Source organism: Castor canadensis, chromosome 3 (genome assembly GCF_047511655.1).
Source record: "Castor canadensis chromosome 3, mCasCan1.hap1v2, whole genome shotgun sequence".
NCBI classification, from domain to species: Eukaryota; Metazoa; Chordata; class Mammalia; order Rodentia; family Castoridae; genus Castor; species Castor canadensis.
Window position 1 is genome coordinate 123,747,641 of NC_133388.1, and position 144,179 is coordinate 123,891,819.

Consider the following 144,179-nt stretch of genomic DNA (forward strand, 5'->3'; position numbering starts at 1 on the left):
GCAAATAGATGATTTTTATAAATCCTTCAATGCTGAAACACTATTTTCCTTTTGTTTTCTCTTGAGTTCATTTTAAGAGGAGCTTTACCATATTTGCCACATCTTGAGATTGATCAATGATTTTCATATTCTTAGAACTTGAAGAATCATTTTTACAGGATTTCTTTCTACAGTACAACCTATGATTTAAGATGACAATGGGGGTGATTAAACAAATTCACATTTAAATACATTCACCTTTTATCCCCTTAACAAAAAACTCTCTTGTAACAACAGTCTATAGTGGAAAAATTACTTTTTCCATTAATGATAAGGCAGATAGATGTTGAATATAAAAAAAAATCCATTTTCTGAGCTAAATAGAATTTTTAAAGACCATACGATTTTGAAAATTAAAAAATAGGCAAAATGGAGTCTATTTCTTTCTTGACTTCATTCTATATTCTTTTAGTGGAGCTAATCACTCATATTTTTATCATTTGAAATGGAATATGAAGACATTTCATTACAATGTCTATTAGAAAATAAAAGGTCTACAGACAATGTACAGAGTTATTTTTGCATACAATTATTCAGCTATGTCTCAGTTTCTCAATGTTTTTGAAAAAATGTTTGGAGAGAGACATAGAGAAGTGAAAACATTTGGATTTCTTGTGAGTGATTTATTCTTTTTGCTATTTCTATTATATATTTATAGATTTCTATTTGTTTCATTATTGTGATCAATATGTAGTTTTGTGTCATGCAGAAAGTTAAACTTACAGTTCTCCATTGAAATGTTCCTTTTGGTTTCCACAATAAGGTCATTGCTCTTTGCAGGCTATAGGGCAAGGGTATAAGTGGAGGTCTCCATGCCTTATAAGCAAATATTTAAAAGTAATAAATTAAACTAATGACCCACTTAAAACTCTCTAGCCTACTTTTTTGGGGGCAAATATCCCTTCATGGGAACTGGGAGATTAGATATAAATTGAGATTTCCTGGATTCCTTTACAGAGTACACCAAAAACCTGGAGGGGCGGGGGACTTCCACCTGGATCCTGGTTCCCACAGTCTGCTTTTTCTCTGTTCTTACTGCATTCCACATGCACATGTGTACACACCCCATGCCCTCCATCATGGGCATGGGGCTTTTGGGCAAAAGCCACTCCTTGATCATTTCCCAAGCTTATTTAGTTACATGGTTCACCTTGCTTCAGACATGGACAGATATGAACACAGGCCAGGCAGCAGGCTTGTGGGTGTCATGAAATGTTGATTTCCCCAAGCATGGCATGAGGGTTTAGCATGTTCTTCAGCTTTGGTCATGGACTCATGACTCTGTGGGGGAGGGCCAAAGCAGAGTCTTCTAAAACTTTGTCTGGAAAGATGGCTGGCACTGTTCATTATCACTTTTAGACTTCTCATTTTCCTACTGTTGAATGATATTATCTTCCAATTTTTATGATTTGGTATTATAACTGTTTTGCAATGAGTAGTCCTTGATTATATTTCCTGATGCTCACATGCAATGGTTTGTATGTAAAAATAGAATTGCTGAATCTTAAGGTATGAGCATTATTTACTTTACCTTATAATGCAAAATTGTTTTCCAGAGTGGATGCACTCATTTGCATTCTCACTCTTTTTGTGCCACAGTCTCACAAATATTTGTGAAGCTTTAATTTTGCCAAACTGAGGAATGTAATATAAAATCTTGCCATGTATTCAATTTGCATTTCCCTAATTACTAATGAGAGTAAAGCACCTTTTCATATATCTGTTGGGCATTCTCCTGTCCTGTAAGTGTCTGATTATATGCTCTGCTCATTTTCTCCAATAAGTGTTGGAGAAAACATTTATTGATTTATAAAGCATTTTTCAGGGTCAGCATATACATCTTTTGCACATCCATGTTTGCTGTACATTTTAATGGGTTTCATTGTGACATTTTCATGTATGTACAGTATGTACTTTGCTTGCATTCATATCCACTCCCATTACCTTCTCTTTTCCCCTTTTCCCACCAGTAACCCCCTTCCTCATCCCAAATACTCCCATTTCATGTTCTTTATTAAAAAAACCTAGATTTTGTATATAAGAGAAAATATGCAATCTTATTTGTTTTTTGAGTCTGGCCTCCTTCAGTTAGTAGATGATCTCTAGTTCCACCCATTTTCCTGCAAATGACATAACTTTGTTCTTCTTCATGGCTGAATAATACTCTATTGTGTATATATGCCACATTTTCTTCATCTATTTGTCTATTGATGAGTGTCTAGGCTGATTCCATAATTTGAGTATTGTGAATAATGCTGCAATAAACATGGATGTGCAGGTATCTCTGTTGTATGCTAACTTCAGTTCTGTTGGTTATATACCCAGGAGTGTCATAGCTAAATTATATGGTAGTTTGATTTTAGTTTCTTGAGAAACTTCCATACTGATTCCCATAAGGACTGGATTAATTTACATTTCCATCAACAGTACATAAATGTTCCTTCCCCTTCCTCCTTCTTACAACCTCACCAGCATTTGTTCTTTGTTTTCTGGATGATTGCTATTCTAAATGAAGTGAGATAAAATCTAAATGAAGGTTTGATTTGCATTTTTCTGATGGTTAAAGAAGACAAACATTTTGTCATCTATTTATAGGCCATGTTTACTTCTTTTGAAAAATGTCTGTTCAATTAATTTGCCCGTTTGTTGATTGGATTGGTTGATCGTTTAGTTTTCAATTTTTTGAGACTAAGAAAACTGTTCTAAAAACACACAATGTATGCTTAATGTACTTTATTAACTGTACCTTGTTAACTTAAATGCTGGTATGAGGGGTGGGCCTTGAGCAGTGAGGGAGATCCTTTCCTCCAGAATTCCACAGTGCACATCGAGTTCCTTCACAATCATGTGTACTTTTTGGAAGACAAACATTGAGAATATGTCTCTGGGCTTCACCTGAAATCATTTCTATTCCTTCTCTTTCCTGCCTCCAGGATTTTTGGGAGGAGTGAGAATAGTCAATCTGGAAATCATCTCAGGAAGTATGAGTGATAGAGTGGGGGAAATGAAACAGAGAAGGGGAAAAATCAATAAATTCTACATTACTGAGTAGATTAATACTGTGTTCCCACTGGGGATGGTCTGAAAATCATTTAAAAGGTGTTTCAGATTTTTCCCTTAATGAATATGAAAGTGGAATATCTACCCACGGTTTCCTGTCTCTTACTTGATGAAATTTGCTCATTTGGACATTAAATCCCTCACTACTCATCTGCCCCGTACATGTACTGCATAAATTTTCATAGCACTAGGGAAAGCTCCCAGGTAGAGTGCACAGAGACAGGGGACCTTGAAGTCAGCATGTGTGTGAATAATGGTGGATGTCAGCACTGTCGGTGGCCTTCAAACTTCCACATTCTGCTTCTGTTTGAATACTAATAGCAATGAAAACCCTGTTCATGCATCATTTGCCCACAGTTATGCCCACAGTAGACTAGGCCCAGAGGCATTTGTTTAGAACTCTATTCCCACATCTGTTTTTTCACAATTAATATCTCCCTCTTGGCCTGAAATTTTTTCACATTCACTCTTCCACATACTACATATGACACCATGCCCGACGACTCATACCTTTTCTAATATGATCAGAACCAGTGCATATAAAATACATTGATAATGTTCTGTAACTCTAGAAACTATTGAACTCCTTTTCCTCCAAGTTCCAACTCCATCACAGTCTTCCTTGGTGGCCCTATCAGAACAGATCATTTAGTATGTACATGATATGACCAAATTCAAGTTGCCTGCCTCAGTTGAGAACTTATTGCACTCTGTTACGACCAGATTTCATCATAGTTTAAAATTTTTATTAGCCAAAATTATATAATAGAACATGATGTTTTGAAAATATGTATACATTGTGAGGTGCTAAAACATGAAACATCTCACATACTTTATTTTTTTTTGTGGTGAGAAGACTTAAAATTTATTCTTTTAGCAACTTTCAGTATATACAATGTACACACTATTATTAACTATAATTACCACATTGACCAATTTTTGTTAGAGTCATATTCAGTTATAAACCAAATGAGAGTATTGGTTTCTTCAATCTTTATATCAATAATTTGAATATTTAAAAATTTCTTTACATTTTCATTTGTGCACTATAGTTTTTGTATTTATATCATATACCTTTCTTAAGTTTATTTGTAGGTATTATTCCTATTTTCTTTTTTTATCTCTCTTTTTTATCTCTTTGACATGATATCCTTAGTCATTTTTCTTTTATATTTCCTCTTTGGTTAATATTGTCTGAATATTGTCATATTTATCTTATTTTCTCAGAGAATGTGATTGATTTTCTCTATTGTTTGCATATGCTTATTTTCTACTTTGCTATTTTTGCTCTTTATTATTTACTATCTTATGCATTTTGGAGTTTTTCTTGCTCTATCCTAAGTGAAATTCTTAGCTCATTCATCTTCAGTTTTTCCTATAAACACTGATGACTGTAGTCATATCTTGAAATACCACTTGGTCAGCCTTCTGTAGGTTTTCGCAAGAAGATTTTCATTCTCACTTAGTCTAAAGTAGTTTCCTCTTATTTGATCCATCCAATACTCAGAACTATTTCTTAATTTACCAGCTCTTTTAAAAATTTTAATTTTCTCTTGTTGTTTCTTAGTTATTGATTTCCAACTTATTTGCACTGTGGGTAGAGACTATAATTTATATATTAATTTCTCAAAATATTTTAAGATTTGCTTTTTGGTCCATGTTCTGACTAGTTTTCATAAATATGACATATGTGCCTAAAATGAACATTATCTAATATTAGGATAAAATGTTCTCTATACGAAACTGGAGTCCTTGGCCAGAGACCCAACTTTGGGAGTTCCAACACATCAGGTCTATCACTTGCCCCCAAAGAAAGCAAACACAAGTAATGGTGAAAAGGCAGGAAAGGATATTAATTAAAATGTCTAGTTTGTGAAAATAGAAATTAGGATTTCATCACATCTTTGGGGTACAGACATGAACTTTAAGCTTAAATAGAGAAAGAATTGGAGCAGGAGTGAGAATTATGCACAGTTAAGCAGTATTGGTCAAACTTTGGTTTGTCTTTGTCTGGTTGATCATTATCTCAGTTCCCATGAGATGAGTGCTCCTGTTTGAGGGTGATCATATCATAGGTGATTTTGTCTGCAAAACTCTGCTATTCCTGTAATCCATGAGGATTGCTGGTTTAGGACAATGACTTAAGATTTTCAGGTAGGGGATCTGAAATAAGACATTGTAAAGGCTGACAGAAAGATCCCTTAGTTACTCTTATCTTGTATTTTCAGCTTTGAAAGGTGATGAGCTAGGTTAGGTACCACAAGTTTTTAGACAGACACACCTTGAAGTATTAACATGCCGACATGCCAAATTAAGCAGGAATTTGACCCAAAGTAAAGGAGAGAGATAGAAAATGAAGGAAGAGATGCCAGGTTGTTATTCTGCTTTTAGTTACTTTGTGGGCTCCAGTGAGGAGTCAGTGCTTTCAGCAAAAGCAGTTTTTAAGTAGCTATAGAAGTAGGTTAATGATTTCGTTCAGAAATTATCTCTCCTTTTTATTTTTTGTTCTTGATCTATTAGTTACTTAAAGAGTTACAACAAAATCTTTCAAAATGATAGTCGGTTTGCTCATTTCTCATTGAAATTGAATTACTTTATTATTCTGAAGAAATTTTCACTTAGTAGATCAATATACATTTAGATTTATATCTTCTTATGAAATAAAAATTTTGACCTTATTTACTAAGTTTCTTTATCTCTGGGAACACTTTCTGCCTCCAACTCTCTTTTATTGTTGCTAAAATAGACTCAACAGTTTTATTTTGATAAGTAATTGTTTTATCAACGTATTTTCAACCTTTCTATATCCTCATGTTTTAGATGTACATATGGAAAATTATAAGCATCCAAATTTTCAAGTACTCAGTCTTTCTGTCATTGTTTTCTACCCAGCAAATTTAGTCCATTTCCTTTGATTAATGTTTGTTTACTTTCATATCTACTCTTTTCTGGCTTTCCGAGTTTCCTCTCTATTCTTTTTTTCTTACTATACTGTCTGCTACATTGATTACTCATTTCTCATCCAAAAGGTCTCCTCTATTATCCCTTAGGTCATACATTCTACTTGTATATTTTAGAGATTCCTACAGAAGTTTTCCAAGTATTATTTTTAGATCAAATTATAAAGTTAATACTAGACTCTTTAATTGTTATCTTCACTTTTCTGAATTATGCACTAATTTTGTCCTATATCTTAATTTAATTTTAAGATGGGATTCACTTACAATTCCTTCTTAAAGGGTTTTCTAGAGTTAATGTTAATTCAAATAAATGCACAATTTCATAATGTTCTTTACTCTCCATCGTTTTTTTGCATCTCACACCAATATCTGGGCCCCCTTCCCTCTACTCAAAGTATATATTTTTATGATTTCTATTCATTAAGGGTTTGTTTATTGAATACTCTTTCAAGTATGCTTCTTTCTGTTTAAAAATGTCTATTTTCCCATAGTCTGATTTGTTTGTTTTATTGATTGATTGATTGATTGATTGCAATTCAGGCCCCTTCACCTACCAGGCAAGTGGTCTGTTACTAAGTTATATTTCCTGTCCTTGACCTTAATTTTAAATATATATTTTGCTGGGTATAAAACTCTAGATTTATAGTCACTTTGTCATAGCAGTTATTTGTTGTAGTTTTCTGTTACTATGCAAAAAATTACTGCAAACACAGCAGTTTGAAAACAAAACAAACAAACAAACAAAAACCCCACAATCACATCGTGGCTCACAGTGCTGAAAGTCAGAAGTCTGTCCTGGTGTGACTGTTTCCTTTAATCCAGTTGTATAAAGGCTAAAATCAAGGTACTAACTAGTTTGACCTTTACCTGAGTGATCTGCGGAAAATTCTGCTTCTAAGTTCATTCTTGTTGACCAAGCTCAGTTCCTTGAAATTTTATCTGTTTCCTTGCAGGATGTCAGCTGAGGGCTGCTCTGGGTGTATGGAGACTGCTCTCATTCCTGCCATGTCACATCCCTTGCTATAAACCAGACACAATGTGATGACTCTCAGGTTTCCAATTGCTGACCTCTAACCTCAGATGTAAAGAGTTTATACAACTAGTTCAGGCTTACCTACATAACCTCCCTATCTTAAAGTTTACTGATTGAGGGTTTTAATTACATCTGACAAATCTCTTCACAACAGTGTTTGATTGATTAACTAGGACTAAGCATGAGTCTATCAAGAGCAGTGAATTTTAGAATTCTGGACTGCATCATCCCACAGACTTCCAGTTTTCATTGCTATTGTGAAAAAGCCAACTTTTAGTCCAGTTCTCCTTCTTTTGGAGGTGATTCATCTTTGTTCTCTGACTCTTATAAGGAAATTATGTTTGCCTTGATATTCTCTTTCTTTAGATATGAGGTTCTTTTTATATGTACTGTTTGGGATTTGTTGGGTTTCCCAAATTCAGAGGTCAGAGTTCTTCCAACTTTGAAAAATGCTTTGCTACTATCTTGTCAGATATGTCCTCTCTCTCTTTCCCTTTCCTATCTCTTTCTTGGTCTTTGACTATATCTATTTAAAACTCACTCTTTTTGTCCACACTGTCTCTTAGCCTCCCTTTTATGTTTTCCATCTTATCATTTCTCAGGATACATTCTAGATATTTTTGTTCTATATTCTAATAAATAATCTTTCTTTGTTTGTATTGAATGTGTTAAGCCTGTCCATTGAGTTTCTAATTTCAATTAATAAACTTTTCTTTTTTTGTTTTTGTTTGTTTCTTTTAGTGAGTACTAAGACCCAAATCTAAGATATTTATACTTATAACTTGGCTCTGATTTTAAATTTTTTCCCTGCTGCTCCTCTCTTTCAATGCAACATTTTCATGTGCTTTTAAATTATTATGATTTTTTAAAACTGAATACTCATATCGTTTGGGTCATTAGGAGGATTCATTGGATTAAAGTTTAGCTTCTTTAGAGAAAGTCTACTTTTTCTAGTTATTTGTGGATAATATCAACTTAGTTTTACTTTAAACTTAATTCTTGGCTTTAAGGTTGTTTTATTTTATTTTGTTTTTACTTCCTAGAGAATGAGAATTGAACAGGTTGTAGGCCCAAGATAGTTTGTGGTTAAAAATTTTTAGTGAATTTTTTTCCTCATACAAAGGGTCTAAACTTCAACTCTGAAGTCCTGGTGGGTCTTCCTGGTGGGTGAGTTTAGAGAATGTTTATAGATTATCTTATCTCAAAGTTATAACAGTTGAGATCAAATTTACGAAGGAAGCAAAGTGCTTCTGTTAGATTCTGGTTCTTGGATAATTCTCATGCTTCCTTCTTAGTTTGATCATGGTTTCTATGAAGCTTGAAAACCAAACTTCTAATTTACTGGATTTTATAAAACTGGCTTTGTTGTCTGAGTTTTTGCTTTCACTTAGCTTGAAGTTATGATTACTTATTATTTTCTTGCTAGCTCATTTGTGCATTTACCAAGTTTTAAAAATATGTTTCAGTCAAACTTTTTAAAATCTTGTTTCTAGTGGTAGAATTAATCAACGAATTTAATTTGTCACACTACCAGAAATAGAAGTTCTTCAAAATGTGTGTGTTTGTATGTGTTTCATGATTAAAAGCAATGAGAGATGGTTGGTGGAGTAGTAGAACAACTGCCTAACAAGTATGAGGCACTGAGTTCAAACCCCAGTGCCACCAGAGAGAGAAAGAGAGATAGAGAGAAAGAGAGAGAATGGAAGTTCTGTTAAGCTTTTACTGTGTTGTAACCATGAAGGATATGATGATTCCTGAGCAAAGCAGGTATGATTCTTGTTCTTACAAATTCATTAACTTAAGGGTCAGTCCATTGACAAAAGTAGAACAACCAAATAGTTAGTTGCCATTTTTCTTCCCCTACTTCCATTGGCTATTCTGATAAAGCTGCTATATTATTTTTGTCCTGTATGTACATGCTCATATTTACTCTCGTAGTTATTAATAGTTCTATACATTTCAGAACTCAGGGCAAATAATCCCATGTTCTACCTACCATGTAGGATCAGTCTTACTCCTTTCCCTAACAAGGGCCAAAATGAACTTGAAGGAAATTCTGGAAAAGTTTAAAAAAAAGAGCCTAGGAGGAAGTCAGAAGACTGACTATGGGAGACTGAATGAAATAAAGGGAAGCCCTTGTCATACAAAGATCTGTTGTCATGAACTGATCACAGGGATCATGCCCCGTGCCATAGGACTGGTCACTCATAAGTGGTGTCTGCTCTGGGTTTCAAGTTTGTGTTCTGATTAAGAGGTGTTGGTGCTGACCTAGATATTGAATATTTTGAGTATCATCCCCACTGATATGTGAGTCAGAGATCCTTTTGGTGCCAACTTACCCCATACCAGTTATCCCCAGAGTCTAATATCAGTGAAAAAGAACATGCCCTTTCTTCCTCTGCTCAAGAGTGAAGACCATAGCATATGTCAAACTTTGAGTGAACCTTAGCATCTTTCCCCTCCTAGCCTCGTTAAAGAACAAGACTCATCTGTAGGTCTGAAATAGGTTATGCTTAACATCTACTTAGCTTGCTGCAGAAAACATGGCAAAAAGCCCTATCAATGAATGCCAGCAAACTCTTGAATTTCCAAATCTGATTTAGATTTAATATCACTCTGGTGGTCCTCTCTTTTTAAATCCACCTCTTGGGACTGACCCCTATTTCACAAGGTCACACATCTGCAGGCCCCTCTGCTCACCTGCTCTCTTATCCTGGTTCTCTGCAGCATCATTCCCTGAGCCATTGTTCTCTCCATCTCAGAGTCAAAATGAATGCTGTTAGGTTCCTCTGTTCTCGGCTTCTGAATTCTGCTTTTGGAAACAAGATATTTGCTTTGTTTCATGGCTTTGTTTAAGATTCTATGCTTTTATTCAGGCCATTTTTTTTCACTTTTTTTCCTGGTTTAACTGCTATATTTATTTCTCTGTTTACATACCAAGGATTGATGTAGAAAGATCTAAGTTGAGAGTAAGTATAGCTGGATTCAAGTGGACAGAATATGTTTTACATGGAAGTTTCAGCTTTAGTCCAGTGTTTTGTGCACTATATCAGTGAGACAATGATTTATTTGTCTAAACTTCTCAAATTTAGGTTTTTAGTGAGAGACAAAGGAAATATCTTTAAAAAAATCTTACCTAGAAGGCAATATTCTTACAAAGTTAAGCTTGTAGCTTTAGATTTGTATTTGCTTCATTTTTAAAATTGCAATCAAGCATATTTGAGTAGTTTGGATAACCAAGAAACCAAATTTTGGCATTAGTGACAGAAATTTTTTCTAAATTATGTAACAGGTATTCATTTCTCATTGGTTACATACCTACATTGCTCTGATTTTGCACTCTTAAGTAGTTTAGGAATGCTTTACCCTTATTGTTTTTGAGGCCTTCAAAAGGAATTTAGGGAGAAAAAAATCATCTTATGAAGATGTAAAGAATAAAACAAGGATAAAACTTAGAATATATCAGGGCAGGTAGCAAAGAGGGACATACAGTATACGGCTAACAGAGGTGTTTTATGAATTGATAGATCTTTAGTGTTGTTCATCACAGTGATGTCCTCTCAAATATTCCTCTACCTGAGCCAGAATTTCTAGTCTTCTTTACCTTGATTATGTAGGTGCTGACCAAATACAAGTTTGTCTATACTTCTACTCTATGATGGCAGTTTTTTTAGGGTATTCTATTCAAACTGAATCAAAATCTACCTCCTTGCAACTAATCTACTAATTAATGAACTTTTTCTTTTTCTATCTGCTAGGTAGTATGTTCAGAAGTGCAGATGCAAACATTAATAAAACACAGTCTTTCTTCTAAAACCTCACAGTCTAGATGGGGAGACAGATAGGTAAACAGATAATTATGGTAGAGGAAGAAGGGCTAATACAGATACTTAAAATAGCATTGTGTGAGTAGTGTTCTTTGAGCTATTTCTCAAAGATGGGGGATTCCTGGCCTTTATCATCATAATAAAAGTCTCTTTAAGTAAAAGGTGAAGAGATCTTATAAAAATTGTCTTCTTATGTGAGGTGACTGCTCTGAGGCATTTGGTTATAGTAAACATTGCAATAATTAGGATTCAGCAACAAGATGATTTTAGATAGAAATAAGTAGTACATTTTCAATCAATTCTGGATTGTCCCTGCACATACAAGAATATGTATTTGAATGTGTAAGTGTAGATTACAAAAAGTACTGGGATTCATTGGTTCTTATAAATAAGTTAGTAATGATATTTGTCTATTCAAGAGAAGAAATTTCCAAATTTCAGCTTCTACTAATGTTAACTAGTGCATTACCCAAACTCACTGTTTCAGAATTTTAAAAAATGTTTCCAATCTATGCTATTTTCTTTTAATTCTAATCACTTCTCTTCATGTTTTAACCAATTATTTCTAGTTCAGAAATTAATAAGAATTTATATTGTATATTTTATTCAATGAATCTGTAATAAGAATATACATTTCATTATTCATTTCATTTTAAGAAGGTAAAGATAGCTTAGGATTTGGTACCTGAATGTACCAAAGTGTAACTTTTAGAGAGCGACTTTATTTGTAGCTTGGAGTGACTTATAAACAAAAGGGGGATTTCCAAACTGTACAGATGATACTGCTTGTATGGAGAACTCTGCTTTGTACTGCATTTGTAAATTGAGTTTTTTTGAAAATACTTGGGATTTTATGTGAACTCTTGTGTGCTTGTGTATATGATGTGTGTTCTTCTGAGAATGGAGTCCAGAAGATTGACAAATAGTCAAGAGAGGCTGTGTTTCTGTAAAAGACTGCAAATCCCTGGAGTGCATGCAAGAAATTCATGTACCCATGCCAAAGTTCCCAAAGCCATAAGCATGCTTTGTGGCTTATGTCCATTCTATCCTATCATCCTTGGTGTAAATAGCATTGTATATTACTTTAAAAATGCATTGTCCCAGAAGAAATTACGTTAAAAGTTTATGTTTGTGAATCAGTTTGTGTTTGAAAAAAAAAGAAAATATAATCCATCACATAATTCTTAAAAGTTGTGAAAGATAAATAAGATTCCCATTTTATGGAATGAGGAGCAAGGTTCAAATATGCATACTTCAGAACTCAAGAGAACATGAGCTCACATCGGCTCTTCAGAGCGAAATAGTCTTTTCCACACTGAATATTCACCAGATTTTCCCTTTGATATTTTTTCTGTTTTTGTTTAAAGAGTGGTATCTTGTCGGAGCCAGCAATGGGACCGTGCCTGTGTGAGTTGGTACCTGGCCTTGTGAGAAAGCTCCAAGGAACGGGGGCAAAAGCCTCAGACCAGACCTTGCCTGTGTGAGTTGGTATCTGGCCTTGCGAGAAAGCCAGACATCCAGAAAAACAATATTCAAGGTTCCCAGATGGCTTCATGTCCTTCAGATATAAACAAGAAAGTTATGTTGACCATGTGCTTCTCTTGCTTCTCTGTTCCTTTTTAAAGGAGACATAACAGAGTTAATTTTCCCTGTGCTTCCCTGTGCTAATGTAACCTTGACATGTAATACTTAGCATGCTTTTTCTGACCAAATGCTTTCTGTGTAAAAGGAGTTTATAAAAAGCAATGTATATTTCATTAAAGTGGCTATTGAGCAGTACTCAGTAGTCCCCTCATCTCTTCCGGCTTCAGTTACCCAGGTTCCGCCGGTAAACGGCATTACAGTACCTATGCCTTAGAATTGCTCAATTTAAGGGGATCATGTGCACAATGAGCTTAATTCAAGGAAATCATGCCATCTCTCCAGGACTTCATTTTCTCACATGTAAAATGAGGTAATAAACTAAAACCACACTCAGGTACCTTCCAGCTCCCACATCCCATGTGTCTCTGTCAAAGTTTGGCCAAAAGCTGCCTTTCAGACAAGCAGATCCATTCATTACATTTGTACTGCAGGTGGGTTGGCCAGGTCCGCACTATCGCCATTGTGCCACCAGGCTCCAGGCTATGTATCCAGGTTTCTTCCTGTTGTGGAGACCCCACCTAGGCTAATTTAAAAAAAACAGTTTTCTGTGGCTGGCTTTCATTTGTTTTCTTCACTGATGTCTTGCCTGGAGGGACCGTGTTCATCATTGCCTCAATGTTATCAGACTGTCTATGTTCTGAGGTGTTTCCTTGTATTATTGTGTGATGATTACTGTGTGATGTACCATAGGTACATTGACAAGTAGATGTACTGCTTAGGTGACACTAATCTTCAGAACAAAAGACATTCTGTTTAACAAACAACATCAGGAGTTAACTTGATTGAAGTTTCAGGCCCTAGATGAATTAAACAGACAGTTTTTGAAAGAAGAAGAAGAATGATCAATAAATACATGAAGAAATGTTCATCATCTTTACTCATAAACAAAATGCAAATCAAAACGACACTGTGACTCCACCTCACCCAGGAAGAATGGCATTCACCGAGAAAACAAACAACAATAAATGCTGGTGAGGATGTGCAAAAAGGAATCCTCATGCGCTGTTGGTGGGAATGTAAATTAGTGTAGCCACTATGGAAATAATTCTGGAGGTTCATCAAAAAAAATGAAAACAAAACTGCCATATGAGCTTGCTGTAGCACTCCTGGGCATCTGTCTGGAGGAATGTAAGTTAGCATGCACTTGAGAAACCTGCACAACCAAGTCTGTAGATGCACTATTCACAATAGCCAAGCAATGGAATCAGCCTCTGTGTCTATTAACCGATGAATGCATAAAGAAAATGAGGTGCATATATACACAATGGCATATTATTCAGCCATACATAGGAATAAAATGTCATTTGCAGGAAAATGGATGGAACTGGGAATGAAACAATGAGGTAAAATAAGCCAGACTCAGAAAGACTAATATCTTACAGTTTTTACTCATATGCAGAATCTAGATTTTAAAAAGATATGCAAGTAGAAGACTACAGGGATGAAGGTAGGGACCAGCAAGAGAAGGGAGGTATGAACAGGTAAATATGATTGACGTAAATGATATACAAGCATGAAAATATCATACTGAAGCCCATTATTTTGTGTAATAAGTTTTTTAAAGTTTCAGGCCCTTAGCAAGCCTGAGTTAAGTATCATTATTTCTGATCTGTTTCAGAAGCTGCACATCCTGGTGGAAGGATAACTGAGTCAAGGACCAACAGACTTGGTTTTCAGTACATCACTGTGTAAGTCACTCCTTTGAGTCTTGACTTCGTCATTTATCAATGAGATGTTGAAACAGGTGACTTTGAAAAATTATGCCAACAAGAAATTGCTTACTTTCTGAACAGTTTCATTAATAATCTTTAATAAGCTATTTTCTTCCCATTCTCTTCATATTTCACAGTATGAATTAGCTTTCTGATGTTGTCACTTAAAAGCTTTAAATAAGATCTAGAATTTTCTCTGATAAATATATGAAATCAGACATGCAATAGGTAATCTTCCTCTACTTTGTCCCAGTTTGACCTGAATAGTTTTTCTCTGGAATTATCTGAGTTATTAATTCTTCTATCACTTGTAACTTATAAATTTGTTGCATAAATGAAAACCGAAGTCACAGTAAAGAGTCAAGAACACAGTAGGTCAACCTCAGCTCCCTTTACCATAGGCTCAGGTGCACAGGCCAGGGGGCTTCCTAGGGCTCAGTATGGAGTGGTTTCTTGGTGTAGATTCCTTCAAGGGTTATGTTCTGCACTCTATACCACCTGATGCAATACCACTGCAGAGCTGCAATCACAGGTGGGGTTTTACTATGATGAGTTTGCCCACTATTGAAATAGAATTTTGCTGTTCCATTTGCAGCCTGCCACCTGACAAATGCTAGAATATGAGTCAGAATAATAAACACGGAGGTGTTGTAGTAGGCCAAAAAGCTTCTCATTGTCTAATGTTACATCTGTCTTTTTAGGCATATTCTCAAAGGAAAACAAAATTTGAATGTGTGCCCATATACTGTTTCTGGAAATGGTAGCTCCTATCCATTTTCTTTTTAAATAAAGGCTTTCTGTAAACGGCTCGCATAACCAGTTATTTGGCTTGAAATGGCCTCCCCATGAAAATGCTTGCTTTAATGTCAAGGCAGGGAATAGTGAAGCTTTGCTGGAGTCCCAGCGTCTAGCAGATATACTATAAATTTAATTTCATGGCAAAATGAAGTCTATTACAGAAAATCAGAAAGAACTACCTTCTCAGCAAGGCCATCTCTCTTTTTTTATTGAGTCCTTTTTGTGTAGTTTTTCCAAGCTTTGTCTGCACCTGACAATAAAAAGGGCCTCTTTGTTTGAGGACAATACTGACAAATTAACCAGCAAACATATTTCCAGTGGTGGTTGGGGGCAGAAGTTCAGATAAGAACCATTGCTGCTACCTGTTTTATTATATCTTTCATTGAAGAGCTCAATCTTGTTAACAATTTTGATTCTAAAATTTGAATAGTTTTGGTTCTCTCATTGTCTTAATATATTTGTCTGTGAAGATGGGTAGGTATAAGCTAAGGAGGGAGGAAAGTAAATTGGGTTTTAGAGACACGATACCTTGGGGAACCCCCAAAGGTTCTCTTTGAAACACAAAAATCTTCCAGTCCGTCCCCAAAGCATTTCATAATTGTTGCTTACTGGTTTGTCGTTATGCAATGTATTACATTAATTAAAGATATGCTGGTACTTTGAAAAATAGCTGGTTACTTAGGTGGCAACTTGGTCAAACATTATTCTTTTCTTAAGGGTCAAGATAAATATTTCCTTGACCACTTACAGAAGGATTATATTTGCAAATAAGGCAAAAATGACAAATTACTATTACCACTATTTAAAATTCTTAAACTGAGTTGTTTGAGAGATTTCCTTTAGAAAATTACTATGGAGTTTTGTGTATGGTGGTATATGACTGTAATCCAAGCTATATGGGTAGTAGAAATGGAAGGATTTTGGTTTGAGGCTGGCCCCAGGGAAAAAGTACCCTACCTGAAAAATAAACTAGAGAAAAAAGGGCTGGAGGTGTGGCACTTCCCTAACGCATATGAGGCCCTGAGTTCAAATCCCAGTATCACCCAAAAAAAAAAGAAAGGAAGGAAGAAGATTAAAAAAAGAAAATTACTATGGAATACAAATACGAGATTTCTCTGGTATTTGTAGAGGTGAACTAAGTAGTCTGTTAATTGTGAAAATAAAGAACATTTCTATCTACATGCTTTTCCTGTAAACTATCTGAATGTGTAGGAGTCTCACTAGAAGTTAAGTCATTGAAGTCTGGTGTTTCAGTTTAAATCCAAATTCTTAGGAGATCTTTATGAATCAATTCTCTATTAACACCTATGCTGCTGTTGGTACAGAATAAGGTACAGAACTAATACACTGTCCTTAGAATCTACTGGAACATTCATCAAATCTCTATAGATTTATTTTTTTAAATTGTTATAATAAAAATCACTAGCAACATATCTACTGAATGATCACCAAGTGTCAGGCACACTATGTGTTGGGCTTTTCCTTCAGTGTCTAATACAGTCCTTATAACAACATTTATGGAGATTTCATCATGTCTGTTTTGCCAAAGAAAATCTGACATTTAGAATAGTTATGTAACATGCTCAAGGTTCAGCTACTATTCGCTCCCTAATCTTTCCAACTCTAATGTCTGTGCAATTATTTATTACTCTATTCTACTTTCCCAACAAAGGTACTGTTTGATAGGTAATGAATAGATTTCTCGTCAAAGAGATATACAAGCCTGACTAAGTCTCATATTTAGAACTAGAATATGGAGCTAAATGTTGGTTTGTCATAATTTAACATACCATTATGTTGAGGACAGAATCTGGATGACTGAAAGAGTTACTTTGTCCTTTAACAAATACCTTTCTCCCTCGTGGTGTCTGATAATCTCCTTTCACTTTGTACATTGATATAATGTGGAATTTGAGGAGGTTGCTGTCCTGAGTGAAATGTGTAGATGTGTGTGTCGAGAGCAAGCATTATGGGGTATGTAGTTACTAAAAAGTATGCCCTCATAAACCTTCCAGAAGAACGGAGTTGCTATAGTTTTGATTTTAATGAGGTCCCCCAGAGTTCATTGCACTACTGGGAGGTGGTGGAATCTTTGAGAGATGGGACCTATTGGGAAGTGTTTAAGTCATTGGAGATTTCCCCTAAAAGAGTATTATGAGACTTGGATCCCTTACTCTTTTTTTCTCTTTTGCCTCATGGCCATTGTTCCATAGTGCTTCCCCAAATTGATCTGGCATCCCCACTGGAGACCTAAAAGCAATGTGTCTACCTAATCATGAAGTGGAATCCTTATAACTGTGAAAAAAAAACATTTTCTCATATAATTTGGTGTTCTTAGATATTTGTTATAATGACAGAAATCTGAGTGACACAGACATATCTATGGAAATTATGTTAAAGGAACAATAACAAGAAGGGAACTTACTGCCACAACAACTACCTCTAATTGTAGAAGTATGGAACTAAGAGTATGTTTTATAATAATCCAGATAAGTTCCATCAACCAGGTTTTGGGGATGTCAGCTTAAAACTTTTGGAAAATGGTGGGATAAAATTAATTTGTTTGATTTTGAATTGTAGGACTTTTCTGTGCCCTTAATGTGACTATGCAGTTAAATTTTTATCACAGATTCTAATGTGAAACATTTCCTTAATTTATGTGGCCACAAAGCTAACTTTCTTTGGGAGTATCTTTAGGAACTAATGCTCTAGGAAGTACTTTCAGAAACCTTTATCCATGCCAATAGCTACATCCTAACAGGAACCATGATAAACTTATTTATCACATCCTCTATTAGTTAGTTTTATATCTATTATTACTTTAACTCACATCATCTGATGTAAAATATGTAGAAATTATTATCCTGAGACAAAAATGAATATGCAAACATTAAATGAAATTCCTTTGCTTATTAGAATTTGACAGTTGGAAATATAGCTTGAGTATACAGTTCAAATTATTAGTAGCTAGGTTGAATTGGACTGCTTACTGTAACAAAATAAATGATAAAGATGTACTTTTTCTCTACGTAATAAGAATTGGGCTTTGGGATGTCTCAGTTTGCTCAGTGAAGTCAGTGAGGACTCAGGCTCTTGCTACCCTTCAAGTACCATCCACAGTTTGAAAATTATGTTGTCATTCAGGTGGCAGCAGTAGCTCCAAGCATCCAAGTAGAAAACTATGGAATTAAGCTCTTTTAGACCTCTGTACTCCATTCTCCACCTTCCTTACTCATCAAGCATCCCTGCAGGTCCTCTGGGCCAGAGAATGTCACATGGTCAGGTCCTAGTTACAAGGGAGACTGAGAAAGTGAGTAATTTGATGTCAGCCTCCATCCTAGGTCCCCACTCTACTAGGAAGAAGAGGGGAAAGGATGGTTGTGTTTTGCATGCATTTTTAGTATTTATATTTAACTGATATTTTGTTGTGGCCATGTGGTGCATTTACATTGCCTAAAATGTCTTTGTTTAGTAGTTTAAAATGAGATTGGATGCTGAAATACTTTAGAGCAACTTTGTGAATACAGATTCATTGCAGAGAATGACAATACTATAAAAGGAAAGATTTTCTTGGCATTCTTGAATCTTTTAATTATAGTTAGAATTTTATTCACTAATTTGTTTTAAATCAAAGGCTTTCCAACATGATCAGAGACCCTACTTTCAAAGAAAGCTATTGTTTCTAGAAAAAAAAGAAGGTAGGAAATCCATCAAGCTCTGGCCTTTTGCTAGCTTTTTATAACTTTGCCTAGCTCTATATTACGTTCCTTGTGTTGCTTGTATTATATATTCCAAGGGAGAGTCCTTGATTCTGTTTTACTCATGATAATTCAGAAGACCTTTCACCTTCTGTTGTTCTTAATTGTAATAGGTAAATGGAGATAGGAAAAACTGATCATAAGTTCCTTCAGAGATATGACTAGTTTTGTTGTGGTTGTTTGTTTCTCTTTAGCTCAGCTTGGAAAATAACAATTTATAAATGTAAAATTTGGGCATGGAAGTATAGATGTCAGCTCATTCATTTTCCTTGTTTTCAACCTCGTATTTTCTTCTTTATACCTCTTGGTAGTTAAACCAGAAGAGAAAAGGAAGTACAGCAAGAAGACAGGGTAAGTATAATCTGAGTATGATTAGGTTAGTTTGTGAAACTGAAAAGAAGTATATGCCATATATGTATGTGACATGTGCAAAATTGCTATAGACTAAGTGCCAAAGGAGCCTAAGCTATGTCCCTGAAGACCTATGACTTGTCTTCAAGTATCTTAATGAGGAGACTTGGAAAGAAGAAGAAAGTATATGTGACAGAAAATGCATGTAGAATAATGTGTCATTTTAGTGTATGAGTGAAATGAAACTTTATTATAAAAATCAATTTATTCAGGCAACATTTATTGACTATAGACTTGTGTCAAGCATTGTGCTGAGATGAAATAAATCACAGTCCCTACTCTCTAGGTATGACATGGTCTAGTGGAGGATTCAGATATGAAGCACAGAATTTATAATAGGTGATAAGAAGTATTCATAGAACTAAAATTTATTGAGCTCTTCTGTGTTAGGATTAGGACTGAAAATTGGCCATGAGATTTAGCATCAGGAAGGTTACTGTGACTTCTATAAGAACTTCTTTGGTGGTATGGTAGACAAGAGTCATTTGTTCCAAAGAACCTTGAGTACTGGGAATAGAGTTGGTGATTATAGATGACACATTGAGAATGTTTATTGTGAAGAGGAGCAGAGACATGAAGTTGAGGCTGGCAGGTCAGGGTGTAGATTTTGTCATTCATTAGTTTGTCTTTTTTGTTTTATTCTCTATGTACTATCTGCAGTAAAGATAAAACACTCTGATAAGGTTAAATAATCATTTTGTAGATATATTTCAATAAGGTTTGGTGGCCTTACTGGGGCCACCCAACTTTGAAAAGTTGGGGCAAGAATGAAAAAGAATTTGGAAAGATTCTAGTTGGGGAAACATGTGATTAGCACAAATTTAACTTCCCTTTTTTTGTTTCTTTGGTGGAACTGGGGTTTGTAGTCAGGGCCTCATGCTTGCTAGGCAGGCAATTTACCACTTGAGCCAGCCCTTGACTAGCAGAAATTTAAATCTTTTCGATTTGTAGGAAGAGTTTTTTCTGAGTTATTCCCAATTATAACTTTTTGGCAGAAATTTCTAATGATAACATTTGATGGTAGTTAAAAATATTGTAATAATAACAGGTGTGATAGTGATAATGATGTAGTCAACATTTATTGAGTAATTTTGATGTAGCTAGCTTCATTGTCGAATGATAGAGCATATATTATTATTAACTCCATCATAGAAATTAGGAGAGAGAAGCCCAGACAGGTAAAGCAACTTGGCAAAGGTGTCAAAGATTGTTAATGTCAAATACAGGGGTATATTAAGAAAGCTCAGTTTATTCCAGAAATTCTATTGACTCAAGTGAATGTTGGATACAGAATCAAGTCAGAAACGTGGATCTTAGCGTTTAATGTAGTTTTGTTCTTTCCCTTTTACATCTGCAAAAAACAAAAGTCAATTGGGAATGATGTTATCCAAATTCATTCCCTTTCTTGTTTTAGTTTCTTGTTTCATGCTAGTTCTTATTGGACCTTCACTAGAGGTTCATGAAATGACTATAAGTCTGTGCAGACTCTATAGTGCTAGAGAAAAGGTATCTATCTGTCTTTCCAACTAGAGCAGAAAGATAAGGAATTCATTTGAGCTAGCTTTTTAAATTAAAGTAGTTCCCAACATATTTGGGATGTTTCTACTTATTTTTCAACTTTAAAATGGTAGAAGCTAGCATTCAGTAGAAACCATATTTTGAATTTGGAATATTGATGCTTTCTAATGATATATGGTATGATACTCTCTATAACTTTGAGTATCAACAGAAAGTGACTAACAGTAGTGAGCCACATCTCCCAGTCAGCCACTAGATCTTGAGGAGAAACAACAGACACTCTAAAATGTACTGTTACTAAGCTATGAAGTTTGGTAGGTTAGGTGTATTAAATATATTTTTGTCTTAAGATATTTTCAGTGAGTTTAATATCATTATAAGTTGAAGAATGGGCACACACACACACACACACACACACACACACACACACACACACATACACATGTACTACTGGGATTCATTAGGAAGCACTACTGAAAATATCATCAAAGGTTCTTAGACTGCTATCTTTCCAAGTTCTCTAAATGGTTAAGTTTACCAGATTTCCACCCTCATTTTCTCCCAATTGTCTCCAAAAAGGAAGGGAGTTTATGTGCTTTGTGGATATTTTTAATATGTATTTCCCACCACTGCACTCTATTGCACTGCTCTATTGCTGTTTTCAGGTACTGTACACATAATTGAGTAGGTGGCTAGCAGTACTGGATAAAAAGTTAGGTCTTATATTTTTCAAGTATGTTTTGCATGTAGATTCTTCCCCTTACTTGGTTCTTTTTATTTTAGGGGGAGAAACACATTTTGCTTGTGTGAGACCTGACAGTGATGGTTATAGGTATGGCTATTGATTTTAAATCTAACTTCACCACTTACTGTCTGTGTGACCTGGGCTAACTTACTTAACATTTCACAAAGGGAGACACATATTTATATGACTGTTTTGCTGTACTTGCTGAAATCTTTTCAATTAAAGCTTAAGGAAAACACAGTATATTTTTATTTATTATTTCTCCTAATTATTCTAAATGTGTTGATAATATACAAAGACATTGTAAACAGGTGACAAATCATTTTATTTGTCAGGATTTTTTGAAGGAGAGTAACAGAACTCATTACAAAGTCAGTGAATCAGTATTTTCTCCAACATGTGTTTAGTGTTTTGTTATAGTTAACTCTTGAGAATAATTATTTTCTTGATGCATGTTTGGACTTTCAAATGCATGTAAATCTTTGAAAGGGGAAGAAAAGAAGAGTCAAGCAGACATGTCTGATATATTAGAACTATCATTCTGTTTTGGGGATACAATTCTATGGACAGTATCAGGAGATGCTGAAAGACTAAGTTCACACATGTGCCTTCCTTCATACCCTTAATTGTCTCATTTATGTGAAAGAGGATCATCACCCCTGCAACATCATCATCCCATAATGTACATTTTCTTTTTGCAATTCCATTGCCATCAAAATTCTCTTGGTGTTCATTTTAATAAGATTCTGTTTATATAAAAATTTAGCCCTAGGAAAAGGAATATAACCAGAGAAGTCTGATTTGCTTCACACACTGTATACCCCTAAGACTGAATGGGTCCATAAAAAAAGAATTATCTTTACTTGTTCTGATCAGTAGAAGAGAAGCCACATGCCAAAGGAATGTGAAATCTTTGAGGCCAGAGTGACATACAATAGTGATCATGGAGCCCATTTTGAATTTAATTTTGATCCTCCTAAGTCATTCAACACTGCATCATGCTTCTTTTTGAAGTTTCTTCTCCTCAAATATTTCCAGGTCACTCCATCTTTAGGTTCCTGTTCACCTCCTTAACTGAAAATTACTAGCTTTCCCCAAAGGACTATGTCTCATGACCTTTAGCATTTTTCTTCTTTGTGCTGCTTCTGAGGCCTCTTTCCGGCCTCCAGTAAGGTGCTGTGTGTCCAGCCACATGTCTCTGTTGAGCCAAGACTTATTTATCTACTTGCTTAGTATCCAAACATTAAAATTCATTATTTTATTTAAGAGACCCACCATTCCTATATTCCATCTTTTTGTGAATATCCCCTAACAACTACCCTGTCACCCCAGCTAGAAAAATAAAAGTCATTTTGACCTTTCATTCTTCTTCCTCATAAGTAAGCAGTCCTTTGATCTACTCTTTTTTTTTCAATAATTACTGAGCTGTGCAATTTATTTAATTCCTCTGTATATTTTAATACATCTTAGAGGAGGCAAGATAATAGAACACACTTAACATAGCTAATTGCTTCTCTCTCTTTCTTTCTCTCTCTCCTTTTGTTCTCTCTCCCTGCTTCCTATACGGCATGTGTTACCTATTTTTTTTTCTCCAACATTTGTGGGTCTAGGGGCTGGAGAATTTGAAGTGGCAATAGCTGAAGCTCTGTTAAGTATAAGCACAGTGTTCAGGATGGGGGTCAACTGGAATCCAAGCTTTCGCTGTTGCCTTACTATCTGCCCCATTTTTGTTCATGTCCTCTGCCACTACATTAGTTCCATAATAAATTTCTGTAGCTTTATGAGAAATTTCTTGCCTAGGTAATTCTAACATTGTCCTCTGATAGTTTTACTTTGCAAAGTATCACTATGCTAGTTTACTTATGTCCCTTATTTGTTTCTTAGAATATTCAAAAAAACAAAAAAAGACATCCTGACCTTACACACTAAGTAAGGAATAATCCAACTTCTCTTCACAGTTTTGATTTCACTTCCCTCCACTTATACCCTCTCTTCGCTACAATCATGTCTATTTATTCTAGTGGCTTCTGCATATATTATTACACATTCTCTCTGATAAAAATGATGACCTGGATATTTCCTCTACTTAATGTCAACTCGTATTTAAAATTCCAGGTTGTATCATCCACTCCTGAAAGTTCATGAGGAATGAGAGTTTCTCACCATTAGGTAGTAAATCCAGGGAAGAAAGCAAGTTTCTGATAATTCAACAAATACACATTGAATGCCAATTATGAAGTTTTTAAATTAAATGATATGGAGTTTGTATCATCCATCAATTTATAGTTCAGTAAAGCAGGCAGAGAAAGAAATCAGCAAGAGGCATTGTAGTCCACTGGGTAAGAGCACATTGTATGATAAGAAATTGCCTACCCCTGTCCTAGCAAGTGAAATCAAATACTATTCTGGTCTGTTTATGTCCGATAAAAATATTTACCCAAAGGGCTATTGTGAACATTAAATTAAATGAAAGTATGTGTATTACTTATATAGGAAGTGCTTACCTTATAGCAGTGAAGAGGAGGATGTTGGTTGATGACTGTTGCTGCTGCAGTGCCCTGGTATAGCAACATAGACAGGTGTGCTCATGAAAGGGTAGGTAAGAGTCACCTTACTGCTAAGGACTGAGGAAGTTATCAGTTACATAAATTCCTTATTGGTAAAAATGGGGATATTACTTATCAAATGGAATTGTGAAGACTAACTGAATAAGGTGTGTGAAAGATCTTCAAAGAGTCTAGCACATTCTGTCATCCTAACCAATATTAATTATTTTTGGAATATACATAGTGATTTTTTTCTGTCTCCATGTTGTTATATCACAGATGATTCAGGTATCATCCCAGAGAAAGATGTCTATAGAGACTTGAAAGAATAGCATGTCTATCTTTGAATATGTAACTTAGACTGGTCACTGAGAAGAACCCCATTAAAAATCTTTACAATAACTATAAGAAAAGCTCCAAGGATTATCCCAGAGATGAAGGATGGATAAGTCTTTGGGGTGAGGGATATTACTCCAAAGATACTGGAAAATACCATGTACTATGTATCTTAGTTCATTTTCTGTTAGTATAATAAAATACCTGAGATTAGGCAGTTTATAAAGAGTAGAGGTTTACTTAACTGGCAGTCTGAAGACCTGGAGGTTCAATAGCATGGTGCTGACACTGGTGAGGCCCCGTCCTGAATCATAGCTTAGATAAAAGGACCACATTATCAGATAGCGCGAGTCCACCAGAGAGAGCTCGCTCTCATTATAAAGCCACTCCTATGATAACCCATTAGTCAATTAATCCATGAATTGATTAATACATTCATGAGGGTAGGGCCCTCATGACCCAATGCAACCCAAAGGTCCCACCTCTCAACACTGCTACATAGGGAGCCAAGTTTCCAATACATGAACTTTCAGGGGACACATAGCATTTACCACCTTAAGTTTCTGAACATTTAAAGTATTTAATAATTTAAAGGATTTCCTGACTTACAGGAAACCAGTGCTGGTTAGGACAATCATCCTAGCACTTCTTCCATCTTTTTCTTTATACTTTTCTTTCTTTTTCTTTCTTCCTTTCTCCTTCCTTCCTTCCTTCTTTCCTTCCTTCCTTTCATTTTTAGGTAGGGTCTTTACTATATAGTCCAGGATCACCTTGAATTCATGATTCTTCTACATCAGCCCCCTAAATGCTAGGTTTAAAGGTTTGTGTTACCACGCCTAGCTTACTGCCTCCATTTCTAAAACTCGAACACATTATTAATATATTTTTAAATCCCTGAGTATCTCTGCAATGCAATTTGGGCATGATATTTATTCTATCTTAGATATAGACCCTTTAATAGTGACTAATGTTGCTGCACTTTATTTATTCATTTTAGTTGTCAAATCTCTCAAGTCTTGTTGTTGTGCTGAATGGGAGTGCATTGTGGCATTTACAAAAGTTCTTGCGATATATCATACTTGAATTCACCCCCTCCACTATTCTCCTTTATACTCCCCTCCCCCCATTCCTGACTAGCAGGTATCGTTTTTCCATTTACATGTATGTGTACACAGTAGTTACACTATATTCACCCTCCCACTCTCTTTCCCCACCTCCTTCCCCTCCCATTGGTAACAAACCCCCAAGCAGGATATATTCCATGCTTCTGTTCCCCAATATTTGTAAATGAAAAAAAGAAAAATGACATTTTTGGTTGTTTAAGATAGCTACACAGGGAGTTTCCCTTGTGACATTTCCATGTATATATACATTATAATCTGAATTGGTTCATCTCCTCTATTTTTCTTCTTTTTACATAGCCCCTTCTTACAGTTTTCTCAACAGCTTTAAAAACTCTATATTCATTCTTGTATAGAGAGTACTTCAACCATATTCACCTTCTTAACTTCCTTCTTTTACCCTTCTCTCAGATGTGACCTCCCCTTAGCATGACCTGTTTTTCATAATATTGCTGTATTTGTATTAGGTCTATATTCCACATATGAGAGAAAACATGCTGCTTTTGGCCTTCTGAATCTAGCTAACTTCACTTAAGATGACGCTTTCCAGTTCCATCCATTTACCTGCAAATGACAAAATTTCATTTTTCTTCTGTGGCTGAAAAAAATTCCATTGTATATAAACACCACATTTTCTTAATCCATTCATCAGTAGTGGGGCATCTTGGCTGTTTTCATAGCTTAGATATTATGAATAATGCTGCAATAAACATGGGTGTGCAGGTGCTTTTATTGTAACCTGACTTAAATTCCTTCTGGTATATCCCTGGGAATGGAACTTCTGAATCATGGCAACTCTACTTTTAGTTTTTAGAGGGGCCTCCATACTGTTTTCCATAGTGGCTGTAATAATTTACATTCCTACCAGCAATATATGAGGGTTACTTTTTCCCCACATCCTCACCAAAATTTGTTGCTGTTTGTGTTCTTGATGGTAGCGATTCTAACAGGAGTGAGGTGGAATCTTAGCAAGGTTTGATTTGCATTTCCTTTATGGCCAGGGATGTTGAACATTCCTTCATGTGTTTTTTGGCCATTTGGACCTTTGAAAAAACTATGTTTAGTTACTCATTTGCCCATTTTATTCATTGGGTCATTGGTTTTGGGGGGGAGTTTAGTTTTTTGAGGTCCCTGTATACTCTGATTATTAATCCTTTGTCAGATGTATAACTGGTAAAGATTATTTTCCCATTCTGTGGGTAGCCTCTTCAATTTAGAGACCATTTCATTTGTTGTGCAGGCACTTTTTAATTTCATGTAGTCCTATTTGTCAACCCTTTCCCTTAGTTGCTGAGTCATTTGAGTTTTATTGAAGAAGTCAATGTGTATGCCAATAATTCCAATGTATTCCTTACTCTTTTCTGCATTAGCTTCAAAGTTTCAGGTCTTATATAAAGGCCCTTAATCCACTTTGTGGTAGTACTTGTACAGGGTGAAAGACATGGGTCTGGTTCCAGTTTTCTGCATATAGACATCTGGTTTTCCCAGCAACATTTGTTGAAGAAGCTGACTTATCTCCAGTGTATGTTTGGGAGTCTTTGTCAAAAATTGGGTAAGCATAGCTGTATGGATTCATATCTGGGTGTTGTATTCTGTTCCACTGGTCTTCGTATCTGTTTTTGTGCTAGTACCACGCTGTTTTTATTGCTATGGCTCTGTAGTATAGTTTGAAGTCTGGTATTGTAATACCTCCAGCATTGCTCTTTTTGCTCAGTATTGCCTTGGTTATTCGTGGATTTTGCTTCCAAATGAATTTTAGGGTTGATTTTTCCATCTGAGAGGAATGTCATCAGAATTTTGATAAGGATGGCATTGAACATATAGATTGCTTTTGGTAATTTAACCACTTTTATAATACTGATTCTACTGATCCATAAAAATGGGAGATCTCTCCATCTTCTGTAGTTTCCTTTGATTTCTTGCTTCAAGAAATAGTTTTCTTTGTAGAAAGCACATCCTTTGTTAAGGTCTTTATTCCTGGGTACTTTATTCTTTTGAGCTATTGAAACTGGCATTGTTTTACTATATTATTTCTCAGTCTGCTTGTTGTTGGTATCTAGAAAGGCTACTGATTTTTGTAAATTGATTTTGTTATCCTGCTATTTTGCTGAAGCTGTTTATGGTGTCTAAGAGATTTTTGGTGGAATTTTTAGGGTCTTTTAGGTGTAAGATCATGTCATCTGCAAATAGGGATAGTTTGACTACTTCCTTCTTAAATTATATTCCTCTTATTTCTTCTTATTCTCTTATTGCAATGGCTAGGAATTCCAAAATTTTGTTGAGTCAAGAGTGGAGAGAGTAGACACACTTGTCTCATTCCTGACTGGAGAGGTTTCAGTTTTTTCCCCACTTAGTATGATGTTGGTTATAGGCTTCTCATATATAACTTTTATTATGTTGAGGTACATTCCTTCTATTCCTAGTTTCATTAGAGCTTTTGTCATGAAAGCATGTTGAATTTTGTTTTAAGCTTTTTCTGTGTCTATTGAGATGATCATGTGATTTTTTTCTTTGCTTCTGTTAATATGCTGTATTACATTTAATGATTTGCATATGTGAACCATGCCTGCATCCCTGGGATGAAATCAACTTGGTCATGGTGTATGATCTTTTTGATATGCTTCTAAATTCAGTCTTCCAATATTTTATTGAGGATTTTTGCATTATGTTCATTAAAGAGATTGGCCTATAATTCTCTTTTTTGTGTGTCCTTGTCTGGTTTGGGGATGAGGGGGATGAGTGTAATACTGGCATCATAGAATGAGTTTGTCAGTGTTCCTTCCCTTTCTATTTCGTTGAAAAGTTTGAGGAGTACTGGTACTAGTTCCTCTTTAAAGGTCTGGTAGAATTCAGCAGCAAATCTGTCAGGTCCTAGACTTGTCTTTTTTGAAGATTCTTTATTGCTTCTTCAATTTCATTGCTTATTATAGAACTGTTTAGGTGACTAATATCCTTTGGTTCAATTTTGAATGGTCATATGTATATAGAAATTTTGTCCGTTTCATCTAGATTTTCCAATTTATTTGAATGTAGATTTTCAAAGTAGTACCTGATGGTTTCCTGAATTTCCTTGTTGTTTGTTGTGATCTCCCCTTTCCATTTCTAATTTATTAATTTGGGTCTTTTCCTCCTCATTTTAGTCAGATTTGTTAGGGATTTGTCAATATTACTTATGTTTTCAGGTTTTGTTTCCATTCATTCTTTTTTTTTTTTTTGATTTCTGCCCTTAATATTACTATTTCTCTCCTTCTTCTAGATTTAAGTTTAGCTTTTTCTTGTTTTTCTAGGAGTTTGATATGGAACATTAAGTCATTTATTTGTTATCATTCTGTGTTTTTAATATATACATTCATAGCTATAAACTTTCCCCTTAGGACTACCTTTGTTGTGTCCTATAGGATCTGATGGGCTGTGCTTTCATTCTTGTTAAATCCCAGGAATTTTATGATTCTCTCCCATATTTCTTCAACGATCCATTGACCATTGAGCAATGTGTGTCAGTCTCCAGGTGTTTGTATATTTTCTGCTGTTTCTTTTGTTGTTGCATTCTAGTTTTATTTCATTATGGTCAGATAATATGTAGGGAGTTATTTCAGTTTTCTTGTATTCACTAACACTTGTCTTGTGACCTAAAATGCAGTCTATTTTGGAGAATGTTCCATGAGCTGCTGAAAAGAAAGTATAATGTGTGTTGAAGGATAGAAAACTCTGTAGACGTCTGTCAGGTACATTTGATCTATGGTGTCATTCAATTCTAGAGTTTCTTTGTTGATTTTTTGTCTGCATAACCTATCTATTAGTGATAGACGAGTACTGAAGTCTCCCACCACTGCTGTGTTGGGGTGTATCTGTTTTTTTTAAGTCCAGTTGTATATGTTTAATGAAGTTGGGTACTGCTGCATTGGGTACATGTACGTTAAGAATTGTTATTTCCTTTTGGTGTATTGCTTCTTTTATAAGTATAAAGTGACTTTCTTTGGTTCTTCTGACTAATTTAGGTTTGAAGTCTACTTTATCTGATACATGTATTGCTCTTGCCAGTTTTCAGGAACCATTACCTTGATAAATCTTCTTGTACCCTTTTATACTAAGGCAATGTTTGTTTCTGCTGTAAGGTGAGTTTCTTGTAAACAACAGATTGTTGGGTCTTTCTTTTTAAGCCAGTTTGCTAATCAGTGTCTTTTGATGGGGAAGTTGAGGCCATTCACAGTCAGCATTATTATTGAGAGGTATGTGGTAATTCCTGCCATTTAGTTGTTTTTGTTGTGTAAGGGTTTTTGTGTGTGCAACTAATTCTATGCTAGTCTTGATTACTTATCTAATCTTCTCTTGAGGTTTAATAATTCCCATTCTTTCGTGGCTATGTTTGTTTTCATCATCTCTGTGCAGGATTCCTTTCAAAATCTTTAGTAGTAGTAGTTTAGTGGTCATGTATCGTTTTAGTTTCTGTTTATCATGGAAGATTTTTATTCTCCCTTCAATTTTGAATGATAGCTTTGCTGGGTGGAGTATCCTAGGACTGAAATTGTTTTCTTCCAGTGGTCAAAATACCTTATTCCATCCCTTTCTTGCTTTTGATGTTTCGATTGAGAAATCTACTGTTGTTTTGGTTGGTTTACCATTTTATGTTATTTGATTTTTCTCTTTCTTATAGCCTTCAATATTCTTTCCTTGTTCTCTGTGCTGTTTTAAATATAATATGCCATGGAGAGTTTTTATTTTGGCCATATATGTTTGGTGTCCTGGAGGCTTCCTATACTATTATTTTGTTGAATATATTACATATATCTTTGGTTGCACCTCTTCTCTTTCTTCAATGCCTATGATGTATAGGTTTGGTATTTTGATGGAGTCACAGAGTTCTTGAGTATTCTTTTCACAGCTTTTGAGTATTTTGTCTAAGATTTCTTCTCTTTTTTTCTTTAATATCTGTTTTGTCTTTGAGCCCTGTAATTCTGTCTTCCACTTTTTCCAGTATGCTGGAGTGGCTTTCAACTATATTTTTTACTTGACTTAAGGAACTTTCTATTTCCAGGATTTTTGTTTGATTCTTTTTTCTGATACTTTCTGTGTCATTGTTAAACTCCTCTTTCATATCTTGTGCTATCTTCTTTATTTCACTCTTGTCTTTTTTTTAAATAATCTCCTTAGTTTCATTTTGGAGTTTGTTGAAATCATCTCTAAATTCATTTAGTTGTTTCTTTGTTCTCAAGTTTCTTTTAATCCATGTTCTCTTGATTTTCATTGAGTAATTTCTGTATGTACATTTTAAGTTCCACTTTAAGCTCACTGAACATTATCATCATTCTTTTGAGGAGAGGAACTGGGAATTCTCTCCTTCACTTTCCACCAAATCCTCTATTATGCTACTGTTAGTCTTTTGAGGAGTCTTATACCCCTGCCGTCTTTTTCTCCCCATCTTTCTATTTTGTGCTTTGTTCATGTGTTTTTGATTAGTTAGTTGGGGACTTTTATCACTTGTTACCTTTCCCTTGACTTAATTTCTATGCTCTAACTAGCTTAGTTGTTAGCTAGGTTGTTGTAATATTTCTGTTTCCTGACCAGGAGGTACAACTTAGCAATAATCAATTCACAAATTCAATGCCAAACCAGTTACTTACATAATGTATAAGAAGCCTGTTGATGATATTATCTATAAATAGCAAGTACTGGGGAGATAACAGTTGTTTTGAGAGACAGATGCTTAGTTAACTAAAAACATGGCTCTAGAAGAGGGGATATGGAGGTGGTATGGGGTGAGGGAGAGAAGAAGTGTTTGGTGTGGGAGCTATAAGGTAATAAGGCCCTAATGTGTTTAAAAGTATAGCTCAGTCATTGTGGGAGAGAATGCTATTGTCAAGGATTGCAGAGGGATAGGAAGGATGGGGGTAATGTGTAAATTGGTATAATGGACTATTCAGTGAGTAGTTAGTATGCAGAAATTAGGGAAAGTGAGGGGAAAAGAATGGGGAAGAGAGAAAAGAAAAGAGAAGAAAAAAGTGGGGGGTGGAAAGGAAAGTGGAACAAGAGAGGGCTAAGCAAATTGATATTTGGACAGAATGGAAGAGGGAGACAGACAATAGCAAATTAAAGAAAAAGAAATGGAAAAAGGTAAAAAAAATTTAAAAATAATAAAATAAAAAACTAAAAATACTAAATTTAAAAAAATCAGTTCAATGAGTGTTCTGGGTTTGTTTCTCTAATTTCAAATACAGGTGTTGACACTTTTGACAGGAGCTTTCTCTGCATCTCTCATCCTTCTTAAGGTTGGTATGCTGGGCTGTGTGGATATTGGATATTGTCCCTCCCTATCAGACAGCTTTGTGAGGAATCTGCTCAGGTGTTTGAGGCCCATCTTTTCTTGTGGGGATAGGCTCTTCTGGGTCAGCTTGTTTTTGTAGGCAGATTTTTGAAGTGGTCCTGTGAGAAGCTGGTATGTCAACAGTCTCCACTTTTTTCTATCCACAGGGCAAGCCTGGGAGCTAGAATTGAGCTTTTTGGTAGATCACTTTTCTCTGGGAAGTCTGTCAGTTTCAGCTCACTAACATTTTCTCCAAGATGGTAGAATGTGTGGTTTTCACAACTGTGGCTGGGCTCCCTGACCCTGACACAGGCTGAGTCAGCCCAGTGTCTGTCCCATCCCCACCAGACAGAGGTGAAATTTTCCATCCGTTTATTTGGCCACCAGTTTTGTCCATGGGGTGTGCAATCTGCTCACCAAGAAATCTGGACTATGTGGTTCCCTCCAGTCCCATTCACCAGGCATGGTTGCAGATTCACTCAGTGGCATTCAGTCACTCCAGGACAGCACAAGCAGGCAGGAGTATGAGGTTCTGTGTCTGTGTAGTGTGGTGGGTCCAGGATGTCCCAGATGCTTGCAGATCTCATTCTGCAGTTCTTTGCATTGAATTTTTGCTTTCCAAAGAGAGGAGACAAGAAGCCAAAAAAAAAAAAAAAAAAAAAAAAAAAGAGGCGGTATGGTGCTGATAGTTTCTGCCAGTCCCAGTACCTGGGCTTCCAGGGTTGCTATGTGCCATTAAAAAGCTAATTTAAGATTAGGTCATTAAACATTATGTGCACTTTATGTATTGGCAGTATGTTAGTTGGCAAAAAAAGCCAGGTTACCAGATCTTTACTACCACAAGTCTGAAGTATACTTCTGAAATTGTGGAGCTCAGCATTCCAGGAGCTTCAGCTATCCACCATCTAGGTCTCTGTGTTGCACATTATTTAAACACAGGCCTGCTGTAATTAGTTTATTAGTTGAACAGTCATGGCCCAATGACAATTTACCATGTAGTATGCTAAACCTTAGAAATATACTGATATGAATATTCTCCTATTCATGCCCTGAAGTAGCTCATTACTTACTGAAACAGTCATGTAATTAGCATAGTAAAAAATTACATAACTATGCCACTATAGAGAGGTAAGAAAATCCTAAGGAATTCCAAAGACTGAAGCCACTAACTACCCAGGGAAATTTCTAGGATGCTTCTCCATAGCTTTGAGCTTAATCTGAAGACTTAATAGAAATATGCCATGAGAATATGGAATTCTAAGCATTGATAACAAGATATACTAAAGATTGGGGGTCATACAATACCCTGCTATATTGAGAATTTCATAGGTCTAGAGAGCAGACTGTGTATAGAGAAAATGTGTAAAAGCTGAGTTTGGGGAGGCAGGCATGGACAAAATTCTGAAGAGTTCTGAGTACCAAGGGGGATGTGGATTACACATATTCTCTGCAGGATAGGGAAGATAGGCTAGAATGGCAGATGCTGCTTTCACTGCTTTTGTGGATTTTGCATTACCTTAGGAAAGAATGTTATGTTTGGATCTTAAATGTTTTCCAAAAGCCTATATGCTAAAAGACTGATCACCTGACTATGGTGTTATTGGTAGTAGAACTTTCAGTTGTAGTAAATCAGATTATTGGAAGTAAGCCCTTGAAGGCAATATTAGGGCCCTAGCCCCAATCTCTCTATATACTTTTCCTTCTCAGTAACTGTGAGGTGAGATGAGTAGCTTTGCTCCACCATGTGCTCCTGCCATGATGTTGTGCCTCACTGAGTCTCAAAAACATGAGCCAATTGAGTCATGGAGTGAAATCTCTGAAACACTGAGTCAAAACAAGCCTTTCCTCCCTTCAAATTGATATTATTAAGTACTTTCATCACAGTGATGGAAATCTCATTAACATAGTGAATGAGATAAATACAAAAGTTGCTAGATAGTAATAAGTGCTAAGGTGAAAAAATGCAGGGAGAAGTATATGAAGTTTCTTGGTAAGGAGTTGATAGTAAAAAGGAGATGATAACTCTCTGAAAGGCAACTTTTTGAATGAAAAACTTGAAAGAAGTCGATGCCAGTGGCTCACACCTATAATCTTAGCTACTCAGGAGGCAGAGATCAGGAGGATCGTGGTTCTAAACCAGCCTGGGAAAATAGTTCGTGAGACCCTATCTAGAAGAAGCCCATCACAAAAAAGGGCTGGTGGAGTGGCTCAAGGTGAAGGCCCTGAATTCAAGCCCCAGTACTGCAAAAAAAAAAAAAAGAAATAACTTAAAAAGAAATGTTGGAGCCCATCTAGCCACTTGGCAGTCAAAGTAGAAAGTGTTATAAGCAGAGGGGGAGAGAGTAGAAACAACTGCCTGGAGTCAAGAGGGTGTCTGGTCTGCTGGTAAAAGGGAAAGGAGCAGAGGGAAGTGTGAGAGAGTGGAGAGACAAGGGAGAGGGCTGGACAGCAGCCTTCTGCCCACAGTGCCTCCTTTGCTGTAGTAGGAAGGACTATGTCTCTCTGAGAAAGACAGAGAGCTGCTGGAATATTCTGCATTGAAGAAAGACCCAAACTGAGTTCCGTTTCAAAAAGCTCACTTTTTAAGATCTCTATTCAAGGGTCATGGTTGAACTGTGTGTAACAGGAGGCACCTCTTAAGTATCCTACATCAGAACATTGTTTTCATCTGAACTGAGATGAGCTAGATGCTTTCTAAATAAAGAAGAAGGAAGGCAAGCTCTGGAGAGCACCTAACAATATCACAAATTTAGCAGGACTTCTCAGGACATCTTAAGGGGGGAGGGTCGGGGAAATACAATAATGACTATTATTTATAGCAAACTCCTTTCCAATGCATTAATTTTGAAGTTGAATATTGACTCCATATTTAATTTCTCCTGACCCCGTATTCTTCTTCTCTGGGTAGCCGGTTCACTGTGTAATATGTCAGGAATTGCACATAGTCAAGCTAATCAATAAACATAAATAATGACTATTTTTAAAACAATTTGTGCCTTGGCAATAAGAATAAGATATGTATAATCTGGCCTACCTGCTAGAAAACACCCTCCAGGTTGTGATCCACCTTCACCTGCTGTGAGAAAGTACTCACCAGTCTGGGAACACCCTTCAGCTCCCTATATAAATTGTTCCTAAAATCAGCTTTCCAGTAAGATTTTGGATAAGAACTCCCCAACTTTTCTTTTTTTTTGGTTAAGCTGGCTTTTCAAAAGTTTTCTCTGCCTCAACACTTTATCTCTCTACTTAATCTGGTGTGCAGTGAGCAGTCAGAATTAGTTCCACTAATAATTTCACTGATTCACAAAAGGTTTTGGTGAATGGGTGAGTGAAAACGTGAAAGAGTAAATGAAGATAAATTATGTGCAAGAAGCAGATTTACCCTAACCTATACCAAGGAAGCCAAAGTAGATGAAATGGAGTTCTTAGCTCTCTCTCAGTTACCAGTCATTTCATATTTTTAGTTTTGGGACATGAGGCATCTTTTAGATGAGTACTTGTACAGTTGTTTCCTAGATTGTGCTTCAGCCATAAACAGTAGACACTAATTCCAGAAATCATTAACACTGATAATTCCCTGCTTAGCCCTGTTCAATGTCAAATAACACTTTCTTTGCTTCTGAGATGGTGAATGGGGGAAGTACTTCTTGATGAGGTATTTAGTATGATGGAAAAATGGTAGAAGGTAGTTTAATAAAGGAAATGGCTGGGTCCAGAAATTAGGATCCTTTTAAGTTGGAATTCTAAAAAGCTAGGAAACACTGTGTTGGGTTCACTACTATGCCAAGGTAAAAGATATCCTTGTGGTTGCCTCTGCTGTTCATAAATTATTTTAGAAATATCCATTGTAGGGAATCTCTCTGCTGTGCTTCACCTCTGTTAGGTAGAAAGTTTCAAAAATTTTTGTTCAAGTTTTGTAATATTTTGGATATGACTGAAAGTAGAGGATAATTTGAATTCCAAAGTTAGATTGAATTTTCAACACAGGGAATTTTCTCCTGAATTATGTATTATTTAATGAAGTGTACTCTTGGTGTAATTAAGATTCCTTAATTCAGAGATATATGTCACTTTTCCCATCATTGAACACTCAAGAGCCTCTAAATGAACAAAAACTAGAAGGTTGTGATTTTCCTTACAACTGAATTTTCCATTGGCCTTTATGGGAAAGCAGTCCGACAAGGCATTTGAAGGATTCTTGTAAATGTTAAAACCTGCTTACTGTTGATAAAGGAATTTCAGAAATTTTACTAAGCATATCATGGGGCTGGAGAAAGGAAAACCAGAGTATTAAATCAGTGCTTAGTAAAAAATTATCTGCTAATTCGGTTTATAAAACTCATGACCCCCATATTATGAGATAACATTTTAATCAAAAAGTGAATTAGATAACCAAAGTTTTAGTCATTCATCAGTCACATAAAACATTGACCTATTAATTTCACTACCAAATGTATGATTCAAAACCATTATTTAATGTTTGTTTTTACTTATGTGGCCTATAAATCAGTTTTGTTTGCCCTTTTAATTACTGATTGATTGTTCTTATATCAGAATGGTTGATTTAAAATCCACTGTGAATAATAGGGTTGTTTCATGACAAAAGTTAAGGTGAAATAAAGAGATAAGAAAAGTAATTTGTCACAAATAGATAATTAAATTTCAAGCATGATAATCCTTCAAAAGTGACCACTGCAGAATCTAATAAAAATGTGAGTCCTCAATGTGCCAATGAATTCTTATCCAACTCTAAATTTGGGTATGATGTTGAGAAACCCTTTTCGACAATCTCTAAATTGTCAAAAAAATAAGAATAGTATTATTACTGCCTTCCACTGAGTTTTTTCTTTGTATAGAAGTACAGAAAAGATTTTTTAAATACACTTTTTTTTAGTAGAAGTTTTTTTGAGGATTCTTAAACATGTACTTACTCATTTAAAGTTCATTGATATCTACTGTATGCCAGAGTTTGAGAGGTACTAGGGAATTAAGATACACATGACCCAGTCATTACCCTCAGTGAGCTCAGCATCTTTTGGGGGGACAGAAAATATAATTGTAGTTTGGAGAGGAGAGATCAAGTGGGAGAGAGCAGCACTGCCTGGAATGATGGACCAGTTTGAGAAGAGCTTTCAGGAACTTGAAGATGCTTTGAGCTGTGTCTCTATGGACAGTGGGAGCTCACCAGACAGTCCAAAGAAAAGAAGGATGAAGAACAGAAGGATATTTGGGTTACAAGATAGAGTCTGCTAGAAAAGGGAATGGGGCTTATAATGAGGAAAGGCTTCAAAGAACATCAAGTTTAATATTCTCTATTTCATAGATGATACCACTGAGGGTCAGAGAGAGGCAAAGTGATAGTAGCCCAGCCCTGAAGCATCTCTGTCTTTCCTTGGTCATAGCACAGGTGTCCTTCACTGTGATTGATTCTTGGTGTCAGAATTTCTGGTACTCTAAAAGTTTGGTGAGCACAGAAATGGTGCTCACCATGGTCACTCTACTGCTTGCCAGATATTTATTCAATTAATTCATAAAAATCACACACTGGTCTCCTTTATCTCAACTTTCATCCTGAAAATTCCTTTGAGTGCTGTTTTTCAGTTTATTATTGAAATACAATATCTGGAAAACTTGAATTAAGTTGCCCCCAGGCACAGTTATACTTTTAAACATACCACAAAGTACCTATTATCATAACTTACTTAAATGGTGGGAATAATATGCATCATGTCCATGCAATTTTATGTAAGGCAATTTCCTTAATGAAGTAGAAGTCAAAATTATTTTTTAAATTATTTTTGTTAGCATATATTAATTATACCAAGTGAGGGATTTCATTGCGATATTTCTGTATATACAAATAATGTACTTTTATCATATTTGCCTCAAATTCTAATGAATAAAACAAGATCTGCTTTATGATTGATCATGTAGGTGTATTTCTGTTCCAATGTCTACAAATCAATTGCAAATGGAAATTTAACTGTTATGAATCATATTTTTTACAATAACCCATGTGGGTGGCAAAGAAAAGAATAGCATATAGAAAATAAGTAGAAGACCCCCAAAGTTATGAAAACTGGAGCAAATTTGGGGGATTTATTCCTAAGTGAATAAAACAAGGTGTCTGGAAGATCATTTTTGGTAATTAGTAAAGTTTCATTGAAAATAAAAGTAATCAGCAGTATTTTGTATCCTGTAATACAAATGTAATGCCATTCATAGACATTTAAATAAAAGACAAGGTTTATTCTTAACTGATGATGGTACTAGAACAATTTTATCTCAATAAAGTGGACATAATTCCCTTTTCTTCTTGCCCCAAAAGATGAACCTCCTTGGTGCTTGCTCTATCCTTCATCTTCCCAAATGAGGTCTCTACTTCTGTTGGATGCTTATCAGTATGTATCTTTGGGTTCAGTCTTTAAATCATATTCATGATACCTCAGAATTAGCAAGCTCAAAACTGAATTAAAATACTTATTACTTTTTGTCAAATAGAATTCTGTGTTTCTAAAACAGTTTCTCCTGTTGGTCTTTGTACTATTATAAATGGAAGAATTATTTTTCTAGTTATAAAACTTTGGATTACTTCTAGAACATCTTTCTCTCCTTTCCCTACTTGCCATAATATAAGCCTTGTCTCTTTTCCTGAAATACTTCTTGGCCAGTCCCACCCATGACTGTGCCTGCCACAGTTACCAGTAAGTTGGGCAATTATTCAAACCTCTCAAGTGCGTGCCTTCACCTCTTACACACAAATGCTAAGTTAATCTTTGAAATGGAGTACTGATCCTATCACTTTGTTTTGCTCTGAAACCTTCACTTGCTTCTTCTTGCATGATAAATGCAATTAAATTTCATCAACAACATCTTCAAGGATTTTTATGAACTGACCACAATTAGCCTGCCGCAACATCTACCATTTCCAGCTCTAAAAGCATGTCAACAGCAGATGACCTACTTCTTCCATTGTCCTCAAAGTGAATATGACCCTGCTGCCAAGCACTTGCTGATTTAGCTCTTCTGGCCTCACAGATTCTTAGGCTCTTCAATATTGTTTCTTCTGAGATGTCTTTCGTGGCTGCCCACAACCAAATTGGTGCTGTTATTAAGCATCAGATGCCTTCAACACTGAGAAGGTGTTCTACAGAATTAAAAAAAAAATTCTTGCAATAATAATGTAAATTGGATAAAACTCTGCAAATCAAAGTTTATTCAGTCAGCTTTCCAGGTTCTTCCTACAGGGCAGTCATGATGCTAGTTACCGAGAATGGAAAACCTTGGAATCATGGTGCTTTCCCTAAAATAAGACTTCAGAGATTGAATGATTTGTCTAAAACCAGTAAGTGGCAGAATTAGAACTTGAATCAAAGTTTCCCACTGGATTCAAATTTTGTGCTGGTTAACTTACAAGGGTGGAAAGGATTGGGGCTATGCATGAAAGAATTTTCTTTAGCACCTCGGCATTTCCCTGCTTTCTTGCTGTACTCTGAGTGAGATTCTGTTGTGTGGGGGGAGCGTGGGGAGGGGTGAGTGGGAGTTGAGAAATAACTGGGGTGATTTGCAAAGTTAAAATAGCTTCCCAGATGTTTTTGATATCTCATCCCCCTAGTTGACAACCACTATATTAAAAAATATACGGCAAAGCTTCTGCATTATTTTCCATGTAATTGGTTTATGTATTCAGCAGGTATTACCCTGATTATAGTTTTTTTCTTCTCTAAGGAGGAAGGATAGTCACACTGATTGACTGAATACCAAATTTTGCTAGGCGCTTTATGTATGTTATCTCCTCATTCTCATAGCAATCACTGCAGAAAGACATTTTTATCCTGATTTTACACATAAAAAACCAGAGACCCAGCTGGCAACAGGCTAAGATGGAATTTAAACCTGGTATGAACATTCCCAAGGTTCTCTCCTTTCTACCACATGGCCTCCCTGTCTGTATTAGAATGTAGACTCCTTAAAGGCATACACCGTATTTTCTCCCTTATTCCCTATGGCTCTTACCACAATGCCTTACACAGAATATGCTCTCTCTCTATATCTGTCTAAGGAAAGAAGAACCAAAAGAGACCAGGAAACATCTCTTTGTTCAGGGAAATCAAATGAGCATCAATGCGTAAAGCTCTTGAAGAAGAAATAAGCCATCTGAAATTGTAATGTCAGATACATTATTACATTTCACAGTTTTTCTCAATTTGCACATTCCTATTGATCCATGAAATAATTTAATTACATAGATTATTGCATTATGATATAGCTTCATATTTCCATTTTCCCCAGCATGTTTTTGGAGGGAGATAAATTCTTTCTCAGAACGGAAATATATTGTAGCGGAGCCCAAATAAAGATGAAAGGATTTAAAGTCAACTCTTCCATCCCTAGGATAGTACCAGCAAGTTCCCTCCAGCATCTTTTAATGATTTTGTCTGGAGCAGTTTAAAATATTCCGAGTGAAGGAACTTCCATCCAGTCTCAAGGAACACTATTGAGAAACTCAGATATTTTAATGGAACACTGTTCTGGCTAATTTCTTTTTGAGAATATATTTTTAACAGTTGTCCACAATAGATCTTAAAGAGAATTCAGAACTTTCAAAATGTCTTCCTGATATATTTTATGTTTACTTTTTTATAAATATAAATTGTAGAATAAAATTAATCTTTTCTATTCCTTTTGAGTATTTCTTCATCATTATTAAATTTGTCCCTGTATGTATCTTTACACATATACAGTTCCTATATCCTTTATAGGGTTTATAGGTATTGTAGTTATTTATTTATTTTGTGTAGTTTAAAAAATATTTAAAAAACCATTTCATGTTTATTTTTATCCTTGTTTGAAACACATGGGGCTACTCATTGACTTTTCTTGTTTCTATTCAGATTATCCCAGCTGATGGGAATTGTTCAGGACCAATAAGAAAATAAAGACCAGGAAGCCATCTTCCCCTACAGTCGAAAGTCAGAGAGAATTTGGGTTCAAATTTAAATAGTTTGTTTAATGGACTGTTGACAGGACATTTCACACAGTTTGTGTGTGTGTGTGCATGTGTCTTCCTCCTTCGTACTTGTGATAGGAGTGGGTGACTACATGTATTTATGCTTGTCTCAGTGTCTCTCTGCCTCTGGATCACTTTCTTTTTCTTCTGGGGACCTCATGGTTCCCACTGATTCATGACTTGTACAGGTTCCTGGATTTTGTCCACTAGCATGTCTCTGTGTTTCTTCTTTACATGTCAGTCTGTGTGTGTCTGTGTCCAAGAATGTCAGACTAGGCTATTTGTTTGACTTTCATTTCAGGCATAAATCCCTGACACAATGACCAAGGGTAAAGGTTCTTTTGTAGGATGGGGCTGAAAATGTGTCCAGTACACAGAAGGTTACAGCCCACTTCCCAGAGCAACATCTAGTATTATTTGAATATGATTAATATGAAAATAAAATCTCACAAAAGTTACATGATTTGCTAATATCTGGAGGCAGACTCAGACTCACAGCAGTTTTCCTGAATCTTCAATTCATGTTTATACATCTTACTACCTCACTTAAAAAGCTATAACATGCATGTTTAGTTGATCAGATTTAATTTCCTACCTGCCCCTAATAAGTTATTCATCTTCTGGAGCTTCAGTTTCTTTATTTGTAAAAGAGGAGGCTAACAGGTTGTTGTGAGATTAAACGAGGTGATGTAAATAAATCCATTAGCACAGTGCTAAGAGGCTAATAATTTACAACTATTGCTATTAGTCTCTGTAGTGTCAGCAGTATTTTTGGACCTTATGGTTCACTTTTTGTCTACCATTCCCTCTTTTTTATTTTCTCAATTAGTTTCCTATTAAAAATGTTCTCCAATTTCTGAAAGATCTTTCAGATTATTAGCTGTGATGATAATGAGGAGGAAATTGAGGGTGATGATAATAGCTAAGATTGATAAACAGTAACCTGCTAAGTAATTTACTTATATCACTAAATTTTTATATCTTTTTAAAGTGCTTACTATTATTCTCTTCATTTACAGATGAAGAAACTGAGGCTCAGAGAGGTTAAGTCACGAAGCATTGTAAGACCCAGTCTGTCTGACTTAAGCTCCAGAGGTTCAGAGCTACTGTTTCCCTTACCAGTTTGGAAAACAGAATATTTCTTAATAACCACATGGCACCAAATCACCCAATCACTGTATCTTATCATCATTGCTACCGTGATTATTCTATGAGGTGTCTGCCTGAACCACACCTGGCAAATTAACCTTCTATTTATCTATTTATATATGTTTTGTTGCTGAATCTTACATTCATGATTATACAACTTTTATTTTTTATGCAGACCTAGAAGGCAAACTCCTTTTTTTTTTCTGAGTGCTCTGCTTCAAGGATATTAAACGCAAAACCTGTAAATGTTTGTGGATAAGTCAGTCTAAGAGACGAAATAAGTGGAAGTTAAGCAGAACAGAAAAAAAAGAGTTCTGAGGGTTTCGTGTTCTTCATTGGTGTTCCTAAGGCAGTTGTGGCCCTACTTTCAAATTCTGAGTGTGATTAGATTTATAGAGACAGCATTCATTATTCTTTTAATATTGGACCAAGTTTACATTTCCAATAATACATATAATATAATATAATATAATATATAATACCTTATTATATATATATGTTTACAAATATACATATATATGTATTTTCTAGTACTGAAGTTTGAACTCAGGGCTTTGCACTTGCTAGGCAGTCACTCTACTACTTGAGCCATGCCCCAACCCTTTTTTGCTTTGATTATGTTTTTAGATAGGGTCTTATACTTTTTGCCTTGGTTGGCCTCTTATTGTGATCCTACTACTTTCACCTCCTGCATAGCTGGGATTATAGGCATGCACCATCATGCCTTACTCCACAAAAGAATTTTGACTAAAGAAATATTATTCCTCCTAAAATCAGCACAACGTAAGATTATATACAACTTAAGTAAACAACTTATAAAATGAAATGATAATTATAATAAAAAAGTAACAGAGCCAAAAACAAGCAAAAATTTGAGATATAGAAAAGCAATAATGGGAAATTTTAAAATTGTAGTACAGAAAATATATGATAGTATAGATTTTAAGAATTAAACTTGTATGACTTTTTAAATTAATATGCTTAATACTAATAAGAGTATTAGTTCATTTCCATAGTGATTATGGCTATTCAAGCCTTACTTATTCATTTATTTCTGTTCATTTATTTATGCATTTATGAGTTGCTGTTTGCATGATATTTTTGGCTTTCTGTTAACCAGAATCTAAAAATGATTCTGTCCTTTTGGGTCCACAATCTGGTCATGGAAACTGAGAATTGTACTATAGCCCTAACACACACACCTACAAAATGGTAGTACTATGGCAGCAACAAAAAAAATGTGATTCTGTTCAAAATTAAAATACTCTGGCAAAAAATCATTTGGGAGCACAATATGAAAAGTAAAAACCACAAATGCAAACAGGGTTCATAAATTTAAAATAATAAAATAAAATAGTTCAAAATAATAAATAAAACAGTTAAGGCAAACCTTCTAAAAAATATTTATCACAGAAATGGCTACTGTATATGATCTGTAAAGAACTCTCACACATTGAAAAGCTAATAACAAAATAGACCAAAAGACTGTGTAGGGCACTGAAAGAAAAAGAAATAAAATGCTAGTAAACAGGAAAAAAAGGAATAATGTCACACAATTCAGACAAAGAATTTTCAAATATTGTTTCAGTGAAGATTAAAAAGATTTATAATACTGATTTCTTCCTGATGAAAGTATGAATGTGAAATACAAAGCTTTTTTGCCTATATTTGGGACATTGAGTCAAGCTTTTTGAATACCAAATTAGATAGGTAACTTACCAAATAATTTATATTTGACACCATTGGCAGCACATATTTACACGAGAAGATAATTACAATGCCAGGTATAACAGTACATTGGGACCAGCTTAAATATCTATTAAATGATAAATATCAGTACTATGTAAAGCAATATGTGTAATATGTATATGGGAGTGTTTGCCTGGTCATGGAGTAAAAACCAAACTATTGCCAACAGTCATCTCTGAAGCATGGTTAGCAACATAGAATAAAAAACTTAATTTTTACTTAGACATAGCTATGAATCTTTCACAATTTTAAAAAGAGTGACTTCGTCATACACTGAAAATACTATCAAATAAAAAACATGTTAAGTAAATATTTAAAAAAGAGGCATGTGACTTTCCTATGAAAATGGCATCATGTATTTTAACTTTCTATTCTGCAAAAAGCAAAGTCATTAAAGGGAAAATGGGGTATCGTCTGTAATGTGGACAAGGAGTTGGTATAATGATATGAGTGGAGAAAATTTGTAGGGATTTGAGGGAATGGATGGCAGGGGACAAATATGGTCTGCAAACAGCAGAAATAGAAGAAAATATTCACCACAGATCCCAGTGCTTTGAAATTCCACGTAAGGTTATTTGTCATTTATGCCTGCATTACTTGCAAGTACTTTGTTGTTTTATGTATTTTTTCTATTTAGCATTATTGAAATACAAAACCATAATTATTGTCAAATTCTACTTCTTTTTTTATACTATGAAATAGGTTACAGAAAGAATCACCTTAGCATGTCATCTAGTCATTCTCTTCTTCCTTCTTCTGTACCATAGTACCTCTCAGTTGCTGCCATCTGTTTCTAAATAACTTAAAGCAATGGAGCTCTACTTTCTCTTGTGGGACCAAATTTTCAGATAATAGATCTAATATTATAAAAATGTTTGTGATGTCCAGCTAAAATGCACTAATATTATAACTCCTGACTTCATCAATACCGTTCTTTATGACATTTGTAACTTCTCTTATAGTAATTTTTGTACTATTTAGTATCTTAAAATGAACGCTTCATTTTTCTTCTGTTTGTGTCATTATTTCTTGATTTAACTCATAAAATATTCCTTACCAGTTGAATTGAGACTGTAATATTCTGTAAACCATAATAATTTTTTCTAAGAAAATTAAATGGTAAATTAATTTTATTGTGTATAATAGTGTTAGGTAAAAAAAATGATATGAAGTCCAGATTTCCAGCTATCCTAGTAATACTTTGCTTTTGAAATTGAGATACTCCATTCCAAAACTATGGGGTTTTCCACATTCAACACATGCTTTAAAATTCACGGCCATTTCCCATACCTTAAAAAGGCATTTTGTGGACTATGTGAGAGAAAGTGGGGGATGGAAGGCAGTCTCAATAGGTTCTGCATTAGCTCATTAAATACTAAAATACCATTTCTATTTTACATAATTTAACATGGCAAACTATAAAAAAGGTGAAACTGGCAACCCCTAGGCATACGTTTTAAAACATCCTCATTTAGATGCTAATTTTGATTCTAAGTGTATGACTGGCTTAAAAAAAGCCATTAACAATGTGCCAGATTACTTAAAAGGGATTATTAGGCAAATATGTGAGGTTGTTCTGATACCAAGTGGCCCCTTTTATAACCAAATACAACTACCCCAAGTAAAAAGGGATATAGGTATTTGTTTTAAAATGAAAGCAAAAAATCATATGATAGATTTGAAAAAAAAAAGAGAAAATTAGATACTAATCAGCCATAACATATATCATGCTGCTAAAAAAATAAGGTTACCTTTTCCTGTTGCTACAGGAATGAGGATTTCTGCAACATCTGTAATATTTGGAAATCCAAGGTAAGGTTTACTAGATAAAACCTCATGATAAAGTAAGCTAAAAAAAAAAAAAAAAAGAAAGAGAGAATCTGCTAAATAATTTTATATTCTGGTTTTCATGTTAATGAAATCTACCATGACAGAAAAACCAAAACAAGGAAAATAACAGTTAAAAGAGAGAATATGTTGTCACCACCTGAGATTGAACTCATGAGTGGCAAAAAATGATGCTATAATGATATTAAAAATGAGGCCTGTCAGGCAAAAGAGCTATATGTGAATTCATGATACTGTATAAATAAATGAATGGTACACAATGGACAGATGGTTGTGTAAGTACATCATAGACCTTCAGTGTTAAATTGGACTTGAATATGGTTCCCTGCCAAACTCATGCAAATTTTTCTGTAAAAGGAGGACTAAGGAAGTTTGATCAGCAGAGCTTAAACATGTCAAGCTATAGGAGAGTCATATTTTGCCTTTGGACCTATAAGACAATTAATCTTTTTCATCTCATAATTGGTTATCCTGCCTTCAGTTACAGCTTGAAGATCTCCAAGAGGCTATCAGATCAATTTTCTTCTTCACTGTGTTTGTATGAACTGTTTAATAGTTCTATACTTCTCTATTTTTAAGAGATTTAAGATTTATTGCTCATGGTTTCAGAGAGTTCAGTCCATGTTCTCTTGTTCCCATTCGCTTGGGCAGAACTCCATGGCAATAGGAGCAAGAAGAGGAGGAGGTTTTCTACCTCCTGGCAGACAGGAAGTAGAGAAAAAGGAAGGACTGGGAACCAGGTATAACCTTCAAAGTTTCATTCAAAACTTTCAGACCCACTTCCTCCAGCTATACCCCAATTCTCAGTTTCTACCACCTTCCAAAATAGCACCAGCAACTGGGGACCACATGCTCGACATGAACCTTCATTTCATTCTCAAACCATGATTTTCTGCCCTTATCCCCAAAGATTCATGGCCAATTCATAATACAAAATACATCCAGTCCATCTCCAAGATTCCCCAAAGTTCTAACAGTTCCAACATTGTTCAAAAGTCTAAATTCTAATTCTCCTCTGAGGGTCAAATCAAACTTTTGGCTATGAGCTCCTGTAAATTAAAAAAGAAGTTACATATTTCCAAGATACAGTAGCACATAGTAAACCTTTCTATTCCAAAGGCTTTCAATAGAATAGCAAAAAAGGATCAGACCAAAGCAAGGCAAAGTCTAAATCTTATGGCTCCATGCTCAGCAACCAGGACACAAGGTGTTGCAATGTGAGTTTCAACAGGCTTGAGCAGTCCTGCTCCTATGGCCTTTCAACTTGCAGCTGATAAGGACTCTTTCCTGGGCTGGTTCCACTTGCTTTCCTTAGCAAATGTTCCACATTCCTGGCATCTCTAATATCTTGGGGTCTCCATTGCACCCTCATAGCTTCACACATTGCTATCTCAGGGACTGCTTTCAGGGACTTGAACCCTATTACACATGGCCTGGCATTCCAGGCTGTCCTTTGAAATGTAATTGCATGCCTCCATGACCCCACAACTCTTGTATTCTGCATGCCTGCAAAACTGGCATTACATGGATGATACCAAGTTCTGCCACCAGCTTGAGCCATAGCTGTGCTTCCTTGGGACAAGCCTGCATTGGTCTCTGAATGTCTGGACAACTGAATATGGTGAAGGAACCTTGGGTAAACAAATCTTTAGGTAGCCCTGTAGGAGTAGGGCACCCTGGGATGCTCTCTTCTTAAGGGAAAAGTCATTCAAATCACTTCATTCTTTTTTATCCTTGAGCCTGCCACAGGTGGGAGCTGCCTAATTCCTGGGATGCCCTGAAGGCATCTTTCCTATTTTCTCTCTACAAAGCACTTGGCTTCTTTTTAATGGTGCTTATCTCTTCCAAAACCATGTCCTCCTTAGTCCCAACTTTACACTGGTTTTCAGGTCTTTCTGCTCTGCTTTTTGATTCCAAATTCTCACTATAAACATATCTAAAAGCAGGCAGTAATAACTATGGCACATCCTAAAACTGGGCTGCCTTGAAATTTCCTCTGCCCATTAATTAGTCTGTTGTCGTTAAATTCATCCTCCTACAAAGTCTCAGGACATGGACAAAATGTAGGCAATTTATTTATTCTATTTTGCCAGAATGAATGACTCTACTTTAATTCCTACTAGAATCCTCTTTCCTATTGGAAATTTCATGAGCCTGGCTTTTCCTGTCTGCATTTCTGTTGGCATTCTGGTCTTCTCAATGCCCATTAGAATCACTCATTAAGCTCTGTTTATAGCATTCAAAGCTTTATCTAGATTGCTTCTCCAAATGCTGGCAGCATGATGGTATCTGTAGTCAGAAGTCTTCCAAATTCTTTGTGTTCCACCAGAAAGAATCCATAGCAAGGACACATGGGTGTTAATGGAGTTTATTTAAAGTTTGGGAAGGGAAATACAAAAAGGAGCATAGTAGAGTCCAGGTGGAATCTGGAGGCAGAAAAGGCATGCTTCCCTTCTCCAGGTGCTTTTAAAACTTATGTTGACCTAGGGGAAAGGAGGAACCAGGTGATTCCTATATGGTAATCAACTAGTGGGGAGGGACATGAGCAGTTTCAGTGCCAGGTGAGGGTGTGTCATTACCTGACTCCATTGACCTTTGAGCTGGGAGGGGCACACACATCTCAGGTACCCCACTCATGAAGGAGAAGGTTCCCATTCTTTTCTAACTTATTGTAATTAAAATGGAGCTCTCAGTCCCATACTTTCCCTAATTCTAATCTGCCTCACAAACACTTTCAAATTCCTTATAGAACCAGTACCAAGGACTTAAGAACCACATGGTTAGGGCTAGTCACAGCAACAACCCCCCTTCTCTGTATACATTTTATGTATTATTGAATTTTATGGTTGCTGTGACCAAATATTTGACAGAAACAACTTAAAGGAGGAAAGATTTATTTTGGCTCATGGTTTCTGAGGTTTCATTCCATTGTTGTGTTACCAGACTTACTCTGTCTGGGTCCAGACAATTTTGAATAATCAAAATCACAGACAACAATAGCAAGTAAAGTGGGAGAGTTTGTTGAGATAGAAAAATAGTACAGAGTAGAGCTGCCAGAGTTGGAAGATGGGCCCAAGAGAGGTGCCAGAGAAGTGATGTGGTCTGAGGTTTTTATTCACTTTTTCCAGAGCATTGCTCAATTTCTATGCTAATTAGGTGTGCAGAAAGCAGCATCCTAGTTGGCTGTGCCTGTAACATTCTGATTGGTCATGCCTTAGTCCTTATTCTGGTCTGTCCTGCTTTTTCTTCTCTCCACCCTTTAGGGTCACAGGCAAGCCATATGGAGGTTTCTAAGTGTCTTTTTGTCCTAGCTATACTTTCTAATTTTAGCTGTGTAGCCTACTTGCTCAATTTTTTGACCCCTTGCTCTTGGGCAGAACATAATGATGAAGGAAGTAGGTGGCAGAGGTGGTTCTTCACCTCAGGGAAGGCAGGAAGCAGTTTTATGTTTTTTACAAGAATGTAAACAATTGCAGGAAATGAAAAAGTAATGGTCATAGTTCTTACTTGGGACAGACCCTTGTAACAAATGACAGATTAAAAGGAGAAAAGGAAATGAAATATTAGTTTAATGACATTTACCTCGTGTATACATAAGGAGACACGCAGGATTTGATAAATCTCAAAAGTGACTTTGAATTTAGGCTTAAATGTAATCTGCCACATAAACAAAGGAAGAAAAGTGTGGAGAAGGCCAGGGGAAGGATATGATCAGGACATATATTTTAAGCAAAGATAAACAGCTTTAACTCAGAAACCCTCTCCATTAGTCTTTATATCCTTGGTAAAGAGGGGGAGATAAATCCTTATAAATGTAAATTTCTTTTAAAATGTAAAGTTTTCCTACAAAACAGTAACTTGTACTCTGTTTTCAGAACTTCGCCTATGTCTGCATTTTCTCAAAATAATCAGCTCAAAATAAACCTTATGCCAAGAAGACGTATTCTGGGGAGACATAATTCTGATCTCCTATAGGCATATCTTGGGATAGCATATTTTTATTTCCTAAACAGTAAAGAGCCAGAGGCTGTTTTCTGCTCATTTTTTTTCTTGCATGTTGTAAAGAATCTTGTCTACTGCTGCTAAATAAACTCCAGTTGAATGCATGGATGGAGGGATGGATGGTTTTAGATTCTTCCTCACTGTCCATTGAATCTTAAAATATTCCTTCTGACACCTAAGTTCCCATTTTTCTTGCCAACATTCTTTTTTATTACTTCAGTTTACATACTATTCTCCAGCCAAAACAGATGACTCACTGTTGCCTAAATCCACCCCTCCCTTCCCTATTAATCTATGTGCTTTGGCCCATGCTGTGAACTCCATCTGGGATATCATTTCTGCCGTTCTATATGTTTGTTTATCAAAATACTACCTGCTTTCAAGTTCCATCATAAACATCAGCTTCTCCATTAAACACTCTTGTTGGCTGAGTGAAAAATATTTCTTCTCTCAACTTACATTTCTTTCAAAAATGATGTTTGCAATATTTTGTCTTTTACTATAATCTCCCTCATTTTAAGCTCTCAGGTTGCTTATTATTCTCTTATTATTGCTATTGTTGTTATCTTAATTTTTTTCTTATCTGTTATATTTGATCATAAACTTCTTAAGGGCAGGAAATAAAGTGTGATTTATTTTGCCTTCTCTAATATCGTTTTTCAATATTAAGATTTCAACACATTAATGGGTTTTACAATTAATTTACTGGGCCAATCATTTTGTATGAAATAGATCATAATGAGTTATTAATTAGAATAGGATAGAAAACATCAGAATTCATCACACCTATTAAAGTTAAATATTGATTTGTGAAGTTTCACTTATGTCATATAAATATATTTCTAAGTGTCTAACATGTCACAATATGATACATAGTTCTTACTGTTTCTTATAGGCAAAATTTTCAAAATCAGGATATTACAGCTAAATGCTGGGTAATAATTTCTCATACTAAGTAATCAATACTTGTTTAATGAGGAATGAATTTCCATAAATTTCTTCATTTGCTTTAAAACAGCACTGTTTACCATCAGCTACACATATTTCTGCAGATAGGCTTTATTGTCAAGATAATTTTGATAACCACTTCTTTGGAATGCCATTCTTTTGGCAATAGAGTTTGAGACCAGTGGAGGAAAAAAATACTGTCAAAGTGGAAAGTGTTTTTACTTCTTTAAGACACTTTAATTTTTGAGGTTTTGCTATTTGAATAGTGTGGTCCATTTCTATTCATTACTAATGCTTTTTGTTTCTTAATTCTAGTCTCATGAAAAGGCTCTAAGTAAAAATGTAGATTTCAATTAGAAGAGGCTAGACTTTTATTTATAATTAGCCATCTTAATAGTATGAGATTGTTTACTAGCCCAGTGAAATAGAAATGGTGGCTTTTACAACATATTCAGAGTTGGAGCTTGTTGCAGCACATTTGACTTTCTGTTATGCCAACACAGCTGGAGGCAAATGGTGGAAGTGGTTCTGAGCCACCTGCCCATGAATAATGGTCGGCAAGGGGAGCCCAGCCCTGCAGGAGGGCTCTGGCTCTGCCACTTTTAGGAGAGACTTGGAAATACCTTTTTGTGTTTAGAGTATTGTTACCTCTGAACAGGCTACAGACCCCCTGCTAAAGAGCCGGAAATAGTCAGAGAGCAATGCAGTTTGAAATTAAAGCGATTACTTCACACATAAACACCCATACTCCTTAACAGATTGCACATGGGCTATGGGGTCTGCCTTCCCTTTCTGGTTTGGTTCACTGGAAACCTCAAGTCTATTTTTTTTTAACCTCAGAAGGGATCATAATCTTCTATCCTTACTATTAATTTTGACCCATCTCTAACACTTGCATAATGGTGTTAAGGGGAATGATGATCTAAGATTTACTATTAATACATTTTCCCATGTTGCTAAGAAGTTTAAAACATTTACTTGTGGTGAAGCTGTCAACAGTACACATGCGTCAGTAGAGGCAGGCTGCTATGATCAACACACCTCTGTCTTACTTACACACTTGCACCTTTCTTATTCCATTTGTCACTGAACTTTCTCACTTCAACATTTTCTACTCACAAATACAATGCAATTGGTCACCAATGACTATGGCTATCATTGTGTTACCATAATGTAGGCAACTATGCTTACTGTGAGGCTGGCATGATAACCAGGCTGAATTGCACTGATCTTTAAGACAATTTAAAGATGTTTCAATTATTTAGTTTGTAGGTTATTATTTATTTTTATTAAAGACTTCAAGCCAGTTTGAATTATTTTTCATAAGCTAGTGTCCTTTTTGTCAAAAGAAAATAAAAATAATTTTGTTAAAATGTCAGAATGGTTTTTCCTCAGTCTTATTCCAAAATATTTGGATGTGATAACAATACATCAATTGTTGATATTTGGTATCAGAGGCATCCTTAAATGTTAGCATGTGACCTAGAGCCATCTGTTAGCATAGAACTGTGATGTCCAATGTAGAAGTCATAGTCACATTTGGCAATTGTAATTGTAATTTAAATGAACAGAAATTTAAAAAAATTCTATTTATTAATTCAACTAGTTATGTGCCAAGAGTTCAATATTCTTGTGTTGCTAGTGCAGATATAGAACACTCTCCTCATTGCAGAAATTTTTGTCCCTAGCAAAAAAAAAAAAAAATGTCTATTCTACATCTTTCTATCTTTGTCTGGCACTACAGCACCCAGGACAGCAAGTTGGAAACCCCATTGAAGAGTTGTATGATAGCTAGAGTTATATTCTCTGTCCTAGTTGTTCACTTGTACTTTTTCCTATTCCTTTCTCATTTCCTTCTTTCTATTCAAGGCTACTTTGCTCAGATTATGCCATTTTCTCCTGAGGTAGGCCATAATAAGAACTTCATATGAGAGATGTCTTCCATGTACCTAAAGGAAAGAAACATTCTTATCTCCAAAGACAAAGGACACAGAGAAGAATCAGAACAAGTTTTCCTCTTGCTAAATTTCCCCCAGTTTATCACAATTAGATCATACCTTTTTTATTCTATCGTATTTTTTTTACAACTATGTACCCTTCATCAAACCTAGCATAAAATACCCAGGCTTACGCATTTTTTTGGGTCTCATTTCCTTACAAAGCTTCCCATGTCATGTGAAACTCATATTAAGTAAATTTATATGATTTTCTTCTGTTGAACTGTCTTTTGTTATAGGGGCATCAACCATGTGCCTAAGAGGGTAAAGAAAAAGATATGTTTACTTTGCTACATTTTTTTTTTCCTTGATAACCTAGAGGTAAATTGACCATTTGTGGTTAATAAAGGCTGATGTTAACAGTGCATCTTCCCAGACCGTTCTTCAAACAATTTCTAAATATCTTCTTAATTGTTGATGCTTCTATTCTTGCTAAAAAGTATCCCTGCCAAGTTATCATGTTTTGTTGGATGTCTCTGCTTCTAATCCTACCACATTGTGTGGGATCCTTTACAAAGTGACTACATGTCACTTTTTTTTTTTTTGTAAGTGGTACACAAATCACATTTGTTGTGTTCAACTATATGGGAACATAGTTTACCAAGGCTCTGCAGTCTTATCTCGATAATATTTAGTTGTTTTCTTGTACAGTTACTTAAATCCCAGCTTGCCTGCCCTATGAGAGCAGGAATTATATTTGTCTGGTCCGGGATGGTTTCCCATCCCCAAGCATTTGACTGACACATAATTTGTTGCTAACACACACATACAATTGTCGAAGGGATGAACATGGGATGAGTTAATCAGCATGTAATCATGGCCTTTTCCCCTATGGATAATGCTTTGGCGTTTTATTAAGAGTAATTAGAATGCACTCTACTGTTTATTGTACAGTTGTACAGACTGCATTCTTTCTACTCTGGTCTATTTTGAAATACATATTCCAAAATTTTTAAAAATAGTTTTGTCTCTGTGTATATGTGTATATATACCTATATATATATATATATATATACTATGCGTGTATATATATATATATATATATATATATATATACTATGCGTTATATATATATATATACATGCGTATATATATATATATATATACACTATGCGTGTATATATATATATATATACTATGTGTATATATATATATATATATATATATACTATACACATATATATATAGTCTCTGAAAAGAGAAGGGTAGAGCTAATGCCAGATCTGGACAAAGAAATGGAAAAAAAAAAGCTTGAGTAATGGCTTGGAGGTCTTTCAAGTGAATGTATGTGATTCTTACATCAAGTAGATGGTGTGATTCTTACTGGAAGAGAACATGTTCTGGGTTTCGGTCCTGACTCTACTGTTTTCTAGGTCTATGAATGTCAGTAAGTTACATAACTTTTCTGTGCCTCAGTTTTCTTATTTGCAAAATGAGGAGAATAATTGTACTTGATTTATGTACATTATAATATTCTTAAAGCTGTGTCTGGTGCATGGTGAATGCTCAACTAATTTTAGTTGTTGCTGCTGTCATTGCTTTATTTCCCTGGGTTTCCGAGTCTGCTAACTAATGCTTAATGTTTAAGAGAATGAATGAATGAGTGTGCGGTGAATACCTTCTTCTGCTTAGAACAGAGATCTGGAAAAAGTTTTATTGTTGTTAAAAAATATATACAAAGAAATTATATACATCCATCTAGCTTTAAGGGCCTTTCCGTCTGTGGAAGTATGAGGTGAGAAGCCTAAAATTAATCATTTACTGAAGTTCGTTAATTGATTCCATGTTGCCAGATTTCCAACATTAAATTGCTGAGAGGTATTATCTTTTTATACATATTTAATAACAAAAATGGGAATTTGCCTGCAAGCATTAGATGGGAGTATATATAAAAGTTTATTTTATTAAAAAAACAAAATAAGTAGAAGATACAGAACTAGTAACATTACCAATAATAATAAACATTCATTTAGTGCTGTGTGCCTTCATACATTTGTATAAATCATATTAAATCCTTATAAGACTTCTATGATATAGGAGCTAATTACAGTAAAGTTAATATTTGAGAAAGTTGATTACCTTAATCATTGTTGCACATGAAATTGGTTGTTTGGACCTACCTGGGCATTTTGATTCAAGAGCATGATGGTGTATCATGATACTTTCAGTTTGGGAGTAAAAATTTGTCAGTATCAGTGTTCTGATAAACCTGTTCCTTGCAAAAAAAAAAAAAAACATCTAATTTATCATACTTGCTTATTTCAGTTTGAAATGCTCCTGCCATGGTTGACTTGGAGATGCCAATGGGCATTGATTGCCTCCCAGAATTCCTGAACCCTAACGATCAGCTTTGGTTCTCTCAGCATAGCATTGGTGGAGATGCCCAGCAGTGGCAAGGCTGTAAAGTAGCAGTTATCATGATGCACAATAGGGACACCATTTTCCTGCAGTGCACATGGGAGAAAAGAGAAGGAATCTAAACTAAACAAAGAATGCTCATAGTTGAGAGGGAGTAATTTGCATTGAGAATTATTTGGCAGAGAAGACCATAGGGCAGCAGCTAAAAAAACTTTGGACTTGATCTAGGGACTTATAATATTAATAAAAAAACAAGAAAACTCCTTATTAAGTAAGATAGGGATTTGATGGAAGAAATCCTTGATATTTTCCTTAGTTGAGAGAGGAAATAAACAAAAGAATGGTCAGATTTTCTGTTTCTGTGAATTTATAGGAATTTTGTCAGAAAAAGATATCCAAACTTTGTGTGAAGGTGAATTAGGTTATGAAAATAAAAGATGAATTGTTTGCTTATTTAGCTGCTTTAAATAAATTCTACAATGTGTGTATATATAAATATATATAATACACACATATGCTAATATAAACAGACATGTATACACATGTATATACACATTTCATTCATATATGGAATATTTGAAAAACCACCATTTGATGTATTGAAGCCTCTAGCTTTACATTTACCAAAATGTCTACTAGCCCACTCTTTCTAGTGTTTACCTTCTGGAACCATGTAGGTTGCAAACTGAATGGCAATTAACTGTCTATGGGTGCTCATGAGACACTGAAGGATTCACTTGGGTTGTAGCAGCTGTTATTTTTTGGCAGAGACCAAGCCATTTGGAATGCTGCAAAATGAGAAGCTTCCTGTCAACTGGTGGCACTTACCACAAGGGAGCAGAGTCCTTTTGATGCCTGCTCTTAATCTGCATCTCTAGGAATCCATTCATTTTTCTTACTCAGCAAAGTCTACTTTTCATTCACAATGTGATAATCTATAAACAGATTACTGTGTTGTTCCTGCAGTGTCTGTGGAGACATGTGTTTGTAGATGAAGGGCAAGATGGTGGGATTAGCTGCTTTTAAAGGTTTTCCTGTTAGTCCTCTGTTTAACTTGAACTAAGTAGTTGGTAACAGAAACATATAGAAATTAATATTTTTCTATCCTAGGAGAACAAGATTGCATTATTTCAGAGTAAAATGAAGGTATCTGGCAGTGCTGTCAGACTCTAAAATGGGAAAAGGCAGATGAAACTCAAAGAAAAGGCACAGTTTCAGTGATTTTGGATCTCTTAAGGTTAAACTATCATTCTTTGTTGCATAAAAAAGTAGAACTGATCTTAAATCCTTTATATTCAAGCTCCTCTTGATGAAGCAGAATATGGAAAAGAGCTTCTTGGTGGTTTACAGAAGACTTTATAAAATATGGTATAGTGTTATGTGAGGTCTTATTTTGCACTCTTTTATCATAGCTATGTCTCTGCCTCCAAGTAGAGCGCTGAAAAGCTGAGGCCCACATAGAAGAAAGACTAATATCATTGAGGTCAGTTGTCTTAGTTATTCACACACACACACACACACACACACACACACACACACACACATACACACACACACCCAGACACGCACACACACACACACACACACACACACACATACACACACACACCCAGACACGCACACACAGACTCACACACAATTTTTCTCTCCAATTAGTTTAGTTCAATTCTGCTCTTGGTTTAGTCATTAGAATTAATGAGCTTCCGAAAAAATCATCTCCTCTTAACACCTTTTAAAGAGTGTCATTGAAGCCAACTCCTGACTTTGTTCTATCAACTTTACCCCACAAACTGTGAGGCTTATATTCCTGTTGGGTAGTCAAAAGGATGCCTCTATTTGGTCAAACTTCTGTTGTGTGCTCATTTATTTCTTTCCCCACAAAGTGACCAAAATGGAGGAAGATATAAGAGAAATTCATTCTTTTAGAGAATAGTACTTCATAGCTTAAAATTAAGCAATTCTTTCCCAAGAAAAAGCTATATAATTCTACTAAATTACTTTTTACTAAGCTCCTACAGGATAATGTACCCCCGTATCAGATACTCTGAACTACCCAAAATGTAGGGGATGTGACTATCTTAGCCCATTTATGCTGCTGTAACAAAATATCTGAGATTGAATAATTTGTAAATAACAATTTTTTTCTCACTGTTCTGGAGACTAAGAAATGCAAGAACAAGGCACCACCAGGTTCTGTGTCTAGCAAGGACCCAGGTTATACTTCCAAGATGGTTGGAATTATAATTCCAAGCCTTGAATGCTGTCTCCTTGCAAAGCAGAAGAAATTGAAGGGCCAAACTCATCCCCTCAAGCTTTTTCATAAATCACTAATCCCATCCATGAAATGTGAAGGTCTTATGGCCTAATCACCTCCTAATGGACTACTTCTTAATACTTTTGCACTGGGGATTAAGTTTCAACATGAATTTTGGGGAATATACAATTAAGCAAACCATAGTAGCGATAATTTATTGTTTCCTTACTGTATGCTTTCTTAGTACTTAAATAATCCTCCATTCACAAAACTGTATCATTTCTCTAGCTACACATTACAACACTTTGATCATCTCTACATCTGGTTTATAGACGGCATCTTTAATAAGTATTTTGTTAGCTATTAATTGCCCATTTTAAAAAGAAGTATTTGAGAATAATCACTTTCCTTGCATTTCTTTTCTGTTTTGTTTACTAAAATAGCAAGCAACTTTCACAAGTGAATTTTACAAGATTCACTGGATTCTTGTAATGTCATGTGTGAAAAAAAAACCCAAAAGCAAAAAAAATGGATCTGATTTCTATATACTATGCAAATTAAAATTTTACTAAAATTTTTCTTTGAATTCTGGTGTGAATTTCACATAGGATGTTTTTTGTTTTGCATTCTACTCTAGAATTTAATTCTTTGGTTTAAGACCTTAACCTTTTCAATTTTTTATATAAAAATAAACTAAACAGTGGTATGGACTTATATATAACATGATTTTATAAATTGGAAAGGATCAGCAAGGTCATTTTTGACATAGTTAATTAAAGAGTTGTTCAAATCTCATTAAAATTATTTATTGTCCTAATAATGATGGAAGCTGGTAAAGAAAAATGTCTTCCCTGGATCTGATTTTCAGATAAACTCAAAAGATCACATACTTCTTCTGACATCCATCCTTTGACCCACAAAAATAAAAGTGGAGAAGAGATTAGAAATGGTTTCATTTTGCTGCAATTAGAAAGAATTCTTTCCTTGAATAGTATGAGGTCTGAAAATAATTAGCCAGATTCACATGCAATTGAATTGAATTTATATATTCCCATATGATTGAATGAGGTGAATGTATGTAAGATTCATACATTTCAGTTCAAGAGCTTCATGAACTTATTTTGGTGGTTTGTATAAATTAATAAGTTGTGTTGGTTTTTAAATTTAGTTAGTTAAGAAAAAAGTTTTCAATTTACTAAAATTTCATTTTGGTGGGTAAAACATCTCCAAACCATTTGTTGTATTCATAGTTTTGGGTTTTTAGTTTTCGAGAATATTTTCAAAGATAAATAGCATTTCATTAATCAAGGCAGTAGATTCCAATTATTTTAGTTTAGAGTGACAATGTGTATATGTTTTGTCATCATTTTAAAACATGTGTTGTTGTTAAGAGTTATTCAACAGGAATTTTTTTCTATTGAAAGTAATGTTTCCTTATATTTATATTGTACTTTCTACATATTCAAATATTTTCACATCAATACCTTGAACAATGCCTGTTGCACTTGAATGAAAGCACAAATAAATTTTTTGTCTCATTTTATTATCAGGACTACCCTTTGAAATCCAGTTATTGCTTCTATATTTCAATAGAGAAGCTGAAGTTCAGTGGCCACAGAACTGTTGGCAGAACCAATACTAAAAACCGGGATAAATTTTTCCCCAGTTCAATTCCATTTGCTTTACATTTCTAATTAATAAAAATTTAATACCAGCTTCCCTCTTGTTTTCTATTCTAGACATTTGTTTAACATGAATGTTGCTATCTATCATGTTTTAAATTTGTTAAGTTTAAGTAAATAAAAGTTTTTAAATTCAGCACACATATATTGGGTGATATGTCAAAGCTATTTAACAATGCAGGCACAAAGTCTGCCCTTTGAAAAGGGCAGAGAGTCAAACGTGCTAAGTCAATGACACAATGTGCTAGAAGGTGCTCATTGTTTTCTAGAACTAAACAGCAGGAATGGGGAAAGTGTGCTGTGAAGTAGGTTGCAATCTTATAGAGAATTATCAATGAAGGTATCTTAGGTCCATTTTTGTTGCTGTGATAGAATACCTGAGATTGGATAATTTTAAAGGAGAGTTTATAAAGTTTAAGAAGCCTAAGAAAAGATGGTTTTATCTGGGATAAATACGGTGTGTCATAACATGGTATAAAAATGGAAAGATAAGCAGATGTGTGTGTAAGAGGCAAAGCAGAAAGAGCAGACACACTACAACAACTCTCTCCCTGGAGGACAAACACACCCTCAAAGAGATGTAACAATCCACTTAATGACCTAATCAGCTCTTAGAGGCTAACAATCAAATTTCAACATGAGTTGCAGAGGGGACAAACTATACTTGAACCATAGCAGGTTTCACTTACACCATGGTATTTAAATAAAGAATTGAAAAAAGTGAGTGAGCAAGCCAAGATGGTGTGTGGGTGACAAGTGTTCTAGATAGAGAGAAGTCCACATGTGAAGTTCTGGACAGGCCAGCCTGATAGACTGAGAAGGTTAGGATAGCTGAAGCAGATGGGGGACAAAGAATCAGAGCTTTGGAGGGGCAGGTGGCAAAGATCATGACAGACTTTGTAGGCTACCATAAGGACTGTGGTTTACTGCTTATAGTGAGATAGTAAGTAATTGGGCATTGTTAAGCAAAGGAGTCACACAATTTGACCTCTGTTCCAGCAGGACTGGTTTGCCACTGTGTTGAGGATAGACTTTGGGGAATGAAGTGGAAGCAGAAAGACCAATTCAAAACACTTGTAATAATTCAGGTGAGAAATGATGATAGTGTAGACAAGGGAAGTAGCAGTGAAGACGGTAAGAAGTTGATATATTTTGAATGTGTTAATTATGGGATTTGCTAATGGACAGGGCATGGGGGTATATGAGAAAACAATAAATGAAAAATAACTCCATGGTGTTTAGACTTATCAGCTATTAATATTGGGTTGTCATTGCTATGATTTGGGTATGGTTTGAGATCCTCCAAGTGCTCATTGTGTTGGAGACTTTGTTCTCAGGGTGCTGAGAACCCTGAGAAACCTTTGAAAGCACTGAGAGACCTTTAAGAGGAGATGGGGCTTGTGAGAGGTCTCTGGGTCATATTCTTAGCTGGTAGCTCTCAAGCAACCCTTTGGTGGTTTTCATGTGAGGATTATTATAAAAGGAACAAGTCTGGCTTCTCCCATATTCTCTGCTCCTGGTTTGAGATATTGTTTCTTGCCATTGCTTTTTGCACCATGTGGTGATGGAGCCAAGGGGTACCTTCTCTGTCATTTGGCCTTCAAATCTTCAAAACTGTGAGCTAAAAAATGGACTTATTCTTCTTGATAAGTAGCTTATCAGGTATTTTCTTACAAATGCAAAGCTGACTGAAATAGCCAACAACTGACATAGGAAAGGCTGTGAGAAAAGCAGGTTTGGAAGTAGAGGGAGTTGTTTTCATGATGCTTAGCTCAAGTTGCCAGTTAGTCATCAAGAGGAAAACTGTGACTACAACAGTCTGGAGTTCAGAAGAATCTGGACTGATTATATAAATTTGCTAGTTATGAAAATATGTAAGTGGTATGTAAAGTCCTGACATTTGATGAGATCAGTTAGTGTGTGACTTCAGATAAACAAGAAAAACAACCAAGAATGGAATGGAGTTAAGCAGGGCATCTGTTATGGCATTTTCATTAGCACATAATTCCATATATGTTTACAATGTACCTTGGTTAGATTGATCTCCTCTATCATTCTGTCTCACCTCCCTCTCCCCTACTTAAAATAATCTGAACAAATATCATTGTTCTAGTCTCATAAAGGTATATAAACTATGTCAACCTTATTTTCCCTCCTTTACCCTCTTCATTTGTTCTTGCCCATAGCAATAGTACCCAGTCGCCAACAAGATCTGTTTCTCAAGTGGTAGAGCAGTTACCTAGCAAGCACAAAGCCCTGAGTTCAAACTACAGCACCAGTACTGACTAAAAAAAGGGGGGGGGGCTCATTAGAGGATGTAGCTCAATGGTTGAGGACTTGCCTAGCATGTATAAGACCGTCGGTTCCCAGTTCAAAAAAAAAAAACAAAAAAACGAGTGGGACTGATTAAAATAACAAAAGACACCCCTAGCACCCAAGAATTTCCAAGGGTTTTAGGAGCTCTATGCTAGGTACTGGGAACAAATTAGGGTTTGTTTTTAAAGAGTGGAGAAATAGAGCATATTTTTATGCTGATAGAAATGATCCACTAGAGAAGAAAGGATTGTTAACATATAAGAGAGAAGAAGAATTTCTAGAACAGTGTTCTTGGAAAAGCAAGAGAAATAGCATCTAATTCAAGTTTAAGGCAGCTGTTTGGAAGTACAGTTAGCTTGTGTACAGTAAAGAGGCAGAATTAAATAGACAATTACAGGTAGATGTTGGATGTAGTGAAGAAAGCTTGGAAGCTTGTATTTTCTCAATGAAATAAGTAAAGATAGTTGTTGAGTATGAGAAGGATGGATGGGGTAATTCCTGAAGATTCAAGAAGAGAAAGTATGAAGTTATTGTTTGGAGTGAATGGACTTAGGAAAGAAAATGATGGTTACTAGCCAGCCATAGGGATCTAGTTAGGCCCCTATTGGGCATGAATTTAAAAAAACAATGGTCTGCAGGAATCTTCTTCTTCTTCCTCTCCCCCTCCCCCTTCCCCTTCTTTTCCTTTTCCTTTTCTTTTCTCCTTCTTCTCCTTCTCCTTCTTCTTCTCCTCCTTCTTCATCTCCTTCTCCTTTCTCCTCTTCCTCCTCTTTCTGGAGGAAGGCATAAAGGAGTAGTAGAAAATTGTATTTAAAACCAGGCCTGGCATTTTCTCAAGCTAGTGTGACATTATGAAGGAGGAGAAGGGAGTAAAATATAGGTAAAGGTAACATGTAAAACATTAACTACAACATTCAAGTGCATTAAGGAGGGAGGTGAGGCAAGAAAGAGATGGCAAAGACAGTATGATTCAGGAGTTGGTAGTTCCTGTGAGAATATATAAAACAGTGGGTATAAGGCTGAAAGTATAGAATTAAGATTATGGAAAGTTTGAAATGTGTATTTTAAAAAAAGGAACAAAGATTAACAAATGACCAAGGAGTGTAAAGAAGAGATAAGGCAAAGAACAAGATCATAAGAAGTTCAAGAAAGAGAAAGGCCAGGACATAAGGAAGATCATCTTCATTGTAAGGAAATATAGGCCCCAAAAGTGACCATGTGGAGAGGAGTGATCTGGCCAAGAGATTCTTTATTGCTGGGTGGGAGAGGGAGTGAGTAGAGAGAGCCAAGAGAGAGAGGGAGAGAGGGGCAGGGGCTTAAATACCCCTCAGTGAGACTCAGCATGATCTGATTGGTTAGGATCTTATGGTTCATGCTGATTGGAGGTTGGGGCAGAAGGAGGATTCAAGCTAGACTTGAGGCAGGACTGTGACCCTGGGAGGCAGGACTGTGACCCTGGAAAACAGAAGTGTAAGGGTGCAGTAAGAACTGAAACCTATCGCGCCATTATTGCCAACATTCATGGATGCTGAAAGCAACAAGAAGTAAAATGGAAGTAGTACTGACAAGAGAGACAAGCTACAGCAGTAAAGATTTTTGAGGAAAGAGAGAGCATTGAAAGATGACTGATAGTTACCACATTTTCTTAATCCATTCGTCAGTGCTGGGGCATCTTGGCTGTTTCCATAACTTGGCTATTGTGAATAGTGCCGCAATAAACATGGATGTGCAAGTGCCTCTGGAGTAACTGTCTTTTGGGTATATCCCCAAGAGTGGTATTGCTGGATCAAATGGTAGATTGATGTCCAGCTTTTTAAGTAGCCTCCAAATTTTTTTCCAGAGTGGTTGTACTAGTCTACATTTCCACCAACAGTGTAAGAGGGTTCCTTTTTCCCCGCATCCTCGCCAACACCTGTTGTTGGTGGTGTTGCTGATGATGGCTATTCTAACAGGGGTGAGGTGGAATCTTAGTGTGGTTTTAATTTGCATTTCCTTTATTGCTAGAGATGGTGAGCATTTTTTCATGTGTTTTCTGGCCATTTGAATTTGTTCTTTTGAGAAAGTTCTGTTTAGTTCACATGCCCATTTCTTTATTGGTTCATTAGTTTTGGGAGAATTTAGTTTTTTAAGTTCCCTGTATATTCTGGTTATCAGTCCTTTGTCTGATGTATAATTGGCAAATATTTTCTCCCACTCTGTGGGTGTTCTCTTCAGTTTAGAGACCATTTCTTTTGATGAACAGAAGCTTTTTAGTTTTATGAGGTCCCATTTATCTATGCTATCTCTTAGTTGCTGTGCTGCTGGGGTTTCATTGAGAAAGTTCTTACCTATACCTACTAACTCCAGAGTATTTCCTACTCTTTCTTGTATCAACTTAAGAGTTTGGGGTCTGATATTAAGATCCTTGATCCATTTTGAGTTAATCTTGGTATAGGGTGATATACATGGATCTAGTTTCAGTTTTTTGCAGACTGCTAACCAGTTTTCCCAGCAGTTTTTGTTGAATCATTCGCTGGTAAATGGATGGAATTGGAGAACATCATTCTGAGTGAGGTTAGCCTGGCTCAAAAGACCAAAAATCGTATGTTCTCCCTCATATGTGGACATTAGATCAAGGGCAAACACAACAAGGGGATTGGACTATGAGCACATGATAAAAGCGAGAGCACACAAGGGAGGGGTGAGGATAGGTAAGACACCTAAAAAACTAGCTAGCATTTGTTGCCCTTAATGCAGAGAAACTAAAGCAGATACCTTAAAGCAACTGAGGCCAATAGGAAAAGGGGACCAGGAACTAGAGAAAAGGTTAGATCAAAAAGAATTAACCTAGATGGTAACACCCATGCACAGGAAATCAATGTAAGTCAATGCCCTGTATAGCTATCCTTATCTCAACCAGCAAAACCCCTTGTTCCTTCCTATTATTGCTTATACTCTCTCTACAACAAAATTAGAGATAAGGGCAAAATAGTTTCTGCTGGGTATTGAGGGGGGGGAGCGGGAGGGGGTGGAGTGGGTGGTAAGGGAGGGGGTGGGGGCAGTGGGGAGAAATGAACCAAGCCTTGTATGCACATATGAATAATAAAAGAAAAATGAAAAAAAAAAAAAAAGAAAAAAAAACAAGCAAAAAAAAAAAAAGAAAGAAAGATGACTGATACAGCTTGATAATATGAGATTCAAAGCTGAGTTTGGGGACAGAGGAGGAAGAATGTTCAGAATGATCAGAAAAGAGCAAGAGCACTTTTCCAGTCTGAACTTGAGGCTGGAGATGTTGGAGACCAAACTGCAACACGAGAAGCAAGGAAGTGTTACGTGCTGGTGTCGACGGTCCTTGCCTTCACCGGCCAGAGAACTGGCTCATGAGGCAGCTGAATGATGAGCCAAAGCTTGTATATAAAGTAGGATTTATTAGAGAGAAAGGAAAGGCTATAGCTAGTGAAATGCAATGGAGCCTGGAAGCTGGTAGCTCGCTGAACAGGTGAAGGCTGGGGTTTTTATGGACATTCTAACTCTGGGTTAAGTGGGCTTTTCTCATTGGCCATGGATTCACGGGCTTTCTCAGGTGAACTGGTTTGGTTTGCACCTTTATTGGGGGAGGGGAAACAATCTTGAGAGCATTTTGCTCATTAGCCCTGTGGCAGATCTGTGTCTTTCCTTTAAGATGCAGGAATGCAGGCCTCCATCTCCCCAGGATGTGGGAATGATATTGCCCTCTATGGGGGATGGGATACTCACTCATCTGCCTTAGGTCTCCAGACCCAACAAATCCCCTCTCTGAGACAAGCACCCAACTGCTGTTGGGGAGAAGGGTGATGATGACTCATCTAGCTGCTTTGTGCTGACAGTGGGGCAAAGGGGGGATAGGGGAAAGGGTACTTGTCTCAGGGGTTGACCTGTGTAGTCTCCAGATGTCCCTGGATAGAGCAGGATGAAGGGCTCATGCCTAGGCAGAGGTGAGTATTCCTTGACTAAAAGCTGGAGTTTGATCCATTGAACCTGTCAAGATATCAAGCTGGAGAGAGCATTTATTACACAAGACCCAAATAGGAGTATTAGAAAGACCATAAAAAGGTGTCTGCTAAGGGCTGCATATCTAGGGATCCAGATTCTGCAAAATCCTGCAACTCCCAAGAAAGCTCTAAGCTGCTTTATGGTATGAGGGAGTCGGAAACTGAGGATTGGGTTGATTCCCTCATGACTCGGGGAGTGAGTCTGTCCCTTGAAGACCACACCTAGGTAGGTGACCTGTGGGAGGCATAATTGAGCCTTCTCCTTAGAGACTCTGCATCTCTGGGAGGCCAGAAAGTTTTTAAAAGGACTTAGTCGCCCTGCAGATGAGGAGCTCTGTGGCTCTGCACTGAAGTACGTCATCAACATATTGAAAAAGAGTGGCCTCTGGGTAGTACCAATCTAATAGGTCTCTGATTAGGGCTTGCCCACAAAGATAAGGGCTGTCTCTAAATCCTTGTGGCAAAACTGTCCAAGTTAGTTGCTTTAAGGGTTTTTGGGATCTTCAAAGGCAAACAGGGGCTGACTGTCAGTATTTAGGTTAAATGTAACACTTTTGGATAAAAGAGAGCTTTAGCTCATTATTTTATATAAACGGACACTTTTAACTTTGTAAATGTTTGTACCATATTTAGATAAAGTATAGACATAACATGGTTATAAGGTGGTCATTTAAGACACATGAACAGATATGTAAATGAACTCTGATTTAGTAGTACTTAAAGCTTGATAAGATCAACAGAAAACACAAGTAATTTCTTTGATAAAATCTTTCCCTATAACAGTATATTTATAGATGTTACTCAGAGCAGAACAATCTTAAGGTAATATTGTTATTTTATAGACCTAGAGAATTTGATTTTAGTTTGACATGACCCTAAAAATCTTTTAGGCAATGCTTAGATTATGGTTAAGTTTAATTTTATCACACACTGAAGCTTTTTATTATACATTTTTAAAATTTACTCAGACCTTTATATAACATTTTAAACGCTTTGATGGTTTATCCTTATCCCTCCTCTACATATTTGAAACAATAAAGTATATGGATTTGGAACAATTGGGTGGAGAGGAATGGCTGCTTCATCAATGAGCCAGAGGTCTTGAACCAATCTCCACTTATTTGGCCCCTTGTGGACAGCAAGAATAGGAGTATTATAGGGGCTGAAAGAGGGGGCAGCAGAGATAGCCACCTGGGGAGAGGAGAATTTGAGCTTTTAGTTGAGAGAGTAAATCCCATCCCAGCAGGGGCTCTGGAGTCTCAGGGACTATGAGAAAAGAGTGACAGAAGTGGAGGTGTCCCCAAGAGCAGGCCAGGGGCCGGGTAAAATAGCACTCTAGGGGCTGGCCAGATATGCCCTGAACAATAACCTTGTCATTGGACTAGGGACTGGGAGAGAAAGGTAAGACAGAGAAACAGGCTCCACTGTCTAGCCAGAAAATGACCTTTTGTTTTTCTGCCATTATGGCTACCCTGAGGCTCCTCAACATCGATGCCAAGAAGTGGAGCATGGACAGGAGGCTGGGACCCATCAATCCATAGGAGGTGGCACTTCACCTTCCATCTAGAGACAGGGGCACTTAGACCTCCAGTGGTTACCTTTGCAGAGAGGTCAGGGTCCCAGTGGGGGTTGGGGCTGTCTCCCAGGCTGTCCCCCTTCTGAGCATTCTCTGCAGAAGTGCCCATCCTGTCCACCATGGTAGCAAGCTCAGGATGCAGGCCCCAGTTGGGTAGGGGCCCTTTCTGGGAACAGCAATGAGGTCATGATGTCTCTTACCTTTTTCTCTCTTGTTAGTAAGGTCCCGGTTATAGTATACAGACATGGCTAGCTGTATTAGGTGGTCCAATGATTTTTTTTTTCCCATCAGCCACAGATTTTGAGATTTTATGAATATCTGGGGCTGACTGAGTTAGAAATTTATCTTTGAGGAGAACCTCTCCTACCTGTGACTCTGAGTCCCCTCTGGTATGCTTTCTGATAGCATCCTTAAGATGCTGCAGAAAGATAAGGAGGTTTTCTTCAGAACCTTGCTGTACTACAGTTACCTGGGAATAGTTTAAAGGTTTGATTTTGGACCTTTTTAGACCCTCCACTATAAGATGAAGTGGCATCACTGCCATTTATCTTCTTTCCTTTTTTTTTTTTTTGTTTTTTGATTTAGCAATGCTGGGCAGACACTCTCCTGCCGAGATATTTTTTTTTTCTTTTGGCTGTGCTGGAACTTGAACTCAGGACTTTATGCTTGCAAAGCAGGCACTTTTCTGCTTGAGCCACACCACACCCAGCCCCTTTATCATTCTGATTTTTAGTGTGGATCTGTCAAGGGGACTTCCTGTGCCCCTGTAGGTATAGGCACATTTATTCCCTCATTTTTAGGTGCCATGGGTATTGGGGCCCATTGTAAATGGTAATCATTTCCAACCTAAGTGGTCTTGGCCAGAACCTATTGCTTTTCTAATGAGGAAAGAGTTTGGTATAATAGAAGCATAATATCCTTTCATGCCAATTCATAAGTTTAGATCACAAGGATAAAGACTTGGATGTATTGGTCTGGGGCATCAGTATATCTGCCCAGATGTTTTTAATTCCCCTTAGATCTGGTAGCTGGAAGGGGACATAGACTCGCCCTCTTCCTACCATTGCCTGTTGAAAGGGGAAGCACCATTAGGAGGTTCTGAATATTGGGGTGGCTTAGAAGGTAGGGCAGAGGGTGGAGCAGTAGAGGTGGGGCCTTGTCATCGATAAGGGGCTTTTCTGGTCTTCCTTCCCCATGTTTATCCTCTGGCTTACAAAGAATGGCCAGTGTTTGAGTATCTAGATAGCAATTTGGAGCCAATCTCAGTGGTCTCAGAGATGAAAGAAAATTTGTATAAGGGACCTCAGTTTACTTTTCCTCCCTTTTACAGAAAAGGTCTAATTGGAGTATGGTATTGCAATTTAAGGAACCCTGTGAAGGCCACTTCTCTTGGTCACCCAAGGTATACTGAGGCCAGGCCTCAGTACAAAGCTTCCAACACTTCCTTCCAGTTTCAATAGATAGACCAGAAGTCTGGAAGGGACAGGTCCCATTTAGAAAGACAACAACAACAATAAACTGGGTCAATTCCCTTCTTGTCAGAGTCCTGACTGGGAATGACCTTACTAATGAGTCCAGGCGTCCCTGTCTTTTGACTTTCCCCATGCCATCTTGGTCAGGACTGGGGAAAGTGACCTGGTTGGGTTAGACCACCTGACCGACACAGTGAGAAGAGAAAAAAAACCAAAACGCTAGGATCCTGACTTTTTTTGCTAACAGCAGGCAGCCTCTTTAATAAGGCTACCTTTTTAACAAAGGAATACATCGTCTGTAAAGTTAGAGAAGGACATTCAGAGGACATCCCGGGGCAATAACAGTACCATAAGGGACCACTAATGCTAGTATTTGAAGGGAAAATTTATGCTGAGGCCAAAAGTAGAGGAAATTTTAAATGAGAAGTTTAGACCACAGTAATGTCCATTTTGCTGTTCCTGGGAGGTTACATTAGTGCTTTTCGAGACCATAACCTTGAGCTAACAATTGGTTTACAAGGGCTGGGTCCAGTGGCCTGAGGCGGGGCTGAGAGTGGGGCTTTGCAAGGTGCTGCATCCCCCCACATACACACCTGGGACAAGTGACCCTCTCTGTGTAGGTCTGATCCTGCCTCTGGTCACTCTTCCCCTCCCTGTGTGTGCACCCCTGCATGCTTTTATTTTTCCTGTTATCCCTTTTAGGTCCTCTCCATGGATTCTCTTAGCTATGGCAGGCATTCCCTTTGTGCCCAGGGGCTGGCATCCTGTGCACAAGTGCGCCTGTTTGTTTTCCCTCCTCTCCTCGTGGGGGTGGAGTTAGGGTGAGTGTGGTGGCTGCAGTTTTTTTGCAAGTGCAGTGACTAGCAGTTGATTTAAAGTTGCTTTGGACCGAGAGGGCTGACAAACTAGTGGGAATAACTTAAGTCATAAGGTACCATGCTACAAGTTCTTCATGGGAGGCCAGTGTCCCAATAAGTCCAGGGAGGGAAGGCAGACAGAGAGAAAGCACACATGGTGAGACCAGGGAGGGAGCAGAAAAGGTGTCCTGACATCTTAGGTAAGGGAGGGGAAGGCAGAGCCTGGAGGCATGACACACACCAGAAGTATTAGCGATCACCTGTGTCTCTAGGTCTCTCCCATTGACCGGTACTGGAACACTTTCAGCAACATGAAACCTCCACTGTTGGGTACTGTCTCAGGCAGAAGGAGTATTAGACAGGGGGGAAAGAGAAGCAGTCGTCAGGTGCCATAACCAATCAGGAATCTCCCCCAACATAGCATGAGGTGTACCCAAATAAACCCTGGGCTTTGTCTCGGCCCGCAGGGAGGGAGCATGAGCACCCCCAGAGCCATGGCTGGAAAGTCCCTTAGGAAGATAGGAAGGGACAGGCAGGATGAGCAGCTCAAGGAAGTCTGCTTTCGGCTGGTCCTCAGCAGGGGGTTTTACCCAGCAGGAGCATCCAACAGGGTGCTGGACACTTAACGTTCACACCTTAGGCATGCCCCTGTTGGTTTGGCACTCTAGACATACCGACCTTGGTCCAGAAGACAGGAAGTCCCTTTATGCATCACCAAAATGTTATGTGCTGGTGTGGAGGGTCCTTGCCTTCACAGGCCAGGGAACTGGCTCATGAGGCAGCTGTATGATGAGCCAAAGCTGGTGTATGAAGTAGGATTTAGTAGAGAGAAAGGAAAGGCTACAGCTAAGGTACTGACTGCAGCAGAGCCCGGAAGCTGGTGGCTCGCTGCACAGGTGAAGCCTGGGGGTTTTTATGGTCGTTCTAACTCTGGGTTAGGCAGGTTTTTCTCATTGGCCATGGATTCACAGGCTTTCTCAGGTGAACTGGTTTGATTTGCACCTTTATTGGGGGAGGGGAAATAATCTTGAGAGCATTTGGCTCATCAGCCCTGTGGCAGATCTGTATCTCTCCTTTAAGATGCAGGAATGCAGGCCTCCATCTCCTCAGGATGTAGGAATGACATTGCCCTCCATGGGGGATGGGATACCCCTCATCTGCCTTAGGTCTCCAGACCTAACGGAGGTAAAAAGAAATCCATAGAAGAGGGAGGAACAATGGGAAATTTGGTGTTGCTGAACTGTGAACATGAGAAAGTACAGGGTAAGAGAAATTGAGGGAGGTTGGATGAAGGAGAAAAAATAAGGATTACAGAGACTTGTGGAGGCAGACATAGGAGTAGTCTAAGTGTTAGATTTCCTAGGGTACAGACACAAAAAAGAATTTTTGTGAGCTTAAGCAGAGCATGATGGTGAGGCTGCAAGTACTGGATAGGAAGTGGGTGGGTTTCCAAAGTCCCATTTTCACTTCTTTCACTGCTTGTGGGAAGAGAAAGGACACACTTCCATTGCATGGGGCTCCATCTTTGGGGAATGGAACTTGACAAATATACAGCTACCTTTAATAGCTGATATTTTATGTACTTTTCTAGATTATTAATCCTCTCTTGATTTTGATAATTTTCCTTTTGTTATTTTTATAAACAATAAAAATAAAATAAAAAGATAAATAAAAACCTAATTAGAAATTCATCCAGTTGATATTTATTTCTTCTTTTTATGCCAGCACTATCAACCACAAAGAAGTTGCACAATATGTTACTTGCTCACAGGACAATGATGATTCATTTTTGAAAATAAGATACATACAACATCTTCATATTTTATTAATATGTAAATTATACACAATTTATATGGAATTCAATAAGCATTTCTTACATTTATGTGTCAATGCATATAAAGCATTTTAGGGACACAGCAGTATGTAGTGTCTGTCCTATAGGGTTATACAACCTCAGAACTTAATAAAGGAAATAGCCATATCATAATAATAGAAAGTCTGAGATAAATGCAGTGAAATTCCAGAGGAGAGAGATTAGTTTCAATTGGGAGAATTTAAGAAAGTCTTAGAAAGCCATGGGACCTGATACTCCCTCTCAAGGATGCACAGTACTTTGACAAATAGAGAGAATGGACAGCAGTGATATCTGTGGAGTATAAGAAATGATACATATGATGTTTTGGTGAGCTTCTGTTTCTGTGACAAAATACCTGAGAAAACAATTTAAAGGAGGAAAAGTTTATTTTGGTTGATAGTTTTAGTTTACATAGCTATACTGTTTAAGAATGCAGCAAGTAGAATTCAAACTGGGAATTATGGATTGGAGCTTTTAGATTGGATGTAGATTTGGGGTTGGAGGAGTGGCTCAAGTAGTAAAGTGCCTGCCTGGTAAAGTGCAAACCCCAGTACCATCAAAATAAATAAATAGACAGAATGTAAATTTCAATGATCTAATTTGAAATTATTATTTTCCTAAAAACACATCTCAAAATAATAACTGTAAACACTAATTTATTTATTAGTTAGAGGCCCTGTAAAAAGCTGAATACCTTATTCACATTTTATCATTTAATTCATAAGCATCAAGGAAGTGATCAAATGTCCCATCAGTTATATGGGCCACATATAACTGATATGGTGGCCACAGCATTTTACTCAGAGTTTTTATTTATTTATTTTTTTTGTAGTGCTGGGGATTGAAAATAGGGCCTCATGCATGCCAGGCAAGTGCACTACCACTGAGCTACACCCTCAGCCTAGAACTCTTCATCAAATGACTTAGCTCTGACTTTATATATTTTAAACTGAATTAGTAGAATAAACAAGGGAGGCTGGGTGTTCAGACAGCATAGTTTAATGTCAGTAACTTTTAACACTATAAATGATCTTATTTATTCTACCAATATTCACGTCTCCTTTGGTATAATTAAACATGCAACTTTGTGCTTGTTTTATGGCTTACATTTAGAATGTGTACTTTCAATTCTGTGTAAAAACAAACACAAATGAAAACATTTTTTTAAACATAAAAAGGTAAGGGCAATTACATTAAAGGATAGTTTAGTGAGAAGAAAGTGAAAGAAAGAGTGTTTCTTGTTATGAGGTGGATCTATCAGGTAGATAAAAGTTTGTTTTAAAAACAGAATTTTCACAAATAAAGATGCTCAACTTTCTTAAATGCATTATATTATGCTTATCAATCTAGCACTTATCAAGAGAACTGTCCTAACAAAATACTGGTTGCCAGTAGTGGTTTGAATTTTGTTAGTTTCAACATTTTTGTATTTTCCACCAAACAATATGAAGAAACTAGGTTCATATTTTTCAACCTGTGATTCTGAGAGTACGCATCCGAGGTGTTATCAGAAAGGTAAATTGAATATTAAGCAATGCTAATCATTGTGTTTCCAATATGTAAAATTATATATTCTGACTTTTTGTAGGCATTTGCAGCACTTTATAATTTGCTAAAATTTTTGCAAAATGAGATCTGTTTTTAAAGACAACAAACAATGTATATTTTAGAAAAGCTAAACCTAGAGATTAAGTTAAATCTACTTCCAAAATATGGGTATCATTAGTCTTCATTTTTATCTGTAGCTTTCCCTTAGTAGCAATGCTTTCATTAGCCACAGCGTGGCTAGAACAGTTTTTCCTGCCTCCTCAATTTGCTCAGTCTGTTCTGGCACTGTCACTTCATTTCCTTCTAATAACATTGGCCAGCACTGACAGGCAGCTGAGTCACAATTGCAGAAACCAAATGATGACTCACTCCTTAGTAAGGACAACTCACCAGTGCAAATAACTTCACTGGATGGTGTGACTGATTCATGAAATAGAACCCAGCAGGTGAGTGGGAAAGCAAAGCAAGTCTGTAAATGATGGATAGCTAAATCAAGAGTCTAATAGAAAGAAGAAAATTAAGCCTGCTTTTGTTCCTTGGGAGAGAGCGAAACAACTCTCTCCCAAAGGGTTTTGGAAATTATAAGGCAACATTATCAAGCAAAAGGCAAAAGAGATTATGAAATTTCATCTTTTAGTTTTAGATACTGACTTGGCAGTCTATAGGGATGAAATATTTTATACATGTTTTAATTTCTTTTTACAAAATCACATTATTATAGTCATTAGATTCCATAAAATATGTTTTCATAACTCTTAAAGTTTCTTAGAAATTCCTCATGTACTCAGATAGGCTGACTGACTATCCTGATTCCTTGGCAAAATTTTTTCAGAGTTATTCCATTTATTGTGAAATACTACTGATTTGTAAGAGACTGAGTGAAAGAGGGTTCCTTAATGTAAAATGATTAGGCAATCATTTCATGGTAGTTATTTCCTTGGACAAATCATTTATTATCTTAAATTGACCTAATTTTCTTTATTTGTAAATGAGGATGCTAAGGAGGCAGGAGGACAAATAGACAGACAGATAGACATACACAGACTCCCCACATGGGGAAAATTCTTGAGTAGTTTACAGTCAGAACATACTAGGGCAGTCAAAAATGAAAATGGATGTGATAATTTCTGCCTTCAAAGAGATTATGCAAAGAAATAGATAGGGACAGTTGGGAGCGTGGTTTAAATGAGTGCCATCTTAGGCCAAGGGCCTGAGTTCAATCCCCCAGTGCCACCAAACACACAAACACACACACACACACACACACACACACGAACACACAATGATAAAAAAAATAGGTAGAATCAAACATGACATAAAAGAAAGAGCAGCATACTATGAAAATTAAGAGAAAGAAATGTTTATCTGGGAATTATTGGGAAAGATTTCCTAATGGTAATACAAACTGAAGAATACTATCTATAAGAAACTGGATGATTAAAGGGGGAAAAGTACAGACTAAACTAGATGTCTGAATCCCTTTTGGCTATTATAATAGAATACCGTAGACTAGATAATTTATAAACAACAGAAATTTATTTCCTACAGTTCTAGGAATTGAGATATCCAAGATTACAACACTTTCAGATGTGTTCTTGGTGAGATTCTTCTGGTTCATAGATAGTTGTCTTTTCACCATGTCCTCACATGGTGGAAGGGGCTAGGGACTTCTCCTGGGTCTTTGTAAAGGCACTAATCTCACTGATGAAGGCTCTGCTAGTAGAAAAAGGAGGAGGAGAAGGAGGAGGGGGAGGAAGAGGAAGAAGAAGAAGAAGAAGAAGAAGAAGAAGAAGAAGAAGAAGAAGAAGAAGAAGAAGAAGAAGAAGAAGAAAAAGAAGATGAAGAAGAAGAAGAAGAAGAAGAAGAAGAAGAAGAAGAAGAAGAAGAAGAAGAAGAAGAAGAAGAAGAAGAAGAAGAAGAAGAAGAAGAAGAAGAAAGAAGAAGAAAAAAGAAGAAGGAGAAAGAAGAACTGCAGATACTATCACCTTGGGGTTAAGACTTAACATAAGAATATGGTGGGTGGGAGGACACAAGCATTCAAACCATTGTATAAGACACTAGTAATGTTGTTCATTTTCTTATCCAAAGTGAGATTTAAAAAGCTTATGATTTGACTTGGGAGAATTCTCCAGCTTTTGCCTTCTGTCCCCCACTTCAAGTATTTACTCTCTTCTGTCCTAGGTTCGTATCTTGTTAGTCTCTACAAGGATTTTCTGCTCCTACTTAATCCAGTGAGATTGACCATATTCCCTTTAGACTTTTAGGGACTCCTTTTTTCAGAATGCTGCCTGTTCCTCTACCCTACCCTGCTTCTTCTCCTAAACATCTGCACCACCAGTTTTCCCAGCTCCTGTTTGCCAGCAGGTGAAGTTAGACAGATGTACATGAACCTGGGAAATAAAAGAGATGCCAGAAAATGCTGTGTTTGAGGCAGAACAATTGTCCCATTTTAATCAGAAATTGTGGTAGTTAGGTGAAAGGGAATATAATGAAATAGGCCTGGAAGACAGATGAGAGCCCTCACATGAAATTCTTGAATGCTCATTTAGTTAAAAAAAAAAAAAGTCAGAGTAAGACTTTAGAAATTGGAGTGCATTTAATACATTTAATCAAGGAGGTAATATACTCTAGATTTTTCATTGTGAAGGTTAATTTTGTGGCCATGAATAAAATGGATTGGTAAGGGAAGAGCCTCATGGTATAATAGTTCATAGAACTTGATTAGAGGACATAAAATTGGGAAGGCAAAAGTGAAGGAAATATGAGGTTGTGGGTGATTAAAAATGGGGCAGAGGAAGAGACAGCAATGATGTAATTTTCAAGAAGTGCCACATAATAATGTGAGTTTTTGAGTGTCTATGGACGAGACTTTTAGAGAGAAGCAGGGCAGTTCAAGAGAAGGAAGCTGTTTGAAGCCCAGGGGAAGTGGTATGGAGTATAAGAAGTGGATTGAATTTGGAATAAGAAGCTGAATGTAACCTTGAACAAAATGTAACTTCTGTGAATCTCTCTTTTCTCAGATAATTCCTCTCTTGCAGAATGGTTACATGATTGGTATGGAAAAATTACAGAAGTTCCCTCATGTAGCTGGTACTTTATAAAATTTTGCTTGATGTTGAATCTCTCAGATTGAAGGGAACCTGGTTCACCTACCTCAGCATCCCTTCCTACATTTAAATATATCCCTCAGCTTCAAACCAAATGGCCATTCTCCTCATTCTTGGACCCCTTTAGGTATAGAGAACTCCTCACCTTGCCTTGTAACTTCTTTTGTCTGTGAATGCTCCTGAGTGCAAACAATTCTCTACATTGATAAGTGAAGTGCCTTCTGAAAGCAGTGATTCACAAACCTTCAGCAGTGTGACTCCCTAGGGGGAGATTGGTGCCAGGCTGACCTCTGGATAGTAGTTTTTGCTGAAAGAGTTTTCTGAGTGAAGCTGGGCACCAGTAGATCATGCCTATAATCCTAGCTACTTGGGAGTCTGGGATCAGGAGGATCATGGTTCAAGGCAAAAAAAATTTGTTGCTGACAAAAAAAAATGTGTACTGAGGCCCCATCTTAACCAACATCTAGTTGTGATGGGGCTCTCTTGTCATTCCAGCTATGTGGGAGGCTGAGATCAGGAGAAAGAGATTTCTTTAGGTAGAAATATGAGCAATTCTCAGAGACAGAAACTGTGCAGATAACCCTTGAGAATCTGAGGATAAATTTATAATTCAAATTTCACCTGGATAAAATCTAACTTTTCAATATCTTAATATGAATCTGGGTTTATTTTAGTGTTAATTCTTAAAAATGGGCAAAATTTTGCTTACACTGTGCTTTCAAACAGAATAATTTCTTAGCTATGCACAATGGCTCATTTCTATAATCCCAGATACTTGGGAGGTGGAGTTTGGAAAGATCACGGTTTGAAGCCAGACCAGGCAAAAAGTGCATGAGACCCCATCTCAACCAACAACTGATATGGCTGCCTGGGCAAAAACCTCAGATCTTATCTGAAAAATAGCATTAAAAAGGCTGGAACATGGATCATGTGGTAGAGTGCTTACTTAGGAAGTAGAAGGTTCTGAGTTCCAATCTCAGAACTGTCAAAAAAAAAAAAAAACCCAAAACCCAAAAAACACCACAAGATTAATTGCTCATTATAAAGCTTGCAAATTTTCTTAAAGAGCTATATTGTATATATTTTTATTGAAATAACTTATCATGATTGTTGTCCTGAGTCATTTTCATGACCAAAGAAAGCTGGACAATTGAAGGAAAAAGAAAAGCTATATTATGCACTTGATTAATTTCTTTATTTCACATTTTCTTTGGCATGTGGAGTTCCAGTCACAACATATTATTTATTTAGCTTTACTTAAAATGAGAATGCTTTTTGATTTGATGAGTATTCAATTCTTCAACAAATGTAGACTGCTATTAGAAGTTACTTTAGAGTCTTGGTTGAATGTTGGAACATTTTCTGTATCTCACCAAAGTGTGCTTGAATTAAATACAAGTGTCCTAGCTCTTAGACAACTGTGCATGTTCAGAACAGATCCAAAGTATCTCACTATGCCAGTGGTATATCATAATGACCACTGCAAAGGCACACAGCCTGAAATTACCTTGTTTATGTGAGGGTACGAAGGAGCAATGATTGACTCCCACAAGGCTAAGGGCCATCTCAACTGCTGAGGGCATTTGTAACCATGGACTCCTTAAGTGGTCTCAACAGGACACCATGAGACTGAAAATGGAGTTCTTTAGTCATTCTCTTGCTAAGAGTGATTTCCAGCTTTGGTGTTACTAAGAAAACCTTTGATCCCACTATCTTTTTCTCATAAAAATCCTTATTTTTGTGACTTACTTTCACCTCATTCATTTTCAAGGAAAGGTTGTTTGGTGCTATTTGATTTTCTGTTGTTAGTTCTCCTCCTCCTTTCTTTTCTTCCTTCCTTCATTTTCTTTCTTTCTCCCCACTGCCCTCCAAATGTTGGTCATTATTGGAATATGACTTAGTCAAGGAGTAACTATTGAATGTTTTAAGTCCATGGTACTGACACTTCTCAGTTATTATGGGTTGTTTTGAGGGGCATAAATAGAGCTATCAGTTCAGAATGTTTAAGCTCCTTTCTTTTTTCTGGTGCTTTTATCTAGTTTCTGACTTTTAGGTTCTTTTGCATCATTTGCAAGGTTTTTATAAAGTCATTCCTTTGTGAAAATGTACTACTTTGTTGAATGTCACGGAATGTTTATTAACTTACAGTTCCTTCATCAGTTAACTTGGATGATATATTTTTGTGTTAGTGTTCCTTTCATTGTTTGCTATATATGTTCTCTTTGACGTTTTGATTTTACAGATTTCAAGCAAAGGTTTTATCTTGAGTTCTCAGTGTAGTTTGCAGCACTTTGTGTTTGAATACTTTTCACTGAGGTTAAGATTAAAAAAATGAAATGTTTAATAATTTCATTGCTCTTTCCTTAATTGGTACTAATGGGTAGAGTTTACAAAACTTGTGACAGGCAGGTGCGTTTCTCTATATGGCTGATGATTTGGGCTTCCCTTTTCTCTGTTACTATAAAATACATTTTGGTTCCTTATTAAAGTCAAATGCTTTGTCTACATAAGGACAGCATGTAAGTTGCCATAGAAAATAGTAACTTTAAAATAAAAAAGCATGAATTAAAATACAGCCTTTTTACTTTAGCAACAAGGATCACTGACATAAAGCAGATTTTCCTTGGAGATCATATTAAGATGCAGATTCAGGTCAGTAGGGCTGGGGTGGGGGTCCTCCAGACTTCCAGGTGATGGTGCTTGGTGCTACTACTCTGCCATGAGCCACACTGATTAGGGAGGGTATAGACTAATATATTTGTGTTCTGTCACATAGCTAAGCCAATGTTCATCATATACAGCCCACAAAATAGACATTAACCACCTATAAAGTTCTTTATCTTTTCCCGAAGCATGGATTTTCATTGATAAACGAAAACAAAATCAATAAGACTTCTCCCTCATTATTTACACTCCATACACATCTTGAAATCAGTTGCATTTATAGTATTCATTTATGATTTCCTCCAACTGTAGAGAAAAATTATAGGCTTCCCACAAGACATAGGGACACTTAACCTTTTATTTACACAGCTATTTGACAGAGAATTTTGCTAGTAGTTTCTTTGATTTGCTTTTTACGTTTTCCCCCAATTTTTTAAATTCATTTATTCACATACGCGTACATTGTTTGGGTCATTTCTCCTCCCTGGCCCCCCTCTCCTACTCTTACCCCTTCCCCACTTCGCTTTTAGGCAGAACCTGTTCTGCCCTTATCTCTAATTTTGTTGAAGAGAAGACATAAGCATAATAAGGGAGACAAAGCATTTTTGCTAGTTGAGTTAAGGGTAGCTATACAGAGATATCCTAGCATTGCTTTTGTGTACAAATGTGTTACAATCCAAGTTGATTCATCTTTAACTGATCTTTACACTGGTTCCTGATCCCCTTCTCATGTTGACCTCTGTCGCTTTAAGGTTTCTGTATTAGTTCCCAAAATTTAAGTACAATTCACATAACATAAAATTCACCTTTTAACCATTTTCTTTCTTTTTTTTTTTTTTTTTGTGGTACTGGGGTTTGAACTCAGGGCCTATACTTTGAGCCACTCCACCAGCCCTTTTTTGTGATTTTTTTTTTTCCGAGATAGGGTCTCATGAACTATTTGCCACAGGTAGCTTTGAACTGTGATCCTCCTGATCTTTGCCTCCTGAGTAGTTAAGACTACAGATGTGATCCACCAGCACCCAGCTCATTTAACCTTTTCAATTATACAATTCAGTAGCTTTTCAAATATTCACAATATTCTTTAGTCATTGCCACTATCTATTTCCAGAATATTTTTATTGTCCCCAAAAGAACATCAGTACACAATAAGCAGTCATTCTTCATATCTTTCCCCAGCCTCTGAAACCATGAATTTGCTTTCTGTCTTTCTGGATTTGTCTATTCTAGAGTAATAAAATGTTTTCAAGTTTTACCTATAGTGTGGCATATACCCTTATTTCATTTTATGGTTGAGTAATATTCTAATTGTGAATAACCACATTTTTTTTACTTGTTCATTAGTTGATAAAGATTTGCATTGTTTTTGGTTTTAGCTATTATGAATAATGCTGTTTCCACAGTTTGTATGCAATTTTTTGTGTGGACATACATTTTTATTTATCTTGGATACACACCTAGGAGTAAAATTTCTGGGTCTCACTGTAGTCAACATTATGAGGAATTACCACCTGTTTTCCAAAGGAACTGCCCCATTTTAAATTCTCAACAGTGAATGAAAGTTCTAATTTCTCCGCATCCTCACAAGCATTTATTTTCTGTTTGTTTTGTTGGATACTTTAAAATAGCCATCCTAATGGATATGCTGTAGAATCTCATACTTTGATGACAATGATGTTGAATATCCTGTCATGCACTTATTGGCCATTTGCACATCTTCTTGGGAGAAATTATTATTCAATTCCTTTGCCTATTTTTTAATCATGATGTTTGCCTTTTTATTGTTGAGTTGAAGGAATCTTTATATAGTTACGATACTATATTCTTTTCAGAAATGTGAGTTGTAAATACATTTCCATTCTGTGGATTATATTTTCACTTTCTTGTGTCCTTTGATATGCAAATTTTAAATTTTGATGAAATTCTGTTTGTCAGGCTCTTTTCTTTTGTGCTTATGCTTTTTGTGTCATGTCTAAAGTGCTTTACCAAAACTCAAGGTCAGGAAGATTCAGTCCTAAGTTTTTTACTAGAGTTTTATAGTTTCTTACATTTTAAGTTTTGGTCTTTTCAAGTTAATTTTTGCATAGATATGTGCTGAGCATCCAAGTTTAGCATTCTGTATGTGTTTATTTGGTTATTTCAACATCATTTTTTGAAAAGACTTTTATTTTCTCATTAAATGTTCCTGATTTTTTTAGTGTATATTAATTATACAAAGGGATTTCACTGTGATATTTTTATACATGCATATAATGTACTTTATTTAAATTCACCTCCTCTATTACTCTTTCTTAATCCTCCTCCCAACCCCCCTTTTTAGTGGGTCTCATCACACTATTTTCATACATATTTACAGTGTACTTTCATCATATGCACCTGCTATCACCTTGTCCCTTCCCTTTCCTCTGCTAGTTCACCCCCAACAAACAGTACCCCTTTTATAGTCATAACATATTATTATTACTATTATTATTTTAGGTCTAGATTCTGAATGTAAGTGAAATCATGTAATATTTATCTTTTTGAGCTTGGCTTATCTTGCTTAAAATTATGATCTCCAGTTCCATCCATTTTTCTGCAAATGGCTTAATTTCACTCTTCCTTATACTTAAATAATACTTCATGTGTATATGTATCACATGTTCCTTATTCATTCCTTGGTTGCTGAGCCCCTGTGCTGATGCCGTAGTGTGGCTATTGTGAATAGTGCTTCAATAAACATGGCAGTGCAGGTAGTTCTCTTGTATGTTGATTCACACTCCTTCAGAGATGTGCTAAAGAGTGGTATAGTAGGGTTATAAAGTATCTCTGTTTTTAGTTTTTTGATGAACCTCTATACTGATTTCTCTAGCTACTGCACTAGTTACATTCCCACCAACAGTATATAAGGGTTCCTCTCCCTCTGCATCTTTACCAGAATTTGTTGTTGTTTGTTTTTTTAATGACAGTTATTCTGAGTGGATGAGATGGAATCTCAATGTCATTTTGATTTGTATTTCTTTTATGGCTAAGAATGCTGAACACTACTTCATGTATTTGTTGACCATTGGTACTGCTTCTTTTGAGAAATGTCTGTTCAATTCCTTTGTCCATTTATTAATTGGATTATTTTTCTTTGGCATTTAATTTTTGATAATTGATTAACAGTAGATATATGGACTTATTTCTGGACTCACAATATATTCTATTTATTTATATATCTTCTTGCGTATATCACAATAACTTTGTAGTAAGTTTTGAAATTAAGAAATGAGTCCTTCAGTTATATTCTTCTTTTTAAAGATTGCTTTATTTTTTTTTATGTCCTTTATACTTCTATAGGAGTTTTGTATCAGCTTTTCCATTTCTTAGAAAAAGCTCATTGGAATTGTAATAAAGATTGCATTGAATCTGTCCATCACTTTGAGACAATTGACATTTTAGCGATACTAAGTCCTCCAATCCAAATGAGATATTTTTCCATGTTTTTTTCCTTTAGTCTCTTTCAGTAATGTTTTATGGATTTTCAATATAAATATTGCTCATTTTTTATTACATTCACTCTTATTTTAATCCAGATGCTACTATGAATGGAAATGTTTTCTTAATTTTGTTTTTTGGTTGTTCATTGCTATTGTATAGGAATATAAGTGATCTCTGTATATTGTTCTATTCTGCTACTTAGCTGAATTCAGTCATTAGCTCTAACAGGTTTCTCATGAATTCTTGTAAATTCTCTCTATATAGGATCATCCCATCTGTAAACAGAGATAGTTTTATTTTTTTCCTTTTCAGTTTGACTGCCTCTTTTTTTGCCTTAACCAATTGTCCTGGCTATAATTCCTAGTAGAATGTTGAATAGAAGGGACAAGAGAGTGTATTCTTGTCTTGCTTCTGGTTGTTGGAGAAAAACTCTAGTCTTTCACCCTTAAGTATTAATTTGCTTCAGCAAAGAGATCTTGTGATCTCTTTGTTTAGCTTTGGCACAAAGAATGAATTGGGAAGTCTTCACTCTACTTTTTTTTTTGAAGAGTTTGAAAAGGATTGTTGTTAATTCTTTAAATTTTTTTTTAAATGAATCTCTTTGGTCCTGACCCTTTTTATTGGAGGAGTTTTAGTTACAGATCCAGTTTGTTTACATTTCATAAGTCTATTCAGATTTTTGGTTTCTTCTGAGTAATTTTGGTAGTATACATTGTAGTAATTGGTCCATTTCATCCAGATTTTCTGATTTGTTCTCATGCATTTTTGGTAGACTTTTCTTTAATTTCTTTAAAGTCATCGTAATGTCTCCACTTTTATTTTTGATTTTATTAATTTAAGTCTTCTCATTTTTTTCTCCTTTCTGTTTTTTCTCACACTTTGAGTCAATTAAGCATATGTTGTAATGTATTAGCTCTTGTTTCTGCTCATTTTTCATTATTTCCTCTTTCTTCTGTTCATACTGAACAACCCACTTTCCCTATATTCAACACATTGGTTATTTCTTTACCTACTCAAACCTGCTGTTGAATGCCTCTGGTGAAAGTTTCATTTTGGTTATTGTACTTTTCAGCTTTTGGGTTTTTATGTAGTCTGTTCACTGTCATGCTTTTTTTTTGTTGTTATTTGTGGATGGTTTTATTCATGCTAAGCATACTTAGGTTGACTTAGAGTATATGTTTAATAAATCTAATATCTGGACTTCTTAAGGGGCATTTTCTATTAATTTCTCTTTTTTCTTATTCTATTCTATTAATTTTTATTTCCTATATATGAATCATATTTTTGTAGATTTAATGCCTCATGAATTTTTTGTTGAAAACTCAACATTTTGAATTGACAAGCTGACTTTGGAAATCAGACTTTCCTTTCTAGGGCTGCTTTTTTAATTGCTTATTGGAATACTTGCTTGTTTAGTGATTTTGATGAAGTAATTTTCTTTTTATTTGTTCATTAATTTGTTTTTTTAAAACAGTCTCTTGCTATGTAGTGCAGACTTGCCATAAATTCCCAATCCTCCTGCTTCAGCCTCCTGAGTGCTGGGATTACAGAGATAAGCTGCCATGCCTGGCTTCTGAATTAATTTTCTAAAGTCTGAGTTATTTGTTGAGTATGACCACTGAATTCTCTGGTCTGTTAACTTAATTATCTGCTAGTGGTTTGGTAGTGTTTTAACACTGGTATTTAACTGTTTTGTTCTTGTTTAAGCATTTGTCTATTTGCTATAGATTACTTATTAGTTTCCCAACTCTGATAAATTTGATTCCAATATTTTCTGCAGGTTGTATGGAGGGACAGGCTTTTGTAGTACTTTCACTGACATCACTGTATAAGGATTGTCACTTACTCATCACAGTAGCTGCTACGATTTGAGGGAGTAGAAGTCCATGTCCCTTTTTTTCCCACATACCCATTTCTGGGTCTCGACTTGTGAGAAAATCTTTAGCTGGGAACAACCAGCACCTCTAAATCTGAACGCAGGTCCTGCCCCTCTGTCGTGACCTCCCTGCTGTGCCCCAACTGCACTGAACTAAGCATCATATCACATGTGGGGACTTAGAGCAACTTCTTCCCCAGCTGTGCAGAGGACAATGTGTTCTTTTGCTTTTCAAAATAGCATTGTTACTGTCTTCCTGACTAGTCTTACTAACTTCAAAATTGGTGATATATACTTATTTTTCATAAAATATTTCCAAATAATGAGCACTATATTATGTTGAGTCTTGAAATTTTAAAATAATTTACTAGAAGACTGTGATTTCTTTGAAAATGACATGAAGACTTTGCAGCAAATTGTCATAGTTTTATAACAGAGAGTGCTCTTAATACCAGAGGCAAAATTATGGATTCTTTAGCAGATATTACTGTTTTTTCATTGAAATGTTATTTTCTGGATGCACGTATACCATCACTATATTTGCAGATTGACATTTTGGATTTGTTGAGGTGTTCTATTTATTCTCATACTTGTCCCATTAATTAGGTAATGTATTTATACCGCTATTTCATCAATACTTTTTATTATTTGATAAACCAATTGTGGACCATTATCTTAATGTCGTTTTTGGCAATCAAGAATTTAAAGGAACCTGGTAATAACAAGGGAAATGAATAGTTAACAAATATAGCATGCAAAAGATCAGGAAATACATGTTTCCTAAGATATAGTAGGCAGCATCATCTTTGTAAGTGTATGGACATCTCTTTGTAAATGGTGATTATTAAACATATTTGACAATTTCTGTAAACATTGTCTTCTCATACTTTAAATTTGTTACATATATTAGTGAAGCTGCTTCATGGTTTCTTCTCTTGTAACTTTTAAACCACTGGCAGATTCTTTGTTACTCTAGATGACTGATAGTGTGCAGTCACCTGGAATTGCTATGCAGCTCACCTAGAATGGAGTCACATTTTGTAAATGACTATAATGAAACAAATCAAAGAAAGCCTTTGCTGCAGAATTTTAGATGCTTATCAATAATGTTTCTGCAAGGCTTATGTGAGTATTCTGTGTAAGTGCATTTGTGTACATATGCAAGTTTGATTTTGTTTTCTCTCTGTAACAGAGGAGTATTGATATTTTTGGTTAATGTTAGATGCAAGATAAAGTTTCCAAGAGGATGATGGAAATTCTGTCAAAACATACTTTCAGAATTTTCACATTTCATATTCTAAAGTCCCCCTTGCCTCAGTCTGGTTTGTAAGTCTGTAGTTCTGATGGTTCTTTAATTGAATCTATATTATATAGTTTATACTAAAATGTTATATTTGTATATCAAAGTAGCTACCTGATAATTTGCTCATTTTAATCTCTTAATTGTTGATGATTTCATAGGTTTTGTCTTTGGCCCTGTGATGTAACTGGACTTACCTCCCCTGACAACCTCACACTCTTTTTTTTTTTTTTTTTTCAGTTAGTTGATTTTATTTTTTTTTCATTTTTCTTTTATTATTCATATGTGCATACAAGGCTTGGTTCATTTCTCCCCCCTGCCCCCACCCCCTCCCTTACCACCCACTCCACCCCCTCCCGCTCCCCCCCTCAATACCCAGCAGAAACTATTTTGCCCTTATCTCTAATTTTGTTGTAGAGAGAGTATAAGCAATAATAGGAAGGAACAAGGGGTTTTGCTGGTTGAGATAAGGATAACTATACAGGGCATTGACTCACATTGATTTCCTGTGCGAACCTCACACTCTTGAGATTCATTTACTAACCATAGCCAGTGGATCAAAAGTATCTATTTCTAGTCTTCATGTCTTTCATGAGATTCTAGTAGCATCTCTTCTCAGACATTCACAAATACCACAAATGTAACTTGTTCAGAAAACAATTACTTTCATGTCCTCCTCCATCCTTAGTCTTTTTTTTTTTTTTATTTCAGTTGATGGTATTATCTAATGTCTAATAAATCAAGTAAGGAACCTGGCAATAAGTTACGTCATGCTTTTAATTTTATGCAAGAAAATGTTTTTCCTCCTGTTTGTTTCTATTATCTCTATCCCCCTCCCTGCTTCAGAGTTTTCTTGGTTTTGTCTCCTTACACTAAGCTGTTGTAGTTCGCTCAATAACCTGCTGCTGCCAGCCTTTTCTTTGTCTCTATATCTGCCAGAGCCCCCAGAAAAGTTTATCAAAAATGTTAATTTGACCTTATTATCTTCTATTAGAAGCCTCAGGGACTCCCAGTCCTCACAATTTAAGGGATAACTATTCATTTAGTGTACTTATAGGCATCTTCCCTCAAGTTCAAATATTCAAAAATTTAAGACAAAATCTTAGAGTGATGCTACTGGTACAAGCAATGTATATTAGTACCACCATCTAGTTTTTAAAAATAAAATAACTTTATAATAGGCTCTAACAGATTGAAATTTTAGAAGCTTAATGAGTCCCCCAATGACTAACTTGCATTAAATACTGTTAAAGTCTACTACATTCTGTAGAATGGGATTACTGTATATGTTACAAGAATAACTCATATATGTGGTGCATTTATGGAAACAAACCTGGTTTCCATTCCTGGAACTTTACTTTTAGCAGTGTTATCCCAAACTGACTTACCATAGCAATAATGATACTTATGGGAATTTTGCTTTATGGGAACTACCAGAAAACTGTGCTTGTTGTAAAATAAAGGAAATGGCGGGGGGGTAAATGAAATTTGGACCTGAATAATATTTATCAAATGATTATCAATTATAGGTCTTACTGTTCAAGAACTAGATGTTTGCTAAGAACATAACAACACCAAAAAGCTCATGTAATTTGGTCAGCTGAGTCAGTAAGGAATATTTACATTCATTTTTCACAAGTTAAACACCAGTGTTCACCTTCCACTCTTTCCATCAGATGTTCCTCATCACAATAAACTGTTCCTACTGTCCACTGTTATCTGACCATATGCAATAGAAAATTCCAGAAATAAAGAATTCATATATTTTAAATTGCATACCATTATGAGTAGTGTGTAATAAATCTAGTGCCATCCCACTTTGTAACATCTTGAATGTGAATCATTCCTTTGTCCATTGTATACATGATGCATATGCTATCTGCCTATTAGTCACTTAGTAGCTGTCCAGGTTTTCAAACTGTCCAGGTTTTCACAGTACTGTAGTGCTTGTGTTCAAGTAACTTTTATTATACTTAATAATTGCCCCCAAAGTACAAGAGTGGTGATATTGACAATCTGGATATGCCAATGGGAAGTCATAAAGTGCTTCTAAGTGAAAAGGCAAAAGTTCTTGACCTAAGGCAATTAAAAGAAAAAAAGCATGCTGAGGTTGCTAAGATTTATGGTAAGAATGAATCTTCTATCTGTACAATTATGAAGAAGGGAAAAATCATGCTAGTTTTATTTTTGAACCTTAAACTGTAAAAGATACAGCTATAGTGAATGATATGTACTACATATACAGGAAGAAACATAGTATGTGTAATGTTTGGTACTATCCATGTCTGTGCTTCATGGATCCACTAGGGGTCTTGGAACATATTCCCTGCAGGTAAAGGACTACTATACAGTCATGTTAGTGATTAAAGCTTCAACATATGAATTTGTAGGAATTCCAGTCAGTTCATCACAGTGTGTAGAGAGCAAGCCTTTAAACAGGTAATTAAGTTAAAATAAGGATGCTAAGATGGACATTAATACAATCTGACTGATATCCTTTTAAGAAGAGAAGATTAGGAGGAAAATATTCACAAAGGAATGACAATGTGAAGACACAAGAAATAGACACCTTAATCTCAGATTTCTAGGTTGCAGAACTACAAGGAAGTACTTTTCTACTATTTAAGCCACTCAGGTGGTGATACCTTGGTATGGCAGCCCTAGGAAACAGCAAGGGCTTCTCTGACTAGTCCAGCTGAGCAGAAGCTCTTTGCTCTCTATTCTACTGTCCTGTCACTGGAATGCAGTCATAAGACAGCAGGAATTCTGTGTTGTTCTCCATTTTTAGCTCTCAGGAAGGTGATTGCCACATAGCATTGCAATCTGTAAACTAAATGGCTAGAAATATGGCTTGACAGAATACATGAGTGGAATAATCATTTTAGCAACAAGTGTTAAAGAAACAGAACATAAGCTGTGTGATAGTCAGCTGTCTATTGCTATAGCAAATACCAGAGATAATCAATTTATAAAGAGAAAAGGATTGGTTAAATTTAGTTTCAGAAGCTCTAATCCATATTCTGTTGTCTTTGTTGCTTGGGGATCATGTTGAGAGCACATATCAGAGCAGAACCACTTACCTCATGGCCAGAAAGCAGAGAGAGGAAGGGCTGGATCTCATAATCCTTTTTGAGGACACACCCCTCAGTGATTACCTACTACTAGGTCTCATCTCTTAAGGGCCCTATCACCTCCCAAAAGTGCCTCCTTGGGGACCACGCCTCCAACACATAGGTATTTAAGATCTAAACTATAGCAGGATGGGTAAATTTTGGAGAAGGAAATTTTATGAAGCCCTGCTTAGGAAATGACAGATTATAGAGTGATGATGGTTTTAGATAATATGGTTTGTGAGATTTGACCCCAATAGAACGTGCATGAAAGGAAAAGTGAGGAGAGAACAACAACTGCAACTGTGTAGTTGACCAACCACAACTACAGAGTTGCGAAAATACTGTGGTTGTCTTCCCAGAAGATTGCAGCAAATACAAGACAAGCTTTTAGCTCAGGACATGGTAGTAAGGGGACAAAACTTTCAAAATATGTTTCAATAATCTAGGCCTTTCATTCTGACAGTAATCTGGACAGATCTCCACTTGGAAGCTTGTCCATCAATCTTTCACATTCTAGGTGCTCAGGCCTTCCTTTATTCCTGTGTATGAAGAGAAATAGCCTCAGATCCTTGCTTAAATCTCACACCTCTCAGTTTACTTGCCCCACAAACCCTCTCTACATCCCAGATACCTGAAAGTGTTTGCTGTAGCTGTGCTTTATATTTCTCTGCTTCGACTGCCTATTATCTAATCCTTGCCCAAGATGACATACACTCTGGTTTTGCTTGTTTGTTTTTTTTAAAACTGGTCCTAATTCAGAGAGCTAATGTTTCATTAAACTTCATGAGTGATCTTGTTCTTTGCCCATGTCCTAGGGAAAGGCTAGAGGACAGAAAAATTATGGGGCTTTTAACCAGCACACCAACATTCAGAGACAACTGCCCCAGAATTTGAAAAAAACAATTTAAAATTGAAGCAACAAAATCAGCTTGAAGAGAATGTATTTGGTGTGATATAACTATTAGCACATATTAGCTGTATATCAGTCGTAGGTATTTGACTTATTTTAGATTTCTAATTCAGGACAACTCATTGTACTCATGAACTATCAGCCTAAGTCTGAAAGTTAGCTTGAAAGATAGAACCAGATACTAAAATAACATTATTAAAGCCTGATTGAACCTGTGTAAACATACTAACTTCTTTGTGAACCTAGCTTGTAATGATTTTTAACAAATGTATTTTCAGAGGTTGGAATGAATCAAAATAAGCAAATTCAGTTTTGGTGGCTCTCACAATACTTTTATGAATTGAATTAAAGTTTTCTTTACTTTTAAGACTTTTCAATAAGTTCTATTTTCTGAAAAGTAATGGTAAATTTCTCAGTTTTAAGCATTTCTCACTAAATTCTCACTAATCAGTGGGTTAGGCACTATTATCTTAATTTTACACATGAAGAAACTGTTTAAATACCTTGTCCTGAGTCCGTCCATAAGTAGTACAGCCAAGAATTGGATCCTGGAAGTCTCATTCCAAAATTTCTTTATGAGTTACATATGCTATATTAGTAGAAAGACTTTTGGTGTCTATAAATTACATATATTATTTTAAATTTAAAGTTTATAATTATGTATGCGATTACAATTTTTATATCTGTCTTACACATAAACATATATAGTCTATGTGCTTGAAGCAAATTTTATGTAGATAATGTTTTCAATATAAACAAAAGAAAATGCATATATATATATTTAATGTGCTGTGACACTTTACTGATTGAGTTTTATCATATACCTGCTTTAGTTTTTGATTCCAAATTTTCCCTTGTAAGGGACTTGACAAAGGTAAACTGTGAATGGCTTTGAAGTTCCTGCCTTTAATTGGTGCATGTGTAATGAGATGTTATTTGTTTTGTAGAGTTGATATTCAGACACAGTTTCATTTCTCTTTTGTTCACATTATTCTGCTTTCCAGCAGCAGTCCAAGCCTCATAGTCATGTTTTGATTAACAGAGTAATGCTTTATTAAATTTTGAATAGAGTCTGTTATCAGTGTGGTGTTATTCTTATTGAAATAGCAGCATAATATTCTTCAGCTGCTTTGTGAAAAGAGAGCAAAATGTGATTTCTATCCTTACTCTGATTCTTAGTTGTTTACAGTGGTTTAAATAATTCTTATTGTTAACAGCTCCCAATTTTAGTCTAAAAGGATACTGAGCGGTTTCGCTGAGTTCTAGTATCTTAAATACATTGGAGGTATGGTCCACCTAGTCCAACTTTATTACTTCTTGAGAGACGGAGATATATTAACACGAAGTACTGATTTCTATTCTGAATTCTGCTTAGTGGATCTAAGATGTGCAGTTTATTTCTAAGAAGCCAGTGGCTACATCAAAGTTTTCCTTGTATCTTTAAATTCTCTAGTATTACTTGGGTACTTTATTAGTTACTTTTCTCATCACTATGACAAACATTCTGACAGAAACAAATTGAAGAGAGAAAGGATGATTTTGAATTGTGGTTCAGAAATGTCAGTGCAGAGTGCTTAGTTCTGCTGAATTTGGGCCTGTGGTAAGGTAGAACCTCATGGTGGCAAAAGCTCATGGAGGATAAGGCTGTTCCCTTCACAGTAGACAGGAAGCAGAGACCAACAGATGAAAGAACCAGGGACAAGAGACCCCCAAGAATATGCCCCCAGTGTTTCCAATGTTTCCAGAAGCTTCTAAAATAGTACCACCAACCACCCTCACATGAGCCTTTTGGAGGGAACTTAAAAGAAAAGTTGGGATTAGATCATTTTTAATCCTTCCAATTTATACTAAATACCTTTATTCATTTATATTTTTATGTTGTAGTGACCTATGTTTTAGTACATAAACATATTGACTACGTATCCATGTATTTTTTGAATACCTAGTTTGATAGAAATGGTAGACTTGAACCTTCTAGTCAGTCCCTGATAGCAAATGAATCACAAGTATGAAATATTCATCATTCAACTAATGCTTATTCACTGAGGTCTTGTGCAAAGAACTGTGCCAGATTAAAGCACACATGATGAACAATACCCTGTAAATACTCAAAGTGATTTATGATTGATGGGAAACCCGAAGAGCATCGTATCTCCCTATAATCAGCAAAAATGGATGGATAAAAATAAGGTTCAAACTCCTGGTTTTAATTTCATTGTCCATGGGTTTTATCCAGCTATGCTGAACAATGGATATCTTGATCAGGTAACTGAAATTGTAGATTTTTCTAAAAACTCTCCTGCAAATGTATATAAAAGAAGTGCTTTTATAGTGTTTTATGAGGCATTACGTAAGAATTGTTATTGTTGCTATAGCAAATTATCTCAAATGCTGTGACTTAATGCAACACAAATTTGTCTTATAGCTCTGAAGTTAGGAAGTTCCTATCTATGTTTAAGCCATCATACTTATTAATATAACTATTATGACATGGTCACCATGACTCAAACTATTTCTAAGGTCTGTACTTGTCAACTGCTGACCAAACCTAGAACATATGTTTAACAGAACTTTATCTTTTAAAAAGCAAAATGTGTTTATGTAATACTTATTTATATTTGAAGTTAAAAACTGATGAACAAAAGGCTACTTCTGGGGGATATTTTGGATTTTAACAAAAAATGAACAGTGTTACCAAAGAAATGAGACTGATGTTATCATGCAGTTATTATTATGATTATTATTGTGCACCAAGTGTCAGTCCATAACCTGAGTTTTTGTGCATCTTACTTCATTTATTCCTCATAGTAACACAGTGAGTTTGACCCTGTTACTACCTCCATTATAAGATGAGGGATCTGAGGCACAGAAATTAAATAAATTGCCCCTAAATCATACAACCAAGAAGAGTGAGAGATGAGATTTGAACTCTGGCCCTCCAACTCCACAGACTTTGTGTATTGTCTAGGCAGTTCTGAAAAATATTTTTTGTGACAAATGCCTGTCAGCAGGACTCAGGTGCATTTATTTTACATTTATATTGGGGAAATTGTGTGACAGAATAAAATAGCAAAAAGTGTTATGAGTTGAATAATTTTGAACTTCTCTTCTAGGTCATATTCTTATAATAAGATATAGTGCCAAGTGTTTATACAAGGTCACATGACTGGCTTTTTGTACAGAGCTTACCTGTTTAAATTGTTGCCCTTCCTGGGAGAATCACATTTGTTCTTCATTGGAACTGGTTCAGAATGCCAGTGAGTTGCTATCTTTTCAAAGTCAATTTACCCTCAAAAGAAAAAATTGTCCAGACACAAAATCAAAACTTTCCACTACAGACTGTAAGGCAATTCCAGAAGAGATCTTCTGGTAATCATTTGGATAATGTTGTGGGTTCTCCAAAATGACCACTCCATAGACAATTCTGAGTTGCAGATGTAGTGGATGAAATGCTGCCCCATTTGGTTCACTAAGTAAGTAATAAATAGCTAAGTAAATAAGTAACACTGGTCTACCCAAATATGGTATCACAATTTTGATTGCAGTAGTCTAAAATCTTACATAGAGGAATTCCTATCTCTGGATATTACAGAACAATTAAGTTTGAATGGATGAGCCACTGTCTAGAATGATAACTAGATATATAACCAATTTAAATGTAATACATAACAAGCCATAAGTGACATGTGAAGGTTTTGAGGTCATTTCCAATTTTCTTTCATTAGAAGTTGGTGATAAATAACCTTTTGCCAAACATAGTCAATAGATATATTCCTATTCTGGTTCAGACTTTTCTTCAGTTGTTCTTGTCTTGTTAAAAATGCTCTGGATGACTGTTCCTATCCATTCTGTTTTGTTCTGCTTCCTTCTTTTCATCATTGAGTGTGTCCTTGCTTTCTCATTATAGACTTCTTCAGAGCTTATCTGAAGGGCAGAATGTTGTCATAGACCTCTATCCTACTTTTTAAAATGCTTGCTCCTGTGGAGTTACTGGGGAATGAATAGCTCTGCATGGCCCTGCAGCTTTAATCTCTGCATTTGTCTTCACCACTATGTGTTGGAATTGACCTCTATATGTTTATGAAAAGTGTTTTTAGTCTGCTAATTTTGGGTGGAAGAGTAAGTTATTAAGTGAGATCTAAGCTGAAAATGAATGTTCCCCATTGGGGGAATATAGCCAATACTTGTACATACATTCATGTGTACACACATGTACAAGAGCTGTAATGCCAAAGAATTTCATGTGTAATACAGTCAAGCAACATTCTTGACTTCCATTGCTCAGGAATGTATTCTTTATCCATTTCAGTTCCATTGTCACCCAGGGTAAATCTGTACTTCAGAGGATACCTACAGTCCCACTCATTCCTGGTGTACAACATTTCAGTTCTTTATCCCCTATAAATCCATCTTAAATCACATGGTTTAGCTTAATATAAATTAGTGACTTAGGTAGCTTTCACTGAGAAAACTTGCCATGGTTTTGAGGTCTGTCTATGCTACCACCTAGAAGATTTTTCCTTCTTACTAAGTGCATGGAGGAACTTTCTTCAAGAGAAAAACTCAAGAGCTTGCAAAAGAAAAAAATGAGACTTATAGAAACATTGCACCTTTAAAGTATTTTAAGCATGTGCTTTCTATTAAGTTTTTGTATGCAGATAATAACAAGTGTGGTCACAAATGTTAAGAAATTTGTATTAAAAAGTAATAAATTACAGGGTCAAAAATATAAAAACATTATGGAAAATATATAATATAATATATATAATCAAATTATAGATCATTCATTGTACTAAAAATATTTAAATTCCTACTAGTGTATGTCAAAGTCTATCAAAATAAAAATTTCTAGTAAGATAACTTCATTTTTCAAGTAGTATAAATCTCTGTATTATTTAATATTATAATTCTTCCTAGCATGTACCTTATTTTGCATAATGCCTCAGCCTCTGAGACATTTAGCAATAAATGTAAAATAAGGGAGTTTGGTCAATATTCATTAGAATGGTGGATAAAACCTTATCTGCTAAATTTTTGAAATACGCTAATAAATTTATTAGATTAGATTTTTTTCTTATTATAAGTGCTGAGCATTTAATACCAGTCTAAGATATTATTTTAATTTAACTTTATCACCATATTAATTATTTTAATCATAGGAAGTAATTTGTAATGTGAGAAATATGCTTATATTAACTAGGAGTAAAAAAATGTGAAGACATGAGGCATGTCATTCTAAACCTTATTTAATAAATCTAGAAAAGAGTACAAGGTGTGTTAACACCTATAGCATGAAGGCTGCTGAAATATTACTTTATACTGTTGAAAACATAATAGAATTCCTTAATGTAATCAACTTACATTTTCATTCACAAAGAAACACCGTCAGCTATTTCTTCCTATATTTTAAGTATACTCAATAAATTCTTATTGAGTAGATTAAACATGTGTCGACTAAACATTAGCCATTTTACAGAGATCTAACATGCTATACTAAAAGACCTTATAACACCTACACTGCAATTTTACTAAAGATCAGGATAATTACTTTAACATTATGTAAAGAGAATGACCAGACCAGTATGGTTGCTTCAGCAGTAAGTTTCTAGGTCAAACAGCTGTTTACAAAGGCACTGCAAAACTTTATCAGATGTCTTATTTATTGTAGAGACTAAATAACACATCTGGCTCTACCTGATAGAAAATTTACAAGTGGGTATCACAATTGACATGATTTTGTAATTAAGACAAAGGCTAGGGCTGGGAAGGAAGCTTTGGAAAGCTAGTATCAAGTAGCTCTAAGTTTGATTAAAGACTTACTGCCTTTTAAAAGTTCTGTTTTACAATTTGGTCTATACTTATTTCAACGTTGGCCTATTAGAGATTTATTAACTTGAATCAATATTAGGAATATTTTACCTTTGTGAATATGTTTTCCTCTAACACATTAAATGCTACGAACATTTCATTGTTGAATTTAAGAGAACACCATCAAGAATGCAAAATCTATAATTCAGTATAGCTTAAAAAGTTACTAAATATAGAATAAATTTAAACTGAAAAGAAATCCAGATAGACACTGAATCTAAAGCAAATGTTATAAGAAGGCTACTAAACAAAAAAAGCTTAAGATGTGTTGAGGTCCAAAACTAAGATGGTTAATGTATTTAAGTATAACCCTGTCATAACCACCATTGTTGAGACAGATTCAATAATAAGCTTTTTGGTTGAATTGTCTAACCTGTGATTTTTGTTTTTTCTCAGCTTCCTCATTCTGGAAAACTAAATGTTCACTGGTAATTGCAGGAAAGAAAGGGAGGGAGAAAATGGAAGATATTTGTTTGACCTTTGTGTAGACAAACACCCAAAGGAATTTTTGAAGAATTTGTAAATTTTTATCTTACTTTCTTTTTTTTAAAAATTTTTTGGTCATGCTAGGAACTGAACTCAGGGCCTTGTGCTTGCTAGTCTAGAACTCTACCACTTGAGCCATTCCCCCAACCTTTGTTTTGTTTTTAAATTTCTGCTTCGGTGATGTAGTCCAATTTAAGAAAATTCACAGCATAGGTGTAATCTGAGGTGGTCACAACTATGGTAAACCTGTTTCAAACCTCAATGCATGGACACAGCTTTTCTGCTGAATCCCAAGGATATTACCCTTCTTAAGGATCTTCTACCCTTTTCCTCTGTAGCCTTTTGCTCCTTTCAACCCCCTCCTATGTTGTGACTCATTTTTGGCTCTAGCTGGTTGCCTATCTGGACAAGAAGAGAAAAGGAGCACAAAATTCTGAGGTTGGGGTGCAGAATGATGAGCTCTCACCACTGTCTGACCTCTGCAGACATGTAAGAAAGTTGGAACACTGTCAAAGTTATTCTTCTGACAACAAGGCTCCTTTATGTTCTTGAAGTAAAAAAAGTCTGTCTTTCTCCAAGAGCTGACTCTTTGTTTTCTAAGGCATCCTAAGTGTTATGGTAACTTCAGAAGGTACCAGGAAGACTATGTTTGTGCATGGGGGCAAAGTTGATAGTGATGAGGAGTAGAGGTTAAGAAGAGAAACTCATTGCATTATGAAGTCATGTGATATATATGAAGGTAAGAAACATCCACCTAATCTTAATTGAGGTTTATGAAGATATTATTGTTAGTTTTGAACTGCCAAGTCTTTGCCTGAAATACTTTTGTTTCTAAGAAGACACTATAGAATCTGATTCTTTGTCTTGGTTTGGTCCTTACCATATAAAGATGAGGATCCCTTTTTTCCCTATAATACATGTCAAAGAGTGGTGCTATGAAATACAAACATGATCGTATATACTAGGACTGTTTGATGGGACTAGGAGAGCAGGGAGACGAAAAGAGAATGATAGAGAGAAATACTATAAAACTTCATTGAAACAGTGTAGGAAGATGGCATAAGGAAACACACTGACAGCTGTTGAATAGGAGGTGGAGGGGAAAGGATAAGGAAAAGTAATAAGAGAGGTTACCGTGGATTAAAACACAGTATATTCATAAGCAAAATACCGTGATGAAACCCCTTTGAAAAATGAATACACTTAAAAATGAAGGGCAGGATTACAAAACAGTTCCTGTCAGTGGGTGGTAGTGGGAAGGAGGAGGGTGAATAGAGATGGAAAGGAGGATGAATATTGTCCATATACTTTATACGGACAATATAAAGTATTTATACATTTTTTGTATAAAAATAGAATGGTGAAATCATTTATAATGATGGTGGGAGCAAACCTAACCATGGTACATGGCAAGCATGTATGGAAATGTTACAATGACATCCCCCCCGCCATACAAGTAATTGATGTTAATAAAAATGTTTAAAAAAGAGTGTTGCTACAATAAACTTAGGGTACTATTTCCTCATTAGAATGCTATAAATATAACTTATCCATAATCAAGTACTCAACACCAAGTAAACAGTAGATTTTACACCAATGTCGTAAAAGCAACACCATAAATAACTATAAACATCTATAACAATACAAAAATCATAATACGCTCTGCTTCTATGAAAAGAGCATAAATATCAAGTACACATTACATTTGAAATGGACTCTGATTCCAATAAAATGTACATATGAAATTTAAGAAACCTCTAGTGCTTGATAATATGATGTATAACTAACAATCTTGATAAAATGAGTGCAATAATTTAAAAGACAACAAACTGTAATAATTATTTTATTTTTATCTTAAAATTGGAATGACACCTTAGGAAAAAGTTTTGTTAATTCAATTTCTTAAAAAAAAATTTGTCAAAGGATGTTTGAGCAAATTCCTGTTTTTCTCTCAAGTGTCTTAGGAGCTAAAAGAAATATTTCAAAATACTTTAATTTTAGAATTTGCTGAAAGTAATTTAGCAAGCATGTAATAGTTGACAATTTAAAGAATTAGTTCTACTTAGAATATCATAATTAGCCAATAATTGCATCAACAATGATAATGGGTAACATTTACTTCAGCACTTTTGTTGTGCTGGGTACAGAGCCACATATTTTCTCTAATGCCTCAATTTTTTTTTTTTGTTGTCTTCTATCTCTGCAAATTATTTGTGTTGAGACAAAAGTAATCTTAGATAAAAACAAGATGCCTAAGAATATAAGTGAGAGTTGTGCATATGTTCATTTAAAAGACTAAGAAAATTTTTGTGGATCCTGATAAACTTGCAAAAGCAGTCCCAAACCTCTCATCTTATTTCACAAGCAAGCATTAGGTAGTACCTCTGCTACCTAATGTGATATTACAAGAGTAGTTGAAATTATATTTTGGGTTTTTTGCTTGTTTGTTTTTTTGGCAGTACTGAGGTTTGAACTCAGGGTCTCAGGCTTTCTAGACAGGCACTCTACCACTTGTGCCATTCCAACAGCCCTAGTTGAAGTCATATTTTAGAAAGAAAAGCATACATTCATTTTCAAATAAGTTTTGGCATTTTAAAGCACTTCCATACTCATGCTCTCCTCTGTAATAAATAACCTGTCCCCCCACCAAAAAAAACCACTTAAATGATCCACCATTTAGTAGGACCCTGCTATATTAAGGGAACTATACTTTACAGAAAATTTTTAGTAATAACATGAATGTCTTGTTTATTCCTTTATTCTGAAGAAAATTGCTTGTTTAAGTGGAGGTAGGCATACTTACAGAGAAAAGCAATCTCCTACTCATTTCTCTACCTATCCTAACATTATACTATCTTTTATTGCTGAATTGGAAAATTAATTTCCACTGGATTTTGATAATTGCAGTATGCATGATTGGCATGCTTCTGGTTTCCTCTTAAATAAATGCAGATCTTGTAATACTCTTATAGTGCCTAGCACCAGTATTTTAATGCTGAAGGCAGAATCTTCATGCAGTGTTGGACACAGCCTCTTTTCATTGTGAGTCAAGAACATCCTGACTCAGAATGTTTATTTTTGTATTTCCTTAGATAGAGGCATTATGTGAGTTCTAACTATTCAGACTTACAAATTTGTGGTCAATAGACTGGGAATACTAAAACTAATATATCTAGTGAAGATGCTTTGAAGATGTCTTTTAGAAAATATGTGCTAGTTGTTCCATCAGAATGAGTGTATAATAGTATTTTAACACAATAAAATGAAGTAGATGTTTTATCATCATCATATTCAACATTATGAATGCATAGTTGCAGGTTTTTTAAAGCCAAAAAGTTTAGAAATAAGTTTGGGTATATTTTTCCTTTGTTTTTTTGCCAACATTCTTCTTCCTATCATATTTTTAAAAATAAGTAAAACAAATTGCATATATGTAAATGAATTATATATGTAGCATATAATAGTAAATATATAGTATATATCATTAGAAATCTATAGAAAGAGAAAGAAAGAGAGAGACAGCCTTCACAAATGCAGTCCATATTTTGAAACTGGTTTTGTAAACATAACTTACATGATAACAGTTTTGAATGCGTGCCTGTGTGTATGTATGTTTAAGTGTAATATTTTAAAGTTTGGTAAATGTTATCAAAATATGCATAACTGCTAACACATAGAGCAGTGAATCAGTAAAATTTGATATTTTGATTAGGGAGCAAAGTTAAAAGACCAGCACCCTGAAGAGAATACCATACGTAATTACCAGGTATCACAGATGTCTTTAATGAAACAAAAATTTATTATGAGATGCATGTCTGTGTTGTCTATTAATGACTGATTGTATTTTATTTACATAGTTAACTATCACCTATTGAAGTAGAATCAATTATTAAGCAATAATAAATCAAAAAAAATTTATACCCAAAGAGTCATAAATATAAAACATACAGATTTGCTTCTCAAGGGACTGTTATTATCAGTATATCATAATGGTATATATTAAGTAAATTAATATGGTTCTTATAATTCATAATACTAACCAATCTTGTGCTGTGTTAAACAGTTTACATATATTGCCTCATTCAGTCCCCCAGTAAGTTTATTTATTTTCATTTTATACAAGAAGAAAGTAATATAAATAGCTACATGATTTACTCAAGATCATGTAGTTAATATAATAAAATTTCCCCAAATTATATGATATGCAGTAGAATACAAAATTCTACAACTTTCATTTTGCCTTAGAGGAAATCAATGATATTATTATTATTATACTTACAGATTTAAGGAAATTGTAGTTTGGAAAATTTAAATGATCTACTCAATGTCAGTAAGTTAAAAGGGCCAGAGAGAGATGGGACCAAATGCAGAACACTATGGGTGAAATGCAAAAACTCTGAAATGCAAAAAATCAGAAAATGACTAATTGAATGATAGCTCAAAAATCATTTTTACATCAGTCCATATGATCTTCAAAACACTATAAAATTAACAGGTTAGTTATGGAAATCCTACTCTTTTAAAAAATTTTTATTCATTTATTCATATGTGCATACATTGTTTGAGTGATTTCTCCCCCACCCTTGCCCCCTCTGCTCTGCTCTCGCCCCCAACCCCCCTCGCTTCCAAGCAGAAACAGTTCTGCCCTTTTCTCCAATTTTGTTGAAGAGTAGACATAAGCAATAATAAGAAAGACAAAGCATTTTTGCTAGTTGAGGGAAGGATAGCTATACAGAGAGAGTCCTAGCATTGCTTCCATGCACAAGTGTGTTACAACCTGAGTAGATTCATCTCTGTCTGAGCTCTTCACTACTTCCTGGTCACCTTTCATGTTGACCTCTGTTATTTTAAGGTTACTGTATTAGCTCCTCTGCAGTGGGGACATCAAACACTTTTAAGTTTTGGGTTTCCTACCTATCCCCATTTCTCCCGTATATGCTCTCCCTTTAGCATGTGAGCCAAGTCCAACAACAATGCTGCATTTGCCCTAGATGTAAAGTCCACATATGAGGGAGAGCATACGATTTTTGGTCTTTTGAGCCTGGCTGACCTCACTCAGGATGATGTTCTCCAGTTCCATCCATTTACTTACGAATTATAAGATTTTATTCTTCTTCATGTCTGAGTAAAACTCCATTGTGTATAAATACCAAATATTCTTAAACCATGTGTTAGTACTGGGACATCTTGGTTGTTTCAATAACTTGGTTATTGTGAATAGCGCTGCAATAAACATGGGTGTGCAGGAGCCTCTTCAGTAACCTGAGTTGGATTCCTTTAGGTATATCCCTAAGAGTGGTATTGCTGGATCATATGGCAGATCTATGTTTAGTTTTTTAAGAAGCTTCCATATTTTTTTCCAGAGTGGTTGCACTAGCTTGCATTCCCACCAGCAGTGTACCAGGGTTCCTTTTTTCCCACATCTTCACCGACACCTGTTGTTGGTGGTGTTTTTGTTGATGGCTATTCTAACAGGGATGAGGTGGAATCCTAGTGTAGTTTTGACTTGCATTTCCTTTATGGCCACAGATGGTGAGCATTTTTTCATGTATTTTTTGGCCATTTGAATTTCTTCTTTTGAGAAAGTTCTGTTTAGTTCAGTTGCCCATTTCTTTATTCGTTCATTGATTTTGGTAGAGTTTAGTTTTTTGGGTTCCTGTATATTCTGGTTATCAGTCCTTTGTCTGATATATAGCTGGCAGATATTTTCTCCTACTCTGTGGGTGGTCTCTTCAGCTTAGAGACCACTTCTTTTGTTTTGCAGAAGCCTTTGAATTTCATGTAGTCCCATTTATCCATCCTTTCTCTTAGTTGCTGAACTGCTGGGTTCTATTGAGGAAGTGCTTGCCTATACCTATTGATTTCAGAGTATTCCCTGCTTTTTCCTGTACTAACTTCAGAGTTTTGGGTCTGATATTAAGCTCCTTGATCCATTTTGAGTTGATGCTAGTACAGGGTGATAAACATGGATCTAGTTTCGGTTTTCTGTAGGCAGATAACCACTTTTCCCTGCAACATTTGTTGAAGAGGTTGTCTTTTCTCCATTGTATGTTTTTGGCACCTTTGTCAAAAATGAGGTTGGCATACCTTTGTGGCTTCATATCTAGGTCCCTTATTCTGTTCCACTGGTGTTCATGTCTGTTTTTGTGTCAGTAGCATGCTGTGTTTTTATTGCTATTGCTTTGTAATATAGTTTGAAGTCAGGTATTGTGATACCTCCAGCATTGCTCTTTTTGCTGAGTATTGCCTTGGCTATTTGTAGTCTCCTGTGTTTCCAAATGAACTTTAGAGTAGATTTTTCAATCTTTGTGATGAATGTCATTGGGATTTTGATGGGTTTACCTTTGTATGTTATTTGCTTTTTTCTCTCTTACAGCCTTCAATGTCTTTCTTTTATCTCTGTGCTTGTTGTTTTAATGATAATATGTCATGGGGTAGTTCTGTTTTTGTCAAGTCTGTTTGGTGTTCTGGAGGCTTCCTGTACCTGAATGGACATAGCTTTCTCTAGGTTTGGGAAATTTTCTGTTATTATTTTGTTGAATATATTATGAATCCCTTTTGCTTGCACCTCTTCTTCAATGCCCATGATTATCAGGTTCAGTCTTTTGATGGAGTCAGTGAGTTCTTACGTATTCCTTTTGCAAGTCTTGAGTTGTTTGACTAATAGCTCTTTAGTTTTTCCTTTAATGTCCATTTTATCTTCAAGTTCTGAGATTCTGTCATCTGCTTGTTCTAGTCTGCTGGAGTGGCCTTCCATTGTCTTTTTTTTTTAAATACACAATTACTTATTTTATTTTATTTTTATTGTTTTATTATTCATATGTGCATACAATGCTTGGGTCATTTCTCCCCACTGCCCCCACCCCCTCCCTTACCACCCACTCTGCTCTGGTTATTTATGCAGATCTCTTGGGAGAGCTTAGCACTCACCTGGCCCTGCAGGCTTTGTTTAGTGCCAGCCGCTGCTACAAGCTTTCCCCTTTCCAAGCACACTGGGGGAGGTGACACTGCACCTGCTTTCTCAGGCCTGCGTGTTTATTTACAGTTCACGTGGGAAGTGGGTCTTCCCACCTCTCCTGTGGAGTTTTCCTCCCACCACCGCTTTTACAAGCTTTCCCATTCCTGATTGATTGCTGGGCGTGTGCCCCTGCTCCCGCCCTCTGCGGCCAGGCCCGGCTTGTTTATTTACAGTTCCAGGAGGGATTCCCCTCCCCCTCCTCTGCCAGGTGTCTTTATTGTTCTAATTGCTTATTACTCAGTTTCTCTTTTTTCCCCGGGTGGGGGTTGGTCTGTCCAGGGTGCTATGCCCAGGGTTGTCTGTGGAAGTACCATGTACCGCTTAGCTCACCTTGTCCGCGTCTTTCCAAGTCATCTGGGTGTGGGCGTCTGGTGGCCTGGGGGCCCTCCTGGTTTCTCTGTTTAACGTGAAGTGGAGATTCTCCTTCCACTGTGTTTTGTATTTCTGTTTCATTCTTTTTTATAAGGTTTTCCTTATCATGGTTACTTCCTCTTCAATATTGTCAATTTTTGCCTTTAATTAATTTATCTCTCTATTATCGTGTTCTCTGTTTCACTTTGGTGTTTATTTAGGGCTCCTATGAGTTCATTTATTTGTTTCTGTCTTCTCATATTCTTTATTTTTGGTATTTTGAAATTTCTTGAGTGCCTCTTGTACATTTTGGTTAACAATGTCTAGTAACATCTCCATGTAATTCTCAGTGATTTGTTCTTTGAGGGTGTTCTTGTGGGCATTGTTGAGTTCCTTGGCCTCATTTATCTTTGTTTTGTTGGAGTCTGAACTGGGTATCCATTTTATTCATTTCCTTCTTAATCCTGTATTAAATTATTTTTTGGGGGAGAATGGTTTTCATCCCTGTTTTGTCTTCCCACTGCTGCACTTGGTACTGTGTCACTATGTTCTTGATGGGCTAGTTGGTGGTTTTAGTCACCTGTTTTCTTTCCCTTGGTTTAATTGTGTTTTGTGGCTATATTGGGTTTTTAGCTTAGTTTGTTTGTGCTAATTCTGTCCCTGGTCTTGGTGTAATTTAGTATTAACTAATTCACAATAGTTAAACTAACAGAACAAAACAAAAAACCCCAAAGAAATCAATGGGGAAATGGGGAGAGATGAACAAACAAACAAATAAGAAACAAAACACACACACACACACACACACACACACACACACACACACACACACACACACACAGATACTCCATGTTCAGGAACAATAGAATTTTTGTCTTAGTTAAGTTCTGGTGCTACTCTGCCAGCATCCAGCCCTGGTGTTGGTATTTAAACAGAAACTCTGTTGTTGTCTTGCCAGGTGGTTGGGTAGTGATTTTTTTCTTCTCTCTTTCAGCAGCATCTGCTTAGGCAGCTCCTCCCTCAGTGATGTTTGGCAGTTTAAGCTTGCATGTTGTCCTCAGGTTCTGGAGATCAGCTCTGTAGCTCATCAGCTGTCCTGCTTTGGAGTTGGGTTGTTGGTGTGCTGGTTTACTTGAGGCTTGTTTCTTTGCCTCCCTCCCTTTCTCTAGGGTAAGGTCAGTGATCTGTCAGCCAGCCCCTGCTGTCAGCGTGTTGTGATGGTTTGCTGATTGTTTTTCAATTTTGCAGTGTTATTTGGCTTTGGATGTTGCTGACTGGCTCAGAAGATGAGCTTTGTGGACCGCTACCTGCCCTATTTCAGGCAGTGGCTTGTCACTGGCCAGCTGTCGGCCCTTCTGCTTTCCAGCCTTTGTTTACTGAATGTTCATATAAAGATCAGCTCCTTGCTTCCCCACCCCACTCCAGTGTGCTTTCAGCATCCCACCTCCTCCGCTGTGCACTAGCTTTCAGTTGTCTGTTTATTGTCAGTGTTTTTTTCCATGGGGGGTCAGTCTGCCCGGGGTGCTATTCTGATTTATCTCAGGGGTTGCTGGGGGAATACTTCATGATGTTTGTGCTCACCTGTTTGGTCTGCCCAATGTCTCCCAAGCAGGTTTGGAGCTGGTGTCTGGTGGTGGCGGCAGTCCTCCTGTTTTCTCAGGAGAAGCTTTCTATGGGCTAGGGGTTCAGGGTGCCAAAGTTTTGATTCTTCTAGGTGTTTTATTTCTGCCAAGTGTGGCTCCAGTGTCTCAGCAAGATTTTTGATTCATGGAGCTCATGCTGTCTGCTTCTGCACCCTAGTCACCATCTTAGATCCTTGGAAATCCTACTCTATAAATGAGAATACTGGCACCTAAGATATTGAGACTTGCCTCAAGTTATAAATACAGGTACCCATATATACTGCCTCCTAATTCAGTGTTTTATCATTGAACAGTGATTCATGTTTTAAAGAAATGAGCAATATGGTTGATATGTTAATGTATAAAAAAATGAAAGGCATTATAAAGTGTAATCTAGCATGGATGTGCTGTGGTTGCATCAAGTACTACAGAAATTGAGACTGGTAAGAGCAATGTGAAATTTTAATAGTCTATCATTTGCTCCTTGCTTCCTTAGCTTCTCAACCAGTGCTAATCTCATTATTCTTCCATATTTTAGATTAATTTTTCCCAATTTTGTCTTCAATTTTTGGATTAGAGGTAACCTTCCTTCCTTTCTTCCCTCCTTCTTTTTCTCCCTCCCTTGCTCTTTTTTCATTTATTTCCTTCCTTCTTTCTTCCTTTCTTTCTATTAGTAATTGAGCAGTTTATGTAACAAGACAAAATTCATATAATATATGTCTCTAATTTCATGTTGCTTCAGCAACCATTTTTGGATGCAGAATTACCTTTCTTGTGCCAGAAGGAGGGTTTAGTCAACCTTGACATAGTTTAAAGGTCTACATCCAGAAGGCTTAAGCTGGGGTTCAGAGCCAAATCTTACAGCCATATCTCAAATCTGGGCTTCTATTCCTCAACATTTCCTTTACTGGACTGACTCAGGCATTTTCTTGAGAACATAAAATGGTCTACACTCTATTCTCCTATATTCCCTTCTAGCAGTCATGTATACCCTCTCTTCTAACCCTGTGCTCCCTGGCCTCTGTGTGTGTGGTCACCAGGGATGTTGTGCCCCTTCCAATGTCTATTAAGTACTAAAACCTCTTAAACTTTCACATTGTGGTAGTGCCATGAAGCCCCACCCACAACCCAATTCCTGAAAGTGGGCATATTCCTGGAAGGATCCCCACAGCTGGATGCCATTTAATACTCTTTTGTGTGACCCCTGCTTGCTGCTGGGGATAATAGCTTACCAGCTGAGCTGACAAAAAGACTCAAAGCATTTCATTAAGAACAATATAATCTTTAATGAGTACAAATCTCAAAAGAGAGCAGTTGTAAACAAATAATTAAAATATTGTTGTGGAAGTATAAATGATGTCTATAAAGTGATAGTACAAAATGGTGTATAATCAGCATAGTTCAAGAAAACGAAATGTTTCATTGAGGAAAAGCCTCTTGTACAAGTTATTTGAAGATGAGTAGAGTGGCAGCTGTCTAAATTATCTGGGGCAGGAGTTAGTCCATGTGGTAGGCATATATTCTGTGAACTAGCATGTCAGTTTAGAGAACTGCAAACGATTGAGCTTGTCAGTATAGATTGTTAGCTGTTTGTCTGTGTTTGGCAGGAAATGACACTGGAACAATAAACAGGTACTCCATCCTGTGTACCATGCCAGGTACTTTGAAAGTCACCCAGTAGACAGGTGTGGGTGTGCAAATGCTTTGAGCTTGGGAGAGATTTTATTTAATTTATGTTTGGGTAAGATCAGTCTATAAGCACTGTAGCTAAATAATCAGAGTGATGAGATAAAAGTTAGGGAGATTCTTCTGAGTTTTGTGTTTGTCTGTTATGAGTATAGCCAAATGCTGCAGACTGGGAGACTTAATAACAAATATTTATTTTTTTGCAATTCTTGGGGCTAAGATCATGGCCAAGGTGTTGGCTGGTGTAATTTCTCCTGAGGTTTCTCTTTTTTTTCTTGCAGATAGCTGCCTTCCTGTTTGCCCTCACATGGCCTTTTCTCTGTGCATGTATATCCTTGATCTCATCCTCTATTTTATAAGGATTCCCTTAGATTAGGGTTCTACCCTTAAGATCTCCTTTAACTCACTCATTAAAGGTTCTATCTTAAAATACATTCACATTAAAGTTAGAATGTCAACATATGAATTTGCAGTTGCACAATTAATTGTGTAGCATTCTGTCTGCTCCACCACCAAAATTCATGTCCCACATGCAAAATGTATTCTTCCCATCACAAACAGCTTAAAAAATCTTACCCATTTCAGCATCATCCCTAAGTCTGAAGTCTCATTTAAATATCATCTAAAACAAGTATGAGTGAGACTAAAGGTATGGTTCATCCTGAGACAAAATTTCTTTTTATCAGTGAACCTGTGAAATCAGACAAATTAAGTACTTTCAAAATACAGTGTTGGGACAGGTTAAAGTCAACATCTCCACTTCAAAAAGGAGAAACTGAAAATATGTGATATATTCTAAACAAATCTAAAACTTAGCAAGGCAAATTCCATTTGATTTTATGCCTTCAGAATCATCCTCTTTAATCAGATGCTCCATCCTCTAGGCTCACTAGGGAAGCGAGCTGTGTTATTTCCACTGCCCTAAGCAATGGCTTCACCCCCCACCCCTTGACTCAGGGTGGAAACCTGGCTTCCAGAGCACTGGGAAGCTTCAGCATGGTCCACTGAAACAAAAGAGGAGACAGTTTTTCACCCAGATCTGGGCCTGTGGTGACAGTGAAAGCCCTACAATTCTCTGAATTGTTGTTAGGAGCTTCATTTCCTTTTCTTGATGGATAAGTCATTTTCATAGTCTCATAATTTTATTGTCCCATCCTGCAAAATCTCAAAAGTCTGAAATTCTTCCTTTATGTCACCTCATCTTTGTCTCCTTTAGTCCAAACTGGCAGGATATCTGCTGTTATAATCTCTTCTCTATTACTAGGTTCTTCTGTGAAGCTCAATTCAATCCATGGGAAATCCCTTTCATTGTCTAGCTACAGTCTTAGAGTCTTTCTGTAGAACACATATTTTCATTTTCTCCAATATGGATAGGCTGAGAATTTCCCAAATATTCAAATTTTAATTCCTTTTTCTTGAGCAATTCCTTTATTTCTCTTCTGAATCTTATTGTAAATAATAAAGAGAAACTAGGTTATACCTTGAACACATTGCTTAGAAATCTCCTCAGCCAAATATCTAAGTTCATCCACTTTTAACTTTAACTTCCATGAAATATTATAAAATATTTCAACCACTTTCTTTGCCACTTTATAATAAGATCAACTTTCCTCCAGTTTCCACCTTATTTCTATTTAAAAACTCACTAGGATTGCCTTTAACATCCATATGCTTACCAATAGTCCCATCAAGAAAACCCAGGTATTTGCTAACATGTTCAAAACTCTTTCAGCCTCTATCTATTACCCAGTTCCAAATTTATTTCCACTTTTTAGGCATTGTTTATGGCAGCATCACACTTCTTAGAATCAGCATCTCTATTAGAGTTTTGCAGAGAAAGACAGCAAGTAGAATGTGCATGCACAGTTATGTGTCACATAATCACATTTCAGTTAGCAATAGATTATAGATGCAATGGTGATCTTATAAGATTATTTTGACTGGTATTGTTAAAACTGACTTAGTTTATGTAAGTACACTCTGATGTTCACACAATCGCTAATAATGCATTTTTCAGAACATGTCTTGTTCTTTAAGTAATGGATAACTGTATAAAGAATGAGATTTGTGATAAGAAACTGGCTCACATAATTATGGAAGCTGGTAAGATTACATCTGCCATGCAGGCTTGAGAACCAAGAGATCTTGTGGTACAATTCTAGTCTGAAGACTTGCAACCTGAAGACCCACCAGAATCAATGGTGCAGATGAAATATGAAGGCTGCATGTTGAACATTTCCTCTTGCTGAAGAATAGTGGTAATAGAGGATATAAGCAAAGAGTGTATGAGGGTGAATGTCATGGAAATGTTATGAACTCATGTATGTAAGTAGAAAAGTGAGACCTTTTGAAACTATTCCAGGAATGGGAGAGGGTGGAATAAAGGAGAATGATGGAAGAGGTGAATTCAACTATTATATATTGTAAGAACTTTTGTAAATGTCACAATGTACCCCCAGTGCAACAATAATATGATAATAATAATAAGAAGAAGCCTGGTCATTTTGTTTTGTCTAGGTCTTTACCTGTTTGGATGAGGCTTACTCACACAGACAAGATTCTTCTTCCTACCTTTCATCCCTTCCTTCCTCCCTCCCTCCCTCCCTCCCTCCCTCCCTCCCTCCCTTCCTTCCCTCCCTCCTCCTTCCTTCCTTTCCTTTCCTTTTTTTCTACATAAATGTTAATCTCATCCAAAACACCCACCAGAATGATACATAAAATTAACCATCTTAGAAATGTATTGATTAGTATGTGTGAAAGACGGTTAGAGTTTGAACTACAGTAGTAACATGTATGTAATGACAAAGATGACTTTCAGTTTTCAGAATTCTGTGACTGAGTAGTTGGTACTATTGCAAATTAAAATTTTCCTTGAAGAGAAAAAAGTTTGGTAAAGAAGATAATAAATGCAATTTGGAATATATTGGGTAGGAAGTGACTGAGGAGCATAGAGTAGTAGATCTGCCCTAGGAAGAAAGGATCTTATTAAACATAGAGATATGGGAATTCTCAGCAGCGGAAAGCAGTTGAAACTGGACATCTGGACATGGACCAAATTTCACTGAAAATAGACAGTGAGATATGAACAAAAAATGGGCTATTCATGTGATCTATGGTTGCAAGCAATAGAAATTGAATAAAGATGGAAAAAAAAAGGAGGGAATTTGGTTTCAGAGTGCATTACCTTCTCATGGAAGCCAAGTGTTCTAGGTTAAGAATGATTTGGAAGCAGTTCTGTTTGTTTTGGGGTTTTTTTGTGCATGCACTTTATTTTTAAGCTATATTTAAGCTTATTTTTATATAGTTATGAGGGAGCCATTGAAATGGAAGGATTTAACATAAGTGATGAAAATACATAATAGCAAAAGATTAATGAAAAGAATGGTATCTAGACCATTGTTTCTCAAATGTTTATATGTGTACAAATTACCTGGGGATACTGTATAAAATCCATTAGGTCAAGGATGCAACCTGAGATTCTGCACTTTAAATATGCTCAGCTAGGATAATTCTGTTTTTCTGCAGACTATACCTTGAGTTGCAAGATCTGGACACAGTTGGAAACTTCTTCATAGGATAGTATGTACTTCTTTCTCCAAATCCTAAAAGAACTGCTCAAGGAAGAATCATGCTTAAAATCTGGCTAGCCTTATTCTTAAAGTCAGGATAGGTAGGAAATCAGAGAAATCTCTAGTTGGAGAATGAATATCTGTTAATATGAAGATGTTCAAACATACAGATGCAACCCAATATACCTACAAGCTAATTTATGATAACCATCAAGACTTTAAAATCTTATTTCATTTTCTATTGCAAAAAAAAAAAAATCCAAAAATGTTAAGGTCTCCTCTCACTTTGTTTCACTAATGAAGTATTTTGAAGGGAATCCCCTTACAATTTCCTCTGTATATAGTTCAATGCACATCTCTAAAAAGTAAGAAAAAAATTAAACACAGTGCCATAGTTACAAGGCCAGAATTGCTACTTGTCACAAAAACGTATTTTCAGTTTTTCTCCCTGACACAGTTAAGTTAATTAATAATGTTAGTATGAGTAACCACAAAGTTCTTACATGGTTTATGTTGACTCCTTTTTAAAATATGTTTTAAAATATGAAAGTTATTCCCCCCACCCCCACTATCTTTTGAAGCATTTGCTTGCTGAAGAACTTGGGTTATTTTTTTCTGTACATTTTTCTATATATTTTTTCTATGTACATCTGTACATGCTTATGGCATCTTTATGATGTTACCCTGCTCTGCTATCTTCTGTATTTCCTATAAAATGGTAACAGATCTAGGGACTTGAGCAATCTGATTAATTATTTGTTTGCTAGAATAGCTCATAGATGGTGCTATATAATTCCTTGCATCACATCACAAGGTATGAACTTTCTTTTTTTCTTTTGGTGGTACTGGGGATTGAACTCCAGGCCTCCTGCTTATTAGGCAGGTGCTCTATCATTTGAACCACTTCACCAGTCTAAGGAATGGAATTTCTAATTGTTCAGATTTGGTAATGTTAATATTAATCAGTGGATTCAGGTGTTGTCAACATTATCTAACCCTTATAAAGTTCCCCATTAACTTCTTACAAGTGATTTTAACAGCAACCAATGATGGTTACATGAATAGAGGTTTTAAAATTGTGATTTTTCTAATTGTGCCATTTATTTTGTATTTATTAGCTGTTATTCTTCTATAGAAAAGAATTTTCTGTAATCAAGTATTTCATACCAGAAAGATAAGATATAGCCAAGATTTTTCTACTCAATACTTCACTTCTTTAATAATTTTCAGAATAACGAGTTTTACTATAACAATTTACAAAGACATAGTTAGAAAAATTCAGGCATGGGAAAAATCTATGGATAAATTTCTCCAGTTTCTTCAGGGATCAAATTGAAAGAGGTAAAAAAGAAGATGGAGAAGCTGGGAGAATCTACAAATTAAAAGAGACTTAGGGAACTATCTACTAATTGTAATATGTGAAGCTTATTTCATACTTAAATAATTTTTAAATTATTAGTTTTCACTAACAAACATTAAAATTACAAGAAGGTTTCATTGTGACAATTAGATGTGTACAATGGATTTTGAAAAATTTCAGTTCCTCTATTATATTCCCTCACCCCTCCTCTCTCTTCCCTCCTTTCCCAAACAGTATTCAGTGGATTTCATTATGCTATCTTCATCCTCATATATACATATACACATACATTATATATACATAGTTATGTATCATACTTTGAACCTCTTCACCCCCCAGTACCCTCTCCTTTTCCTTTCACTTTCCAACAATTTCTCCCCACAGTTCCCTTTTTCTTTTATGTCCTATTATTCCTATTAATTATTATTACTATTATTATTATTATTAACTTTAGGTCTAAATTTCACATATAGGCAAAAACAAGTGATATTTTGAGCTTGGCTTTTTCCACTCAACATGATGATATCAAGTTCCATCCATTTACATTGCAAACAATATAATTTTATTGCACTTTTTGGCTGAATAATACTCTATTGTGTATAAAACCACATTTTCTTTATCCATTCAACACTTGGTGAGTACCTAGGGTGACTCCACAGTTTAACTGTTGTGAATAGTGCTGCTATAGACATGGATTTGCAGGTATCTCACTTGTATGTCAAGTTGCCTCCTTCATATATACACCCAAGTGTGGTATAACAAGATCTAGTTCTTTGATGAACCTCCATACTTATTTCTACAGTGGCTTCACTAGTTATATCTGCACCAACAAATATGAGGATTCCTTTTTTCCTGTGTCTTTGCCAGCATTTGTTGTTGTTTGTTTTCTTGATGATTGTCAATCTGACTGCAGTGACATGGAATTACAGTGTTGTTTTGATTTGCAATTTCTTTATGGCTAAGAATGTTGAAAATTTGCTCATGTATTTATAGTCATTGTGCTTCTCCTTCTGACAACCTTCTGTACAATTCATTTGCTTGTTTATTAACTGGATTATTTGTTCTGGTGTTCACAATTTTGAGCTCTTTGTATATTAGGATATTCTTAATCTGTAAAGCAAGTGGCAAATATTTTCTCCCAAGTTGTAGGTGGTCTCTGGTAACTGTTTCCTTTGATGTGCATGAACTTTTCAATTTGATGCAATACCATTTGTCTAGTCTAGCTTTTATTTATTGGGCAATTGGAGTTCTATGTCTTCATGGTTTTTTCTATGTTTTCCAGTAACAATTTCAGTTTCAGATCTTGCATTAAGTTGTTTGATCCATTTTGAATTGACTTTTGTAGTGAGAGATAGGATTTTGTTCTACATGTAGATAATCAGTTTTCCCAACACCATTTGTTGAAGAGACTTCTTTTCTCCAGGGTATGTTTTTGTCTCCTTTGTTAAAAATAAGAAGGCTCTGGTTGTATGGATTTATTTCTGGGTCTCCTAGTGTGTTCCATGGATCTTGATGTTTCTTTTTGGGCCAATACCATGCCGCTTTTGTTACTATGACTCTTCTGTACAATTTGAAGTCTGGTATTGTCATACCTCCAGAATTGCTCTTTTTGCTCATGATTCCTTTTGCTATTCAGAGTCTATTCTGTTTTTATATGAATATTAGGATTGATTTTTCTATTTCTGTGAAAAATGATGGGAATTGCATTAAATGTATAGATTGCTTTGGGTAGAATTCATGGGATGAATTCTGCAATGGGAGGTATTTTAATCATCTGATGTCTTTTTCAATTTCTTTCAAGCTTTTATAGTTTTCATTGTAGAGGCCTTAAGTTAAGTCATGAGATAAGTTTATTTCTAGGTAATTTATTATTTTTTGAGGCTATTGTGAATTAAAGTTTTTCTGATTTCATTTTCAGCCTATTCATTGTTGATGTATAGACAAGTTACTGATTTTTTATGTTAATATTATATTCTGGTATATTGCCAAACATGTTCTTGAGATCTAGAAGTTTTCTGGTGAAATTTTTAGGGTCTTTTACATATAGATCATATCATCTGCAAATAGGGATAATTTCTTTTTTTCCTTTCCTCTTTGAATCCCTTTTATTTCTTTCTCTTGCCTTATTTCACTGGTTATGAATTTCAGTATTACGTTGAATAACAGTGGGAAGAGTGGACATCCTTGCCTCATTCTTGACTGTAAAGGAAATGATTTGAGCTTTTCCCCTCTTAGTATGTTGTTGTCTATAGGTTTGTCATGTATAATCTTTAGTATGTTGAAGTGTATTTCTTTGATTTCTAGCTTGTACAAAGCTTTTAATCAGAAAGGATGTTGAATTTTGTCAGGCTTTTACTGCATCTATCGAGATTATCACTGTGACTTTTGTCCTTAATTTTGATTATGTGGTATATTACATTTATTGAGTTGCATATGTTGTACCATCCTTGTATCTCTGGAATGGAACCAACTCAATCATGGTGTATGACCTTTTCTTTTATTTTTTTTAATTTTATTATTCATATGTGCATACAAGGCTTGGGTCATTTCTCCCCCTGCCCCCACCCCCTCCCTTACCACCCACTCCGCCCCCCTCCCTCTCCCCCCCACCCCCTCAATACCCAGCAGAAACTATTTTGCCCTTATTTCTAATTTTGTTATAGAGAGAGTATAAGCAATAATAGGAAGGAACAAGAGTTTTTGCTGGTTGAGATAAGGATAGCTATACAGGGAGTTGACTCACATTAATTTCCTGTGCATGTGTGTTAACTTCTAGGTTAATTCTTTTTGATCTAACCTTTTCTCTAGGTCCTGGTCCCCTTTTCCTATTGGCCTCAGTTGCTTTTCAATGTGTTGCTGAATTTGGTTTGCAAGTATTTTATTGAGAATTTTTGTGTCTATGTTCATTAAGAAATTTGTCTATAATTTTCTTTTTTGTTTGTGTCCTTACTGGGTTTTGATATCAGGGTAAGATTAGCTTTATATAATGAGTTTAGTAGCATTTTTTGGTATAGTTTGAGGAGGATTGACAGATTTAAAGGTCTTTAAAGGTCTGGTAGAATTTAGCAGGGAATTCACTTAGTCCTTAGTTATTTTTTGGGGAGACCCTTTTTTTTTTTTTTTAACTTCAGGTAGCAATTTATTGGGCAGACTGAGGAGAAATCAGAGTCTTTCAGTCTTGATGGGTAGCTTTGGTGCCCCAGTTTGCACATCTTCACCCAAAATGGGCATCCTGAAGGAGGACTGAGGCTCAGCACTAACTGAGCTCTTACAAAAATTAACACATGAAGGATGGACTTGCACTGTTACATAAAATCTAGTCTTGACTTGAAAGAAAAGGAATGTTGCAGAAGGGTTGTGAATGTAGAGAGGGAGAAGTGGAGGAATGAAAACAAAATTGGGATGAGGTCTTCATGGGTGAAGTGAGGAGAGAGAGAGAGAAGGAGAAAGGAGAGGGAAAAAAGAGGGAAGAGAGAAAAAAAATAAAATGTCATAAAATGTTTAGAGACAGAAAAGGATATAAGGTTTAATATACTCCTTCAGTAGAGTTTTTATGTCTTAAAACTAGAAAGTAAGTAAAAGACAATTTAGGATTATTAAAATATGCCAGAAATACTGAACTTGCACACCTTTACTTCTAGGGAGCATAAACAGGGAGAAACTACCTAAAAGGGTAAAAAGAAAAGGAGCAACTTTGACTGTTGCTGGTTAAAAAAAACCAAAAAAACAAAAACTGTTCCAAAAGGTTGATGCAGTAAGGTTGGTCTGATATTGAGACAGTCATGAGATGCTCATTGCTTCTCTTGCTAATGGCTCTTCAGATTATGCATCCATCTCATGGTCTGCTCACAGTGTATGTGTGTATGTGAACATCTTCAAAATGGTTCTTAAAATGCTGCTATAAGGTTAATATGATACTCAAGGTAACAAAAAAAGGTATTTATTTTAAAGATCTCTATTATAAACTGCTTAGGCTTTTTACACATAAATATGTAAACATCTTGAAAATGGCTCTTATTATAAAATCAGTGTAAAAATTATTACTCTGTTCTGCTACTTTTAAGAAAACAGGTTATCAAACTTATTTCAATCAGGTCTCACTAAGATGCAGGAATTCAGGGGTTAACACTCTGGCTTAGACCAGAGGGAGGGAGAAAAAGAAAAAGAAAAATGGTTGGGGGTGGCAAAGCCTGCAACAAAAATCTTGGAATTTGGGTAGTTAAAGAAATGACCTTCACATGTTTCATTCTACCATAATTGCAACCTGGAATTTAATTCTCTCTTATAATACAGGGGTCTACTAACAAATGAGCTTTCTATAAATTGTTTTATACAAAAAAATAATTTTAAGGTTGCTTTGTTTCTGTTTTTTTTTCTCATAAAAATATAAGGTTCTAAGTTAAAAGATTTTATAAGTTAATTTCAACAAGTAACATGATATTAAAGATATGATTTTGAAAAATAAAAGGATAAAAAATACTTTTGGATTAAAAAAAAGGGATAAAGACAAGCTCCCCCAGGGGATACAAAATAAGTTGTCATAAAGATACAGAGTAAATTGTCATAAAAGATGGAACTTATAAATGTTTATGTAAGTGATTAAGTTAACTATAATAGTTACATTAAAGGTTTTATAAGGTCAAAATTTAATGTACTGATGTTAAACTAAAAACTTAATTCTCTAAGCTCATAACAACAAGGCTATTTTTAAAATATTGTATTGTTCTTGATAACATTTACAAAAAAATTGTCTTAAAGTGGTTTTTGTTTTGTCAAGATAACTGTCAGGGAATTTTTGGTGCAACAGGCTAATCCACAAATTTGACAAGACAAGAGTTTATTAAAACACAGAAAAACACAGGCAGCTGAGCACAGGGTTGGGGAGACTCTTTAATACTGTTTCTTTCTTAATGCTTGTTATAGATTTGTTTAGGTAGTTTGTATCCTCTTAGTTCATTTTGGTAGGCCATATGCATCTATAAATTCTTCCATTTCTTCTGATTTTCCAGTCTATTGGAATACAGGCTTTCAAAATATTCCTTAATGATCCTCTGTATTTCATTGATATTTATTGTGATTTCCCTTTCTTATCACTGATTCTATTAATTATAAATAGAATTACTAATTGTATTATTCTCTATCTTTCTTTTGGTTGTTTTGGCTTTTTTTTTAAAAAAAACAAAATCCAGCTTTTAATTTCACTGATTTTTTACCTTTATTTTGTTAACTTCTGCTTTGATCTTTATTATTTCTATGTATCTACTTCTTGGTTTTGTTTGTACTTATTTTTCTAAGAGCTTGAAGTACATAAATATATTATTTATTTGAGATCTGTCTGATTGTTTTTTTAATTGTAGGCAATCATAGCTATAAACTTTTCCCTTAGCACTGCCTTTGTTATGTCCCAAAGATGCTGCTAAGTTGTGTTTTTGTTTTCATTTGATTCAAAGAATTTTTGATTTCTCCCTTTATGTCTTTAATAACTAGCTGGTCATTCAGAAATGAATTGCTCAATCTCCATGTTCCTGAATATTTTATGTAGTTTCTCTTGTTATTGATTTGTAGTTTTAATCCATTGTGGTCTAATAAAATGTAGGAAAATATTTTAATTTGTTAAGACTTGCACTATCTATTGGTGACAGTGGGTATTAATGCCAGTCACCATTATTGTGTTTGGGCCTATTTGTAATTTGGGTTTTTTTTGTCTAGTAGTGCTCCCTTTATGACGGGTATACTGACATTTGGTGCATGGTTAAAGTCGTTATAGCCTTTTGGTGGATTGCTTCCTTTATCAGTATGAAGTACCTTTATTTTTCCTTCTGACTAATTTTGGTTTGAAGTCTGCTTTGTCAGATATAAGAATAGTTATTTCTGTATGGTTTCAGGTTGCATTAGCAGGGAAAATATTTTTCCATCTTTTAGCTTTAGTCTGTGTTTTCCTTTGCCAGTGAGGTCCATTTTTTGTAGACAATAAATGAGTGGGTCATATTTTTTAATCCAGTCCATTTGTCTGTGTCTTTTGATTGGAAATTGAGACTATTAATATTTTCAGTTATGACTGGAAATATATAGTAATTCCTATCATCTTGTTCCCTACTCATTTCCTCATCTATTTTCTGCTGAGATTTATTTCTGCTGCGTTTCCATGTTTAGGTTTATCCTTTTCTTTTTTATGAAAGATTTCTTTAAGTACCTTCTGCAATACTGGTTTAGTGTTCATGAGTTTAGAGTTTCTTTTTTTTTTAACCATGGAAGAGTTTTAATTCTCCAATTATGAAGGATAGCTTTGATAGCTAGAATAGTCTAGATTTGCAGCTATTTTCTTTTAGGACTTTAAATACATCATTCCACACCCTCCTTATTTTAATGTTTCTGTTGAGAAATATGTTGTTATTCAGATGAGTTTGCCTTTATAGGTAATCATGTCTTTCTCAAGGTTTGGAAAATTTTCTGCTATTACCTTAGTGAATTTTTTTCTGTGCTTTTAGTTTATAACTCTTCTTCTATGCCCATGATTTGTAGGTTTTGTTTTTTAGTGGAGTCCCAGAATCCTTGCATGTTCTGTTCATACCTCTTCATTCTTATTTCTTATCTTCATGTAATTTCTGTGATAGAGGTACCTTGTCATTAAGCCTCCTATTCCATTTTCTATTTGTTCTAGTCTATTGAAGGAGCTGTCTCCTGAGTTTTATACTTGACTTACAGAAATTTTCATTCCCAGAATTTCAATTTGATATTATTTTTAGGATTTTTATATCTCTATTGAATACCCCTTTCATATCTTGCATTGTCTTCCTTATTTCATTCAGCTGTTTACTGTAACCTCTTTGAATTCATTTAGCTATTTGTATCCTGTTTGAATTCATTGAGTTGTTTATACCTATCCTCTTTAATTTCATTGATCATTCTTTTCTTTCTTTTGAGTTCAATATTTAGATTCATCCTCTTCATTATCATTTACATCCTTTATTGAGCGAATGCTGTTTTGAGGTGTCATATTGCCTTCATTGTTCATATTTCTTGTGTTTCTGCATTGAGGTTTACTCATTTGAACTCACGCCATTGGTTGAAGGTTTTAATCACTTTACTCTTTCAGTTAAATTATTCTCTGTGTTTTGGGAGTGCCAGGTAACACCATTTCTCACCATTGACCTGGGGGGTTTAACTTGGCAATAACAAAGCCACCATCTCAAAACCAAATCAGATATTTGAATCAAGTAAAAAAACAATTGGTTGCAACATCTAGGTCCCCCAAAACATAAAGGGACTAGACTCTTACATGGTATACTGGGGGGTTTGGAAAAATTGTGGGTGTAGAAAAATACATTAAAAATTAAAATAAAGAAATATTAAGTAGAAAAATAAAGGGGATTTGAGGGAAGGGAAAACGAAGAAAGAAGTTGTGGAGAAGGGAGTTGAAGTATGTGACATGTAGGTACACAAAATAATAGTGTGGGGGAATATAGCTTAATTCTTGTGGCAAAAGATGGTATAGTCAGGGATTGCAAAAGGATGGAAGAAATTAAGAAGAAAAAAGGATATATAATAAACTACCAATAGAAAATTTCATAAAAGAGACATAGAAAAAATTAAAGTCAAAGTCAACATTTCTTCCTTGTTGAGGAAGCTGGACTCTGGTCAGTTCAGTGGATGTTCCCCTCCAGTCTCTGGCCCTCAGCATTCTGTCTGTGGTTTTCTTGTTGTATATACTCATGTATCCTTCCTTGACCCAGAATTGCCTCTGATTCCCCAGTAGATGTAGCCTGGGTATAGTATCCTGTGCTTGATTAAGGTTTTGGAGCAGGAACAGTGGCTAGAGTGAGGCAGGGCAGGTTCTGTGGTCTGGTTGTTCTGGGGGTAGGGCAGCTATGTCCTACTGTAGGGGTTCTGGTGGGGGAGTGGGGTGAATCCGGGTGTGTGAAGTGGCAATTGGAGATAGGTGGATGGGCCTCCAAACACAGCTCTTGGGTCAGAGAGTGCTCTGGCAAGTATGCCCACTCTCATTGCCCATGCCTTCCTTTCCCTGCTGAGGAGATCCAGGTGCAGCTTCTGCTTGTCTTCAGCAAGCTTTTCCCTTTTCCACATAGACTTCCAATCTGATGCTTCCTTTTCAGGGTGTTGGACCTGGTATATATGCTAGACTGGCTGGTGGGTTTAGGACTATAGTTTGTTAGCAGATTTTCATACTTGTCTTTTGCCCTGGGTAGGCCAATTCATCTTATATATATATATATATATATATATATATATATATATATATATATATATATATGTGCATACATGCTGGCCTGTGTGATGTGGTGAGCTTAGGAATGTAGTGAGTTAAAAGAAATTCCAGCTTACTTACTACCATGTCTGTTTGCTCTGTGTATGTGTGTGTGTGTGTAGACACAGCTGTAGGTTGGCATCCCTCTATCTAGAGTAAGGCATGCTTGCCTGCACTTAGCCCTCCTGGCAGTTATTTCCTTTATGAGGTGGAGTATGTGAGTGGCTCTTGTCACCAATATGGATTCCTGGGCTGGAATGTTTATGAATAGAGCCCATCAGTTCCTGCTTGTGCTGGGCCACTCTGGACTCTGCTTGAGCAGTTTTGTTTTCGTTTCTTTTATAGATCTAAAGTTTAATATTTCTTGATTTTCTGTAGTCTCTAGCTGTCTAGTCTTTCACTGGTACCCTTCCTTGGTTTACTAACTTGTCTGTCTTTCCTTATAGCCACCTACCTGAGGTTTTATTTCTGGTTCATGGGGATACAGGATGTGATATGTTTCTGCAATCAGCTATCTTTGATCCATGGGGATTGCATTGAATCTGTAAGCTGCTTTGGACAATAACATGGTTATTTTAATAACATTAATTTGTCCAAGACATGAATACAGAAGTTCTTTCTACCTTTTAGTGTCTTTTTCAATTTCTTCCTTTGGTGTCTTATAATTCTCATTGTAGAGATTTTTCACTTTTTTAGCTAAGTTTGTTCCTAGGCATTTCCCCCCTGGCTTTTGTGAATTGGATTATTGTCATGATTTCTTTCTCAGCAAATTGATTACTGATGTTTAGAAATGCTACTGATTTTGTATCCTGGTACTTGCTGAAGTCATTTTTCACTTCTAACAGTTTTTTGGTGGAATCTTTAGATTTTCCATATATAGTATCATATCATTTACAAAGTGGTACAACTTGACTTCTGCCTTTTCCAAATCTGAGAGGAAATACTTTGTTTTTCCTCATTTAGTATGATGTTGGCTTTGGGTTTATCATATATAGCTTTTACTATGTGGAAATGTGATCCTTCTATGCTTAATATTTTGAGAGCTTTAAATTATGAGGGGTTGTTAAATTTTATCAAATGCTTTTCTGCATCTATTGAGATGTTCATATGATTTTTATTATTCATTCTGTATAGATGATATGTTTATTGATTTGCATATGTTGAGCTCTACTTGCAACCCCCCAAAACAAGGTGGTGTATGATATTTTTTTGTTTTTGGCAGTACTGGGGTTTGAACTTAGGGCTTCATGCTTGCTAAGCAGGTACGCTACTGCTTGAGCCATGCCTCCAGCCTGGTTTGTGATTTTTTGATGTGCTATTGAATTGCATTTATTTGTTAAGGGATCTTTTAAAATCTATGTTCCTCAGGGATATTGGTGTGTGTTTTTGTTGGTGTGTCCCTGTCTTATTTAGTAACAGAGTCAGAGTCATAATTCTGGTCTCATAGTATGGGTTTGGAAGAATTCTCTAATTTAATTCTATTAAATAATTTAAAAAATGGCATTAGTTTTTATTTAAACCTTTTTCTTTTTTAATGGATTTTTTTAAAATAAGAAGAATAAGGATATATATTAACAACAAATCCATGAGTTAATAGTCAATGAAACAATTATATACATGTGAATCCATTATACTATTCTGTCTTTTTTATATATGTATAAGATTTATCATAATTTTGAAAATCATCTAGGTCAGGAAACTTAAAGTAGCAGCTAAATTAGAGTAATGTGTACAGTTTCTTTTTCTGAGATCCTTGAACATATGGATTTTTTACTTTGTTATAAAAAATAGCTCTCATCATGTATTTAGTTTCCTGCCTACTTAGTTGTTTCCTTCTTTAACCATCTAGCAACAAGAGGGAAGATTTTAAAAAAATTTTCAGCATGTTGAAAATTTATGGTATAGTGATTTCTTTCCAAATATTTTTTAAATAAAGGATTAAGGTTTTCAATACTGGTCTCATTGTAATTCCAATGGAGAATAGGTCATTTGGAAGACCACAAGCATGTAGTCTAAATAATAACCAATATCATAAAAGGAAAAGAAAATCAGGCAGTATCAGAAAATTCTAAGATTCACTTTTACTTAAAATTCCCAGACCTGTTGTAGTTGTCTATTTTCTAATGTACAAAGACAGTACAGCTTCATCTGTTTTAATTATTATGTTTTTTTGGGGGGGGGATTGTTCATGTGAAAGTTTATAAAGAAACCATGATAGAAAGTAAATGTATTTTATTGTTAAGGAAACACTAGATTCTTTCAATAATCAGAAATGGAGAGTGAGCACTGATGATTAGCTTCTTCAATGTTCAACTTATTCCATATTTGTTCTCTCTACAGTACAACTCTCCAGGCAGATTGGAACTCTAATTAGGGGTCTAGCTTCCCTTTGATGTTGACGGCAACTCTTATTAGTATTAATGTATATGGAAGAGAGAATAGATTTTTAAATAATTTAAAAACAGCTTTGTGTATTATGAATACAGACATATAAAAGATTTAGTGATGTAACTTCTACATATTTATACTACGTGCACATAAACACACACTCCATGTACTGTATAGTACTATGTCTTCGGGACTAAATGAAGCTCATAAAATCTTGCCATTAATTATGTTGACAGAGGGACTATCCTTTTGTGTTTATTCATTCATTCCTAGAAATGGCTGCAGCTTCTCTTAACAATGATCTGCCTAATTTTCAAACCTCAGTGTCTTCAAAAACCCCCCTATCTTAGGTTTCCCAAACTTGAGGAACACACATTTTGCAACCATGGCACATTGAAAAAGTGAAAGCCTCAGCATATGTCTTTATATGTCCAGCATATGAGAGTATACATTTTCTAGTAAAAATGTTTCACAATAGCTGGCCTTTCCTTTCTGTGTGTGTTTCTTTCATAAATATTGTGAGCTACAGCTGTAATCCTTCTCTGGGCACAAATGACTTACAGTGTGATTGTGCTATATTGTATTTGCAAGTCCTAAGTGGTGCTTGACATGGCAGTAAGAATAGCCTGTCTGTGACTTCCACAGTGAGAGGCACCAGGGTTGTGTTGATTGGAAGGTGCATTATAAAACAGCTTCTATATTTGAACGGTCCAGTTACATTTAATCTACTCATTCTGGCTTTATATATGGATTGCTTAACACCAAATTATATCTTAAAGAAAATTTCAAAAGCAGAAAGGGAAAAAATAATGCTAAGTAGGCTTTCATTCAAGGATCACAAATAAAACTAAGAACAAAATTCTAGCATTTATTCTCCTGGTTTAGATTTAATATGAGAGCATTTTAAATGTCCTATATGCATAAATAATTTTTTTCTTTAGAAAAGCATGTCCCTGAAAAGCAGCCCTGAAATGGTTTCAGTAAAGCCCCCTTTGAAGGACTCTCTGCACAGGTCAAGGAATAAACAATGCCAAGGGTCAAGGTCTTTGTTATGCATGAAGCCACTGGCCATTTCAGAGCAGCTCTGGGTGTCAGGGAGCTCAGTTGATGACAGATGGTGTGACTGTCCTTGCAAATTTTTCACCTTAAAATGACAGCTTACGTAGAAATACCCTGTAATCACTGGGGAAAGATAATCTAAAAGCCCCTTGATAATTACATAAAGGGAAACAGTTTTTATTTCAGGTATAATTCTGGGCTCTTTTGATATCTAAGAAAGCTTGGATGTTTGTAATGAGGAAAGGCAAAAGAAGAAAATTGTCTCAGTTCAAAGGGTAGTGTTTCCTTAAACACAAGGCAATAGAGGGGGGAGTGGGGAGGGATAATCTATATCCTTTCAGATTCTGCCTCTTTAAGTGCGTATGTTGTGTGGTTTGCTCTGCTTTAGGTTCGTTAAGCATATACTATCTGCTTTGAATGACAGATCATGTTTGCAAACTTAAAATAACTTCAAATGCCAGTAGAAATGATTAGGAAGATTTTTTCAGGTACATCCCAGGTCAGATGTATAATAAAAATTAAAGCAATCAATTGTTTTAAGCAGCTTGTTTCAAATATTGATATCACTACATGATTAGAGATTTAAAAATATCTTTCTGCTATTCCAACTTGTTCTTACTGAAGACAGGGTGAGGGAAGAACTACACAACTTCAGCAACAATTTTGTGTTTTCCTCTACACCTTTTTAATTTTTAATTATGTGTATTTGCCTAAAATGACATAATCTTAATTCCCTTTATTAATCTTAAGGAAAGATTACTAAAATTCTGAGTGGTAGGAAGGGTCCCTAACTTATTTACTCTATAGATTTCCAGTGGCAGACAACATTATAAAATTAAGACATATTAAAAAGGCTGGGCTAGTTTTGAATGCAAACATTGTTTTAAGTTGATTTTAATAAGAAAATCATAGTTGTCATTTCTTCTGCACATCCAGCCTCATGTATTATAATTTGCTCATATAATACACCATGGTCTCAAAGTATAAGTCAAGCAGTGGAATGAATTCACAACAAAAGAATCAATAGTCTATTATTTTTGATTCCATTATTTGCATGTTTCTCTAGCAATTTCATTACAATTAGAAAACTGAAATTTTATAAAAATATTAAGGTTGATCCATTAAATTGTTGGTTTATATCCTTAAGGGAGATTTTAGTTTAAGCTTTGTGTAAGATGAATATTAATTTGTTCTTTATAAAATCTGAGACTGTAATAGTTACTACAAGAAGTGGGCATGAGTGACTCCTTCACATATTCCAGATCGGCCAGTTTTGTGAATTGTTTTCCACATTTGTTCATTAATCACCTCCATCATAAACCCCTGTAATAACTAAACTCTCCTTGTGGTTCAATATCACAAACAAGTTTCTTGAAATTTGGATGGAGTTCAGTTTTACTTCGCAGTTGGCTTTTTTTTTTTTTTTTTAGGAAATGTGCATATTTGGGTCAATAACCTAAATTTGGGGAATTTACATTTGATTATGAAAAAGAAGAGAAAGAAAGAAAGAGAGAGAGAAAGAAAAAAATGAATAAGAAAGAACTGGGACCAGTTCAGAGTGAAGGAAAGGAAAGAAAAGGAAAAGAAGAAAAACACAAGGTTTCTGTATAGATACAGTCGACTCCACTTTAAAATATTCTAAATTAGCTGTTCCCCTCCATGATTTTTTAGTGACCATTATAATAGTACAAAGAAGAAACTACTTAAATATAAGAAAATCTGTTGCATTCCCCCCAAAATCCAAACATTGTTTGCAGAGTGGCCACCCCATCATGTTATCCCTATGTAGAGAGCTGTACCAAGGTGGCAGAAAGGTGTTGAGAGCTGAAATCTCTGCTAAACATAACGTTGCTGTTTGTTGCTCATTTCTCATTTTACTTGCAGTGGTCTTGTTATCTTTCCTGTCATTACTCAGCTTTCGCTATCCAGAATGATACATATATATCATTAATCAATTTTAATTTGTCAAAAGCTCTCCTGGAGTTTTTTAGGGTTGGGGTGCCCTATGCAGACTTCTTGCATAGAGTGTTTTTCAGAACCTTTAATCTGCTAATATAAATTGTGGTAAAACTGGAGTAATAGTATGCAGAAGTTTTCAAGCTTAGTTGACCACTGAGCTACCTCTTCCCATTCTGGAAACAGCTCACTGGACTTCTCCGAAGAATGCTCCAAAGTGAAGTTCTAACATGTGTCATAGTGCCTTGCAGTCTCAAACTGAGATCAGTAAAAAGGCACCTAGAGCAGAGTGATGAAGACAAGCTTTGTCTCAGGGAACGTTCAAAATCCGAGTTCAAATGCACTCTCTAAATGAACATCTTTCACACAGAAGGAGAAAGTGTCTATTAGGTAAGACAAAGCATCGAATTAAGTACCTAGTCACTTCATCTCTCTGTTCCTACATACTCTCAGCTGTGAGATCAGCTCACTGTGTCAGGCTTACTTTATAAGGTTAAGAAGATCAAATTATGTTTGTAGAAGCACTTTGAACATGGCAAAGCATGATACCAACAGAAGAAATGAATGAAAAAAGCATATCATTGAAATTTACAAGTTTATGACTCAGTTTTACAATGATCAAATTTGGGCAAATTGTGTGACCCTCTTTGAGACTGAATTTCATTATCTCTAAAATGGGAATAATTATGTTTACTTCATAAGTTGTTGAAAAAACAAATGAAATAATATACTACAAATCTCAAATTAAGCAAATGTGAATAATCATATTTGGGTTTCTCACTAAGAAAGATTCTTTGGGGTCTGACACTAAGAAGATGCTAAGGTTCACTCTCAGGCATAAATCCAATTGCAATTATAAAAGAAGCAATAGTATCAGGATAAGGAACTAAGATATTCTCTGAAAATGGCCAAATATTACTACCTAATCATTCTCATTTTAGATAATTATTTGAGAGAGAAGTTCTCTGTAATACATTTGGAAAGCTTACTGCATCACTTATCTGACTTACAAAAGAATTTGGAAGTAGAATAAATGTTACTCAAATCAATCACGTAGGTATCATAATGCAATATCACATATTTCATGTTTGATATTTACATTGACAGCATTTCTATCTCATAAACTCATGGTAGGAAACAGAATGGCACCTTGCATTAGGATATTTGTTGCACACTGGCATAAAAAGACTGCTTGGCTAACCAGTTTGACATCTTCCTCCATACTTCCACAGATGAGTACAGGAAGAGGTGAACTTGGCCCAAAGTCACAGATAATGCACACAGGAGAGAGAAACATGTGACTTGTTAAAAAACTCATAGAAGTGTAGACTTTCAGTCTTGTTTTTCCTCTAAAGAGACATTTTATTTTCAATTTAGAAGTGTGTACTTTCATAAAACTTTATTAAATATTTTCCCATACAACTAAAAGGGGCAATTCATCAGACTTTTCCACCTTAGGACCTGTACTCTTGTTCCTGCTACAGAGACAACTCCTTTGCTAGGTCTTCTCTGGAATCTGCCCCTTTCCTGTTAAAGTCCTGGATCAAATATCAGCAGTTCAGATTTTAGGCTTTCCTTGACCCTCTCCCTAATCTGTGTCACCTCTCTGACATGTCTTGGGTTTCCCTTATTTGCTGTATTAACTTTAAAAATTTGTCATTTGTTTTCCTAGTATGTCCTTTCTTTGTTTGTACTTGAAATGTGGTAGGTGTTCTAAAAATTGTTGAATAAAAATATAGATATTTGGATTAACAAACTTATTTTGTAACATTATTATTAATAACTATTGAATATGTATTATGTGGCATCATTATGAATTCTTTTTTAAAATTTTTCTTCCTCCCCACCCCTCCTGCTTCCAGGCAGAACCTGTTCTGCCCTCTTGTTATTTGATTTTGTTGAAGAGAAAGCACTGGAGATAATAAGAAAGACATATCATTTTTACTAGTTTGAGATAATGATAGCTATATAGAGGGATTCTCAGTGTTGCTTCCATGCATTTGTGTATCGCAACCCACATTGGTTTCTCTCTACCAGATCTCTTTGCTACTTCCTGGTCACCTTCTCATAGTGGCATCTGCCAGTTTAAGATTATTTTATTCACTCCTTTACAGTGAGCACATCAACCACATTCAAGTTTTTGGTTTCCTTCCCTTTCCCTATTTCTCTCACTCACATTCTCCCCTTAGTGTGTGACCCATCTCCGATAATATTCCTGCATTTGTTTTGGGTCTATAATCCACATCTGAGGGAGAACATGCAATTTTTGGCCTTTTGGGCCTTGCTAACTTCGCTTGAGATGATGTTCTCTGGTTCCATCCATTTTCTTGCAAATGCCAAAATTTCATTCTTCTCTATGGCTGAGTGAAATTCCATTGTGTATAAATACCACATTTTCTTGATCCATAGTGGGGCATCTTGGCTGTTTCCATAGCTTGGCTATTGTAAATAGTGCTGCAATAAACATGGGTGTGTAGGTGCTTTTGTAATAACTTGAGTCGCATTCTTTCGGGTATATCCTTAGGAGTGGTATTGCTGGATCATATGGCAGATCTATGTTTAGTTTTTTAAGAAGCCTCCATACTGTTTTCCAAAGTGGTTGTACTGGCTTACACTCCCATAGCAGTGTATGAAGTGAATGCTTTTCATGTAACAGTTCATTTAATCCTAACAATGACATTATAGTGTAAAAACTACTATTGATTCCTATAGTAAATATACAGATAAACAGAAGCATAGAAATGTTAAGTTTACCTAATTTATTAGTCTACTTTGTATTGTTATAGCTCAGTACATAAGGTGGGTAATTTATAAAGAAAAGGGGTCCATTTAACTTAAAATTTTGGGGGCTGAAAGTCCAAGATCTGATAGTCCCATCTATTTGGCCTCAGGTAAACCCCAGCCCCCTTGAATCAATAATGGTAGAGAAACGGAAAAGAAAATGACTTTGTGCATGAGTGCATGGGGTAGATTTGCTTTAGAACAACTTGCTTTCAAGAGAATCAACTCACTCTGAGAGACCAGCATTAATCCCTTTCAAGGCCCCATGGTGCTTAATTACCTTGCACCAGGCCTTACCTCCTAAGTTTCCACCACCTTAACACTACCACATTGAGGACCAGACAATTAGCACATGCACTTCTGAGAGAAGCACTCAAACCATTTTGAAATCATGGCACCTTGGTTGTTAGTACTTGAACTAGGATTTGTATATGATGAGCTCTCTCTGGGGCCCAAGCTTTTATAATTATGGTCTATGATCCTTTTATTGTGGTTTTATAAACTACATATTATCTTTAATATACAATAAATGAATTCAATTTTACTCTTTCTCATATACCATAAATCTTGGGAAAAAAATGGACTCCCACATAGCCTAAAAATGTTTAGCATAGCTTAATAGTATTTTTGAACTTCTGAGGGGTTCTATTTCCATTAGTCACTTTAATTTAGTAATAAAAATATCTTGTGTCACTCTCCCACCCATCTTTCATCACTTTTACCTACTGGTTTATGTATAGGCAATATTTATTACTGAATATAGTAAGATTTTTGGAGGTTTACAGCTATGTTAAGAACCCTTCCCAAAGTTTAGATGAACCACCCCATGAAGAAATGTGACTATTGAGAGTCCCTGCGCTCCCCCTAAAGATAATACTGTGGATAGGGTAGATGTAATTCAAGGCTTTTAGATTCAAGATAAAACATTAGCTGTGCTCTCAATTTATAGTTTGTAAATACACGCTTGGAGTCAACCAGTAGTGTGAGAGCTGAGTATCAAGGATTAAAAATTACAACAAACATTAAGACTACAAGTTTTCCTAGAGCACAGGACTGAATGGCCCTGAATGTTGATCATAAAACTTATGTATCCAAACCCATCACCTAGCCATCTGCTTATTGCCACTAAAAATAATGTCACCTCGATATTACTTCACACAAAAGCTAAAGTACATTATTTAAGAACCTTATTCTAGACAATGAGTGATCTAATAAACTTAACAGTTAATATCAGTGATTCAATTAAACTTTAAAAAAATAATTTTTATCTTATAGGGACTTTACTGATTTATAATACTTCTTCCTAAATAGCAAATTTAGTCATGAATTTTAAGCATGAGGACACTCCAATTGTACTCTCCAAATTTTTGAACAGGTGGGAACTTTAATGACACTCACATTGTTTACTTAAAGGTTTCTTAGGTTTAAAAAAAATAATCATTTATGTGTATAGTTTTAAAAACTACTCTCAAGACTTTCACATTTAATTTTCATAAAAATCTTGTTAAGTACATATTATGTTTTTTATAAGCATATGCCAAATTGTTCATAGTAATGTGTTTAATCATGATATTTACATATGTGCATATTATATTCTTTGAACATGTTTGCCCCCTCTATTACTCTTTCTTGTCCCCCTTTCTGCCTTCCCCCTTTCACTTCCCCTTCCACCTCTTTTTGCTTTCATTACCTTAATTGTTTTGTTTTGTTTTTACCTACCTTCCACAAATGAGAGAAAACACGCAACACTTGTCTTTGTGGGACTGGCTCATTTCATTTAACATGGTGATCTCCACTATTGACACACTTAGATCCTTCTTAGTGTCAAGTAAAACTTCATTGTGTATATTTACATTTTTCTTATCAATTTATCTATGATGGGCACCACAACACATGGAGGAAATTTGTAATCCACCATCTTGTTCCACCTCCAAGTACATGTTATTTGTTACCTCAATTTATAATTGAAAAAGAGATGTTCCCAGTAGTTAACAACCCTATAAACGTTTGCCTAAGTGTACAATTATGCAGCTGGTAAGTGACTAAGTTAGAACTTAAACCTGGAAATCTGATGTATCACATGATTAAGTTTTTCACTGCTTTGGTTGACCCTAACCTCCCCAGGCTTATTGCTAGACCAGTGGCAAAGGTTACTGGCAATGAAAGGAGTTAAGTTCTATCGCTTTTAATAGTGCAGCCTATGGGTTACTCATAGAGACTCTAGGGTTACACACTGTGCCATTGAAACCAGTCTCTACATTTTTCTACCTTGACTGTTTAAAGATAGGCTATCCAACAGCTTTAATCATTAGGTGTGAAGAACACCAGAAGACCAAAATCATTGAGCAATGATTTTCCAAGTCAATTACAATGGTACCTTGGAGAAGAAACTTGGTTTTACTGAGTCTTTGTTTCCTCATCTGTAGGTCTGGGATAATGATACCTGCCATGTGAGGCTTTCCAAAGATTGATTAGATAAGTACATAGGGAACAACTCTCTCTGTAAATAAATCATTCCATTCTCCCTGTGTTCTCTCCTCTTCAGACAGTCCTCCTCATCATGCCATAAGGATTTGCTTAGCTTCCAAGAACTTGGTTAGATTTCTATTGCTATAAAATCTCACTACATTTTATAGAACATGAGATTTTATAAAATTCCAGCTGATTTCATATAACTATAGCCTGATAGGCACTACTCAGTTCAGTTAGATATTTCCAAATACAAAATATGACGACCTCTGGCAGTCCTGAGATGTAGTTTGCAATTCATAAGAAAAATCGCTGTAGAAGAGGAAGGTCTCCAACAGGTGAGCCTGGTTGCTGAATTTAGACATAATGCTAAAATTAGATATTAAATCTGAACTGGTAATAAAATAATATACATATTTTTAAAATATGTATATATGTAAAATATGTATATAAAATGTATACATATTTTTAAAAGGTATAAAATAATTGAAAAGAGTCCTCAGGATTATAAAGTTAGTTGTGGCAGTCATGGGATCCTAATCTGCCTCTCTCTGATTCTAATGTTTATTCCATTCCACCTTTTGTAGTTAATAACTGTACATATATGTAAAATAATAGTCATTCTTTTTTAAAACATTTACTAATTGCCATATGTTACACTAATTGTCTTCTCAATACTTCCTAATTAGTCTTTTATATGCATGTTTTAGGGTTACTTTACAGAGAACAAGTAACTTCAGAAAGGTGAGACAATTAATCCATGGTTATGCAGTTGGTAAAATCACAGACCCAAAGCCAAGTTGTATCTCTCTTACTCCAAATCACCCATGCTTTCCTTTTCACCACACTGTCATTCCCAGTTTACAAAATGTATAGTAAAATCTGGATGAAAGCAGGACTTTATTTTCATAATGTACCTTTCAACATTATGGAGCTCACATACAAGTTCTGATCATTGTTGTTTTCTTTCTAACCACATAAAAGTGTTTGATTTATTAATGGTAAGGTGAAAAAAATTTTAAAGGAAAAAAGAAAACAGAGATCAAGCAATTTCTATGTAAATGCCATGGTCTTTTCACCATTTGGCTACTTTATAGTAAATCAAATCCATTTTATATAATGAAGCTTGTCTTTATTATCCCATTATGGCTGTTTTAGAAAGAAAATAATGTGTGGGCTTTAGTTTTAGGTCATTTGTAATTATAAAAGGACATGCAGGAAACCAGTGTATTCCTTGTGTGCTTTTAAAATCTTCTCTCTTGGTTGTTCTGCACGTTTTTGCTGTTTTATAAAGAAAGCATTAGAAAGCTGTGTTTTTATTGCCCTGATGCCTTCAGTGGTACATACTGTGAAACTAAGCAGGATACCTGATTGATGCCATTCCTACCTGTCTAGGAAGATAATGATCAAGCATCGAGGGGTCTGTTCTCCAGGTGATGTGTGCATGGAACTCCCATTAATGTTAATGGGAGTCCTGCAGCTAAGCACAGTGACTGGAGACAAGAGGCTGAAGGTGTGGTAGGTCCATTAATACTTATTTTTTCATAACAGCTGGTTGGAGTATAAGTGGTTGACAGTTTTTAAATTTAATGATTGGACATATTTAAAAATGCTGCTTTTGCAAAATATGCAAATATATTCATAATAAACTCTGTATAAAGTAAACTATGCTATGTAAGAAGACACTTACCAAATGATTGTTCTTTTTAAAGAATATTTTCATAATTATTCTTCCTGCTGATTACAAATCCAAAAAATGTTTTGAAATTTATACTTACATAGAAAATATAGATATGAAATTTAAGGACAAAAACAAAATAGCAATTAATGATAATGATGTAAGATGACTAAAATCTAGACAAAAGTATAAATATGCAGAAAAGATGGAACTTCATATTTAGACAGAACTATACATTTAAACTAGTACAGAGATAAGATACATGCACATAAAATATACAATGGTAGGAATTAATCTTCTTACAAAATCATATATATAAGCATATATTCCTTAATTCTATAATATCTGCTGAAGGCTGAGCATTATTTCAGCTATTTGGGATGTTGTACTGACAGAACTGAACACAGACTTTGTGAATATTATAATCTAGGGGAATTACAAAAGCGAAAGGAAGCTTAGAAACAGCCATGTCCAACTTTGATTTTCTTCAGAAAGAAACTGACACTCACAGTGATATATCAATGTACTTATTGTTACAGAGCTACCTAATGGCAGAGACTTGACTCAAATATTGGCCCACCTGGCTAGCAATGCATTGTATGAATGCACTCAGCTGCTTTGGCCCAGGCGCTTAAAAAGTGTTGGATACACAGTGAGCATCAACTGATTATTGTTTGAATTTTTTGAGGGGGGATAATGGAGTTTGAACTTGTGCATACAAGGAAATTATTGACATTTTTGAAAGTCCTTCTCATAGAAGATTCCATAGAACCTAAATAATTCTAAGCACTGTGAAATAAATGAACAACCTCTGGGTGTCTGCTAACATTTTATTATACAAACCCCAACACAATAATAATATAACTTTTTAACAACTAATTTCATTACATAATAGAGTTTATCACTTTGGAATTTGCAAACTGATCTTCCACTTTTGATTATGATAGAGTACCTTGCAGTAGATCAGTGCTTCTACCAAAAGCAATTACAATTCCATAAAAACACAAAAGCTGGGTTGGTGATGTAGTTCAATGGTAGAGTATTGTTCAATTCCCAAGACTCAAAAAAAAAAAAGCCAAGTACAATTTAAGGGACTAGATGTGCCGAGAACAGATCTGACTGTCGTAGGAGGCACTTAGACAAATAGATGCATGGCAGCAGTAGGAAATCAGGTGAAAGTAGGGGAACCTGAGAGTCAGAAACAGGAGCAAGAGGAAAAATGAACAAATAATATAGAAAAATTGATGGATAATCTAGATATTGGCATAATTTAATATGAACCTTAAATAAAACTATGATTAATGTACTAACAAAAATAGTTGACAATATGGAGAATTTCATTAGAAAATCATAATGTACAAAAACTAACAAATGGATATTCTAAAATTGTGAATTAAATATAATTAAAAATAAGAACTTCATAGATGTTTAATAAGACATCAAATCAAAATTATTTGTGATAAATAAAAACAACTTCAAGCCTATATTTTCCATAACCAGAGAAAATATTCTTCAAAGGAATAAATCTTACAAAAATACTTACAGAAAAATAAAGCTAGATAATTTCTACTTACCAGAACATAACTAGGAAGAAACTAGGAAAAACTTGGAAGAAAAATGACTTGAACTGTATATATGTAACTCAGGAGAGCATAAAAAGAAATGGAAATGACACATATTTGTGCAATTCTTAATTAATATTGACCGTTCAGAGAAATAATGGCTTCAATAATTTGAAGTACATATATATATATATATAAATAAAAAAATGTCAAAATATAATAAAAGGAAGGAAAGGGTAAGTGGAGTAAATGGAAATTGTAGAATTATGAAGACCATCCAAAAGTCAAAAATTCTAATTTATATTGGGTCTTATTAAGAGAAGAAAGCATACAAATATTATTAAGAGAAAAAGCATACAAATATCCCTATGGTTACCCAATAAAAGAATGTCCAACTAAAAAGCCAATTCAGAAAAAAGATACATTACAAAAATAATTAATCCAAAGACATCTTAAGACAAAATGAGAAAATATTTCAATAAACAATCTCAGACCATTGAAAATAAAATGCATTTAACAATATAAAGTATATAAAAATATACATTTATCAAAAGATATATAAGATGTTAACAACTGAGATTATAAGACATTTTAAATAAATTTATAAATAAATGGAGAGGTATATTATGTGCTTGAATTAAAAAACTCAATATTAAGATTTCTGTATTTTCTTCCAAGTTTTCAGTTTCAACAAAACCCATGTATACATCCCAATGAATGTTTTTTTAAGGTACTAGGGTTTGAACTTAGGGCCTCACACTTGCTAGGCAAGAACATTGTTATTTTAGCCACACTGATAGCTCTTTTTGCTTTATATTTATTTATTTTTTGGTATACTGGAGTTTGAACTCAGGGCCTCACACTTGCTAGGCAGGTGCTCTACCACTTGAGCCACTCCACCAGCCCTGCTTTAAATATTTTTCAGGTAGGTTCTCATGTTTTGTCCAGTCCAGCCTGGGTTTCAATCATTCTACTTGTGCCTCCCACGTAGGCAGGATTACAGGCATGAACCACTATGCCCAGCCCCCAGTGAATATATTTGAGGTACATATTAATGAATTGATTATAAAGTTTGTATGGTAAATTGGCATAGCCAAAACAATCTTGAAAAAGAAGAAACAAAATGCAGGATTTATATCACCATATTTCTGAATTTAACTATAAATACTGGCCTTGAAATCAAATAGAGTTTGCATGACTTGATTTCAAAATGCTTGAACTGATGACATTTTTTATTATTCTTTTTCTCCTTTTGAATGGACATGTTTAAGATTGATTTTTCTATGGCTCTCCTACTAGTGTATTTTGGGGCCAGATAGTGTGATTTCTAGTTTCAGATGTCCAGAAATAGAGAATAGTTTTGCCTTAAGATAGCTTACATCCAGTTTCATCTTTATCTGGTTGAGAATAGAATTGGCACTTTTAAGATAATGAAATTTAGATGACATTTTGGTTTTTGAGTTGGTGTGTTCTAGTGAGTTGAGGCTTTGGGGATGTTAGGATGTGGTGAATGTATTTGTATTGGATAGACTTAAATCCTTAGTAGTCATAAGGAAAAATGTTGTGGGTGAAATAATACCCCTGCTCCTGCCAGATGCATGCGTCTTAGTCCCTGGAACCAGTAGGAAATACAAGGCAAAATAGGCATCCTAGATTATGCAAGTGGGCCCCATGTAACCACAAGGGTCCAACAGGATCAAAAGGAGAAAAATGTTCTGATGACAGAAGGATAGGCAAGAAGGATGTTATTGGTGGAAGGTGGAAGGTCTAGGAATAGAGGCAGCCTTCTCATGCTAGGAAAGGCAAGAAAACAGGTGTTCCTCTAGAGCCTCCAGAAGGAATGCAGCCTGGCTAACACATGGATTTTAGCTCAGGAAGATCTGTTTTGGACTTCTGGTCTCTAGACTGTAAGAGAATAATTTTTTGGTAGTTTTTGTGGTAATTTGTTATAGAAGCAAAAGAGAAGAAATATAGTAGTAACTGAAAAACTGATATTGTCATTAAGAAGAATCTTGTAGATAGGGAGTAGGGAATGTAGAATCCAGAAATAGATGAAATATTTAAAGAGTTAATGGATTTTTGACAAACATGTGAAAATTATTAAATAGAGGAAATAAATTTAGAAAAAAATAGCACTGGAAAAACTGGAAGTCAACATGGAATCAAACACTTATTTCCTATCTCGTAACATATATAAAACTAATATTAGGCGAATTGTAGGTGCAAACCTAAAACCTAGAACTACCCTTGAAGAAAACATACAGGATAACATTTTTACAACCTTAGACTAGGCAAAGTTTTCATAGATAAAATACAAAAAGCTTTAATGATGCTTTATTAATGATAAGTTGAAATTAATCAAAATTAAAAAACCATCAAGAAAATGACTATTAAGCAGAACACAAGGAAAAACATTCCCAATATTTTTATCTGAAAAGGACTCATATCCTTATTATACAGAGAACTAAAACTCAATAATGGCATGGTAAACAATAGCATTTTTCTTCCCTCATGCTTGCTAGGCAGGCTGTCTACCACTTGAACCACACACCCCCAAAGCAAGAATAGCATTTTTTTTTTCATATTATAAATTTTTTATTTGTTCACATAGAAAGGAACCAAAGAGCTAGTTGATTGCAAACTCTTCTATATATATTTAACCCAAGGTTATATTTCAATCATAATTTGACAAAATCAGGCTATGAAATAAGTGCTTGATTACTGAAGTTGTTCATGTTATTAGGAGCAAGTATAGTTCTTACATGAATGTTTGTTGCATGAAAAACCAAAGTAAAACAGCAACATCTATTGGAACCTCAATTGTTCACCTGTGACATGACTGAATCTTCATTCAATCTGATGATAGTTCTCAAATACTATTTGAGGGACAGGACTTCCTTCAATTAGTTTTCCTATTCACAACATATAGTTACTAATAAACATTTCTAAATTTAATTTGCAGTAACATTTTCTCCATCACTTCTTTGTTGTTTTGAGACAGGGTTTTGCTGTGTAGCTGAGGCTGGCATGGCACTTGCAATCCTGCCTTAGCATGTGTAACACCATGTGTGACTTTTCACTACTCTCTTTTTTTTTTTTTTTTTCATTTTTCTTTTATTATTCATATGTGCATACAAGGCTTGGTTCATTTCTCCCCCCTGCCCCCACCCCCTCCCTTACCACCCACTCCACCCCCTCCCGCTACCCCCCTCAATACCCAGCAGAAACTATTTTGCCCTTATCTCTAATTTTGTTGTAGAGAGAGTATAAGCAATAATAGGAAGGAACAAGGGGTTTTGCTGGTTGAGATAAGGATAGCTATACAGGGCATTGACTCACATTGATTTCCTGTGCGTGGGTGTTACCATCTAGGTTAATTCTTTTTGATCTAACCTTTTCTCTAGTTCCTGGTCCCCTTTTCCTATTGGCCTCAGTTGCTTTAAGGTATCTGCTTTAGTTTCTCTGCATTAAGGGCAACAAATGCTAGCTAGTTTTTTAGGTGTCTTACCTATCCTCACCCCTCCCTTGTGTGCTCTCGCTTTTATCATGTGCTCATAGTCCAATCCCCTTGTTGTGTTTGCCCTTGATCTAATGTCCACATATGAGGGAGAACATACGATTTTTGGTCTTTTGAGCCAGGCTAACCTCACTCAGAATGATGTTCTCCAATTCCATCCATTTACCAGCGAATGATAACATTTCGTTCTTCTTCATGGCTGCATAAAACCCCAAACTCTTAAGTTGATACAAGAAAGAGTAGGAAATACTCTGGAGTTAGTAGGTATAGGTAAGAACTTTCTCAATGAAACCCCAGCAGCACAGCAACTAAGAGATAGCATAGATAAATGGGACCTCATAAAACTAAAAAGCTTCTGTTCATCAAAAGAAATGGTCTCTAAACTGAAGAGAACACCCACAGAGTGGGAGAAAATATTTGCCAATTATACATCAGACAAAGGACTGATAACAAGAATAGCATTTTTAAATGGCCTTGTGGTGAGCAGATGTCACAAAGGAAGATACACTAATGACCAACGAACACAGAAAATGGTGCTCAATGAGTTAGTCATGAGAGAAGTGTAAATTACAATAGCCCTGAGATATTTGCATCATATTCTCTAGCATCGATAAATTAAAACCACTAGCACAACAAATGTTATCAAGGATATGAGGTAAATAGAACTCACATACGGCTAGTGGTAGTGTAAATGATTCGACAACTGTGGAAGAGTGTGGCAGTAATTTGACTCCTAGGTATCACACAAAGGAAATGGTAACATATTTCCACAAAAAATTTGAACAAGAATGTTCATAGCACTTCCTTTATACTAGCAAAAAAAGGGGGGAACAAGTCAAATATACAGTGAGAGGTGAATGGATAAATAAATCATGTTGTTTCACAGAGTCAAATATGATCAGCAATGAAAAGCAGAAACTACTGTTACACAACAACATTTTGAAATGAATCTCAAAACTATCATACTAAGAGAAAGAATGTAAATGCAAGAGGGTATGAATGCTGTCATCCCATTTGAGTAAAATTCTATTTAAAAAAAGTAGTCTATGGGGGAAAGTAATCAGCACAGTGGTTATCCTTTCCTCACAGTGGTAAGTTGGAATATTTTTATCTTGATAGGAGTGTGGGTTACTCAGGTATATGTATCAAACTGTATGCTATAAAATTTGTGTATTTGTATGTGAATTATACTCAGACAAATGTGAACTAGTTTAAAGTCACAAAAGAGTCTACTTAACTGTTGTGGTTAAAAAGGAAAGTATCACAGTTGTGGTAACATCTATTTTGGGTCTTAAAGAAAGAAGATCATTCGATGATGATAAGATAGGAAATGCTTAAAGTGCAGACTACAATCCATGTTTTTCTTTTAGCATAATATTGCAAATATTTTTTAAAATTTGTAGAGGCAAAATTGTATATGTCATTTTAACGGTTGGATAATGTTGTTGAGTAAATTTTCAAAATATATGCTTACTTAAGTTCCTACACAATCATTCTGTTAGTAGCTATCCTCTTTATTTCTAATACTGTTTTTGCATTTAATCCTATTTTGCTTAATATGTGTATATAAGCCTATATAAGCTTTCTTTTGATGAATAATTGCCAGGTGTATTGCTCTCATCTCTTTAAGTACAATTCTCTTATGACAATATTTTAGGGTCATCTCTTTGTATATAGCATAAAACTTGAATCTGAAAATTTCTTCTTTGATGAATTTATTATATATTAGCTGAGAAATGTTTAAAAGTATTAGTCATGCATTTATAACTTATAATAATTATTATATATTTATAATTTTATATAGATTTGCCTTATATATGTGTATAAATGTATGTATAATTTTCTAGGCAAAATAAATACCTATCCACATTAAGAGTTTGAATATTATAAATTCTAAAAAATAAAAACCTAAAACAGCAATGAAAAGTCTGTAGCCATGGAGGGAATGAAGACAAAGAAGCACTGGAGATCAAGTCTTGAAAGATCATTTGCAAAAGACATTGAGTAAGATGTTAATGAGTATGACTCAATCTAAAGGCAAAGAAGGTAACAGGGATTTTTAAATAAGGTAAAAATGACAGATTAATGTATTTGTAGCAATATTTTGATGATTGCATTAAATGGACTGAATTATAGACAGTTATAAAGCAATCAATTAGGAAGCACATAGAATATTTGATATGGGAGATGTATGCTACGGGTTTGATAAGGTAGAAGTTGCAGGAAGACAAATGAATTTTTATTGAGAAATATTTGAAACTGGTTTTTACAAGACTTGGTGACTACTTACATGAGAGTGAAGAATATTTTAAAAACAATTTTAACAATGATTAGTATCTGGTGAGTCATCAAATCACAAGGAATGGGTAAAATATTTCAGGGAAGAAGAGTCTAAGAACAGGGTGTGTTGGTTATCAGACTTTACTGAGGGAGACAAAAGGGCATATGGAAACATGTTAGGATGAGTTGATATATTGTTTCTGGTAATTTACTTCATACAATGAAAATATTTAAAACATCTTAAAATCATAAAGATTTCACTGTATTGTTATAGATAAACTTGTGTTTATGGGAAATTTGGGCTTTAAGTACCTGAATTTAAGTTACTCTGCAACAAAAATAAAGATTTTTTTCTAGGCACAATCTGAGATTGACATGTATCAGAATGAATTTCAAAGTGCTTTGAAAATTGTATACCTATAGGAATGCAAGTTGATATGAGCAGCCCAGCCCAACCTTTTTCATGGAGATCATACAATAAACCTGCATGTCAGCCATGGGCATAGAACAGTGCTGGGTTTAGTAAGCACAATATATATTCTAAATTAAGCTGCACATTTGTGGGAGTTCATCCAGCCACAGAGAGAAGCTACATATCCAATGGTATGGAACATTTAATTCAATGGTACTTATGTTTATATAAACATCGTGATGTTGAATAATTTTTTAAATTGCTCTGCCCATTTTAAAATCTATCAATAATAGTGCTGGAGGCATGGCTCATGTGGTAAAGCACCTGCCTAGCAAGCATCAGTTCCATTAAAATAATAAATAAATAATGTATCAGTTATAAACTCTTGCCTTATTACAAGCTAGACGTCATGGAAATAGAATCATATTCTTCACTGTCCAGATAAGGAAGGGAATTATTAATTCAGCCCTTTTTTTGGTAAAGCAGTTTGCTGCTTGGGGTCTCAGTGGTTTCACTTCATTTAACATGGAAAAAGTATAAAACTGACATATGAAAGTCCCTTGGAAGAAACCCTCATAATTGTTACTGTTTTGTAAGCTTAATAAAAGGTTTTGAATGAAATAAAAGGCATTTAAAATAAGACTTTTTTAAAAAAAATAAACACAATAATTGATGTCTTATTACAGAAGAATATAAACTGGATTTACATTATCTTCTATGTGAACCTTTGGTGGCAGATTTAAAGCCAGGATATGATCTGATATTGTAATTATCAACTATATAACTAAAATATTGATAATGTATTTATGGGATTCTTAATATATTTGTTCAATAACTCACATACAATGTACTGAATGCACCCATTTTAAGTAGATAGTTTGATGAACCTTGAAAAATGTTTATACCCATGTTATATCTACACTAGTTAAGATATAGAACATTTTATCACTCCAAATACTTTTTTCATGACTCTAGAGCTCTTTCTTGGGGAGTTCTTTTATCCCTACCACAGGCTCCAGGGGTTTGATTTCTATCCTTGTATGTTAGTATCTGTCTAATCTTGTAAACTGTATATAATTTCATGCTTGGCATCTTTTACAGTGTGCTTTTAAATTTATCTGTATTAATTTTGCATTAGTTTCAATTTGTTCCCTTATATTGCTGACAAGCATCTTGTTTTAATGAATATACCACAATTTGGACATTTGGATTTTAGTTTCTGGCTATTACCAAAGCTACTGAGAACACTCTTTTAGCATTTCTATGGTTATGTTTTCCTTTCTACTGGGTAAATACACAGAAGTATAAGTTTGCTGAATCTTATCATAGGTATGTTTAACATATAAAGAAACCATCAAACTATTTTCTAAAGAGATTAAAACCTTGCAAACATTGCAATTTCTAGTGACCGATTTTTTTAGCAGAGAGTTCCAGTTTATCCTCATGATCACCAGCTCTTCATATTGTCAATGTTCAATAATTTAGCCATTTGTAAACATAATGATAACGTCCCTGTCCTTTTCCTGATATGACTGTAACTTCATTATCCTGATATTGAGTCTTTTTCATGGGCTTATTGAATATTTGTGTCCCTTGTAAAGTATCTTTGTTGCCTTCATTTTATTATTGAGTTATGTTATGTATAGGTTATGAGTACAAAGAATTTGCTAAATTTCAGCTCTAGCTGAGTTCCCAACAAAGGCAGCTGTACAAATGGCCACAGTCAATATCCAAATAGAGCAGAAGAAATGACCAATAGAGTTGAGCAAACTCGTAGTATCATGAAAAATAATAACTTGTTAAAAAGCTTTTGTTAGTCACATGTAACATTTACATTTTGTATGGGTAGTTAATATTTATCCCAATCTGTACTTTGCCTTTAGATTTTCTTAATAGTGTCCCTCAAAGAACAGAGATTTCCAATTTATTATTTTTTCTCTTTGTGATAGGTTTTTTTTTTGGTATGTGTGTGTATATATGTTTCTGGTTAATGAAATCCTTGTTTATCCCAAGGTTGCAAATATGTGTTTCTCTTTTCCTTTTAGGAGATACAAACATTCAGTGTTACATTTAATTCTGTGTTCAATTTTGAGGATATCTGTGTGCATAGTGAGAAGTTGAGTTTGGTTTTATTGAAATTTTCATGCCAGTTGTTCTTCACTCATTAAGTGCCTTGAAACTTTCGCTGAAAATCAATGGAGTTTACACAAATGCACGCACAGACACACACACAGTCTTTCTGGACTTTCTGTTCTGTTCTATTGTCTATTTCTGTGGTGATGACATGTTGCCTTGATAATTTTAGCTTTATATTTAGTATTAAAAATCAACTAACTAAATCTTTTTCAAAAAATTTTAAGCTATTTTAGGACTTTGTATTTCCACATAAATTTTAGAGTCAATTTTTCAATTTCTACAAAACCCTGCTGGGATTTTGATTGACACTGCAATTACATAGATAACTTTGGGGTGAACTGACATCTCGTTAATATTGAGTCTTCTAATCCATAAACAAGGTAGTATCTCTTCATTTATCTAGACATTCTTTAAAAGGAAATCTTTCTTCATTTTTTAGACTTAAAAATTTTAATACTTTCATTAACTTTTATTCAACACCATTTTGTAGTTTGGGGAGAAAATTTCTAATTATTTTATGCTTTTAATGGTATTAGAAGTAGAATTTAATTATTTTAGATTCCTATGGTCCATTGCCATTGGATTTTTAAAATCTTGGTAGCAGTATATCACTTGTTTAATCAAAACCCTGTAATAATTTCTCAGTTCATTTAATAATATCTAAAGTCTTTTTACTGACTAAAAAGATTAAACACTATGCAATCTGGCCCATGCTGCCCTACTGACCTCATTGTCCTTCACTTGACCTGTAGCAGACACACTGGCCTTATGTTATATAATCATGAATAACATTCTTCTACCCCTGGGACTTGCTCTTGTCTTTAAAATACACTCCTTCCTATAGTCACATAGGATGCTTACTTCCTGTAAGGCTTTCTGCACTGCAGTATATAAAAAAAATCCTCACCCCTGCCTGCTTCAGACAATGACTGTCCCCTTACCCTTGTTTAACTGTGTTCCATAGCATTTATAACACCTTAAACTCTCTAATTTATTTGATTTTCTATCACTTCCTGTCATTTTTACCATCCATTCATATAACAAGGACCTTTATTTTGTTCAATGAGATATTTATAACAGTGTCTGCTTGGCGTACTGGACTTGGCACTCAATGAATATGAGAATGAATGTATTTCATGGCTTGATAAGGAGAATTATTGCAGTGATAGAGACAGAAGTCAGATTGCTATGGATTGCAGGATGGCAAGGCAGTAGGGGAAACAATAACTAGTAAATATCATTCCTTAGGAAGGCTTGTTTTCTGGAAGTATCTCAATAAAGTGGAGGGCACTTGAGAAAGTGGTGGGAAAGAGAGAGTTTGTTTATTATTGTTTGAACAATAGAAGAGATTTAAGCATTTTTATTCAAGAAGCCTTGCAAGTTCTTGAAATAGTATTCTCTCCAGTTTCCAAATGGAGGAGCAATTTCTACATAAATTGGAATGGTAGACCCCAAAACTCTAATACCAAATGTTTGCCATTCTTCTTGCAATTAGAACTGCTTACTTGTCCCTGGAATGTGACAGGAAGGTCAATATTTCCCCTTTTATACTTAACCAAGGTTAAATTTACAATCGTTAATTCATTGTCACCAGCAGAGGCCAGGATGGTCAGTGTAGTAGGTCCATGGTTCTCAAACACTTTCACAGACAGAGCAAGCTCAAGGACTTGGAATGAGGGGCACCCTGTGGACAGTATGCCAGCTCTGTCCCTCTCTTACTAGTACTAATTGTGCTTTTTTTTTTTTTTTGGTAGGTCTGGATTTGAACTTAGACTTTGCTTTTGCAAATCAGGTGCTCACAAAACATCAACGCTACCACTTAGCCACATCTCCAGTCCATTTTGTTCTGGTTGTTTTAGAGATGAGGTCTCTCTAATTATTTGCCTGGCCTGGCCTTGAACTGTGATCCTCCCAATCTCAGCATCCCAAGTAGCGAGGAATACAGGTTTGAGCCATCAGTGGCCAGCTAGTTGTGTTTCTTAGTTCTCTGACTATCACTGGAGGATGATAAGGTCTTTCCATAGGCCTATTAAAAAATTAAGTTAGATAATACATGTAAAGCATAAAATATCTGGTGCCTAAGAGAAGTTCATTAATTGGTTTATACATGTAGAACATTTTACAAGTATGCATTAAGTTCTGACATACAAAACTTTACCATTCAGATTTTGACTTGTAAATTATGTGTTTAGTTATTTAATTTTTTTATTTTCTAAACTTCTTTGCAATGTTTAATATGAGTAGTTGTGCAAACGGAAACATAATATAATGTCAAAATGAATACGTTTCCATAAACCAAGCTTCTGAAATTAACAGAACCAGCTGGTTAATATCTTAGGCAGAGTATTTGGTTAATATTTCTTACATTTTTTTTCCATTTGCTTTGGTATTTGTTAGTAAAATTAACACATAATCAGAAAAGGTGCCAGAAGTTTAAAATAAGCATTAAGGTCAACAAAATTTAAAATATCAAAAATCCTGTTCATCATGTAAAATAGAATGGCATAATTTTTTTTTAATGTAGCTGCATATGAGGTAATCAGGGTATTGCAGTGGCACAGTTCAGTGCTGGAAGGTTTGTGAAAAAGATTGCGGGGCCCCAGAGTTTCTGATTGTTCAGGCCAATACCTCTTAGAATTGCCCCTATTCTTCCCTTAGAAAGTGGATAAAACTTTGCTTCTCCTTCACTTCTTGTTTTTTCTGTGAAATCTTTCACACCCCAGGCAGCGGCCTCATAGACTGGGACTTAATAAATAAGTCTTTTCCCTCAAGTATACTACAATCTAACTCAGGAAACTGAGGGATAGCCATGAAAAGTTACCTGGAAATATAAGGTGTCTGGG